This window comes from Rana temporaria, chromosome 9 (genome assembly GCF_905171775.1).
Source record: "Rana temporaria chromosome 9, aRanTem1.1, whole genome shotgun sequence".
NCBI lineage: Eukaryota > Metazoa > Chordata > Amphibia > Anura > Ranidae > Rana > Rana temporaria.
The window spans coordinates 192501-315906 of NC_053497.1; the positions used below are offsets into that span (position 1 = coordinate 192501).

The 123406-nt window shown below is 46.9% G+C and overlaps 1 protein-coding gene across 1 annotated transcript; it reads left to right on the forward strand.

Annotated features, from left to right (window-relative positions):
• Positions 1-6716: 6716 nt before the first annotated feature.
• On the forward strand, positions 6717-100816 carry EFNB1 (ephrin B1). The gene is made up of 5 exons (XM_040322657.1): positions 6717-6943; positions 70655-70932; positions 87484-87576; positions 89706-89822; positions 90165-100816. Exons 1-5 carry the CDS (start codon positions 6837-6839, stop codon positions 90551-90553), a joined length of 984 nt encoding a protein of 327 aa, XP_040178591.1. The 5' UTR covers positions 6717-6836; the 3' UTR covers positions 90554-100816.
• The last annotated feature ends 22590 nt before the right edge of the window (positions 100817-123406 follow it).

Below are 123406 nucleotides of genomic sequence, written 5' to 3' on the forward strand. Positions count from 1 at the left end.
GATACGCTACGCCGCTGTAACTTACTTTTGGCCGGTTCGAATCCTGGAAGATTTTGCGCCTTAAGTTACAGCGGCGTAGCGTATCTCTGGCGGCGGAATTCAAATCGGCGATTAGGGGGCATGTTTCATGCGCATGCTCCGTTTCTAAATTTCCCGCCGTGCATTGCGCTAAATGACGTCGCAACTACGTCATTTTTTTAACTTAGACGTGAATTACGTCCATCCCGATTCACGGACGACTTACGCAAAAATAAAAAATAAATCAAAATTTCGACGCGGGAACGACGGCCATACTTAACATGGCAAATCTAACTATACGCCGCAAAATAGCAGCTTTAACTATACGCCGGGAAAAGCCGACTACAGACGCCATAAAAAAATGCGCCGGCCGCTCGTACGTTCGTGGATCGACAGGAAATCGCTAATTTGCATTCCCGACGCGGAAAATGACGCGAACTCCACCCAGCGGACGCCGAAGCATTGCATCTTAGATCCGAAAGGCGTACGAGGACGTATACCTGTCGGATCGCACCCAGATGCCGTCGTATCTTGGTTTGAGGATTCAAAACAAAGATACGTCGCGGGTAATTTGAAAGTACGCCGGAGTATCAGTAGAGGATATCAGTAGATACGCCGGTGTACTCTCACTGTGGATCTGGGCCATTGTTACCTTTGAAGCTTCAGGAACTGACCATACTAGGCAATGTACTATGAAGCTTCAAAGTATCTTTTAGAAACATTGGAGTTTAGATTTTTTTTTTTGTGGTTCCATGACCAGATTCTTGTGCCAACTCAACGATTTGGATTTTTCCATCACTTTGGGATCTGTGTATATGAAAAAAATATTTTAGATTGTTATATTTATAAAAATATTTTCACACCAAAATTTAAACTCGTAAACTTGTTTGTGTATATATATATATATATTCGATTTTTGTTTTTATTGTGGATATATAAATAAATAAAAGCTTCAAGGTAAATAAAGTGGCTGGGGGAGATCCGCAGATGTAAGAAAGGGGGGAAAAAAAGAGGAAATAGGAAAAAAGAAAAGGAAATACAAAAATAATATATATATTTTAAACCCACAGCATTCAGACCGTATTTCAGGATAAGAGAAGAAGAACATCTTCCAGGTCTTCCAGGACAGGGGAGAAGGAAACCTTCCAGGTATTTCAGGGCAGTAGAGAAAGAAGTCTTCCAGGACAAGAGAGGAGATCTTCCAGGGCATGGTAAAAGGAAAGCTTCCAAGACAGAGAAGAAGGAAATCTTCCAGGATAAGGAAGAAGAAAATATTCCAGGTTTTCCAGGACATGCGAGAAGGAAATCTTCCAGGACAGGGGAGAAGGAAAGAGAAAGGAAATATTCCAGGTCTTCCAGGATAGAAGAGTAGGAAATCTTCCAGGTCTTCTAAGACAGGAGAGAAGGAAAACTTCCAGGATAGAAGAGTAGGAATTCTTTCCAGGACTTCTAGGACAGGAAAGATGGAAATCTTCCAGGACGGGGAGAAGGAAATCTTCTGGGTCTTCCAGTACAGGGGAAAATAAAAACTTCCGGGTCTTCCAGGACAGGGGAGAAGGAAATCTTCCAGGTCTTCCAGGACAAGGGAGAAGGAAATCTTGTGGGTCTTCCAAGACAGGGGAGAAGAAAAACTTCTAGGTCTTCCAGGACAGGGGAGAAGGAAACCTTCCAGGTATTTCAGGGCAGTAGAGAAAGAAGTCTCCCAGGACAAGAGAGGAGATCTTCCAGGGCATGGTAAAAGGAAAGCTTCCAAGACAGAGAAGAAGGAAATCTTCCAGGATAAGGAAGAAGAAAATATTCCAGGTTTTCCTGGACATGGGAGAAGGAAATCTTCCAGGACATGGGAGAAGGAAATCTTCCAGGACAGGGGAGAAGGAAATCTTCCTTAACTTCAAGAAAAAGGGAATCTTCCAAGGCAGCGACCAAGGAAATCTTTGGGATTTCCAGGACTAAACGGGTAGGAAATCTTCCAGGTCTTCTAAGACAGGAAAGAAGGAAAACTTCCAGGATAGAAGAGTAGGAATTCTTTCCAGGACTTCTAGGACAGGAAAGAATGAAATCTTCCAGGACAGGAGAGAAGGAAATCTTGTGGGTCTTCCAGGACAAGGGAGAAGGAAATCTTCTGGGTCTTCCAGGACAGGGGAGAAGGAAATCTTCCGGGTCATCCAGGACAGGGGAGAAGGAAATCTTGTGGGTCTTCCAGGACAAGGGAGAAGGAAATCTTCTGGGTCTTCCAGGACAGGGGAGAAGGAAATCTTCCGGGTCTTCCAGGACAGGGGAGAAGGAAATCTTGTGGGTCTTCCAGGACAAGGGGGAAAGAAATCTTTTGGGTCTTCTAGGACAGGGGAGAAGGAAATCTTCCGGGTCTTCCAGGACAGGGGAGAAGGAAATCTTCCGGGTCTTCCAGGACAGGGGAGAAGGAAGTCTTCCGGGTCATCCAGGACAGGGGGAAAATAAAAACTTCTAGGTCTTGCAGGACAGGAGAGAAGGAAATCTTCTGGGTCATCCAGGACAGGGGAGAATGAAATCTTCCAGGACAGGGGAGAAGGGAAGGTTCCAGGTCTTCCAGGACAGGGGAGAAGGAAATCTTCCAGGACAGGAGAGAAGGAAATCTTCCAGGACAGGAGAGAAGGAAATCTTCCAGGACAGGGGAGAAGGGAAGGTTCCCGGCGCAGGACGCTGGTCTGTTTGTAATAAAAATACTTTCACTCCAAGCCGACCACACCAACAAAACGGTCCGGCACGTGGATCCGGCGATATAAATCAGCGGCATAAAACCGTCAGGCGGGCATCTTCTAATCCCCCTAATATGACCGAAAATAAAGGAAGCCTTTAATACGCCCGTAAAATTGTCATCATTAACCGGCGAAACGCCGACCTCACCTCCCGTAAAACGTGTCGCTGCACATGGAGGGCCCGGCGCTCGCCTCGCCGCCGAGGAAAAGACGATTTTTTTGGAAATAAATCTATAAACGAAGATCAGTGAATGGGAATGGGGAATGGGGAGGGGGAGGGGCTGATTATCCAATCGCTGGAAAGTGCACAGCAACATGCGCCCTGCAGCGTATTGTGGTGCGATTCAGTTTGAAAGCGATAACACGCCGCAGCGCACATGCGTTGTAATGCACCCCGCGCGTTCGTAAAAAATGGTGGTGGGGGGGGGGGTTTGCAGCGGATTGGGCCTCTTCGCATTCTGCGCTTTGTAAAATGCGTGCAAAAAAACGCGCCACGTTTTCGCGCATTTTTTGCACCAGGCCGATTTCAACAAACTGCATTCCGCACGGGTACATTTTTTTGAGCATCAAGCTTTGAGCGGTTTTTTTTCGAACCGCGTACGCATTTCCGTAACGGAACGAACGCACTTTTTTTTTTTTGCCACATTTTGCGAGTCATTAACACTGAAGCCAGCCGAACCATTTTTTTTTTGCGCGCGGTTCAGATATTGAATACGATTTTATGCACCTTTGCGAAAAACGCTAAAACGGTGAAGGAGATTTTTGTGCGCGTTGTTCAGAAATTGTACGATTTTATGCACGTTCGCGAAAAACGCTAAAACAGAAACGCCGCCGGATCTCCTTCACCGTTTTAGCGTTTTTCGCGAATGTGCATAAAATCGTACAATTTCTGAACCGCGCGCACAAAAAACTCGCTTCAGTGTTAATGTCTCGCAAAATGTGTCAAAAAAAAGTGCGTTCGTTCCGTTACGGAAATGCGTACGCGGTTAGAAAAACCGCACAAAGCTTGACGCTCAAAAAAAAGGTACCCGAGCCCCTCTGGCGGCGAGATATCGATGGCGCAGAAAGAAGCGCCAGGGGTGACGCGAGTCTCATCGTACGATGAGACAATTTTTTGAGGAGTTGCGGTGAGCGACGGACGTTTCCGGATCTCGGTGTAGTGGCGCACATTGGGGGGGCAATCAGACAGATCGCGGTGTCACGGTGCACATTGGGGGGGGCGTTGGGTGCGTTTGGCGTGTCGCTGTAAAATGTGAGAATTCTGGTTTCCCGGGAGGGGGGGGGGGGGGACGGTGTAGTGGCGCACATTGGGGGGGGGCAATGGGGGGCCGGCAGACAGATCGCGGTGTCACGGCGCACATTGGGGGGGCGTTGGGTGCGTTTGGCGTGTCGCTGTAAAATGTGAGAATTCTGGTTTCCCGGGAGGGGGGGGGGGGGGGGGGAGGACGGTGTAGAATGACAAGAAGCTAAACCAACAAGTTTACACAACGCTGAGAGTTCCATTGTGTGCGGAGGGGGGAGGGGGACAGCGGGGGGGGGGGGGGGGGGGGGGGGGGGGGGTATTGTGTCCGGGGACAATAGACAGTATATAGAATGTATATAGGAGATTCTACATCCATCACTAGATACACAGAGACGCCACATCAGATACATTGTTGCTGCACAAAGTTACATAGAGATTGTGCAGAGCTTTGAAAAAGTATTCATACCCCTGAAATTCCCCCATATAGATCTGTATATAGATACCCCCCCCCCCCATATAGATCTGTATAGAGATGGGGCCCCCATATGGGTCTGTATATAGATGGGGCCCCCATATAGATCTGTATATAGATGGGCCCCCATATAGATCTGTATAGAGATGGGGCCCCATATAGCTCTGTATAGAGATGGGGCCCCCCATATAGATCTGTATATAACCCCCCATATAGATCTGTATAGAGATGGGGCCCCCATATAGATCTGTATATAGATCCCCCATATAGATCTGTATAGAGATGGGGCCCCCATATAGATCTGTATAGAGATGGGGCCCCCATATAGATCTGTATATAGATCCCCCATATAGATCTGTATAGAGATGGGGCCCCCATATAGATCTGTATATAGATCCCCCATATAGATCTGTATATAGATGGGGCCCCCATATAGATCTGTATATAGATCCCCCATATAGATCTGTATATAACCCCCCATATAGATCTGTATATAGATGGGCCCCCATATAGATCTGTATAGAGATGGGGCCCCATATAGCTCTGTATATAGATGGGGCCCCCCATATAGCTCTGTATAGAGATGGGCCCCCCACATAGCTCTGTATAGAGTTGGCACCCCCATATAGATCTGTATATAGATGGGGCCCCCATATAGATCTGTATAGAGATGGGGCCCCCATATAGATCTGTATAGAGATGGGGCCCCCCATATAGATCTGTATAGAGATGAGCCCTCCATATAGATCTGTATATAGATGGGGCCCCCCATATAGATCTGTATATAAATCCCCCCCATATAGATCTGTATAGAGATGAGCCCCCCATGTAGATCTGTATGTAGATGGGGCCCCCATATAGATCTGTATATAGATGGGGCCCCTATATAGAGATGGGACCCCATATAGATCTGTATAGAGATGGGGCCCCCCATATAGATCTGTATAGAGATGGGCCCCCCATATAGATCTGTATAGAGATGGCCCCCCATATAGATCTGTATAGAGATGGGGCCCCCCTATAGATCTGTATAGAGATGGGACCCCCATATAGATCTGTATATAGGTGGGGGCCCCATATAGATTTGTATATAGATGGGACCCCCATATAGATCTGTATATAGATGGGCCCCCCATATAGATCTGTATATAGATGGGGCCCCCATATAGATCTGTATAGAGATGGGGCCCCCATATAGATCTGTATAGAGATGGGGCCCCCCATATAGATCTGTACATAGATGGGACCCCCCATATAGATCTGTATATATATGGGGCCCCCATGTAGATCTGTATATAGGTGGGGCCCCCATATAGATCTGTATATAGATGGGGCCCCCATGTGGATCTGTATAGAGATGGGCCCCCCATATAGATCTGTATATAGGTGGGGCCCCCCATATAGATCTGTATAGAGATGGGGCCCCCATGTGGATCTGTATAGAGTTGGGGCCCCCATATAGATTTGTATTGAGTTGGGGCCCCCATATAGATTTGTATTGAGTTGGGGCCCCCATATAGATCTGTATAGAGATGGGGCCCCCATATGGATCTGTATAGAGATGGGGCCCCCATATAGATCTGTATAGAGATGGCCCCCCCATATAGCTCTGTATAGAGATGGGGCCCCCATATAGATCTGTATAGAGATGGGGCCCCCCATGTAGATCTGTATAGAGATGGGGCCCCCCATGTAGATCTGTATAGAGATGGGCCCCCCATATAGCTCTGTATAGAGTTGGCACCCCCATATAGATCTGTATAGAGATGGGGCCCCCATATAGATCTGTATAAAGATCCCCCATATAGATCTGTATATAGATGGGCCCCCATATAGATCTGTATAGAGATGGGGCCCCCCATATAGATCTGTATAGAGATGGGGCCCCCCATGTAGATCTGTATAGAGATGGGGCCCCCATATAGATCTGTATAGAGGTGGGGCCCCCACATGACTCTGCTATGATCAGATCTGTCCTATGATTGGCCCTCCTATGTAGTCGGTCCTCCGGCGATCACATCGCACCGATCCGTCGCTCACACTCGCTCATCTTCTCCCAGATTTGTGGCGGGTCCGGTTTCCCTTTAAAAGGCGTGCCCGCTCTCTCGGCGCCCGCCCCTCCCGATGACAGCGTCGGGGCGTGTCCCTCCCCTTTGCCCGCCGCCCATTGGCCGGCTCGGGGATTATGCAGGCCGCGCCCCCCGGGGGCGGGGGTGAAGGGTTGGCCGGCCCGGCGTTGGCTCAGTACGCTCGGAGATCTTGGCGGAGAAGGGTCGGCGGTGACCGGAGAGCGGATCTATGGAGCGGGGACGGATCGTACGGCGGTGATCGGTGATGGGAAGCCTGGATACCTGATCTGGATCGGAGGATGGATGCTGTGCGGGGGCTGATCGGGCTCCTCATCGCCCTGTGCCGGGTGTGTGTCCTGCAAGGGAAGAACCTGGAGCCGGTCACCTGGAACTCCCAGAACTCCCGGTAAGGATCTTCCTCCCGGGGGATCGCAGGATATGGATCTTCTCAGGACCGATCTTCATTGGATGGTGTGTAGGGGGCCCCTCTGAGATTGGGGGGGCCCCCCTTTGTTGGATGAGTGCTGGGACCCCCGGATCTCTGGGGTCGGTGAGAAGTGGAGACCTTCCAAACGATGGGATCTGAGATGGAATATCTGATTGGATTATCTGGGGGGGGGGGGGGGGCGCGCTTGGACATGTCTACTGATTTTTTTTTTTTTGGGGGTCCACGGAAAAGTCCCCCCGAGAATGAGGTTCTCCTTCTACACAACTTTATTGGGGGCCCTAAAACTGGTAAAAAAAAAAAATCCCCTCTAGTTCCCCCAAAATAACCAGCAAGCCCCCCAGAAAGTCTTCACTGGTGGCCCCTGAAATAGTCCTAACTAGCTTTCAGGAATTGCCCATGCCAGGGGCCCTAAGAATTATTATTTCCTTTCTTGGGACCTAAAATATTCAGGAGCCCCAACTGCCCTCACCAGAGGCCCCCCCCCCAAAAAAATTGTCCTCAGTGAGTTTTCAAAGGCTCCTCCACCAGGGCCCTCAAAAATTGTCCTCGCCTAAAAAGTTTACCCATCATGTTTTCAGTGGGGGGGGCTCCAAAAAGTGCCCTTAACAAGCCCCTTGGAAATTGTCCTCACCTAAAAAGTTGACCCCGTCAGGAACCTTAATGTTTTTCGTGGGGGGGGGGGGCTCCTTAACAAGCCCCTCAGAAATTGTCCTTGGTGGTGGGCCCTAAAAAAAAAAGCCATTACTAGATTTCTATAATTGTCCTTACTGGGGACCTCAAAATTGTCCCTCTCGGGACCTCTAAAAATGTATTCAATTAATGTCCCTAATGGTTCTAACCTGGGGCTCCAAAAATTGTCCCCCCTCAAATTGTTGTCTCCTGGTGACCTAGTAATTGGGGGCTCCAGCAGAAGTCCTTACTAGATTCCGATAATGGCCTTCACTAGGGGCCCCAGAAATTGTCCCCACCAAGCCATCAAAATTGTCCTCTTCTGGGGACCTAAATTATTTTTTACCCCATTGATGTCCCCAATAATTCTCACTTTTCCAAAAACAAGTTCTTACTGAAATTCTCCTCACCCAGGACCCTCAACAAGTCCCCAGAATCTGTCCTCGCTGGGGCCCCGAAAATGTCCCCCATTGGGACTCCTACAGTGACTTTGTTCTTCTGATCTCTTCTCTCTGTATCTTTGTATCGTTTATCTATATTTCTGTCTCTCTTTGCACAGTAGCTACACAAGGGACCCAAAACCCGTCCTCCCCCCTGGGGCCCTTCAGTGGCTTCGTCTGCTGATCTGATGGTTCCCTTTCTTGCATGGTTAGTCCCTCACTCTCCGTCCCCCACCACTCTTATCCCCCTCTCTCTTATATGGTTAGTCCCTCACTCTCCGTCCCTCACCACTCTTACCCCCCTCTCTCTTTTATGTATTTTTCTCCCTCTCTCTCCGTAAAAATGTTATGTATAGAAGTTAAATAAGGGGGCCCAAAACCTGCCCACACCCCAGGGGCCCTTCAGTAACTCCGTCCTCCACTGATCTGATGGCTCCCCTTCGTACATGAACAGTCCCTCGCTCTCCGTCCCTTCTCCGCTCTCTTATCCCTTTCTCCTTCGTGTTTTTCTTTTCTCCCTCCCTCCCATGTATAGTAATTATGAGGGGCCCAAAAACTGCCCTCGCCCCGGGGGCCCTTCAGTAACTCCGTCCTCCACTGATCTGATGGTTCTTATTTTGTAGAGGCTCTATCACTTTCTTTGTACCCCCCCCCCCTCTCTCTCCCTCCCTTTCGCCTGCTTTTTGTGCGCTTTCGGATTTTCTCTTCGGTCAGTAGTTGGGTAGAAGGCTCCGATATTGTCGTCATGTTGGGGCCCTTCATTGACTTCTTCCTCCTTCGATCCGATGGGTCTCTTCTGTAATTTCTGTATTTATATATTTTAAAGAACTCTCTTTATCTGTATCCTTGTTTCTCTCCTCTCAGCCAGTAGTTGGGTAGAGGGCCCCCCGATATTGTCCTCACCCGGGGGGCCCTTCATTGACTTCTTCCTCCTTCGATCTGAGGGTTCTCTTTTCGTAATCTCTCTTGTAATCTCTTTTATAGAACTCTCACTCTTTATCTGTGTATCACTGTCTCTTCTCGGTCAGTAGTTGGATAGAAGGCTCAGATATTGTCCTCATGTTTGGGCCCTTCATTGACTTCTTTCTCCTTCGATCCGATGGTTCTCTTTTCGTAAATTCTCTCCTAATCTTTTATAGAACTCTCTATCTGTGTATCACTGTCTGTCTCTCTCTTCTCGGTCAGTAGTTGGGTAGAGGGCCCAGATATTGTCCTCACCTCCCCGGGCCCTACATTGACTTCTTCTTCCTTCGATCCGATGGTTCTCTTTTCGTAATCTCTCTCGTAATCCTCTTTTATAGAACTCTCTCTTTATCTGTGTATCGCTGTATGTCTCTCTTCTCGGTCAGTAGTTGGGTTGAAGACTCAGAAATGTCTCAGTCCTCATCTGATGGTTCTCTTTTGTAGACAGTCTCTCCACCGCTTTCCTTCTCCTCTCCATGGGCAGTAGTTGGGTAGAGGGCTCAGATTGTCACGTTGGGGCCCTTAGCTGTCCCCTTCCTACTTTCTATCTAATGGTTCTCCTTTCTAATCTCCCTCCTTTACGGAACTCTCTTGTATGGCTTCCCCTCTCCCCGTTGTTGGTCGATCGCTCTCTTCCTCTTTCCTTCTCTCTCTTCCTCTCGATGGCCGGTAGTTGGGTAGATAAATTCTCCTCCGTACATTGAGGCCCTTTGACTTCTTCTTCCTCCTTTTTAATCGGATGGTTCTCCTTCTTGTAAATCTTTCTCTTTCTTTCTCTCTTTCGTAGTTGGGTAAAGGGTCAGATTGTCCTCACCCCCAGGGCCCTTCATATTCTTTCTTCTCCTTCGTAATCTCTTGTATCTTTTTGTTTTTTCCATAGATTCCTCCCTTTCTTTGTATCTTTTTCTATATCTCTGACTCTTTCTATATCTATGTAGCACTTTCTCCGTACTTGGTCAGTATTTAGGTGAAGGGCTCAGAAATTGTCCTCACTCTGGGGCCCTTCATGTGCTTTCTTCTTCTCCTTGGTAATCTCTCCCTCTTTTATGTATCTTTTTATATCTTTTTCTCTCTATCAATGTCGCTCTCTCTGGTAGAGGACAGAGATGTTTTTCTCACCCCCACGGCCCCTCGTGGACTTTCTTCTCCAACATGGTGGTTCTCCTTCGTTATCTCTCCCTCTTTTATGTATTTTTTATATACCTCTCACACATGGCACTTTCTCTCTCCATACTTGGTCAGTAGTTGGGTAGAGGGCTCGGAAACAGCCCTCACCCCCGGGGCCCTTCAGAGACTTTCTCCTCCTCCCGATCTGATGGTTCTTTGTAAACTCGCTTCCTCTCCCTTTCTATACACGCTTCACTTTTTATTTCTCTCTATCTTTGAGCTTTTTTTTTTCCCCACTAGTTTTATATTTTGTTTAATATAGGACACAGAGACTGTCCTCACCCCTAGGGCCCTTTTGATGGTTGTGTCCTAAACCACTCTGATGGTTCCCCTTTGTAGACTGTCTCCCTCTTGCTATGTACCCCCTCTCTCATCTCTCCCTTTTGCTTTGTTTTTTTCTCTTTATTGTGACTCTAGCTAAATCGAGGGCACAATTTTTTTTTGCACCAGGGCCCTTTTGGTGACCCCTAATCCCCCCCCCCCTTAATCACTTTAGTAATAATCTCCACCCATCCCTTATTTTTATGTACTTCTTTTCCTGCATTCTATTTTCTCTATACTTGCACAGTAGTGGGGGGCAATAATTGTCCTCACACTGGGGCCCTTCCTCCACTGATCTGGGGCCCTTCAGTAATTTCATCCTCTACTGGTCTGAAGGTTCTTCATAATCTTTCAGTATCTTTTATGCACATAGCACTCCATATCTCTGTCCTTTGGTCAGTAGTTGAGTAGAAGGCACAGAAATTTCTCACCTCCCGGGGCCCCTCAGGGACTCTCTCCTCCACTCATCTCATGGTTCTCCCTTATCTTTTTGTATCCTTCATATACCCCTCTCTCCCTGACCGGTAGATGGTGGACGCACACTGGGGCCCTCTCCTCCACTCATCTCATGGTTCCTCCTTATCTTTGTATCCTTCATATATCCCTCTCTCCCTGGCTGTTGGATGAATGGAGGACACACACCGGGACCCTCTCCTCCACTCATCTGATGGGTTTTTCTTCTCTCTATTCTTGAACTGTAGTTGAAGGCACATAAATTGCCCTTTTATATCAGAGAACCCTTTGGTAACCCCCATCCTCCAGTGATAGGGTCCCTGGTGAAACCGTCCCCCGAGGTTCAAGATCTGCCTCCATGGGCTGCGGGTTCAGATAACCGCACTAAAGTTGGCTGGATACAGTCCCGGTAAGTGGGAATTTACTGCTGGGAGTCTGAAGACCCAAAGAGAAGACCAATCTTTCTGGAGGAACGCCATCCATGTGGTCACCAGGAGTCAATGTGGCCGTATTCTACTTTGGTCAAGAGAATTAATTTTTTATTTTTTTTGGAGCCTCCTCCATTCAAATACTGCCTTGTGTTGATTGTACATGGATGTTGGGTTGTTTTACCACCTATTTTTTTTATATATCTCCCGGATGGTGTCCAGAGGAATAAGGATTGTCTATGCTGGTCCAGCAAGGAGACTTTTTTTGGGGGGGTATTACAAACCAGGGGAACCTTCAGGACATTGTTAGGAATGTCTCCGCTTCTCACCTGCTCCAGAAATGAATGAATTCCAAGTCTAAGTGGCAGTGGGCCGGGAAGGACCCCCAGCACCCTCCCAACTTGTAGGAACGTGGGGCCCCTCCCAAGATCGGCCCAGAGAGGGCCCTGGTGCGGCTGCACAAGTGGTAGGTCCATCTGAGTGTGATTTTTGGGGTGCAGTCCTCTGCTGAGGCTCAGGATCTGCCCCCCCCCCCCTGTATTGTGACATCCAGACGAGGATGTTCAGTTGACCCTTCAGAGTGATCTTTGTATCTATGGGCCTCTGAGGGTCTCCCAGACTTAATGATCTCCTTTTAAAGGCAACAAGTCCCTTTCTTGCTGAGCAGGGCCGGCTTTGTGTCCAGGAACTTCATTATGAAGTCTGGGACCAGTTTTTAGCCTTTCAGGATGAGATTTACAGCTTTACAATTACCTTTTTATCCCCCCCCCTCCCCTCCCCCATTTTATTGCTTTCATCCTGGGGAATGAGTAGAAGACTCTTTAGAGTCCCAATCTGCTTTTGATGTTGTCTGTCTGCTCTGTGTGTAATGTGCTGCCCTACAGACTGGAAATAGGACTTATTTTATGAGCACCCTACAAAGTCCTGGCTTTGAAGGGTGCTCATATGGCAGTCCTATTTTCTTTGAGGGGCCAAGTCGGGGGGCGGGGGTGGGGAATTAAAAATAAAATAGAGTAGAAATGTTTGGCTTAGAACCACTTTAGAGATGGGAGCTTCTGAAACTTGTATTTACCGTCTGTATATGAAATGGATGGATCCTTCATCTCGTCATTGGAAGCCAAGGTTGTGGCGGCCGATCTCTGAACGTTGCCCCATACACACGTTCCAGACGAATACAAATCTGTGTTCAGGTTCTCTATGCAGATATCTTATGAGTATTTCCTTAAATGTGAAAATGATGGTGGTTGTCTGTAGAACGTTCAGCTCTTCGATAAATTGAGGCCTTCTAAAGTCGGTCCTATTGGAAGCGTCCTATTTAACGTTTTCCATGGGCATGCTTTGTATAGTTGCAGGGGAGGGTGTGATGAGTTTTTATTGCGGGGGACGGGAGATAAGGTCTCTTGTCTCTCCCCTCTTCATACAAAGAGGGCCTACTTAATAAAAGTGCTTTCACGAAGGCAGTTCATTGACATCAATCCCCGACGCGGAATAATACAAAGATGGATCGTCTTTTCTCTCTCCAAGACCCTTTGACATGCCGGGCGTGCTTCCGAAGTTGGGTTCTGATATTTTCAAATCGTTTTTATGGGGGGTTTTGGATGAAGTTAGTTGGGTTTCTATGGTTCTTTAGAACGCCGAGACTTTGGAAGCTTTTTCTAAAGTTACATTTTGGTTGAAGGTTTCCATAATTTTAACAATTTGAACTATAGTGAAACCTCGGATTGCGAGCATAATTCGGTCCAGAAACATGCTTGTAATCCAAAGCACTTGTATATCAAAGTGAATTTCCCCATAAGAAATAATGTAAACTCAACTGATTCGTTCCACAACCATTTGCTCATGAGTCCTTCCGTTTTTATGGTCCATATATAAAGATTATAGCAATGTGATAAGTTGTGTGACCATAAAATGTCCCTCCACAAGGCAATTAGAAGCAAAATTCAGCCAAAGCTACAGGGTATAAAAGAGTGTAGAAATATGTTGTACAGTAAAACCTTGGATTGTGAGTATTTGTTCCGGAAACATGCTTGTAATCCAAAGCACTTGTATATCAAAGCCAATTTCCCCATAAGAAATAATGTAAACTCAACTGATTCGTTCCACAACCATTTATTTAAAGAGTCCTTCGGTTTTTATAGTCCATATAAAATTATAGCAATGTGATAAGTTGTGTAACCATAAAATGTCCAACCACAAGGGTATTGGAAGCACAATCCAGCAGGAGCTCCAGAGTATAACGAGTACAGCAAAGAGGAGTATTTGTTCCAGAAGCATGCTTGTAATCCAAAGCACTTGTATATCAAAGCGAATTTCCCCATAAGAAATGATGTAAACTCAACTGATTCGTTCCACCATTTATTCACGAGTCCTTCTGTTTTTATAGTCCATATAAAAAAAGATTATAGCGATATGATAAGTTGTGTGACCATAAAATGTCCCTCCACAAATGGAAGCCTCCGCAAGGGGATTGGAAGCAAAATTCGGCCAAAGTTACAGGGTATAAAAGTGTAGAAAACTAGAAATATGTTGTACAGTAAAACCTTGGATTGTGAGTATTTGTTACGGAAACATGCTTGTAATCCAAAGCACTTGTATATCAAAGCAAATTTCCCCATAAGAAATAATGTAAACTCAACTGATTCGTTCCACAACCATTTATTCATAAGTCCTTCAGTTTATAAGCACAACAAATGTTAAAAGTACAAAGAAATGCACTTTGTAGGCACCAATCATAAAAATACAAATACGTTTATTGGCATATAACCCATAGAGGTTATTAAAAACAAAATGCATTAAATAGATGCAGAAGCAACTGCAATGACGACACATTAATCCAGTAAAAGTCGCGAAAAGGTCATCGCATCACACAAGGGACATGTATGCAGGACTATGATACATAATAGGAAGAATGTTGGCTCAACGTGTTTCGTGGGGACCGCTTCTTCAGGAGCTAGTAGTACCTCTGGAGAAAAACGACAAACTGTTTTTGGTTTCTGGATTATACAGCGTTTAAAAAAAATTAAAATAAAATTTAAAATGGAGTAAGAATGAAATCCTTCAGTTTATAGTCCATATAAAAAGATTATAGCAATGTGAAAGTTGTGTGACCATAAAATGTCCCTCCACAAGCACAGTGGTCATCAACCCCTGTCCTCAGGGCCCACTAACAGGCCAGGTTTGCAAGATAACTGAAATACACGACAGGTGATATCATTTGCTGCTCAGTGATTGCAGTATTCTAGTCTGCATCTCACCAAGGTAATACATGAAACCTGGCCTGTTGGTGGGCCCTGAGGACAGGGTTGATGACCCACTGCACAAGGGATTGGAAGCAAAATCCAGTAGGAGCTACAAAAGTATAAAGGAGAGGCGCCTCTAAGTGTAGAAAAATGTTGTACAGTAAAACCTTGAATTGCGTCAGTAATTCGTTCCGGAAACATGCTTGTAATCCAAAGCACTTGTCTATGAAAGCGAAGTTCCCCATAAGAAATGATGGAAACTCAAAGGATTTGTTCCACAACTATTTATTCATAAACCCTTCAGTTTATAGTCCATATAAAAAGATTGTAGCGATGTGATAAGTTTTGTGTGACCATAAAATGTCCTCCACCAATGGAAGCCTCCACAAGGGGATTAGAAGCAAAATCCAATAGGAGCTCCAGAGTATAATGGAGTGTAGCAATATGTTGCTAAATGTTGCACCTTCATTAAATGTAACCATATTGCTACTTGGAGACTCCTCTCCTCTCTTAAACTCGGTTGTGACATGACGATACTCTTTTTTTTTTTTTTTTTTTTTATATCGAGACATCGCTTGTATATCAAGTCAAAATGTATAAAAAAAATGTAGCTTGTCTTGCAAAACGCTCTCAAACCAAGTTACTCTCAAACCAAGGTTTTACTGTGCAATAGAGGAATAAGTTGCGCTGTAACATTGCATTGTACTTTGTGTGTATATCACATATTTGTTGCAGCTCACTTTTGTGTTTATTGTTGGGTATATTTAGGTTTTTAGCGCAGTAATTCTTTGTTCACAAGGTTTTACTGTACCTGCATTAAATGTAACCATATTGCTACTTGGAGACTCCTCTCCTCTTTTTAAACTCGGTTGTGACATGACGCTAATCTTATATCAAGACATCGCTTGTATATCGAGTCAAAATGTATTAAAAAAAATTAGCTCGTCTTGCAAAACGCTCTCAAACCAAGTTGCTCTCAAACCAAGGTTTTCCTGTATCTCGTTCGTTAGGAAATGCGGCTGGGTGTTTTGCTGACCTTTACAGTCCCGGTAGTGGTCTTGTCACGCCAGACAAACGTCTGTACGCTCTTCGGGGTGATCTGCTGTGAAGGAAAGGCTGTTCTTGGCCTCTTGTTGACATTAGGCAGCTGGATTTAGTCTACGGTCCTGGCTGTTTACTGTCCGGTGATCGCATGCTGGTTGTCTACCGGTTGGATAAAAGATGGTTTACAAAGTCTTTCGTTGGCAGTTGTGTTTTGTGTTTTTTTTTTTTTTTTATTGCAAAAAAGCGACTCAGTATGTGAACGTGTTGGGTGCGGCAGGGAGCTCCTTCTTGAAAGGGTCTTTGTAATTAGCCGTCTTGAAAATAAACTTACTGTATGTGCTGCCAGAGGGAGCTGTAACCGGTTACATCGTCGCCTGACGTTCTCTGATGGAAGGGCCAGATGATCCGGTTATGAGAGCTTTTTCTGTCGTAGACCCACTCGTGCATTTTATTTTTTTTGTGCTTTTCGGCACTAAAAGCTACATGAGTGGTGAAAGTGATTATAGCTGTTTTGATGGATGTGTGGGAGAACTTTTTTTTTTTTTTCCTTTCATTCTAGGTGAGAAGCCCACAGGTTTTCATGTTTGCCAAGTTCTGGATTAAACTGTTTAAGCTGTTTTGATGAAAGAGGGAAAAACTTATGATTTTATGCAAAGAGCATCATTTTTATTTTATTTTTTCCTTGAGGAGCTTGTGATCAACACCAGGGTGTTTCTCTTCGCTGGTTCTCCCATCTAGTGCAATGGGGCTCTACAGAGACCGGCGGGGCTCTACAGAGACCGGCGGGGCTCTACAGAGACCGGCGGGGCTCTACAGAGACCGGCGGGGCTCTACAGAGACCGGCGGGGCTCTACAGAGACCGGCGTTGGTCAACCTTTGAGCCATGACTCTCACAGGGCAGTCTGATCGTTTTAATACGTAACTATTTTTAATAAAAGAAAATGATTATCCTGGTTTAGTAGAACGTTGATTGTTTTCGGACATGTCCTTGTTCCGGTTTAGTCAGACCACCAGAAGAGAGCGTCGGAGCAGCTGTGAGGCGTCCAGGCCAAATTGTGTTGTGCCAGGCTTTATCGTCAATGTTTTGACACGTGTTGACATCTTCTTCAGGTGTCCCGAGACTGATGAAGACCTTCTTTCTTTACCTTGTTCAGAGGGAGTTAACGTGTGATATGAAATGTGGTTTCTCCCATCAACTGTTAACGGGAGGAAGCCAAAAGCATTGCTGGGTTTGACTAGACCCCGATGAATGTATTCAAATATGTTCCTGAGCTTGACTAGACCCCGATGAATGAATGTAGAATCCAAATGTAGAATCCAAATTGCACTATCTGGCTTGACCCTTAAAAAAAATTTGTAGAACCTAAATACAATGCCAGGCTTGACTAGACCCTAATAAATGTGGAACCAAGAAGTATTCACTAGACCTCCAGCAAATGTAGAACCCAAAAGCATTGCCAGGCTTGACACTACCCCCAATGAATGTAGAACCCAAAAGTAGCGCTGGTCTTCACCCCAATGAATGTAGAACCCAAAAGAATTACTGGGCTTCACTAGACCTCCAGCAAATCTGGAACCCAAAAGCATTGCTGGGCTTGACACTACCCCAATGAGTGTAGAACCCAAAAGTACCGCTGGTCTTCACCCCAATGAATGTAGAACCCAAAAGAATTACTGGGCTTCACTAGACCTCCAGCAAATCTGGAACCCAAAAGCATTGCTGGGCTTGACACTACCCCAATGAGTGTAGAACCCAAAAGTACTGCTTGTCTAGACCCCCCCCCCCCCCCCCAATGAATGTAGATCCCTTCCTTCCCTAGTAAGTGGTATCGGCTGAGGGTGTTTGAAAGTCAGAAAAATGTGTATTTCAATTATACAGGGCGATGGAATTCCCAAATTTTGGTTCTAGGAATTTTTTCAAAAACAGGTTGGACCTGTGTCTCGTTTTCAACCGTCTTCTTTTTCTTTATTTTTTTTTTTTTTTTTCTTTTCCCGTTTAAAATATAATGAGAATCAAATTTCCAAACAAATATTTGCATTTTTGTAGCAAAAGATCATCATTGCCTTCATGAAGGATCTAGCTGACTTTCACAATTAAAAAAATGTAATATATTAACCGTTTCACCCCCTGCAAGTCCTCCCCCTTCCCAGTTTATTATCTAGAAATCTCCAGTGGTTTGGAAGGACAATAACTCTGTAATATCATCAGCGGGCCTATATGGGTATTTAATCTCCGCAATGATGTTTCATTACACCTAATTAAAGTGAAGGGTTCTGACAGCGGGAGGATCTGCAATTATGACTTTTTTGACCCTTTTTTCCCTTAACGCTGGGAGTGAAGGAAATGCGACCTTATCGCCTTCACCGTGTAAGAGGAAACTTTTACTGCTTGACGTAAAAAATTAAATTGAGGCTGTGAGGCCTGGTCAGCCTAGACCTGATGGAAAAGTTTGTTTCTTCCTCTTTTATTTTTTTATTTTTTTTGTATTTTTTAATGGTCTGGCAAAATCTTGGTTTGAAAATAGAATGGGTGTTTGTGTGTGGTTTAAAATGTAAAAAAATAATTTTAAACCCCACACACCTATTCTATTTAAAAAATAATATAGATATAGAAAAAGTCACTATATATAACTATATATATATATATATATATATATATATATATATATATATATATATATATATATATATATATATATATATATATATATATATATATATGAATAAATTAAGTGACTTTTTTTTTATATATATTTTTTTATTTCTGCAAAAACACATTTTTTCCCTGATCTATATATAATGTGTTTTTTGCAGAAAAAATAAAAATAAAAAATATATAGAAAAAAGGTCACACTTAATTTATTCCTTCTATCTATCTAGATTCACAGAGATCGGCATATCTCTGTGTGGGCGTAGCGTATCTCGTATGCGCTACGCCAACGTAACCTACAGAGGCAAGTACTGTATTCACAAAGCACTTGCTCCCTAAGTTGCGGCGGCGTAACGTAAATGGGCCGGCATAAGCCCGCCTAATGCAAAGTAGGCTGGTAGTGGGCGTGTTGTATTATAATGAATCGTGACCCCATGTAAATGAAGTGCCGTACGAAAGGCGCATGCTCAGAATCGTGTTGAATTTACGCCCTAAGATACGACGGCTCAATGGCAACGAAGTAACCTACGCACAGCCCCATTCACGTACCACTTACGTAAACAATTGTTTCTGACGTCCATACTTTGCATTACCTGCGCCTCATATAGCAGGGGGTAACTTTACGCCGGACGTAAGCCTTATGTAAACGGCGTAGCTAAATCCGGGCGCAAGTACGTTCGTGAATCGGCGTATCTAGGTCATTTGCTTATTCGACATGTAAATCTACGGAAGTGCCCCTCGCGGCCAGCGTAAATACGCACCCAAGATACGACGACGTACGGCAAGTTGCGTCGGTCGGCGGAAGCCATATTTCAGGCGTATCTAGTGTTTAGAATCGGGCGCATGGACTTGCGCTGCGTATCTGTAGATACGCCAGCGTAAGTGTCCTCTGAATCTGGCCCATGGTGTGTGACTTTTTTCTTCTATATATATATATATATATTTTATTTTTTTTCTGCAAAAACACAATTTTATTCCCTGATCTATATATAATGTGTTTTTGTAGAGAAAAATTACACATACACACTAAAATTACACATACACACTATAATATATATATATATATATATATATATATATATATATATATATATATATATATATATAAAAATGTTATTTATTGGAATAGATTATGTTTTTTTTTTTTTTGCGGGGGAAAAAAAATAAAAATGAAAAATAAATAAAACTAATAAGCTAAGATTTTTGTCAGGCCAAAAAGAAAATTGAATTCATTATCCCCCCCCCCCCCCCCCTGTAAACTTTTTTTCATGCGCTGCAGTTGTGAGTCGGGAGGGTTGAAGTCGCCTCTGCCTAATGTGCGGTTTTAGTAGCGCAATTCCAGTAGAACAATCCTTCTTCTTTTTTTTTTTTTATATATTTGTAGCCATTTTTATTTTTTGCACCCCGTGGGAACTTTTTTTTTTTTTTCTAAAGTTTTAGGTGTGGTATTTAACCCCTTCACTCCCCACCCAGCACGGTCTGTGCGTCTCCCTCAGTAATTGGCTGACGAGTTACGAGTTGGGTTTGATGCAGAACATGTGGTTTTGGGAAGCGGTGACATTTTTGCTGCCTTTGTGTGTGTTTTTTTTTTTTTCTCTTTACCACTTGCGGTAAATAAGACAATCGTCGTCTGGCAATTTACGCTTTGCTGCGTTAGCAACGTGCAGCGACAGGAGCAGATCGCCCCCCCCTCCAACCTAACAAGCTCCCCATTTGCCAGCCGTGACAATTCATTTCCCTTCCTCCCGTATTTCATTCGCGGCCGCCACCGCCTGGATGTAATGGCACGCCGTGGGTTTTTTTTTTTTTTTATATTTTACAATCCGGGTTTACTCGACTCCGAACGGTTTCCTAAAACGCTTTGCATGGCAACTAAATTATCCGCCGCTCCAGGACTGACAGATTAATATTCGGCGTGTCGCTCTGGCAGGTCGCCGCCACCGCTGCGCAATTCCCACTTGTCTTTACAGACGAAACGCAATAAGGCATCTCTGGGGGGGAAAGGAGGGGGGGCACACGACCCACCTACCTACCCCCCACTTCTGTGCGCTTGTCGCTAAAAACATGTGACAAGTCCAGACTCTACGAGTTGGGGGGGCTGCGATATTGTGTGTCTTGATGCTGCAGTGGGGGGTCATTCACTGCGGGGGGTGAGGGGGGGACAGTTTAGGAAACTTTGATCACTCCTTACATTGTATCTGAAAGAGGAAAATAAAACATTTGCAACATTGTTTGGACTCCATTCACACCGATTGTGTGTGTGGCAAGAATGGGTGCAAAAATTGCGCACGCCGCTCTTCAGGACCTGCAAGGGGGTTCTACAAATTCTTTAATGACACCCCCACATGTGGGCAAAGGTGTGTGGGTGGCGTGTTTTTTTTCTTTTGCATGCCGTTACTTGTGGCAATTTTTTTTTTTTGTATTTAAAAAAAAAAATATATAAAAAAATATATAAATATATTTTTTTTATTGCAAAAGCACATCAAAAACCAATAATTTGATATAATAATAATTTATTTTATATATTTTTTTTTTTTTTTTTTTTTCCTTGTCCATTTCAGTTTTTTCGCCAAGTGCATCCTGAATTTTCAGTCCACAATTTTTAATTTTCAGTGAACTAATTTTATTGGTGCACCAAAATATATTTTTTTTAAGCACTCTTGCGTTTAAAACGCAAGAAAAAAAAAAAAATTTTTTATTGGCAAAACGCTGATAATCCTATTTTCAGATTATATCTTTTGCAGGCCAATATATCGGTAAAGCCCTATTTTATTATTTTTAGAATATTATAATTTTTTATATATATATATATATATATATATATATATATATATATATATATATATATATATATATATATATATATATATATATATATATATATATATATATATATATATATATATATATATATATATATATATATATATATATATATATATAAATATAATATAATATAATGGAGGGGGGCGGCTCAACCCCTGAAGTTCACATGGGCAATCCTGTTTCTAGGCCTATAGAAGCAGATGGGTCCAGCATAACGGTGTCATGGTCACTGAGGACACGGCCCCCGCTGGTGACGCCACGTAATGTTTTTCTTTTGGCGTTCCCGGGTTCTATTTTTGCCCGTCCCGCTCCCCACGATCTGTTTTTAGGTTTTGGCTGAGTCGGTGATTATCGTGCTGGCAGCGCTCGCTCCTCGTCTTTCACTCCTTTCCCACCGCGTCTCGTCCCCTCCGCGCCGGAGAGACGGGAATAGCAATCACAAGAAGTTTCTATAACCAGAGAGAAGAGTCCCGGAAAGACACTTGTGGATGCTGGGAAACCCCCCCCCCCCCCCCCGCCGGGACAAGGACAGTGCGTAGTGCATGGACTCCATAGAGATCTGTAAAGGGTTTCAAAGGTAGATAAAGAAGTAAAACTTGTAATACAGATCTACAACCCCCCCCCCCACGCCTCCTCAGCAGTGCTTTAGCCTCCATTAGTCTTAAACATTCAACACTTTTGGGGGTGCTGAAAGTCTCTCCACTACAGGATACATTGATATAGGGAACCCTGGGGAAGGGGCCATGGTGGGGAGGGGAACCCTGAGGAAGGGGCCATGGTGGGGAGGGGAACACTGAGGAAGGGGCCATGTAGGGGAAGGAGAACCCTGAGGAAGGGGCCATGTTGGGGAAGAAGAACTCTGGAGGAAGGGGTCATGGTGGGGTAGGGGAACCCTGAGGAAGGGGGCCTGGTGGGTAGGGGAACCCTGAGGAAGGGGGCCATGGTGGGGTAGGGGAACCCTGAGGAAGGGGGCCATGGTGGGGTAGGGGAACCCTGAGGAAGGGGGCCATGGTGGGGTAGGGGAACCCTGAGGAAGGGGGCCATGGTGGGGTGAGGGAACCCTGAGGAAGGGGGCCATGGTGGGGTGAGGGAACCCTGAGGAAGGGGGCCATGGTGGGGTGAGGGAACCCTGAGGAAGGGGGCCATGGTGGGGTGAGGGAACCCTGAGGAAGGGGGCCATGGTGGGGTGAGGGAACCCTGAGGAAGGGGGCCATGGTGGGGTGAGGGAACCCTGAGGAAGGGGGCCATGGTGGGGTGAGGGGAACCCTGAGGAAGGGGGCCATGGTGGGGTGAGGGGAACCCTGAGGAAGGGGCCATGTTGGGGTGAGGGGGAACCCTGAGGAAGGGGCCATGTTGGGGTGAGGGGGAACCCTGAGGAAGGGGCCATGTTGGGGAAGGGGAACCCTGAGGAAGGAAAGAAGTCAAAGGGGGTGTCTGGGGGCTCAGATCACTACCTGCACAAAATATTGACCAGCTATGGAGGTTGGGGCCACCATAACCCAGAACTTCCATGGAAAGCCTTGGGCCACCATGACGGCACTTCCATGGAAAACGCACTCCTAAAGGCATGCGTAGAAACGCGTAAGGCTCACCACAACATAAAGCTACTTTGCCCGTTTGTGTGAATTTATTTTGGTGGGGGGGTTTTAAAGAACAAAAATAAATACTATTGTGAGCTCCGCCTCCGCAGTGTTGGAAAGTCCTGACCATATAACTGCTACTTGGCCAGCTTGGCCCGCATGTTAAATTTTAGAGGAAAATCTATAGGTGAAATTAGAGAAAAATGTAAGTAAAAATTATTAATAAAACTGAATTCATCTACTGAATAATCGAAGGAAGAGCCCCATCCAGGCACCAGGAGATTTTACCCCCCCCTCCTCCAGTTTTCTCTCTTATAACACCCCCTAAGGGCGACTTTCGGGACGCTCCTTTTTATGCGGCCATTTTCCCGGTTGCTTTGTATGAGGTCTCCAGTGAAGCGCACATAACCGTCCTTATCTGTGCTCTGCACTCAGGAATGCGTCTTAACGATCGCCGCCAACTTACTTTTCTGGTTCTGATTTTTCAGTCGTGTTTTTTTTTTTTTTTTTTTTTAACCCTCGCAACGCCTCGTTGTACTTTTTTATATATATTATATAATTTTTTTTTTTCTTTTCTCTTGTGACTGTCCTCGCGTTATTCTCATCCCCCTTCTGCCGTGCGCGGTAATCCTCTTATTGGAAATTATTATTGTTCTATTTTTTTATAATCGTGTTTTTTTTCCTCTCTAATCTCGTGATTTTCTTAGTCCGGCCGCTTGGTACGTCTCGTAGTGGACTTGGCCGCATAAAATCCTCAGAGTATAAAGTCTGGCTATTTTTCTTTTCTTTTTTTATTTCATAATTCTTTTTTTTTTTTTTTCTGAGTCTTTTTCACCCCAGTTAACCCAACGCGATAATAACGTTTTCTTAAACGGCGATTTATCTTGTAAGAATAACAGTGTTATCGGGTGTGGATTGCGCGTCCAAACACTTGCGCGTCGCTTTTTTTTTTTTTTCTTACATCGGCCTTTTCATGTCAGCTCAGCAGCTCCTTATCTGCAATCCTTTATGTAATCTAATCGATGGATCTGGAATCTGAGCCAGACCTCCCGCCGGGGGGGGGGGGGGGGGGGGGGGGGGGGGGGGGGGGGTTTACAGTTTATCTAAAGCCAACGCTTTCTGTTTACTTTTCGATATTAAGAAAATGCTAAAACCCGATGTGTGGTTTTTGTTTTTCGGTTGGTTTTTCTCCTATTTTGGGACCCTTTGACTCCCTGTTCCAGAGACGCAACAGGAAGTAAGGGGAAATCTTTCCCAATGGAAGCTTTTTCTTTTCCTTTTTGGATTATGGAATTTTTTTTTTTCCTTATGCCCAATTTTGCCCTTGCAGTGGGGCACCACCTTGCACTGGTTGCAAGGGTTAAAAGGTTGATTCTAAAGGGGGGGGGGGGTGAAAAGGCTGTAAAAGTTACCCTCCCCTCCCCCCCACGGCCAGCTCCAGTGCTTCTCCACACCACCCCGGGCTGTTCCGCAGAACTATTAACCCTGTTTTATAAGTGGAGGTGGCAGGGGTGCAACCGCAGCTGGAAGCCCCGGGGGGGGGGTGGCTTTATTGGGAGGGTTGTAAGTATTGCCCCTTCCTGCACATGAGATGGAATGAGCAGTTGACGCATGCAGTACAAATGGGTGGGGGCGGTGCGCCTCTGCGCCATGTGGCGCCACCCCTGCGGCAGGTTTCCCTGGGCACCTGAGATGGATTGTAGCAGTTGCCCCATGCAGTACAATGGGAAGGGGGGGGTTGTGCCATGTGGGGCCGCCCTGGGCAATTTTGACTGTAGCAGTTGCCCTATGCAATACAATTGGGTGGAGGAGGGGAGGTTGCCCCAAGTGGCACAGCCCCAGGACACCTGAGCTTGACTGAGCAGCTAACCTATACAGTACAAGTGGGGGGTGGGAAGTGGGTACTGCCATGTGCCCACTGCGCCATATGGCACCACCCCAGGGCACCTGAGATGGTATGAGCAGTTAACCCTTGCAGTACATCTCGGGTGCCCTGGGGTGATACCACATGGCGCAGGGGCCGCATGGCCCCCCCCCCCCCCCCCACTTGTACTGGGTTAAGGTTTAATTGCTCATGTTCTCAAATGCCCAACCCTGCCCCCCTTTTGTACTGCATGGGTTAACTGCTCAATCAAGCTCGGGTGCCCAGAGGCCACATGGTGCAGGGGTGGCACCACATAGCTCAGAGGCGCAAAGCCCCTACCCATGTGGTGCCACCCTTGCGCCATGTGGCCTCTAGGAACCCAAGATGGAAAGAGCGTTAACCCATGCAGTACCAGTGGGTGGGGGGGGCGTTGCGCCTCTGGGCTATTTGGTGCCACCCCTGCGCTGTGTGGCCTCTGGGCACCTCAGATGGAAAGTTGCAGTAACCCCATGCAGTCCAAGTAGGTGGGGGATGTGCCTTGTGGCTCCGCCCCAATCGCACCTGAGATGAGCATTTGACCCATGCAGTACCATTTTGGTGTGGAGGGGGCGGTGGGTTGTGCCACTGGGCTATGTCACGCCACCATTGCCAGGGTAGATTGCGCTCAAATCCTGAGGTTTGGCTTAAAAAAAATCCTGGGGATCCCGCCACGGAGAACCCTTCACTCCCTTCCTGTCTATAGGGTGACAACGCTCTGTCCATGTCTCTTGTTGCCACACAAGCTTTCAATGGAGACCAACATGGATGACCACAGACGTGGTCTACTGTTGTCACCATCAACATGCAGCCACCGTAGGCAGGAAGTGGCTGCACAGAGGATGGAGTAGATCAACCGCACCTGAGATTTAACAGAGCAACCAGTTCACGTTTCCTCTAATAAGAATGTCTTGGAGGACCCTCGGCTATTACATGAAATGTAGAATTGATGTTGCTGTGTGAGAACATCAACTCAGAGGAACCCCCCCCCCCCTGTAATCTGCTCGCCATTCTACCGCCGTCCCTGCTGGAACTTCCATACCTGACGTGCAGGAACATCGCCTCCGAAGCCCTCAACGCCATTTGGAAAATCCATTAGCAGGACGCGGCTTCTGCCAAGAAATGGGAAGGGGGGGGGGGAGAAACAATAAAACAAAAGCAGCGACTTGTAAACGTGTTAATTAGTCCTGGGACCCGGCAAGCTGCACTGCCGCAGATAATGAACTTTCCTGGAGAGTGCCGGCTTATAGGCATCTGGGAGCCCCCCCCCCCCCGAAAGGGTTAAAGCCGCTCCTCTGGAAACGGCACTTAAAGTGCGTTTGTGCATCTCCCGCCGCCCCAGGGACAAGAGCGACCCCGCAGTCCGGTGTTTGTCATGGCGGGGATTGTAAACGCATGAATGGAGCTGGCTTTGCCCTCGAATACCCTTCCGTTCCTCACTTATGTGTTTTTTTTTTTTTTTTTTTTTTTCCTTGTATGACTGAAAACTGTTTTCAAATTGTAAATATAATTTGTTTTACCCTAAAATTTTTCCGATCCAAACAAATGCTACTAATGATTGAGAGGCTAAAATCCTAAATTTGACCCAAAACCGGGGGGGGGGGGGGTCGGGGAATTAAAAAGAGAATGCGTACCCCTCAAGCTTATAAACAAGTCAGTGCTACTACCCATACATCACATGGAAAGCAAGGCTCCCAGGTGCTCGATCCAGTCGCAGGCTGAGGTAGAGTATTGAGGAAAAGATCCGCACTCCGGTCGTTGCTCTTAAAATTGTGTAGTATTTATTAACAAGCCACAGTGGACAAACGCAAATAAGAATGGTTGACGCGTTTCAGCCTATAAGGCCTTAGTCCTAGCCATTGACTAAGGCCTTGTAGGCTGAAACGTGTCAACCATTCCAAGGCCTTAGTCAATGATTATGACTAAGGCCTTTATAGGCTGAAACGCGTCAACCATTCCTATTTGCATTTGTCACTGTGGCATGTTAATACAACAAATTTTTAGGAGCAACGACCGGAGTGCCGATCATCTTTTCCTCAATACCCCTCAAGCTGCCCCCACAATGTTTGCTGTAATCAAGGCAAGCTTGAAATCTTCAAAATCCTTCCTTTTTTGTGGGGTGGGGGGTTGGTTTCACTGTGCTTGGTTGTTCCTCTCACTGGCCCCTACATCATGACCTACTAGTTTGAGGTCCCCATGCTCTTGGCCTTCTTGCCCTTTTGAACCGCTTGCGCCACCTTCATGTATGTAGAGGTTTTGCTCTTGTCCTTGTTTCCTCCACACTGTACATATTGGGTTTCTCCAGTCTTGGAGCTTTCACCGTTTGTTGACCGTCTCTGGACTCGTTTTTTCTTTTTAGGGTCTCTAGAACTGGACTTGGTACTTCTAAATAGGGATGGAATCAGACTATGCTGTGAACATGCATTGACTTGTGCTAGAATTTGGGTGTAAATGGAACCTTAGTCGTCCTTTTAGATCTAGCACCACTCCTTACCAAACCCTTCTGGGTAAGTACTATGTTATGGTGGCCCTACCCCCTTCCATGGAAGGGCTGCCACAACAGCACTTGCATGGCCACCATAAGCTAGTCCTTGCATGGAAGGGTTTGAGGGCCGCCATAAGCTAGTCCTTGCATGGAAGTGCTGGCTTATCGTTGGCCCAAGCCCTTCCATAGCTGGTCAGCATTTTGTGCAGGTAGTGATCTAAGCCCCCCCCCCCATACACCTCCTTTGACTTTTGGCCAGATAGTGCATTCTCATCGACCTGATAACACTGCTCTGGGAACAGTAATATAAAGCTTATAGAACATTCGACTCATGCAACAAAGCTGAATAAATATTAATGCAACCTTTATGCTGCGTTCGGGAGTTTAGAACCATTAGCAGCAGTTTATTTTTTGTACATTAGGCATGCAGTATTGATAGGAGTTTAAAGGTAAGCACTTAAACAAAATCAAAAGCATTTAAAGCGTTCTTTGTTTTTAGAACGTGCGTCCGGCTTGAGTCAGAATGCCTGCAATGGCGTCTTGTTTTCCTGAGTCAGGGTAGCTGTGCAGGGTGGTGCTACGATGTCCCGAGGCTGTAGGGCAATGCAGGATGTGGGCCCACTGCCTGTCCATGGGACCATTTTTATCCATTTTCATGTTCTTTCCAAGTGAACCTGTTTAATGGTGGCCAGTCGTTCATTTTCCAGTTGAGATCCAGTTCAAATTTTTAGGATGACGTCATTTGAACCTCTGGTTTGTCTTTATCCTTGCTGGAGAGGTTGACCCCTCGGTCTTTGTTCTTGGGAAGGAAAGCCAGGCGAAATCCCACAATTTTTGAGTTATTGGAATGGGATAGATAGGGGGGGAGCCTCCAATGGAGACCCCTTTTCTGGTGACAACGGTCTATAGGGGATGGCCTCCACTTTGGAGTGATTTCCCCCTCGCTTCCTGTTGTCTACAGGAGAGAAAGTGAGTGGGTCTCTACCCGTTTGTCCAAGCATGATTACTTTAACTTACTCTTGGACGCCTTGCCTCTGTTGGAATTCCATTACTCTTTTGGTAAAATGTCTTCTATTGTTACTCTTGAACTTTCCTTCTGCTAGTTTGAGGTAATTTCCCCATGTTTATGGTCTTGGCTTGCTACAGAAGCCTGGCCTTCTGAACCTTCTCGCACCCTTCATGTGTTTGTATATAAAGGTTAGGTCAAGTCCTTTTTTCCTCCACATATCGGGTTTCTCCAGTCCACCATGGTTGTTGGGCCTCTCTGGACTAGTTTTATCATGAGGTCTCCAAAACTAGACTTGGTACTCCTAAATGGGGATGGAATCGGGACCTCCATCTTACATGGATCTGCTCTACCTTAGGACAATGTTTTCCGGGAGTTGGTGTCCTCCAGCCTAGGATGGGATCTTCTCACACTAGACCTTTGATGGGTTCCATTCAAGTACAACCTGGGTGCCATATCCTGTTCATCAGCTGGTTTAGGGCCACAGTAACCTTTAAGTGGCCATAGAGACAAGATGACACTCCTCCTTCTCCCACCTCCAAGTTTATAATCCTAAAAAAAACTGGAGATCTGCGTAATGTAGAACATCTGTTTATCAGTCAATTACGCGCGGTGTTTAACAGGCAGACAATCAGGAAATGTCTGAGATCTCGCTAACTAACCTACTCTGGTCTGGCCAATTTTTTTTTTTTTTAAGTCTGTTTTGCAGAAACCCGGTTCAGAGGCTCGCTGTGCAGTCCTCCCGCGCCGTTTGCTGTTTTCTAGTCGCCGTTTGTAAAGTTACAAATCCCGGCTTTATAAAGCCAGAGCTGAAAACTGGGATTATCCACCGTGGCATTTTTAATAAGCTGCTTTTTCTTACCTGTTGCCTGTTCAGGCATTTTTCTGTGGTGGCCTTCATGGCTTGGATTTCTTTTTCATGAGCTGCTAGTGAATTTTGCCTCCTGTCCTCCTGAGGAGGTAGGTGAGTGTCGGCTCGAGATGAAGACACTAGGCCAGTGATGGCGAACCTTGGCACACCAGATGTTTTGGAACTACATTTCCCATAATGCTCAACTACACTGCAGAGTGCATGAGCATCATGGGAAATGTAGTTCCAAGACATGTGGAGTGCCAAGGTTTGCCATCACTGCACTAGTGATTAACTCTGGGGAAAGAAGGATAACCATTAGAGGAAAAAGTTGTCTTTCTATAAATATTCCATGACTGCACATCGTGGTTAGCAGGTAATTCCTGCAACCTGGTCACATTTGTTTCAGGCTGTTTGTCGCCTAACAAGTCCTTCAAGGTCGGCCATTCTTTCCCCTCTGACAGATCTATTCATATGTAGAACTGGGCTAAGTTATTTTAAAAGCTTTCCTTTGTCTGTAAACTGCATCGTTAGGGATGAGGTCAGGGCTCTGTACAGGACACAAGTTCCTCCACACCTAACTGGCCAAATGATGTCCTTATGGAGCTGGCTTCGTACACAGGGGCAGTCATGCTGAAACTGAAGAGGGTGTTCAGTAGGGTTGCGGTCCAGAGGGGTTCAGTAGGGTTGCGGTCCAGAGGGGTTCACTAGGGTTGAGGTCAGGGCTCTGTGCAAGACACTGGAGTTCCTCCACACCAAACAGGTCACACCATGTCTTTATGGAGCTGGCTTTGTACACAGGGGGGGGGGGGCACAGTCATGCTATAACAGAAAAGGGTCTTCACCAAACTGCTACTACAAGGTTGGAAGAGCACAATTGTCACAATCGCTTGGCATTAGTGCTCCAATTCCTCCCAAAGGTTTTCAGTAAGGATGAGGTCGGGGCTTTGTGCAGGGCACTCGCGTTCCTCCATGACCTCAAACCTACTGAACACCTTAGGAATGAGAGGCTCTTGTCCCTAAAGTGTTCCGTAGGGTTAGGTACTGATCTTCGATTATAAGACCTTGTATCAATGGCCTTGCAAAAGAAGGTTTGAGGTCAGGGCTCTGTGCAGGACACTGGTGTTCCTCCACACCAAACTGGTCACACCATGCCTTTTTTGGAGCTGGCTTTATACATAGGGGGGGAACATAAAAGGATATTCACCAAACTGTTTCCACAAGGTTCGAGGAGCACAAATGTCTACAGCAGGGGGGGGGTCTTCAAACTATGGCCCTCCAGTTCAGGAACTATTGCCATCATGCCTAGTCGTGTCTGAATGTCAGTTTTACAATGCCTCATGGGATGGATAGTTCCACAACGGCTGGAGGGCTGTAGTTTGAAGGTCTCTGGTCTACAGTGTCTTTGCATGGTGGAGTATTACTAGTACCCCCTTCACTGGAGATACCTGAACTCTATTTTTGTGAGGGGGTGGTACTCATTTGTAGGTGGCATGGTCAGGTTTCCTTTTCCATCATATAGTGTGTTAATGGACCAGACACTAAACTCAATGTCGTTGGCCCAAATCCTTCATGTGGGTCAGCTGGTTGGTTGGAGGCCACCATGGGTGTGACACGCACATAGGAATGAATAAGGCAGTAAGGGAACACGATGGGGAACTGATTACAAAGGCTTTGAGACCCAAGCTTGTCGAGATTTTTACCAGGTGGGCTACACTTCTGTGGGGCCTGGAAGGATTAATGGAACTACTACAAGTGAAGTTGTCCTGGATGTAGGCCTTGAGGACCCATTCACACCTCAAGGCTGTGCCATTGACTAGGAAGGCCGTGGTGTGAATGAGGCCCTTGAATGGTGTCCTCGTGCTTACAAGCCTACTATGCATTCAGAAACCAGCCGCCTGTAGCATTGGCTGTAAAGCTGTAGATCCAGATCACTTTGTTGCCCATGTGACTATGGAAACCGCGCCTGTCCTCAAGCGGATTGATGGAACGCTGTCCTGCCACAGGGCACTTGTTAACCAAAGTACATGTGTGTGTGTTTTATATTCCCTCTTGAAGGGTTATTCTTGACTAGTGGGATATGATGGCATTGGGTCATGAAGAGGTTAAGGGGGGGGGGGGGGTTGTGAATGCATTCACTGGGTTTTGGTTTTGTCCCTGGTTTTCACTCCGTCCCTGTTGCGCAAACGCCGGAGCGCCATTTCAGATTTTCTTTTTTCCTGAAATGTCCTTGATTGTTCCCGGCAATGTAGTTGTAGATTATGTGCTGCCTTCGGTAATCCTGTTAAAACCTCATCATTGAGCCCCGGTTAGGGATTGTACACTTAATTCCCTTGCTATAGAATGAGCCAAATGGACGGTTATAAAATTTTTTTTTTATGTTTGCTGAATGGAACAGTTTTTTTTTTTCCCCAGACAGAAAATGAATTTTATATTTTAATACAATTAAAGGGACTGTTAAAATTCTTAAAATGGCCCCTTACAAAAGACTGGGGAGTCCAGTAGCCGAGGCCTCCTGGAAATTCTTCAGACTTCCTGGTTGGGTCCCCCCACCCATACTGTGGTTTCTTCCACCAGCCTGTAGTGATATGGGTACTGGATGGAACCAAACCGGGGACTCGGGGAGCCAATTCACCAAGAAGTGTTGAACGATGAAGATTAAGGAGGCCAAAACTTGACATATATGGGATATTCACATGAACATGTCGTCATTTGCATGACGTTCAGAAGGTGAATCTTCTAGGTCCACGTCTTTTTACGTGACTGCCTTTGATTCCCCACCAGTGAATGTTTGTGTCACATTTTCTGCTCTCTAAATGGACTCTGTAGACTACGTGGGTTTTTTTTTTTTTTTTTTGCATTTGTTTTCCATTGAAAAAAAATCTTTCCCAGTGAATTTTGTACCAATTTATTTTTTATCCTGTTTTTCCTAATTGTGAACTTGGCTGCCTTGTATTGACGTAAGTAGCACATTGTAACAAGCTTTTATGTCTAACGGGTATTGATTTGAGATTACAGATTTCATGTCACTTGACTACCTCTTCCTTTTTAAGAGCAATTTCCATCTTTCCTCCCAGTTCTCTGTTAAAATGTTGTGGTGTTGTGTTTTTTTTTTTTTTTTTAATGCATTGTCGCCATTTTTCTATTTTGTGTACTTGGATATCGTCCCTTGACCATTGCGCCATCTGTCCATAAATTTTTAGATACGTTTTTTTAAGGTTCAGTTTTATTTAATTTCACCATTCTGCAGAAATTGTATCTCAAAGACTCTACAGCTTACCCCCCCAACACACTTCTACCTCTTCAAAGCTCACCTCGTGGCTCACTTCTACACATGCAAAGCTCATAACCCACCTCCTACGCTTGCAAAGCTCGCACACCCCCCCCAACCCAAAGGCCCACCTCCTACGCTTGCAAAGCTCACACCCCCCCAACCCAAAGGCCCACCTCCTACGCTTGCAAAGCTCACACCCCCCCAACCCAAAGGCCCACCTCCTACGCTTGCAAAGCTCACACACCCCCCCAACCCAAAGGCCCACCTCCTACGCTTGCAAAAGCTCGCACCCCCCCCCCCCCCAACCCAAAGGCCCACCTCCTACGCTTGCAAAGCTCACACCCCCCCCAACCCAAAGGCCCACCTCCTACGCTTGCAAAGCTCAGAGTTTACATATAGCTTATATCGGACCTGGGATTGGAAAGGCGCTGCATCATGGGAGGGTGCCACAAGCTCCCAATACATAGAAGCATGGGTTATTTCATGGTGGTGGGAGGACGACTTGGAATGTATGTATAACTGGGATGGGGGTTGGCTAGCAAGAGCCTCCTTTTGTAACCCTGAAGGTGATAGTGTTTTTTTTTTTTTTTTGGGCTAATTTCTGCAGCAGCTATTGCATACAGCGCTCCTTGAGCTTCCCCTTGCTCCTTGAGCTTCCCCTTGCTCCTTGAGCTTCCCCTTGCTCCTTGAGCTTCCCCTTGCTCCTTGAGCTGCCCCTTGCTCCTTGAGCTGCCCCTTGCTACTCTAGGCATCGGCAAAATAATTCCAGCGAGAATGGGGTTATGTAGTCCGATGTGCTGAGTAGAGGCACAAGACTTGGTGCAGTCAAAGTAGAACCTTGTACTAAAGATGTTGGTAAATACCCATGCTAATGTTAATAGTCGGGACCACACTTGATGTGCCCTTCTGAGTAGTCCCACCCAGATCATACCTACGGTACTTTGTGTGGTCCCACCCCTAATCGCGTAGGAACCACCCACTAGCAGGTGCAATCCTCCTGAGCCAATGCCCTTTCTTGAACTACTGCACATTCAGAGTTATTCAAACACGAGAGGTGCAGTCGATTTGGGACGCAGCATGGTAGGTACTTGGGACAGATGCGGGACCGTGTCTTCGAATTCAGGGCGGTGGCAATTCTGGTTGGTTGCTGAGGTTGACATCACTTGGGGCATTGCTTTACTAGTTCATTATGAAGGCAGTAATGAAGATGGCGGTGCGGGCAGAATTGTGGCCCAGGAAGCCTCAACATGGACAATCTACTACAAACCCTGCCATGTGCGGACTCCTCGTGGCATATTTTTTTTTTTTTCCTTTTTAATAAAAGCATGTTTGTTAAATTGGGGTTAAATGGGTAAAATGGTCATGGGATTTTTATTTCTATGCTGTAGCTCCTGGCCTTAATCCTCCACAAGACTCTACAGATGTCAGGAAAATCCTCCGCTTGAAAGTGGAAATTGATCTGATGATCGGAGCTGCAAATGACTTCTTAATCTTCACCTCGCATCTCGGGATTATTTTATGCTGAAAACAGAACTTGCGGGTCGCCTCTTTTGTGCCGACCTGCAAAATATTGTGTGGTGGTCGGATCAGTGAAGGCTTTTTATGATTTGAAAGGTCTCAAGTCAGTTCTGGTGGCCATCGTGTTTCGTGTGTTTTTAATTTAATGTTTTTTTTTTTTTAGTGCTCATAAATTGGTCTTTTATACTTAATGAAAAATCTTAAGGGCGTGGGATCTGCTAGAATGGGTCTGGTTGCTTGATCTTTCTATGTTGAGGATAACGACCTAGAGCAGTGGTCTCCAAACTGCGACCCATTGCCTTTTATCTGGCCCTTGAAGCACTTTTATTTTTATTTTTTTTCCATCTTCTGACACCATCGAATCGGCATTATTCCTCCCAATGGGTCTCAATTCCTTCCACTGACTCCAGGGATTGGGCACTAATCCTCCCAATGATGCCCCACATTGGGCATCATTGACAAGGACATTTTCTACTCCAACTGTGCCCCCCATTCCCAAAATCTGAAGCTGGTCCTTCGTTTAGAAAGTTTGATGACCTAGAGCAATGATCTGGGGTCTCTCGTATAGAAAACATGGCAAAGATGTTCTGGGCACACAGAATAAATCTGTAGTCTGTAGAGGGCTGACTAAACATGTCGGAGTTGGTCAAAAGATCCATCAACATCTGCTCTGTTGCAGGCCACTTGAGGTCCCCCACACAACTGCTCAAACTGTCTTTATGGAGCTAGCTTGCCATTGGTGCACCAATTCCTCCCAACGGTGTTTAGTAGGGTTGAAGGTCAGGGCTTTTTGGAGGACACTCGCCTTCCATGACCTCAAACCTACTGAACACCTTGGGAATGAGAAGCCCCTCATCCCTTAAGTGTTTCGTAGGGTTAAGGTCAGGTACTGATGTTGGCTGAGAAGACCTTATACCAACAGCCTTTCAAAAGGTTTGAGGTCAGGGCTCTGTGCAGGACACTGGCATTCCTCCACAAACTGGTCACTCTGTGTCTTTATGGAGCTGGCTTTGTACATGGGGGGCAACGTAAAAGGGTTGTCACCAAACTGTAACCACAAGGTTGTAAGGGCACAATTGTCTACGTCTTTGGAGTGTTACCATGACCCTTCACTGGAGACATGTAAACTCCATCATTTAGAAGGGGTGCCCATAGTTGGTCTTGTAGGTAGGTGTGATGGTTGGGGATCTGCATGCTTAACTTGATGGTGGGAATGATGGAAAGGGGTCTACAAGTTTTTGTCCAATATTAGTTGACGGACACCTTCCTTTTGAAGAAGGGTCACATAGTAGGTTTGGTTGGGTGTCCAGATGTCTGGCCAGATTGTCTTGGAAGACTGAGTTTTCTATCCTTGCTTTCTGAGGTTCTGTGGGCTTTCCATAGTCTGTGTACCGAGCATCAAGGAAAATAGACTGTTGGCTGAACATGGAGGTCAATGTCTCATATTTATGCCCTTGTGATCTGTCATTGGAATGCTTGTTTTTTTGTGTTGGCTTTTCCCATAGACTATGCAGATCAAGTCTTCAAGCAGTTGAGCCCTTGGCACGTTGTGTAGCCCATACCAACATTCTTGGATGGTCAATAGCCAATTCAATGGTTCATAACATCTTGTACCCACCCCCAACAGATCATGTTTTTTAGTATTTACTTTGCATCGAAATACAATGCTAATTTGCTTAGGATTGAAGAGAAATTCCCAAAGTCTGATCAGCTGGGGGTACCAAAGGACTGGGGGGGTTGGGAACCGCTGGCCTAATTGAAAGCGCTCTCTAGTACCAGCCCTCTCCAAATCCTCTTCAAATGGGCCAACTTTGATTTCCTAAACATCCGCGCTCTCTGGCATGCCCATGCGTCTGACTGGCATTGCCATGTTCAGCTATGAGACATCCCAAGCATGGAACGATGCCGCGCTCTCCATTGTTGCCGCGTGCACCGAGCAGAACCGATTGAATGTGTGTCTGCATGCCAGGGCCATTTTGGTTTATCTCGGATGATGCCAAAAGACTTATTATCCGGCGCTCATTCTGTGCGCTCGGTATGCACAATTTCATCTCTAAAGAACGTTGACAGAGCCATTAAAAGTTGTCTCCTACCATAACAAATCTCTTGTGCCGGGGGATCATTCTACTTAAGAAAAACCTCGCGCTGTGTGCGTACAAAGTCGTGCTTTTTTGTTTTGACGTTTGTTTTGTGCGTCTTGCACTTGCAAAACAAATGCGCTAATGTTTTTGTATAATCTTCCCAGTGTTTTTTTTTTTTTTTTTTTTTATCTCTGGCTGATGACAGTTTTTGTAATATGTCTGAGTGCCGATTTACATTACTAAGCCTTTCCATGCCCACACACACATTCCGCCTTTTGTACACGCTTTAATTGATTTATTGGCTTGTAACTTTTTTTCCCCCCAGAAATAATTACCCTGATTCATTGCATAGGTAGGATGTGATCTTCGGCTGTGAGACAGAAATGTAACGTCTCAATCTGTGCACACCTAATTACGTCAGTGTTTTGAGTTTTTGTGGCATTCATGCTTAATCTCGACTCGCACATTTGTTTCATCACTCGTTGCTCATTATTCCCCGCGCCTGACACAGGGCTGACGCTTTTCTCCAGACGCTGGAGAATAAGGAATGGGTTGCATCAGGTTGATGCATTCCAGGGCTGGGAATGATCTTGGAGCAGAGCTGCTGGGTGGTTTGGCTCCTCCGATTGGAGAAGGGATCTCGGGGAGGCTTTTCTGTTGGTTGCTCTCGGCTCTCTCCTGTTGGGTTGGTTGTTCTTGGCTCTCTCCTTGTTGGGTTGGTTGCTCTCGGCTCTCTCCTGGTTGGGTTGGTTGCTCTTGGCTCTCTCCTGGTTGGGTTGGCTGCTCTCGGCTCTCTCCTGGTTGGGTTGGCGGCTCTCTCCTGGTTGGGTTGGCGGCTCTCTCCTGGTTGGGTTGGCGGCTCTCGGCTCTCTCCTGGTTGGGTTGGTTGCTCTCGGCTCTCTCCTGGTTGGGTTGGCGGCTCTCTCCTGGTTGGGTTGGCGGCTCTCTCCTGGTTGGGTTGGCGGCTCTCGGCTCTCTCCTGGTTGGGTTGGCGGCTCGCGGCTCTCTCCTGGTTGGGTTGGCGGCTCTCTCCTGGTTGGGTTGGTTGCTCTCGGCTCTCTCCTGGTTGGGTTGGTTGCTCTCGGCTCTCTCCTGGTTGGGTTGGTTGCTCTCGGCTCTCTCCTGGTTGGGTTGGTTGCTCTCGGCTCTCTCCTGGTTGGGTTGGTTGCTCTCGGCTCTCTCCTGGTTGGGTTGGTTGCTCTCGGCTCTCTCCTGGTTGGGTTGGCGGCTCTCTCCTGGTTGGGTTGGCGGCTCTCTCCTGGTTGGGTTGGCGGCTCTCTCCTGGTTGGGTTGGCGGCTCTCTCCTGGTTGGGTTGGCGGCTCTCTCCTGGTTGGGTTGGCGGCTCTCTCCTGGTTGGGTTGGCGGCTCTCTCCTGGTTGGGTTGGCGGCTCTCTCCTGGTTGGGACCTTTTTTTTTTTTTTTTATTTTTTTTTAAGATTATCCGATTAGTCTAGTTGACCGATTATTGTTTCGATTAATAGACTAATCGGATAATCTTTAAAAAAAAAGTGTGGTGTACAATTTAGTTAATATATAAAAAAAAAAGGCAATTCTTAAATATATTCATATGCAGTGGTAAAAATAAATAACCAACTACAGTAATAATGCCTTCCATTACCTCCACTTTCTCTGGGTTCAGATGCTGATCTTCCCTGCACAGAGTCTTTAAAGTGTTTGTTAAAAAAAAAAAAAAAAAAACTTGTTATACTTGCCTGCTCTGTGTAATGGTTTTGCACAGAGCAGCTCAGATCCTCCACTTCTGGGGTGCCTTACCAATGCTTCTGGCTCCTCCTGCCTTCAGAGCGCCTCCATAGCAAGCTGCAAAGTGTATTATAGAGCACCCGCTATAGCAAGGTTTAAAAAAAAAAAAAACTTCTGCCTTTAGAACCACTTCCTGCCCAGGACTACATGTCCCATGAGGCATTGCTCCTCACACTTTCACAATTTCTCGGACACTTGGTGACATATATAGACAGTGTACTGAGCTGTATGTGTGCTGCACTGTATTTACCGATATGTAAACAAATAATGCATTCTGTATGCAGGCCAACTAATCAACTGGCCGATTAATCGATTATGAAAATAGTTGACAACTATTTTCATAATCGATTAGTTGATTTATTATTTCGATTTATAATTGATTATGAAAATCGTTAGTTGCAGCCCTACTTGTGAGCATAATTCGTTCCAGAAACATGCTTGTAATCCAAAGCACTTGTATATCAAAGCATCTTTTTTTTTTTTTTTTACAGCGTATGAGGCTCCTCCCCTATTTATTTTTTGTGTGTGTGTGTTTAATATTATATATATATCTCTATATATCTCTATATATCTCTATATATCTCTCTATATCTCTCTATATCTCTCTATATCTCTCTATATCTCTCTATATCTCTCTATATCTCTCTATATCTCTCTATATCTCTCTATATCTCTCTATATCTCTCTATATCTCTCTATATCTCTCTATATCTCTCTATATCTCTCTATATCTCTCTATATCTCTCTATATCTCTCTATATCTCTCTATATCTCTCTATATCTCTCTATATATATATATATATATATATATATATATATATATATATATATATATATATATATATATATATATATATATATATATATATATATATATATATATATATCTCTATCTATATATATATATATATATCTCTATCTATATATATATATATATATCAGTTGGGATATGACGCTACTCTTATATCAAGACATCGCTTGTATATCAAGTCAAAATTTATTAAGTGTACTTGTCTTGCAAAACGCTCTCAATGTGCTGTGGCTGGAGAGTGATTCCCGTATTTTAGAGAGTGAGAAGTGCGTCTCGTAAGTCTCGGGGCTCGCGCCAACACACGACAGGAAAAGGGACTTGAAGACGCCCTTGTGTTCCCGAGAGTCGCGGCTCAGGATGGGAGGAAATGGAACGGGGAAGAGTCATTGGAACAATGGGCTCACATTCAGAGTCCCCCCCCCCCCCCCCCCCCCCCCCATGCTGAGCCTCTATAGGCGATCTGTGTAGAAACCGAGGATCTTGGAACAAATTCTCGTGTCTCCCCCCCCCCCCCCCCCTATACAGTAAAACCTTGGTTTGAGAGCGTTTTGCAAAACATTTAAATTTTTGCCTTGATATACAAGCGATGTCTTGATATAAGAGTAGCGTCATGTCACATCTGAGTATAAAAGAGAAGAGAGGAGCCTCTAAGTGTAGTAATCTGGTTACATTTAATGAAGGGACAACATTTAGCAACTTATTGCTACACTTGGAGGCGCCTCTCTTCTCTTTTATACTCTGTAAAAAAAAAAAAAAAAAGCTTTGATATACAAGCGCTTTGGATTACAAGCATGTTTCTGAAACGAATTATCCTCGCAATCCGAGGTTTTACTTTACGTCAAATTTTTCGGGTGTCTTTTTTTATTTTATTTTCTATTTTTTTATTTATCTTATAAACAACCAATGTAACTACTGGCTAGGTACGGTGTGCGTAATTAAAAAAAAAAATAAAAAAAATTCTTGAGGAAACCCCCCAAACAAGAGTTGATAGATATTTTATTTATATATAATCTTTTTGTTTGAGGAAATCCCCCCCCCCCTCCTAAACCAAGTTGTTGCATCACAACATCAAACAAAACCCTCACCAAAAATATTTAGTAATATTTTTTTTTTTTTTCTATAAAAAAAACCCCCCACAGTTGTTGCATCAAATAAAAAATAAAAAACACAAATGTTATATTATAATTTTGTGTATAGATAAAAAAAAAATGATAAAAAAAAAAATGATAAAAAAAAATAATAAAATAAAAATATAACTAATCCATAATTTTTTATATTATATTTATTTTACATTATATATATATATATATATATATATATAATTGTATAATAATATAACATATATAATTGTATAATAATATAATATAATATATATATATATATATATATATATATATATATATATATATATATATATATATATATATATATATATATATATATATATATATATATATATATATATATATATATATATATATGTTATATTATTATACAATTATATATATATATATTATTGTATAATATAACATTTATAATTGTTTATATAATATAGAATTTTAATTCTATTATATTTTATTATATAAATATAAAAAATAAATTATAAGTTAGTTATATTTTATTATATAATAAAAATGTATTTTTTTATAAAATATAGAATTTTTTAATTCTATTATATTGTATTATATATTATAAATTAGTTAATTTTATTTTTATTGTATAATAACTTTTTTTTTTATATAATAAAAAATGTAATTCTATTTAAATATAAAAAAAGGATAAATTTATTTTATTTAAAATAAATTCTATTATATAAATATAAAAAATTATAAATTTCATTTAATAAAAATAAATTCTATTTATATAATATAAAAAAATTATAACTTATTTTTATTAAATAAAATTTATAATTTTTTATATAATAGAATTTATTTTAAATATATATTTTATTATATAAATATAAAAAAAAATAGTTATTTAAATTCCAAGGCTGAACAATCTTCTTCTTTAGCCCCTACAATCATGTAATGCAGGAGCCTCTCTGATTGGCTTTGGACCAATTGGATAGTTCAGGTAGGCGCCGCGCGCCCCCCCCCCCCCCCCCCGTATTTCTTCGTTTCGGTAGCTCCGCGTGGGATTGTACTGTGTATGGTAAAGTTTCAATACTTTTTTGGTGATCGGCTTTAAATTTACTTGAAATACACTTCAAAGTAGTGATCCCGAGATATTCATGTAGCTGATACATTTAGACATTGTAGCCTCTTTCGGGGTTCCCGGCTTTGTACCACCAGCCGGCGTAGGTCGGCGATCTGTCGGCAGGTGGGAAGTCGTGGAATAACGGCGACTCTTTTTATCTTGTGTTGTGCAAACAGCAGATTGGAGTCGGAGATGACGGTCGGCCTCGGTAGCGGGATCTCGGCCTCTGCAGTTCCTAAAAGTAATTAATTTGAACCCAAAGGAGGCGGCCGGTGACGCTCGCCATCCAACGCCCCGGAATCCAGCTACTGGGCGACGGCGACATGTTTTATATGTCATAACAATCCGCGCTAAAGCAACAGACGCAGGTGTCCGATGTCAGTTATTCCCCCCCCCCCCCCCCCCGTCTGGGAACCCGATATGTAAACTTCCCCCCGGCCCAGGATATTTATAGACTCTCTGCCCCCGGGGGCCCCAGCCCTGGACTTCCCCCGTGTGACACAATACGGGGGGGGGGGCGCTGTTGTCGCCATCAGGAATCCCACCCTGAGAAGGGCCGGGCCGCCTTTGCTGGAATTCATAGAGACAGGACGTGGCTGCAAAGAGGCTGCAGGAGATCAGCACTGAGATGGGGAGTTCAGTGTATCCTCCAGCAGGGGGCACTCCACGTCTCTACACTGAATTACAGCACAAGATCTGAGGGCACCGAGGGGTTTGTGTTTATCATTTTTTTTTTTTTTTACATATAAATGTATATTTTTATATAAAATCCTTTATGTGTAAAAAATAGAAGTATAAATAAAAATCCTGAGTACAGAGCTCACTGCTGAATGATCCCCGTAGTAGATCGGTGTCTAAAGGCAGAAGTGTGATTTATATCAGAACGGACCCATTGGTTACCTGTGCAGCAGGGGGCTGATCTGTGTCAGACATTTTGTGAACACAGCGAAGAGCTGCACAGGCACCAGGTCTGAAGTGTGTGTGTGTGTGCGCGCGCTTGAGGTGAGTCCGGGTTTTAGGGGATTCAGTTGGGTCTGGTCCATGGTTGGGGGTTTGGGTTGAAGCGGGTCCAGAGTTTGGGGGCTTATATAAAGTAAAGTTGGCTTAAAGCAGGTTGAGTATTTGGAGTTATTGGGTTGGGGGGGGGTTTCGGTTGAAGCAGGTCCAGGGTTGGAGGGTTCGGTTGCTGGTCCAGGTGTGGGGGTGGGGGTGTCATTGTGGGATTGGGTCCGAGGTTGGGTGATCCGGTTCAGGGCTTGTGGGATTTGGTTGAAGTGGGTCTGGGGTTGGGGCTGACTTGGGTTTAGGGTGAAGCTGGTCCATGGTTTGGGGGTGGGGGGGCCTTGTAGGATTGGGTTGGTCCAGGGTTGGGGGGCTTGTGGGATTGGGTTGAAGCAGGTGGGGGGGGGGGTTGGGTTAAAGTGGGTTCAGGAATGGGGCTGATCCAGGGTTGGGGACTTGTAGGATTGGACAGAAGCGGGTCTGAGGTTGGGAGGTTCGGTGCTGGTTCAGGATTAGGGGGGGTTTGGGGTTGAAGCTGGTCCATGGGTGATTCCGTTTGAGGCTGGTCCAGTGTTGGGGGGCTTGTGGGTCTGGGTTGAAGCGGGTCTAGGATTCGGTTGGGGCTGACCTGGGTTTGGGGTGAAGCTGGTCCAGGGTTGGGGGGGCTTGTGGGACTGGGTTGAAGCAGGTCTGAGATTGGGAGATTCGTTTCGGTGCTGGTCCAGGATTAGGGGGCTTGTGGGGGTTTGGGTTGAAGCTGGTCCATGGTTTGGGGGCTTCTGGGACTGGGTTGAAGCGGGTCTGAGGTTGGGAGGTTCGGTGCTGGTTCAGGATTAGGGGGGGTTTGGGGCTGAAGCTGGTCCATGGGAGATTCTGTTTGAGGCTGGTCCAGTGTTGGGGGCTTGTGGGTCTGGGTTGAAGCAGGGTTTGGGATTCGGTTGGGGCTTACCTGGGATTGGGGTGAAGCTGGTCCAGGGTTGGGGGGGCTTGTGGGACTCGGTTGAAGGTCTGAGGTTGGGAGATTCGGTTCAGGGCTGGTTCAGGATTAGGGGGGGTTTTGGGTTGAAGCTGGTCCATGGGAGATTCTGTTTGAGGCTGGTCCAGTGTTGGGCTTGTGGGTCTGGGTTGAAGCTGGTCCATGGTTTGGGGGGCTTGCGGGTCTGGGATTCGATTGGGGTGAAGCTGGTCCAGGGTTGGGGGGGGGGGGGGGCTTGTGGGACTGGGTTGAAGCGGGTCTGAGGTTGGGAGATTCAGGACGGGGCTGGTCCAGGGTTGGGGGGGCTGGGTTGAAGTGGGTCCGGGGTTGGGGCTGATCCAGGATTAGGGTGAAGCTGTTCCATGGTTTGGGGTGAAGCTGGTCCATGGGGGGGGGGGGGCGTGTGGGATTGGGTTAAAGCAGGTTGAAGATTTAGGGGTATTGGGTTGGAGCAAGTGTGAAGGGGGGGTGGGGGTTTGGTGTTGGGTTTAAATATTGGTCTGGGGTTTGAATTGAAGCTGGTCCATGGTTGGGGGTTTGCAGGGTTGACGTGGGGTCCAAGTTTGAGACAATGGGTTGAAGTGGGTCACAGGTTTGGGAGGGGGGGTTGGGTTGGGGGTTTATGGGTTCAGGTGGTTTTGGTTGAAGCGGGTCCATGGTTGGGGGTTTGCAGGATTGGGTTGATGTGGGGTCCAGGTTTGAGACAATGGGTTGAAGTGGGTCACAGTTTTGGGGGGGGTTTATGGGTTCAGGTGGTTTGGGTTGAAGCGGGTCCATGGTTGGGGGTTTGGGTTGAAGCGGGTCCATGGTTGGGGGTTTGGGTTGAAGCTGGTCCATGGTTGGGCATTTGCAGGATTAGGTTGACGTGGGGTCCATGGTTTTGGGGTTACAGGGTCCTGGGTTGAGACAATGGGTTGAAGTGGGTCACAGTTTTGGGGAGGGTTATGGGTTCAGGTGGTTTGGGTAGAAGCGGGTCCATGGTTGGGGGTTTGGGTAGATACGGGTCCATGGTTGGGGGTTTGGGTTGAAGCGGGTCCATGGTTGGGCATTTGCAGGATTAGGTTGACGTGGGGTCCATGGTTTTGGGGTTACAGGGTCCAGGGTTGGGACAATGGGATGAAGTGGGTCACGGGTTTTGCAGGACTGGTTTGGGGGGGGGTGTTATGGGTTCAGGTGTCTTTGGTTGAAGCGGGTCGGGACGGTTTCGGTGACGGCATATCTGGGACTGGGGGCTTCATTCGGAGTTGTTGGTCTAGGGATATTGTCCACTAGAGGGGGCCGGGTTGACGCTTCCTGCCTTTCGCTGTTCAGCTCGTACACCCCCTCCCCCCGCTCATCGTACATCATTAGGATCTCCTCCTGTGCCGGAGCCGTTTGTCTTGCTGTAACTCGGCATCCAGGCCTGGGAGAGGGTCCAGGGAAGTGACGGCGTGTTACGATGGTGTTACAGACGGGCCGCTTTCATGTTCCCTAATGGACTGCCTGTCTGTTAAACTCATTACTGCCCCTCCTCCTCCCTCCTCCTCCCCCTCCCCCCCCCCCCCCCCATCGCTCTCATTTGCTTCTTTTGAATTTCTTGCTCTCCTCTCCCCGGTTTTTATGACCCTTCGCTCTACTTTCTGTGCCGCTTCATTGAACCCGAAGATCGGACTTTGGAAACGTCAGATTTCCATTGGGCCGAGTGGGGTTTTGAGGTTTGGAGAGTCCGGCCTACAAATGGCGCTGTGGGCCCGCCCTGGGGGGGGGTTTGGGGCCAGCTTAAGGCATTTGAGAAAAAAAAATCCACACGGCGAGGGTTAAATGTTGAAGAGTACTGAGATGAGAAAACTTGTCTTCTGCCCTCCCGAAAGTTCCTCCAGCTTTGCCGCTGGTCCCCCTCGGCCTCCTCTGAGCCGCCACTATCCTTGGTCGCCCTTCAGTCTCCTCAACGTACAATGCGGGGTCCATGTCCCTGTATTTGAGATCAAGGCTCCGCCCACAGACCGGAGCTTCCCAGAAAGAACGATGGGGCCAGCCTCTGAGGGGACAGAATGGCCATTTAATCCTTGCAGCATTGGTGGGGGGGACGGTGCCCAGCCATGGCTCGCCCCATCCAGTGCTCTAGTGAAGGGCTGGGAATGGGCCCCTTAATGCCTTCACTGCAGGATTGGAGAGGGTTGGGGGGGGCCTTCTCAGCAGTATTGGGGGGGGTGGCATGCCCTGGCCTTGGCAGTATTGGGGGGGTGGCATGCCCTGGCCTTGGCAGTATTGGGGGGTGGCATGCTTTGGCAGTATTGGGGGGGGGGGGTGGCATGCCCTGGCCTTAGCAGTATTGGGGGGTGGCATTCTCAGCCCTGGCCGGCATTCCCAGCCCTGGCCTTCCCTACAGTATTGGGGGGCATTCCCAGCCCTGGCCTTCCCTACAGTATTGGGGGGGGGGTGGCATTCTCAGCCCTGGCCTTCTCAGCAGTATCGGGGGGGCGGGAGTGCATTCCCAGCCCTGGCCTTCTCAGCAGTATGGGGGGGGCAGTGGCATGCCCTGGCCTTCCCTACAGTATTGGGGGGGGGGGGGCATTCCCAGCCCTGGCCTTCTCAGCAGTATGGGGGGGGCAGTGGCATACCCAGCTCTGGCCTTCCCTACAGTATGGGGGGGGCAGTGGCATTCTCAGCCCTGGCCTTCCCTACAGTATTGGGGGGGGGGTGGCATTCTCGGCTCTGGCCTTCCCTACAGTATGGGGGGGGGGGTCATGCCTAGCCCTGGCCTTCCCTATGGTATTGTAGGGGATGGGCCCGTGATAATTATCATGATGGTGCCATCTCGTGGCCGCAATATGGTATTTTATATGCCACTAGGTGGCGCTGAGGAGGGTCGTTTATTTCAGGATTGCGCCACCTTGTGGCTGTAATATGGTATGTTTCTGAATTCGCACCTTTGAATTGCAGATGTTGTAGCCAGAGAACATTCGATTTTTTTTTTTTTTACTCTTCCTTTTTTTTTTTACCTTTTTTGCGTACAACAAATTTCCAATTGGATGAACAGCTGTGCAAACTTTTAATCCAAATGGACTTGAAAGCGCTCCTTAATTTGCGCGTCGGGGGGGGGGGCTACAACACCGCCAACGGTTCTGGTCGATGCGCGCGCTCTAACGAGCCTTGTTCTCTACTTCCCGATTGTTGGCTCACAGCTGTGTGGACTTTTATCTTATTCCCATTGGAGGCCAGGCCCCCAGTCTGTATATTGGGGGGGCCCCCCCACCTGCCAATACAATCATTTTTTTTTTTTGCGCCTGTTAGGGGTAAGATCTGCGCCTTGGCTCGGAGCACATCGTTTGTTCCATTGGCTGTAAATCTGGTGTTTTGTTGTTCCTTCTCTAGCCCCCCCCCCCCCGGCCGTCTCCCCGGTACAGGTTTGGCCTTGCTTGGCCGTCCAGTTATGAAGGAAGTCTCCCTCTGGGTATGGGAGTGTTTGGTCTTCCCAGGATCCTTTTCTTGGCTTCCTTTTATGTGTCTGGTAATCTATCCCAGCTGGGCTGCCGTGTGGAATCCGGCCTGCTGAGCCTCCCTCCCTCTCTCCTCTCTCTCCTTTTTTCTCACTTTTGCCTCCATTTCTTTGTTCCTCGCCTCGCCGTTGCTTGACTCTCGACAGCTGAGGGAGTCGAGGAGGAGGAGGGGGGGGCGGCGTGTAACTGAGCACCCAAAGTCCACTTCTTCTTCTTCCTTCCCAACTTGTTGTTCGGAGGTTGTAGAGGCATGGACTCGGGATCTATATTATTGATTAGCACTGATCGCTTGGGTGTCTACGAGGCCGACCTCCCTGATCGGTTCTCAATCAGAATGGACACCCAGGTGGTGGGGGAATCTGCCTAGGGGGACTTTTTTTTTATTTTTTATGAAGGTTCAAGTCCATAAAATAAGGAAACAAGGGGGGTGGGTGTTGTAAATGTGGTGGGATGACGGGGGGGGGGGGGGGGGAGTTGTAAATGTCCTAATGGTGGTGGGATGACAAGGAGGGGGGGGGGGTTGTAAATGGGGTGGGGTTGTAAATGTCCTAATGGTGGTGGGATGACAAGGAGGGGGGGGGGGTTGTAAATGGGGTGGGGTTGTAAATGTCCTAATGGTGGTGGGATGACAAGGAGGAGGGGGGCGGGGTTGTAAATGTCGTAATGGTGGTGGGATGACAAGGAGGAGGGGGGTGGGTGTTGTAAATGTGGTGGGATGACGAGGAGGGGGGGTTGTAAATATTGTAATGGTGGTGGGATGACGAGGGTTGTAAATGTCCATAGTGAAGGACTCCGGCCTCCATAAATGACATCACTTTGTTGGCTTTGGGATTAGGTCAGTTGGTTTAGGAGGGTGAATCATAGACTGACCAAAGTCCGCAAACTGCTTTATTTTGTTCCTCAATAGGAACTTCACTCCCAACCAAACTACATCCCTGATTTTTTTTCCCAACCTTGGCACCCCTAGATGTTTTGAAACTTGAAACTACATTTCCCATGATGCTCTACTACGGTCCATGGGTATTATGGGGGTTCCGAAACTTCTGGGATGCCCATCACTGACATAAAGCAAAGGTGGGCAACCTGTGGTCCTCCAGCTGTTGAACTTCATGTCCTTCAACAGCTGGAGCTTCATGTCCCATGATGTATTGCATGGACTGGCAGTTGGTCATAAACCCCCCCCCCCCCCCCCCCAGAGGAACTTCTGGTTCTGTAACAAGTGGAAGGCCGCAGGTTGACCACCCCCCCGGCCCTAAAGCATAATGAGATGCCTGGTGCCCCAACAAAGTTTCCTTAAGGCAGTGGTCATCAACCCTGTCCTGCAGGGCCCACTAACAGGCCAAGTTTTATGTATTGCCTTGGGGGAGATGCAGTCTAGAATACTGCAATCACTGAGGAGCAAATTATATCAGCTGTGATGTATTTCAGTTATCTTGCAAACCTGGCCTGTTAGTGGGCCCTGCAGGACAAAGTTGATGACCACTGCCTTAAGAGATCCATCTGGTGGAATCCCAGCCTCACATGTCCGTTTTATTTTTTTTGAGGTCCCCCTGGCTGTCTTTACTGGGTTGGACTGCAGCCAGGGATGTGCATGCATGGCAGCTGCACAAATGAGTAGACGGACAGCCCCCTTGATGGCATCACGTATGCCCCTCGAGTACCCCTTGACTACCTGGACCCATGGTGTGGGGTGGCACAGTGCTGTCATTCGGCCAAAAAAGTGGGGAGGCTGTCTCTCCCAAAAGTTTCCTCAACCAGCACCCCAAAAATAAAAAAACTGACGTATGCCCCATAGAGTACCCAATGGCCTCCTGTACCTAGGCATCCCATGAGGTTTCAGGCACAGTAATGTCATTAGGCCAAAAACAGAAGTGCAGGGTGGCCCCCAAACCCCCCAAAAATTTCTTCAACCACCCCCCCCCCCAAAAAAAAGTCAAAAAAGGTACAGTTCTGCTTCAAAGTAGATTAAGGTGGACCTAATTTCTACTAAGGCCTGGTTCAGATCTTGGCGCACATGTCGGGGGTGGTGCAGCCTATTTCAGTGGGCTGCCAAATGTGCATTAAAGTCCCTGTTTCTGCCATGGAGGTCCTTTTAGGGGCACTTCTTGTTCTAGGGTGGCAACGCTCCAATCCTGTCTCCCAATTGTGCTCCTGTCACACGGGCTTCCAATGGAGACTACAGGTGGCCATTCCAGCAGACGTGGTCCACTCTCGTCGGGGGAAACCCACCCTGAGAATTGTAATGCCGCCATCATTGGAGTGTAGGGAGACGGGAAGTGGCTGCAAAGACCCCGGAGGGGATTACAGCAAGAATGGGCCCGGAAGTCCATGTGTTGCTCGGCTGCAGGTTCACGCTTTGCTTTGAGCATCCAGTCACATTGTGTACACACATGAAACAATGTTGTGTCACTGGCATTCTGAAGCGTCAGTCCACCCATAACTCGCATTTCAGGTTCGGCTTGTTGAATCGGCTTCTCCCATCTCTTAGACGACGGTGGCGAGGCCCTCGCTCCAGAGTTCCGGATCTTTCCTTCTTTGTTTCTTGAGATTTCAGAGGTCTTGAGCATCTAATTTGGGGTATAAAGCTGGGAATTTATTCATATCCCTCCTACAGCAGTGGTCTCAACTGCAGCCCTGGTGCTGGATGTGGGCCTTTAACTTGCCGTCATCTGACCCATGGGGCATTATTCCTGCCACTGACGCCAGCAATGGGGCCCTAGTCGTTCCAATGGCACCAATTATCCCCCCCCCCCCCAATACCAAAGATTGGTATGGTTTACTCCCAATGGCCAGTCTGGCCCCCCAAAAGTCTGAAGAACCGTAAACCGGCCCTTTCTTTTGAAACTTTGGAGACCCCCTTCTCTACAGCCATAATTTTTTTATTTTTTTTGTATTTTAGCCCAGGGGTCTCCAAACTTTTCAAATAAAGGGCCAGTCGACTGTCCTTCGGACTTTAGGAGGGCTGAATTGTGGCCAGTGGGGGTAGAAAATGTCCAAGGCCAGCATCGGTGAGAATAAATATGTCCTTGGGGTTGGTGGTTAGCGGAAGGGGTGGTTTTGGGAGGGGTGGTCCCCCATTATTGGTATTGGGAGGGGTGGTCCCCCCATTATTGGGAGGGGTGGTCCCCCCATTATTGGGAGGGGTGGTCCCCCCATTATTGGGAGGGGTGGTCCCCCCCCATTATTGGTATTGGGAGGTCCCACCCCATTATTGGTATTGGGAGGGGAGTGGAAGACCTTGTGCCTCATTGCTGGTGTCAGTGGGAGGAATAGTTTCTCATTTCATTGGGAGCTATAGTGGCAGATAAAGCCTAGCAAGGGGCCACATCTGGCCCTTGGGGTGCAGTTTTAAGACCCCCTGTTGACCCGGCCAGTTTCTTCGTAACATCCAACTTCCTGTTAAAGGATGACAACACTAAACCACCAACTCTCATTGGTTGTGGTAATTTTGTCACCCCGGCACATGCTTCCCTATGCTAGAACTGCAGGAAGCCACCACACAAGGCAGATGGTCCTACCGTTTCTACATTCCAGGCCTCCTACAATAAATGACGGTGATGTAATTTGGAGGTTAAGGTGACAAAAGTCTGGGGATTGATGTCGGTAGTGGTGTCACGGGAGGGGACAAGCCCCAGCCCTGCATAGACCTTGAGCAAAATGGTCACATGACCACCAATAAAGCAATAAAACGTACGTTGGGCCGTTTTTGAATGCTCAGACGCATTGTTCTGTGAAATTTGCATGTTCTCTACGTATTTGCATTCACCAATCCTTGCTTGTTGTTGTAAACTGGATTTACATCTAACGAGCCTGCTGAGCATGTAGTAGGAGCCCTTTAAAGTTTTAACATAGGCGATGGGTCTGGAGAGGCCTAATCTTCACACTTTGGCCAACACAGAGGAGGACTGGTGAGTGACGAGGATTCCATGGTGGCCCCACCATCCCGAGGATGAAGGGGCTGGAATGTGTTTGTTGGGGGTAGAGAAGGGAATGTTGACCCTGATGGTCCGTAACACTGCTGGCTAATGAGCTAAACAGAGCAGCCGGTACAACAGATTGTTTCCAGCGGTCAGGCAGCACTTGGACCCCCGTCCGCGGTTATAACGTGGATGGTTCTTTTTCGTATTTTCTCGTTCCGTGGTAAGATTTCAATGTCTACCTGGAACATCTCTGAGGTCTAATCGTAGGCCAAGATTTGTTTTTCCTCTGACAAGCGGTGGGATGGCGAGACCAGAAAGCCTGCTTGTGTTGAAGATGACAGAAGTGTGTACATTTGGATGCCGGCCTGGAAATCCATCCCCGCTGTTTACCGCCGAGTAAATGAAGTTACTTTTCAGAATTGGAGGAAATGAATAGTGCTCTGTATGCCGGGCTGTTTATGCAGCAGGTTCTAAGCTTGTGGAAATCTTAACACGTTTTCCGAAGCCAAACGATGGAATGTTGCATTTTAGAAAGGGACCTTTTTTTTTCTTCTCAATTAAAGGGAACCTGTCAGCCACTTGTGCTTTTAAAAGTCCAGGTAGGGGCCCCCGTATGTCTCGCTGGAGGTCATTTCAGGACTTTTCGGGCATTCTACCTGCACCATGTCTAGTAACGAATGGCAGTAATGGTTACCAATTTTGCTCTCGTTGGACAAGGATCTGGCGGGTGGGAAGGGCTTGGTCCAGAAATCAAGGAGGCCAGGCTCCTAGAAACGGAGAAACCAGCATCAGAGTCCTCTACTCTTCCAGGTTGGAGACTGTGCTGGGCTAACCAGATCAGTCACTGGGCATGGGTGGGTCGGAAGAGTTCCCGCCCAATGGCTTGTGCCCAATATGAAAGAAGGTGCCAGTGAGTCGTTTTTTGGGACTTGGGCTGCTGCCTCTGGGTACGGTCTTAAGGTAGTTTTCCGCATGTAAACTTGGAGCGGTAGGTAGGAGTCCCCATATCCAGTAAATGCAAGGTGAGTTTGAAGGTGTCTTTTTTTAGTTGCCCTCTTGTGGAAAGCCTTCCCTGAAGGCTGGAGGCCACAATGGAAGATGGGGAGCAGATCCACAATGACAAGGGATGCCCACCAAGTTCCAAATACGTAGGTATGATCTGGTGTCCATCAGCTTTTGGCTATACAGTGGTACCTCGGATTATGAGTATAATCCGTTCCTGGAGAATGCGCGTAATCCAAAGTACCTGCGTATCAAAGCGAGTTTTCCCATTGAAGTCAATGGAAACGACAATAATTGGTTTACGCATTGACTTCAATGGCATGCAATACCGCATGCGGCCAGAGGTGGGGGGTGCCGGAGTGCCTCGGAAATGGCCGAAAAGGCCCGAGGACAGCTCGGCTGACATCGGAAAACAAGTCTTTCTATGGTTTTCTGAGGTCAGCCGAGCTGTCTTCGGCCCTTCCCGGACGTTTCCGAGGCTCTCCGGTACCCCCCCACCCCTAGCCGCATTCGGTATTGCATGACAATGAAGTTGAGCTGTCCTAGGGCTGTGCATTTCCCAACGGCTCGGCTACGGTGCCCCCCAACCCCCACCAACCTCAGGCCACATGTAGTACTGCACACCGATTTGGCCTGAATCGTGCTCGTTTTGCGAGACTACCCTTTAAAAATACAGCGCTCGTATTGCGTAAAGCTCGTTAACCGCGTTACTCGCAATCCGAGGTTCAACTGTATGTTGTATGCACAACTTTGCATCCACCAGACCCTCTTATAGTCGCCGTCTGCATATGGCGATTCCTCTTTCTAGCTGTTGTCTTCACGTACGGCACAAGGGCGTTGTATCCAATGTGCCTAGAATCTCCAGCTTTTTCAAAGTATGACCCTTAGTCCGTTATTTAACGTTGAGTTTTTGTTTGTGTGTGTGTGTGTGTGTGTGTGTGTATATTTTACATAACAGATGGCGGTAGGTTTAGAACGACTAATGATCATAAATGATTTGTCCATGTTTCACGCGTCGTCGTCCGATGCCGCAGGAATGTACATTTTTAGAGGTGAGGACTAAAGCGGCAAATTGAGATGTACAGCTGCAATCCATCTCTCCATCGCCCGGCCATTAGACGGGTGCCACTGTACGACGTTGGTGGATGAATGACAGCTGGCCCTCCTCGTGTGTCCACCAAGCCTGGCTACGGGCTGAGACTACCTTGCTGCATTGAAGGGAGGTGATGGATAGGTAGACAGTTGCACGGACCTTTTTATAGATTGGTCTTCCCATCTCAGTTGGAGGTTTTGAAGTTTTTTTCAGGCTTTTGAACTTTATTCACGTAGAAACAGCATCAATCATGTTTGTGTACATTTTTGTCCCTTTCGGCACATTCAGGGTTGGTTTCTTTTTTCGGACGTTGATCTGTGAATTTGCACAATGCATGGTCCACCCACTTGCAGAGACGACATGAAAGGCCGCCTCAAGATAAAAGGAGATGCTATACATTCACTATGACTAGGCTGGCATTTGAATGCAAATTGTACTAAATATGTGGTTGGGAAAAGGACGCCGTTGGTTTCAGAGTTTTTTTTTTATTTTTTGGGGTTTTTCTATTTGGCAATTAAACACGAAACACGAAAATGGGGTGAGATGTGTCCATCCATAACCTCATTTTCCCAGGTCTTTGATGTGCATGTACAAACTACTATATATACTCGAGTATAAGCCAACCCGAATATAAGCCGAGGCACCTAATTTTACCACAAAAAAATGGGAAAACGTATTGACTTGCGTATAAGCCTAGGGTGTCCATCTCCAAGCCTCGCTGTGTCCCATGTTAAATGCAAAGCGAGGCATGGAGTCTATGGAAGGGGTGCCCATGCCTCACTGTGCCCACTTTGTGGAAGGTCAACAGGTGTTTGGTCTGCATAAAATTGCTGCAAGTACAGACAAAACATGTAGAAATTATGTATTGTGGGTATAACCAATTTTAATTTTTTTCCTATGCTTAAAGGTAGAGACTTTTTTATTAAGTTCACTATTCCCACTCCTCTGAATGCATTGCTAACTGCTTGTTACGGGGAGGGAGGCTCGGCTGAGGTGTTGACCTTCCAACCCATGTGTCATTGGGAGTAATGTGCTTCTATCTGTGAGAACCGTATTTAATGAGCCATCTTGCTTTATACAAGAAGGCTGAAACCTATCCTTTTAGATACTATTTATGTGCAGGTGCCCATATTTTTCCAAGTCATGATATGGGCTATTGATGGTCACTGGACTTGTTTAGTAATATTGAAGGCGTTTATTCATCCTAGAACTGAGGAAACTACTTGCTTGGGTAGAGAAACCTCTTCGATTTCAGTCAGTCTAATGAGCATAGCTCCTACTTACCGTCCAAGCATATAGATATCCTTTCTGGCCTACAACCTGGACTGTGGGGTCGAAGGCACTATTCCTCCAAGAACTGGGGAAGCTATGTGTTCTGTTGAAGTTTTAATACTTTCTTAAATTGACGCTTTTGGTTCTTGGATGAGTAGTGAAACTTCAACAGCGCAATCCAGTTCTGCGTTGAGGACTATATATTGATGTCTTGATAGTTAATTGGGGGGCTACACTCAACTTCTGTTACATTGAAGACACTTTAGTGCTTTAATAATGGCTACAGTCAAGTGAACTTGTTCTGTTAGTAGGGGCTGCACTCAACTGGGCTTGTTTTTGTTACCTTAAACCTTTTTTTTTAGTACTTTAGCAGGAGCTACACTCGACTGGCCTTGTTCTGTTGCGTTGGGCTGCACTCGGCTGGGCTTGTTCTGTTGTGTTGGGCTGCACTCGACTGGGCTTGTTCTGTTGCGTTGGGCTGCACTCGGCTGGACTTGGTAAGCATCGATTTTTTTTTTTTTTTTGTATATTCTGTCTCATGCAACTGGACTGTGATATTGAAGGTTTTCTATTGCTTCAAGAACTGAAGAAGCTACTTGTATAAGTTGCAAAACCTCTTCAACTTAATAGAGCCAGGTCCAGTTGAGTGAAGCCCCTAGTAACTGTCTAGGCACCTTTTTGCCACATGGCTTGGTTAGAACTTCTTTAGTGAAGACTTGCTACTCCATATTTGAGTTTTTAAAAATTAAGTCTTCACTAAAGACTTTCTAACCAAGCCATGTGGCAAAGGGGTGCCTAGACAGTTACTAGGGGCTACACTAACCAGTTAAGTTGAAGACTAAAGAGGTTTTTCAACTTGTACATGTAGCTGCGTCAGTTCTTGGATGGAGTAGTAGAACACCTTCAATATCCGTCCAGTTGCATGCGACAAAAATGAAAGAAATCGATTTCTTAAATCCAGTTGCGTGTAGCCCAACGTAACGGAACAAGTCCAGTTGCGTGTATCCCAACGTAACAAGTCTAGTTGCATGTAGCCCCCTACTAGACTTGTTACGTTGGGATACACGCAACTGGACTTGATTCTGTTACGTTGAAGACTTTAGTACTTTAGTAGGGGGCTACATGCAACTGGACTTGTTACGTTCGTTACGTTGGGATACATGTAACGGAATAAGTCCAGTTGCGTGTAGCCCCCTACTAAAGTACTAAAGTCTTCAACGTAACGGAATCAAGTCTAGTAGGGGGCTACATGCAACTAGACTTGTTACGTTGGGATACACGCAACTGGACTTGTTCCGTTACGTTGGGATACATGCAACTGGACTTGGTTCCGTTACGTTGGGATACATGCAACTGGACTTGGTTCCGTTACGTTGGGATACATGCAACTGGACTTGGTTCCGTTACGTTGGGATACATGCAACTGGACTTGGTTCCGTTACGTTGAAGACTTTAGTACTTTAGTAGGGGGCTACACGCAACTGGACTTGTTCCGTTGGGATACATGCAACTGAACTTTGTTCCGTTACGTTGGGATACACTCAACTGGACTTGGTTCCGTTACGTTGAAGACTTTAGTAGGGTGCTACACGCAACTGAAGTCTTCAACGTAACGGAACCAAGTCCAGTTGAGTGTAGCACTTAGTAACTGTCTTGGCACCTCTTGGCCACATGGCCTGGTTAGAACGTCTTTAGTGAAGACTTGCTACTCCATATTACTATTGAGTTTAAAAATTAATTTTGGGATTTCCTTAGGCCAGAACCTTTTATACACCAGTTCTGTAAATCCAATATTGACCACCTTTTTGACCATTTTGTCTGCTGAGATTCTACTGCTGTTGCCTTGTGTAATTTTGCCGAAAACTTTAGGTGTCTTCTATTTTCTTGAAGTCCCAGTGGTTTTGAATGAAATTGGTTTACATTGTCTTGGTTGTGGCTGAAGAGAAGATTTTGTGAAATGGCTCGAGTTGGAGAAATGTCTCGGCCATGGGGGTGGGGGGGAGGGGCTTCAGCCTTACCTTTCCCTGTTTTGTGCCAAGGAAGAGTTTGTGTTTTTTTCTCAGAGCTTTGCGGCTGACCTCTGAACTCCGCTTGTCACACACATTAACGGCGTCAGCTGTTGCCCTTTCTTCCTCTTGTGTTCCTTCACATGAAAGTACCACGCAGCTAAAACTTTTTTTTTTTTTTCTCCTATTGAGGTCACACCACCTAATCTGAATATGAACCTACAGCTTAACGTTCCATGGCCTTCCATCGGATGAATAATTGGCTCCTTCATGTTGCGTTTTGGGGGTTTTTACAGATTTGGTGCACCCCATCTGCAAGTTCTAGCCCCCCCCCCCTCCGCACTTGCCCTCATTCCAGCACCTCTTTAGGATGATCCCTTCCATTGGATCCTGTAGGGTATTCCCCCCCCCCCCCTCTCCTTTAGGCTCACAGGGGAAGGTGGGGGCTTTGTGAAATTTGTCATGGTCCCTGCACTTTATCCATCTTCTGGAAATAAAGAAATTGGGTTTTTTGCAGGGAGGTGGATAATGCCTTGCTCCCTCCCCCTGTCAGTCTTGTTCAGAAGTCTCTCAATGAGTCCCTCAATAGAAATCTGCAGTAATTGGATGCAAATTATACAGAGGGAGCTCGAGGCTGCCTGGAATTCCTTTGGGGGACAGGAGGCAAGGGGTATAATTAAGATGGCAGGAATTAGGATGGAGAACTTGAAGAGTGGGGAGGGACGAGCATTCATTTTTTTTTTTTTTTTTTTTGGGGGGGGGGGTGGTGGTTTAATCCCCTTATTGAGGAAAAAGGAAGGTAGGACCTTGTGGAAACTCTTGGAAGGGGGTTAAACGCCCAGCAGCGGGAATAAAAGGGCCTTATTGGTACCTGAATGTTAAAACCTTGGCAATTTTTTTTTATTTTTATTCAGCCAGTTAACTTTGAGTTGAATGAGCTTTTTTATTTAACTTTTTTTATTGAAAGTAAAAAAAAATTAAATACTACACTACATTGTTGCAACATTTCACAGCACAGGTGCACAATGCATACCAGCGTGTACCAGCTGGTGTGATCGGGCTGTAAGGGTTTGCTACCCCCTCCTATATTATAAATATATAGTTGTATGATATAGATAAAAAAATTAAAAAAAGTTATGATATAGACATATATATAAAAAAATATATAAAATGTTATATGATATAGATGTGTGTGTGTGTATATATAAAAAGTTATGATCTATTAAAAAAAGTAATCTGTTTAATAAAAATATGTATTTATAAAATTACAATTATTAAATAAACATTTCATTTAGAAATACTACAAAAAATAAATACAAATAAATAAAAATAAATTAAATAAATAAAATAAAATTATATATTTTATTTTTTATTTTATTTATTTTTTGTAGTATTTCTAAATGAAATGTTTGTTTAATAATTGTATTTTATAAATATTTTTATTAAACAGAATATTACTTTTATATATCTATCATAACTATATAGAGATATAGATATATAGAGATATAGATATAGATATATATATAGATAGATTATATATCTATATATCTATGATATATAGATATATAGATATATAGATATAGATATAGATATAGATAGTTCTATAGTTCTATAGTTCTATAGTTCTGATAGATATATAGTTCTATAGTTATGATCGATATATAGTTCTATAGTTATGATAGATATATAGTTCTATAGTTCTGATAGATATATAGTTCTATAGTTATGATAGATATATAGTTCTATAGTTATGATAGATATATAGTTCTATAGTTATGATAGATATATAGTTCTATAGTTATGATAGATATATAGTTCTATAGTTATGATAGATATATAGTTCTATAGTTATGATAGATATATAGTTCTATAGTTATGATAGATATATAGTTCTATAGTTATGATAGATATATAAAAAAGTAATATTCTGTTTAATAAAAATATTTATAAAATAAAAATACAATTATTAAACAAACATTTCATTTAGAAATACTACAAAAAATAAAAAATAAATAAAATATATAATTTTATTTATTTTTATTTTTTGTAGTATTTCTAAATGAAATGTTTTTAATAATTGTATTTTTATTTTATAAATATTTTTATTAAACAGAATATTACTTTTTTATATATCTATCATAACTAAATATATATTTTTATTTTATTTATATATTTATTATATATTTTTATTTAATCTGAGGGTCTGACCAGTGACGTCACAGGTCCTCGACGTGATGATGCACACTTATGGTCATGACGGCCAAGAAACTTGTCTGATATATACTTCTGTTTTTCAACCAGCAAGAGGAGCGCCATCTAGAGGAGGGAAGGCCTTTCTGCAGGGAACAGTACTTGGCCGAAGGAGATTATTGCAGCAAAATTAAAATCCAATAAACAATCTAACTTCTATCTGCAGCTAGAGTAATTGGCAGATAAAAAAATATTATTTATTAAAAAAATATTATTATATTTATATATTTTATTATAAAAAATATATATATATTATTATAAAAAATATATATATATATATTTATTTATTTATTTATTTTATTTTTTTTAAATCCTGGAATAACTGCCCCTTGCATCTTGTAAGCCTCTCTTACATTTTTATTTTTTTGCCCATTTGACGTACTGTATCTAGAGGATCCCCCTAGGTGATTTGCGCTGTAATAACTTCTGATTGACAGTTTACTGAGACTTTTATAATGCAACAGTGGGGAAAAAAAGCAATTTGTGCGGAGAGCTGTAGCGGTGTACGCAGCTGAGCACCGCGTCTCCGGTCCCGGCGGATGGGAGAGGTTACACTTGACGGTGACCCAAATTTCTTGCACAGCGCTTTATTGAACCAGCAATAGCAATCCATTTCATAGCTGCTGGAGCCTGTAATGGGTCATGTTTATGAAACCCGGATGAATGGGAAGCTCAGGTGTCGCAGATGTAAATCTGGTTCCTGGTTTGTTTCCTCGTGCCACTTAATAAGCTGAAGGCGGACATACGAAGACCAATGTCTGCTGACCAGAGTCTGGCTAGTGGATGATGGCGGGAAATCTCACCTGTGCGGAAACGATTCTTGCATTGTACACACACTGAGCAATGAATTGTGAGCTCTTGGGGTGTAGGTGTGCTTTTTTAAAAGGTGGGGGGGGGGGGGGGGAGCAGTCTGACCCATGATTGGTTACTTCAATAAACAAGTTTTCTTGGCCTTTACAATCCTTGGTGTTGTGATCGAGTTCTGTATTAAAGGGTCATGTATGCAGAATCTATTAATGTATGTGCACTATGGCCAACAGTTGGGCACCTGACCATCATATGACCTTTTTGCACATCCCATTCCAAAACCGTGACCCTTGGCGTTGCCCTTGCAACCCTCCTATGGCTTGGCGTTGCCCTCGCAAACCATGCCCTTTGGTGTTGCCTTCCTTTGTGGTTACGAACCCCCCACACTTTTGGGGTGTATCTGCTTGGGGGAGGTCAGGTACTGATGTTGACTGAGAAGGCCTGGCTCACAAACTGTCTTCCAATCCATCCAAACAATGTTCATTTAGGGTTAAGGTCAAGATTCTGTACAATCTACTTGAGTTTCTTCAGTGTAGAAGACATGATATAATACTTGCGTGTCTTGCCATGTGTTTGCCTTGGCTTTTGAGAAACACAAACTTCAACATAGGACACATCTCGGGGGGGGGGGGGCGGGGTATTGGATGCCTTGTCCTTGGATTGGCAATGTGGTTTTACCTGCTGCTCTTCGACATAAAGTCAGAAGGTGGACCCAAGTGTGAAGGGGAGCAGACATCTCTCCAAGGCAAAGGCTACAGTCAGAGCATTTGTGAGCCAGGTCTTATCCATCAGTGTTCCAATGTAGGGTTGAGGCTTCGGGCTCTGTGCAGGACTCTGGTTCCTCCACACCATGTCTTTATGGAGCTGGCTTTGTGCCCAGGGGGGGCAGTCATGCTGGAACATGGGAAAAGGGTCTTCACCAAACTGTTGGAAGAGCTCAGCTGTCTTGAGTCACCTAGGTCAAAGGTCCCATGAGATCAATGTAGGCCCCATTACTGCTCATTCACCTTTTTTCTCTGAAGGTTACGCACATGATCTGATTGTGCTTCCGTTAGGAATAATGTAGGACCAGCCAAGCATTTAGTGTCAGTTTTTTTTACAAGTTCATCAGATAAATGGGAGTCAGTCGGAGTCCCTGCCCCAAAGCACTTAAAACATGTCTGGCTTTGGGAGAGGCTGGTGTAATTCTGAGGGATAAACGTTGAGTGTTTAGTTTTAGAGCCGGTTCACACTGGGGCGGCACGACTTCGGGGGTGCCTCGGCAAGGTGTCCTGAAGACTACTTCGGAGGCGACTTGCAAAATGACTTCTGTATAGAAGTCAATGCAAGTCGTACAAGAACCTTTTTCTAAGTCTGAGCGACTTGCGTCGCTCCTATTAGAACGGTTCCATTGACTAGAATGGGACGCGACTTGTCAGGTGGCTGCGTCGCCTGACAAGTCGCCCCAGTGTGAACCGGCTCTTGAGGAAATCATGTTTTTATTTCATTTATTTTTTTTTCTCCAAGCTTGGTTTTCCATGAGTTGAATGCATTTTTCATGGCGTAAAGACGTTTCTGTGGACTTCAGCAATGGACACCCGAATTGTGGGTTCAGTCTTCGGCACACTAATTTTTCGGGATGGTTTACTTATAAAATTAACCATGTTTTATTTGTGTGTCTGGCTCATACGAGGCTTTGCAGGTTTAACTGCTACGTGTCTTGTTGTTGCATTAACGTGAGTTCCCTTTCCGCCCCCGAAGCCCGCACTATCCCACTCACCGCAGGGAAGCGGCCCCCTTATGGAGAATGAGGTAAGAGGGGTGGGCCACTAGGTTCTTTTCATAGTACGGAGGGCGGGTGACGGGACCAGAAAGAAGTTTCTTGACAGGAAATGACAGGAAAGGAACACAAAACCCCTGAACGGAATGACTGACAGGCCAGGCTTTTAATTGGTACTGGAAAAGGAGACAATGAGCCTCATGAGCTTTGAGTTCTGTTGTCTGCTGCACACTGGAGATCCTGAAGAAAAACAGGGCCTACAGGCGCTTAACTGTTTGTTTGCCTCTGTCACTTCTGGCTTATTGTAAGGGGGGGTAACAAAAAAACACAAGGCTCTACTTCTGACAGCTGCACAGCAAGATAGTCCTTGAAAATAAGAAAAATCCATTCTGTGATCTGGTATTTTTTCTCAAGGTTGACCAATGGTGGAAGACGTAGCTTTACGATGACTGAAAGCCGTGTTCCCTTCTACGTCTCAATGAGTTTTCCCCTCGACTCCTAAATCCTATTTACCTGTGGAAACATCGTCGATGTACCTTAACCCAAGTGTCTGAAAATGGCCTGGTTCTGTGCAAAGCATTGTAACCCATCGCGCAGACTGTAGACTTGGAAGCCTTATGCCATGTACACACGATCGAAAATCCAGACAAAAGTCCGATGTGAGCTTTTGGTCGAAAATTCCAACCGCGTGTAGGCTCCATCTGAATTTTTCTGTTGTAATTTCCGCCAAGAAAAATTTGAGAGCTGGTTCTCAAATTTTCCGACCAAGAATAGTTCTGCTCGGAAATTCCGATCGTCTGTTTGCAATTCTGACACGCAAAAAAACATGCATGCTCTAAATCAATTTGACGCATGCTCAGAATTCTTGAACTTAATTTTTCTCGGCTCGTTGTAGTGTTGTACGTCACCGCGTTCTTGTCGGTTGGAATTTCTGGTGTGACCGTGTATGCAAGACTAATTTAAGACAAGATTCCGTCGGTGGGGGGGGTCGGGAATCCACGATTTTCTTGTTGGATTTTCCGATCATGTGTACGCAGCATTAATGTGTTCACGTAACTGCGGAAATCCTTTTCAGATCTGTAATCCGCCCCCACCTTTTTTTTTTTTTTTTCTTCCACAACCTACCCTTGCAGGGGGGTGCTTTGCAAGGGTTAAATGCTTGTTTTTTTTTTTCTCTTGGGGTACAGGGAATAAGGGGTATTACTTACCCTATCCTTGGTGCAGGAGGCTCCAGCACTGTTCTACTCTCCATAAAAGTCTAAGGCTTCAAACAGAAGAAAACAGTGCTGGACCCTTCTGGACCAAGGATAGGGTAAGTAATGCACCTTATTCCCTGTACCCCTAGAATAAACAAGCATCTTGACCCTTGCAAAGCAGGGGACCCCCCACTGCAAGGGTGGATGTCCCAGTTTCCCAAGTTCAGATTTAAAATGGCCACTTCTCTTCTGCTTGAAGCCCTAGACTTTGATGCTGAAGGAGAGTAGAAGTGGCCATTTTAAACCTGAACTTGGGAAATGGGACAAAATATACCCTGGTGGGGGGGGCAGGGGACAGGGTGCTTCACATGGGTTTAATGCTTGTTTAGTCTAGGGGTGCAGAGATGAGGCTCCAGCTGCTCTCCAACCTGCTTGAAGCCTCAAACTTTGCCGAAGGAGAGTAAAAGTGTCCATTTTAAATCTGAAATTGGAAAGAATCTACCCTTGCCTCGCAAGGGTTACATTGTTTCTGCAGGGAAAAGGGTCCGTCGCCCCCTATCCTTGGTTCCAGGAGGCCCCAGTGCCATTCTCTTCTGCTTGAAGCCTTGAACGTCTGACGGCCCCCTTGATGCCGACCATGCACTTTTGGTGGAGGGTGCGTGCGACTTTGGTTGGAAGCAGCTTGGAAAGATGGCAGTGTTGAGCCAGTTGCTTTGATGGAGGGAGCCTGGCAGAGCCAGGAATGGGGTATTGAACCCTTTTTTATCCCTGGACTAAAGCATTTTACTCTTGTAGTACGGGTAGGTACCACTGCAAGAATAGATTTTGTCCAATTTCTCGCGGTTCAGCTTAAGCACATGACTCATGCATTGCCCACTGATGTTACGATCAGGAAACCAACCATAATGCCACAAACTTTTGGATTTTTCCCTCGGAAAAACCTTGGATTCCCCCCCCCCCCCCCCCCATGGAATTCCGCTCAAGCTTGGCTTGCATACACACGGTCACACAAGTTAGCTGCTGAACTTTCGACCGTCAAGAACGCCTGTGACGTACAACACTACGATGAGTCGAGAAAATGAAGTTCAATGCTTCGGGGCATGCGTCGGAATTGCTACAGACGATCGGAATTTCCGATAGGAAAAAAAAATCCTATCGGGAAAAATTTGAGAACCGGCTTGCAAATTTTTGTTGACGGAAATTCCGACAAGAAAAGTCCAATGGAGCCTACACACAGTCGGAATTTCTGACCAAAAGCTCACATCGGACTGCAGGAGATTAGCAGCACTGACACGTAACCAAGGATAAAAGGGGCAAAAATTATGTTTCCTAACCTAACAAAATATTGTTGGTAGAGGTTGCATGTTAATTTTTACATTTTAGCAGTTTGTTTGACCATGGCGGTCCCTCTTCTCACTTTGGGTGCACAGCAACTGAACGTGCCTTTCGTCTTCCGATCTCCCTATTGGGCTGGCTGGTAGGAGAGAGATGCAGTGGTCCCCGGCCCGGCTTTGATGTACCTTAGAAGGCCTGTGCCACGGGGAAAACCCTTCATTATACGAAGGTGATAAGCTGCTGATCAGAAGGACCTTGTGAAGACGACGAGGGAAGGGGGGCAGAATTTTTGGTTAGCAAAGGGTGAAAGGGAGCCAAGATTACTATGGAAACCAGTTTCTGCCTGGCTGGTGCATCTTGTAAATCCATTTAGAAGCCACAAAGTGGGTGGGTGTAGAAAGCACATCAATAGGGGCCGGTGTGTGAAAAGAGAAGAGAGCTTATGTGTGTCTGGAAGGGGGCGCCCCTTGAATGGGCCGAGGGAGCAGAGGCACAAAGGAGGCTCTGCCTGGCCCTTGTCTTGGACAGTCCATTAAGAGTCACCCTTTAACCTTAGACAATGGAGCCGTACTTGTCTCAAGTATATAAGCTCATTCATTCTTGCCATCCTGGCTTCTGGGTGGGGTTTTTTTTAATTAGCAGGGCCGGTGTTTGGTTCTCACAGTAAAGATACTTCTCCGCCCCAGTTGTTGTACCATCGCTTGCCATAAAAGACCCGGTACAGATGGACATTGTGGATGGACGGAGTGATGGGGAAAGGGGCTGAGCCGGGTTTGTATAGCGGGGGCCCCCGTATCTTAGCAGGTTGCCCCTTGAACATAAGGAGTAGCACACAGCGATCCAGAGCTTTGTCCTCTCTGACAGCGTGCCGCCATTATCTGCTCAAGTGCTGTAGGATGGCGATTTCAAATGGCGTCATATGATGGTGTATATTGACTGTCCTCTCATGTATAGGCACGTGACCAAGAGAGCGAAGCTGATGCAAAACCAATCATTTTAATTGGTCCCTGGTGACCCAGCCATGGAGAACTTTTGTACCGGCACCTGTTTATAGGGTGTCTAATTATTGCGTTGTCACACAGGCTGTGGTGGAGCCAACGTGCCTTACACAGGCGTGGACTAATTGTGAAATGTGATGCATCCATCATTGGGAGTTTATGAAGTGTCCGTAAAGAGGCTGTAGGAGATCCACTTTACTGATAAGGTTTCTTCACTTTTGTTAGTGAATGATGCTTCTGAGTTTTCAGAAGCTGTGTATTTGTCTTCTTGCTACAGTAACCCAGGCTAAAAAAAGTATGTATAAAAGTTCTCTATTCGTATTGGACATCCATTCCATGACCTCTCTTATAGGATTGTGATTGTGTAGGACTTTTGGACATGGTTGGCAAGCTTTGGGCTGCCGGTCTTGCTGGTGGGCTGCCGGTCTTGCTGGTGGGCTGCCGGTCTTGCTGGTGGGCTGCCGGTCTTGCTGGTGGGCTGCCGGTCTTGCTGGTGGGCTGCCGGTCTTGCTGGTGGGCTGCCGGTCTTGCTGGTGGGCTGCCGGTCTTGCTGGTGGGCTGCCGGTCTTGCTGGTGGGCTGCCGGTCTTGCTGGTGGGCTGCCGGTCTTGCTGGTGGGCTGCCGGTCTTGCTAGTGCCTCGCCGGTCGGTTGCCGGTCTTGCTGGGCCTCGTGGGACTTTTTATTTCTGCAACAACTTGAGCTTGAAGCTTTTCTTCCTCTGCATTGTACTTTAACCACTTAGGACCTGGACCAAAATGCAGGTAAAGGACTCGGACAGTTTTTGCGATTTGGCACTGCGTCGCTTTAACTGACAATCGTGCGGTCGTGCGACGCGGCTCCCAAACAAAATTGGCGTCCATTTTTTCTCACAAATAGAGCTTTCTTTTGCTGGTATTTAATCACCTCTGCGTTTTTTTTTTTTTGCGCTATAAACAGAGCGACAATTTTGAGAAATATTTTTTTTCCTTTAGCTATAATATCCCCCAAAAATATATAAAACTTCCCCCTCAGTTTAGGCTGATACGTATTCTTCTTCTTATACCTATTTTAGGTAAAAAAAAAATCGCAATAAGCGTTTATCGATTGGTTTTCGCAAAATTTATAGTGTTTACAAAATGGGGTATAGTTTTTATTGCATTTTTATCCAAATTTTTTTTTTACTACCAATGGTGTGTTTTTTTTTTTTTTTCCCCTCTCCGTGACCGCCACATTATGGCGAACACATCGGACAATTTTGACACAATTGTCATTTTCACAGCAAAAAAATGCTATAAAATGCATTGATTACTGTGAAAATTGCAGTTTGGGAGTTAACCACAAGAGGGCGCTGAAGAGGTTAAGTGTGACCTCATATGTGTTTCTAACTGTAGGGGGCGGGGCTGGACGTGTGACGTCATTGATCGTGTTTCCCTATATCAGGGAACACACGATCAATGACAGCGACACAGTGAAGAACGGGGAAGCCGTGTTTACACACAGCTCTCCCCGTTCTTCAGCTCCGGGGACCGATCGCGGGACTCCAGCGCCGATCGGGGCCGCGGAGCTTCGGACCCACGGCTGGGCACTTAAAGAGGATGTACATGTACGGGCTTGTGCCCAGCCGTGCCATTCTGCTGACGTATATGTGCAGGAGGCGGTCCTTAAGTGGTTAAATGGCATGTCGTGTTTTTTTTTTTCCACCATAGGCTCTTCTGTAGCATTGTGTTGAACAGGGGGTATGCAAACTTTGTCTCCCCAGCTGTTGAGCCAAAACTCCCATCATACCATTTGGTCTGGAAGTCGTGCCTGTGGTTGCCAATTTTGCAATGCCTTGTGACGCATGGACTTTTGCTACAGCTGGAGGTTCGAAGTTGGCCAACCCCTGGTGTAGGAGAAATGTTCTCTGTATTCTAAATGGGGCAATTATTCCATGACCTTTAGTGTAGAAGAAAAGCTCTGCACTTTGGTTGGGCGTCTTTTTTTATTTTTTTTTATTTATTTATTTTTTGACCGCTGATGCAGAGTTTTGTAGGAGTTTTTAGATGGGACACCAATGCTATGACTTTGTCTAGGAAAATCGTTCTTTGTATCTTTGATGGGACATCTATTTCGTGACCAAGTGTAGAAGTTCTCTACTTTAGTTGGTTGTCTCACGACCTGTTGGGTAGTAAAGTTCCTTGTCATTTTTAGGTGTGATGTTTTATTTCATATTTTTCAGGTTTCTTGAATATTTTTAGATGGGACAACCATTCTATGACTTCTAGTGTAGGAGAATTGTTTTGTACCGTTGATGGACATTTATTCCATGACCTCCATGAGAAAAGTTCTCCATACTTTGGACGTCTATTTCATGACCAGTTTAGAAGTTGATTGTACTTTTAGATGGAATGTTTTATTTCTTGACCTCTAGTGTAGGAGCGGTCCTCTATACTTTTTAGATGGGATCTCTATGCCATGCCCTCTAGTGTAGGAGAAAAGTTCTCCGTACTTTAGTTGGCCATCCCATTCCATGACCCCTAGTGTAGAAAGTTGTAGGAGATAAATTCCTTTTTCTAGACTTCTAGTGTAGCAGTGTTCTCCAAACTGTGGTCCAGATGCAGCATTTTTCTTGCCTTTATCCGGCCACTATTCCATACCCTGACACCAACAATGGGGCACTATTTCTCCTAATACCAAAGATGGGTCTTGAAGAGATTTTTGCTCCCAAGGCATTTTCGACTCCCACTGCCCAATCTAGCCCCTCTAAAGTGTGACTGACAGTAAACTGGCTTTTGTTTGGAAAGTTTTTGGAAATGCCTGGTGTAGAATATATTTCTTTGTACCTTTTTTAGCTATGGGGCATCTAGTCCATGGCCTCCAGCGTAGGTTTGTGTAGGAGAAGTTCTCCTACACTAGAGGTCACATAATAGACCCCCCATCTAAAGCAAAGATCAGTTGCTTTGTACCTTTTTTAGATGGGACGTATAGTCCATGACCTCAGCGTAGGTTTGTGTAGGAGAAGTTCTCCTACACTAGAGGTCACAAAAGAGACCCATCTTAAGCAAAGATCGGTTGCTTTGCACTTTTTTAGATGGGACGTCTAGTCCATGACCTCAGCGTAGGTTTGTGTAGGAAGTTCTTCACTTTAGGCGGGATGTCTATTCTGTGACCTCTAGCGTAGGATTTTGTAGGAGATCTGTTCTTTTTGTACTTTAGATGGGACATTTCTTCCATGACCTCCAGCTTGGGTTTCTGTAGAGGAAATTCTCTGTACTTTTAAATGGAATTGATTTCATTACTTTTTTTTCTGAAGGATTGAGGTCCCCTGTTTAGGGTTGAGACGAAGCCGGAGAATGATCCCTCTTCAGTTATTCTTGGAGATTTAGTGGGTTCTGTTCATCTCATTTCCATCTCTTGCTCCGTTGCCAACCTCCCTCCCCAGCCCCACCCCCTCTGTGCCAGTCTTTATGCGGCTGAATGGGCGAGGAATGTAATCCGCATTATACGCCTTTGATGGTTAACTTCCCCACTTCATCGGGATAAGGGGAGTTGCGGGGACATGAGAGGGGGGCTTGTTTAGGTTCTCTCATATGCAAATGAAGGCCATTGAGTGCTGTGGAACGTAATGAGATAACACATCTTCAGAGACCCCAGCACAATCGTGGAAATCCTAAAACAAAAGCCGATCCGGGACGTGAAAAGGATTTTGCCAGGCGGAGACTGAGGGTGATCCTTGTTCTCCCCCCTCCCTCCCGACAACAGATTTATTTTTTTTCTTCCCACCCCCTAAGGAGCCAAAAGCCCCAGGGATGTGCCAATATATACTGCTTTAATATTCATGAACTTGTCAGTCTGACGTTCTGTCCTGGCAACTCTTGCAACCGTTGTGTAGCAAAGAATTTCTTTTTTTCTGTTTTAAAGCGGACCTTTCAGTAACATGAATGCATTTTCTGATTTTGCCATGCTTGTGCTTCCATTTAGTAACTTTGCCTAGGCTGAGATGAGGTCATCTGTCTGCTGCAGGCAGGAGGAAAGATTTTTCCCAGTCTCCCCTCCCACCAGTGATTGTAACTTTGTAGCAGGTCACAAAGTCAGAGGCTTTTGCTACCGTAAGGTAGAAGTTGCACCAGAGTGATTTTTGAAGCGCGTTTCTCAGAGCTTCAATGCTCAACATCAAGATTTCTATTCTATTCCATCGTGGTTGGTCACCCATGAGCGTCATGTTGTTCTGCAGACCACTCTACCCTTGGAACGAGCAGCACCACCCTTTGTAATACAGCTTTCTTGCCCCCAGTGGGCTCTTTAAAGCCCCACCGGCCATGCTCTGCACACACCTCCCTTGTTGAACAAGCAGCACCTTTTTGCCCCGAGTGTGCTCTTTAATTGGGTTTCATTCGGGGAAGGAGAACTTAAATACGAAGAGTGGGGCTGCTTATTCTCCTCCACCCTTGGAACGAGCGGCACCACCCTTCGTAATTCAGCTTTCTTGCCCCGAATAACCAACCACCATTTTGTATTTCAGTTCTTTTTCAGAGTGGGTTCTTTATAGGGTCCCCCCCCCCCCCCGCGCCCATGCACACCTCCCCTGTTGGAACAAGCAGCACTGCCTTTCGGATTTCAGAGTTTTTGCCCCGAGTGTGCTCTTTTAATTGGGTCTTTCCCCCCCCGCCATGCTCTGCACACACCTCCACCCTTGGAACGAGCAGCACCACCCTTCGTAATTCAGCTTTCTTTGCCCCCGAGGTGGCTTCTTTATAGGGTCTTTCTCCTGCCGTGCTCAGCACACCGCTCCACCCTTGCCGGCACACACATTAAACGCACACATTTATCACACAGCTTGTGAATCTTGCCTGGTAACAAAGCAATTCTTGTTTACCCAACTCGGAGGGATCATTTTTCAGACCTCACAAATCCCCTCTTCACCTTTCCCATCAGAAAACACCTCCCCGAACAATAAGAAAATTGGGGCCTGCCACCTGATAGCTCTCCCAAGGAACCGGCCAGAGAGGAATGTGCAGAGCTAACAGGCTCTTGTGAGACGGCCTTTGTGCTGTGCGTCTGAATCTGCTGGGGACGCCCTGCCGAGGCTTTATCCCTTCCCCTGGAGACTGCAATATATATATTTATGTGTAGAAATATATCTTTTATGTAGACCTAGAAGACTCCAGGCCTTCCTGTCTGCCAACCGAGTAAAATATTAACCCACTTCTTTCTCTCGGACACAAAGCATGCTCAATGTTCCATAGGATCAAAGTAGGGCATGGGCTCGCCCCGTTCTGCGTGTTGTACCATAAATTCGGTGGGAACTTGCTTTTAATTAAATGTTGTTCATATAGAAAGTTTGTGTCAATTTTATGGCCCGGATTCTTGGTGCTCTGGGACCGTTGTCGTGATGAAGCCTGTACATTCTGTGTCAAGACCATAGATCAGTGTTTCTCAACTCCAGTCCTCAAGGCACCCCAACAGGTCTTGTTTTCAGGCTTCCCATTATTTTGCACAGGTGATTTGATCAGTTTCACTGCCTTAGTAATTGCCACAGCCGTTTTCATCTGAGGGAAATCCTAAAAACATGACCTGTTGGGGCGCCTTGAGTTGAGAAACTCTGCCATAGATTAAAGTGTATGTGATACTTTAAGTTGGGGTCTACGTCGCGTTGTTACTTATCAAGGCCATTGCTGTTTATGAAATGCCACGAAGACTGTTAATCTCCAGTGATCCTCTGTGTTCCTTGGAAAGAACCCTTCCTGTTTCTAATAGATTGTGCTAGGCATGGAAGGAGGTCTGTCCCAGCGTGGTCAGTTTGCATCCTTTCTTCCTACTTTTGGAGCTTCTGGACACCATTTTAACTTCTCCTTTTGTAGAGAAGCGAGAGGAAACTTCTCCAAAGCAAGGCATACTCCCTTCTTGGTTGTCACCAAAACATTTTGTCCCAATTTACACTTTTTTCCTGATTGGCCATTTCAAGTTACTGACTTGCAGATGGCCGTGTGTCAGTTGGGTTTGCAGGAGCCATGCCCCAATAAGCAGCCCAATGGCCAAGTGATCGTCCCCGTTTTTAAGGCATTGGTGCTCCAACCTGTAGCCCTCCAGTTGTTGCAGAACTAAAAGTCCCATCATGCCAGTCTGTGGGAGTTGGGCTTGTAACTGTCAGCCTTGCAAGGCCTCATTGGACTTGTAGTTCTGCAACAGCAAGCGGGCCACAGGTTAAGCACACATGCCTTTAAAAAGGGACAATCAGCTGGCCATTGGGCTGCTTATTGTGGCACGGCTCCTGCAAACCCAAAAGTCTTGTCATGCTTGTAACTGTCAGCCTTGCAATGCCTCATGGGATTTGTAGTTTTGCAACAACTGGAGGGCCACAGGTTAAACACCCATGCCTTTAGAACCCGTTTCCCTCTGGGTGCTTTTATTTTTGTTTCCTCTCCTACCTGACCTACTTGGAGCAGCTCAGACCTTACAAATTTCTCACTATTACTTTTTCTGTTGTATGCCAGGTGCCTGTACAGCCCTGGGGATGCCCACGCCTAGTTTCCATACAGGTTTTGATTATGTTGGGTGCCATCCAAATGCCAAACCCCATTACACATCCCTGCAGCGCACTGAGTTTGTGGATTTTTCTTTGCAGTGCTACTTCCTCGCTGCCGGCGTTTGATGTTCCAGATTGCCTAATTTAATCTGAGTTTTTTTTACGAGTTGGCCCACCCCTTGCAATCATCGTCCTGTGACTGCTTTAAGTAGCACAAGCTGTACGCGGTCCGTGTGGTTGGTTGAAAAGGGTGTCGTGGTAGCAGGGGGTGTGGTGGGAAGTAGCTAAAGGTGTGATTGTATGGTAACAGATGGGAGCTTAGAAGGAGATTGCCGAATCGGTGATTATATGTGGGTGGTGGTACTAAACAAAAAATCGGGCAAAAAAGGGAAGTATGATCTAATTTTATTTTTTGTTTTTTTGCAGGTTCCTATCGGGAAAGGGCTTGGTTATACACCCAGCGATCGGAGACCGATTGGACATTATTTGCCCCAAGGGGGAGCCATCGCGGCCTTATGAGTATTACAAGCTGTACATGGTTCGCAAAGAACAGGCTGAATCCTGCAGCACCGTTATGGATCCCAATGTCTTGGTTACGTGCAATCAGCCGGAAAAAGAATTTCGATTCACCATTAAATTCCAGGAGTTCAGCCCGAACTACATGGGCCTGGAGTTCAGAAGGAACCAGGACTACTACATCACATGTAAGTGCTTCTGCGATTAATGGGAGGAGCAATGTTGCTGCCATGTTCAGCCGTACCGCTCGTCTTCCTATACTACAACTGTACAATTCCTGTCCCGTGTACAATGCATTATTAAAGCTCATCCTAATGTGGTGGGGGCATTTAAAGGATTTGTATAGGCGTGAGATTTTGTTTGCCATTACCACTGAAAAAAAATAAACGCAGCTCTCTATGCTGACCAGGCCATTAGGAGCCTCATCTGCCTAGATAGTTTGAGACTGTCCCAGGATTTAACCAAGATCCTGGCATCACCTGGATCTAGGACATGTACCACTACTGCGTGCTGGAGCCCTAATTTCACCACCAAATAACATTACATGACATTAAAATAACATTGTAAGGTGAAGTGATCCCGGCCCTCCATACTTTCTGGCATTGATGTCATAACTGGTGGCCCATTGTCCCTGGCTTTTATTTTTTTTTTTTTTTTGGAAAGCTTAGACCACCAGGTCTAAAATATTTACACATTGTTCTGATACCCTCCCAGAAAACTCTCTTGACGCAGAAAGAAACTTGGTGACCTGGCATTAGCTGTTGGGCCTATGAGCCTAAATATGTAACTATATACACTATATGGCCATCTGACCGTTGGACTTTTTTTTAGAATGGGGGGTCCATTAAGGAGTTGCCCTCTTTTGAAGCTTTAACATCCTCCATTCTGGGAAGGCCACGAGGTTTTGGAACGTTTGTGGGTATTTGTGAGGTCAGATTGGAAGACCAGGCTCACATCAGCATTCCAGTTCATCACAAATGTGTTCAGCAGGATTGAGACGAGTGGTCTGTCTTATTTAGAGAAACTTGACATGGCACTGGCCTTAACCCTACTGAACACCTTTGGGATGAATTGGAACCCCAATTGTTAGCAAGGTCTCCTTGGCCAATACCGGGACAAGACCTCACAAACACTTTTGGTTGAATGGGCACAAATTTCCAAAGACACATTCAAAAGCTTTCTGGAAGCCTTCCCAGGTATTTAAAGACTGTTTGACCTGTTTGATGTAGAGGAACTTGAAATGGCACAATGTCTTTAAATACCTGGTTCCACTCTTCTGGGAAAGGCTTCCAGATTTTTTTTTTTTTTATTGCGTCTTTGGAAATTTGTGCCCATTCAGCCAAAAGTTTTGTGAGGTCATGTGCCTGTTTTGGCTAAGACTTTGGGATGAATTGGAACCCCAATAGTTAACAAAGGTGTTCAGTAGGTTTGAGGTCAGGGCTCTATGCAGGGCACTCAAGTTCCTCCATGACTTCAAATCTACTTAACATTTTTAGCCCAGGTACTGATGGATGCAAGGACTTTATACAAAAGGCCTTTTTAAAAGTAGGATTGAGATCAAGTCTCTGTGCAGCACATTTGAGTTCCTCCACACCTAACTGGTTAAACCATGTTATGGTGCTGGCTCATTTGTAAGTTAAGATACTGATGGAGACAACCTGGCTCACATGTTGGGCCTCACATTGGGTGCCAAGACCTGGCTCACAATCGGCATTCCAACTCATCCCAAAGGTGTTCAGCAGTGTTGAGATCAGGGCTCTGTGCAGGACAATGAAGTTTCTCCACACCAAACTGGTTAAACCATTTTGTTATGGAGCTGGCTTTGTTCTGGGGGGGGGGGGGCAGCATAGTCATGGTGGAACATGGGTGTTCAACTGTTACCACAAGGTTAGAAATGTCTTTGTATGATCAAGTATTGCCCTCTGCGAGTTAAAGCGGAGTTTGCATCTCCTCAACCGATTTTCTATGTCGTCCTGTTTAGCTAATGGCTGGTTAATCTGGATCTGCATACGGTCGGGTCCCGTTTTGTAAAGGCGGGATGGTGTCTTCCACTAGGCCTGGCTGAGTCTTTGACGTCGTGACTCTCGCTCTGAGTTTCTGGAAATCTTGCTGAATTAGCGAGATGTCCACCTTGACCGCCTCTATCTGAGCCGTCAGTGAGGTCCGGCAGAATGGTATTATAGCTTCTAGGAGTGTAGCAGTGTCTCCACTTGGTGGGGGTTGACTCTCACACGTGGCGCCGCAATCTTCCCCCACGTCTTCCCCGTCCATTCTGCGAAACTGTGCCTGCTTAGCTACGGCTGCCTTCTGGGCTTTGGTCGGGCACATAACTCTGGTATGACTGCGAGGACTTCCAGAGCGGGTTAAAGGCAATCAGGATGTTGTAGGGTCACGGGATAAGCTTAATGCCAGGATCAATTTACGGAGCTTCTGCTTGGTGCGACCTACTCTGTGCTGTGTCAGGTCACGCCCCGTATGATCGAGTATTACAGCACACTTCACTGGAGACACCTGAACTCCAATTGGAGGGAAGCCCTTGTACCTTTTTTGGTCCTGTAGTAGTTGTAATGATCGGGTACGAACACATATTCATAAAGGTTTAAAACTACCATTTTTTTTCTTTTGGCGTAGTCCGTTGACTCGTACAACTGAATCGTGTCCCAAGGTCGAGCTCGCTGTGCATATGTAAAAGACTTTTCATTGAATTCTTTTTAGCAGTAGAAGACCTCTATAGATCTAATTAGTCCTTCTCGAATATAAAAAGCAAGTTAAAGAAAAGTTGTCTCGGTAGAGATTTCGTGTAGAAAATGTAAATAATGAGACCTGGATTCTGTTCTGTGTTAAGGCCTTCAGTATAATTAAAGTGCCTGTGTTTCTCACCAGTCTTGTGTGAAATGTGCTCACGCAGCAGTGTGGAGTACATCTCAAGTATTCCCCTTAGCGGGGCTCATGGCCTGTTAAGTAGAAGGGTTTCTGCAGTTTAGGGTCATGGTAAGGTTTATTGCAGCCCAGGGCACTGCAATAAATGTAAACTCTTCCCCCTCCTCTTGCAGTAGTAATGATTTGTATTGCTTGGACTGTGGGAACTATATGAAAGGTGGATTTCGTTCAAAAATCTAATTTGTGTACCATCTAAGGCGAGCAGCGATGTGTTTCATGTTTCGTAATTGCTGGAATGTTTGCAGTTGGCACTTTTGAAGGTAAATGTTGAAGTACTTTTAATGAAACAGATGGGATGTGAGTCAGTGTTCTGTTGTGGTGGTACATGTACACCTATATGGCTTGTGGACACCTGACTATCGCACCTATAGTAGCTGGTTGGACTTTCTGTTCCAAAACCATGGCTGTTGATATGGAGTTGCCTTCTTTGCCCCCCCCCCCCCCCATGGCTGTTGTGGCGCTGTACCCTACCCCCCATGGCTGTTGTGGCGCTGCCACCTATCCCCCCGTGGCTATTGATGCTATTGATGTGGCGCTGCCACCTACCCCCCATGGCTATTGATGTGGCGCTACCCCCCCATGGCCATTGATGTGGCGCTGCCCCCTACCCCCCATGGCCATTGATGTGTTCTGATTTTTGGATGAGAAGACCTGGCTCACAATTTGGAATTCCGATTCATCCCTGAGGTGTACAGTAGGAATGAGGTCAGGGCTCTGTGCAGGACACAAGTTCCTCCACACCAAACTGGTCAAACGGTCTTTATAGAGATGTTGCATGTGAAGACCTGGCTCATTCCAGTTCATCCCAAAGGTGTTCGTAGGGTTGAGGTCAGGGCTCTGTGCAGGACACTCGTTCCCCCCCCCCCATGACCTCAAGCCCACTGAACACCTTTTTGGGGATGAGAAGACCTCACCCTAAAGGTGTTCTGTATGGTTAAGCATAGGTACTCATGTTGGCTGAGAAGAGCTTATACCAAAGATCTGTTAAAAGTAGGGTTGAGGTCAAGGCTCTGTACAGGACAAGAGTTCCTCCACACCAAACTGGTCAAACCAGGTCTTCATGGGCAGCACAGTGGTGTAGTGGGTAGGACTTTCACCTCTCAGCCCTAGGGTCGCTGGTTCGGTTCCCGACCACGACACCATCTGCCTGGAGTTTGCATGTTCTCCCTGTGTCTGCGTGGGTTTCCTCTAGGTACTCCTGTTTCCTCCCACACTTCACCTTTTGACCAAACGGCTGTCAACTGTAGGCTTATAATGGTTGCATGGTTTTGTTTCTGTGGCCCTTCACTCTCCTCGGTAACCTACTGATTAATGGGTAGTTGGCCCTCCACCCTGTCCACCCCCACAGTTGATTAGATGATGAAAAAGCAGCAGGAGCCTAAAGTCAACCCTCTAATCTCTACTCCGATCAACATGTTAATTTTTGAGTGGCACACCTTACTGGCTTCCAGTCTGAGTGCCGATGTGCTCGGAATTGCATGAGGCTGATACCAAGTCAAATCCAGGTGCTTGCACTTAAAAATTAAACCGATTTAATAACTTTTTTTATATCTGCCCGTAGTTCAGCTTTAAATCCCACAACCGCAGTACTTTGCTCAGAGATGCCTTCGGCGCGGATGTAGAATATGATTATATCCAGACAACTGTGGGACAAGCTCTGGCATGGACCAAGTATGGCTATAAATGGACCGCTGGCACTGTTTGTATGTTCTCAGCCTGTTTATTTCTCGTGGTGCCAGTGAAATCCCCCTAAGTAACACGAGTGCTGGAAAGTTTCAGGAGAAACATTCATGAGGCTGCTGGCCTCCCCTTCCACCAGCCTGGCTGATGTGCCCACATGTGACAGGCTGTCCCCTGGTTCCGGAAACCGCATTTGATTTGGGTCAGACGGAGCGAGAAGACGTCTCTGCTTGGCAGTAGGGGGGAAGCATGCTCGTTGACCCGGCTGTGCCAGCCTCACCGCGGGGATCCGGGGGCTCGTAGAGCGTGAAATGGCAGCGCCAAGGGTGTGCTTCGTATGTTCTCCGGGTTCTGGCTCCATAACGTTGGAGAGGCAGGGGGAAGAGAGCGGATTTTTCTGTATTTACAGTGCTGTGGTGGATGGGTGGAGGAAAAAGCCCCTTGGCCATGGCCGTCCTCAAATGTGGTCTTTCTACTTGCCAGTCACATCCTGCTTCTTTTTTTTTCTTCTCTATAAAAATCACTTTCTTTCCAGACGGACTCTCCCCCCCCCCCCCCCCCCCCCCCCCCCCCCCCCCCCCCCCCCTCTCGTTCTTCTCTTGGTATTTCTTTGTCATTTTTTATTTCTTCAGCCTTCGCCCCTGGCACCGGCTGGCTAGCGGGTGTGAGTGTGCATGGGGGAGATCTCTAGCAGCAGCGCACATCTGGAAGCGTTCTGTCCTCAGCTGCCAGGCGGAGGTGTCCAGCAAATCGGGAAAACATTCTGCAGATCCTTTGGGTATCGGGGTTCATTTAGATCACATCTCTGCATGCTTTGTTTGTCTTCTGTCCTCCTCTTTTTTTTTTTTTTTTTTTTTTTTTTTTTTTTTTTCTGCAGCTCCATTAGGTGTGTACAGATCCCTACGTGTCTGCTGTTTTTTCTTTCATTCCTTTGTGCCCATGCCTAGGGCCTCATCTTTCGTCTCTGAACCGTACTCGGGCTGATCTTTAGCCTGTGTGCTGTGTGGGACGCTCTCATCTGGGCCCGGAGGGTGTGAGCGGAGCAAGTCTGGACCACACATGCTTCCTAACAGAGCCACACTGTATTTTTTTTGTTTTCCATTGCTGAATGGAGCCATGGGGTCGTCCTCCTTTTGGACTTCGAGAGATTCTAAAAATGTATTTTCCCCGTAGTGGCCTTGTAAATACGTTCTTTATATTTAAAGAACAAACTGAAATAGACTTGTAGTAGCTTCATTTAAACTGACATGTGGTGGGGCCCCACATTCGAGCTGCAGGATGCAAACCAGAAGATACGAGGCAAAAAAAATGGTGTCCTCCATTGTTCTGCTGTGTAGATGTTTGCGTTGCAGTAATGTGTGTTGTGGTGTGTTTGCAAGGGGCTGTGCCAAAGCCAGCACAGCCTATGGTGCCTAGATAGATTTTTGTCATTAAAGTGACTAGTTATGTTGGCACCTGGTGGGAAGAAGGGAAGCTGCCTTTTACATTGACAGCCATTAGGTTGGCCAGTGAGGAGAGTAGGCCACCTTTACTTTGATGGCTGGTGGGGAAAGAGGCTAACCCACCTGAACATTGGTGTTTTCACAAGAAAATCACCTTTTTACATTGGTGACTGAGAAGTTTACTGTTTGGTAGGGGCAAGAGGCCTACCATTGGGTTGGTGGCGACCTTGGTTGGGGGGGCAAGAGGCCTACCATTAGGTTGGTGGCGACCTTAGTTGGGGGGGGGGGCAAGAGGCCTACCATTGAGTTGGTGGCGACCTTGGTTGGGGCAAGAGGCCTACCATTGGGTTGGTGGCAACCTTGTTTGGGGCAAGAGGCCTACCATTGGGTTGGTGGCAACCTTGTTTGGGGCAAGAGGCCTACCATTGGGTTGGCAGCGACCTGGTTGGGGCAAGAGGCCTACCATTTGGGTTGGCGGCAACCTTGTTTGAGAGAGGATGGAGGGCAAAGGGAAGTGAAAAATCTCAGATGAATTTCTCTTAGGCCATTGTTGCTGAAATCGTTAACCCCATTGGAAGATTCCAACGATCACATTTTAGGATTTCCCACCACTTTCTATTTTGGTGATAATGGCCGCCAGGACAAATGGGCTGAATCCTCCCAGCAAGAACATGGACCGCAATAAGACCCGACTGGGTCCTAACGTTCTCCATTTAAAACTTAAAAGTTTTAAGCTATACATACCCTTTAAGGAACCCAAGCTACTTCCTGAAGGATCTCTGCTTGGGAGGCTGCATTGGAGCTAGGGCATCCAACTAATAGTTGTCCCGTTTTTTAACACGTCTTGGCTTTTGTAACGCAACCCTTCATTCTGTTTCAAATTAAAAAGGCCTCAAATTTTTGATTTTGTGGGGAAAAAAATTCTCCTGTCTCAAACTCATCCCGTGTACTTGCTATCCACGTGTAGAAAATGCATAGTGATCGTTATCTTTCTCCCAAAGTAATTGGTTTTTATAAAACACGGATGGCCCAATACACACATCTGTTTCCGTCTGCTGCTTTGTTTTTAGAACCTTTTTCTACTCCTTGGAGTATGATGTGTAGCAGCTCTTGCCTTGACTGAATCCAAACCCTTATCTCCGTGTTCGTCCACCGGTGCACACAGCTGTGCTCAGCATCTGATAGAAGAAGTGTAAGGCCCTGTGAAATGACGGGTCGGCTTAGAGAGGCCTTTGTGGTGTTTGATCAGGAAGCCATGTAGATGGACAGCTTGCCTACCAGACCACATCTCCGGGAAAATAAACATTCTACTATCTAAATCAAAATCTGCTCCAAACATGATTGCCGAATGTCTACGGACATCTTCACTTTAGAAGAGTTGATGTATTGTGTTCCTTCGAAGTTTAGAAACCCCTTCACCTTTTGTGGCTTTCTTTGAAGGCTGAGGAGAAACCCTTTTGCCCTTGCCGTGGCTTCCTTCGAATGCCGCTGAGAAACACTTTTCCCCTTGCCGTGGCTTCCTTCGAATGCCGCTGAGAAACCCTTTTCCCCTTGCCGTGGCTTCCTTCGAATGCCGAGGAAAAACCCTTTTCCCCTTGCTATGGCTTCCTTCGAATGCCGCTGAGAAACCCTTTTGCCCTTGCTTCCTTCGAATGCCGAGGAGAAACCCTTTAGCCCTTGCTATGGCTTCCTTTGAATGCCGAGGAGAAACCCCATTCCCCTTGCCGTGACTTCCTTCGAATGCCGCTGAGAAACCCTTTTCCCCTTGCCGTGACTTCCTTCGAATGCCGCTGAGAAACCCTTTTCCCCTTTGCCGTGGCTTCCATTTGAATGCCGAGGAGAAACCCCATTCCCCTTGCCGTGGCTTCCTTTGAATGCCGAGGAGAAACCCCATTCCCCTTGCCGTGGCTTCCTTCGAATGCCGAGGAGAAACCCCATTCCCCTTGCCGTGGCTTCCTTTGAATGCCGAGGAGAAACCCTTTTCCCCTTGCCGTGGCTTCCTTCGAATGCCGAGGAGAAACCCTTTCCCCTTGCCGTGGCTTCCTTTGCTTGCCGAGGAGAAACCCCTTTCCCCTTGCCGTGGCTTCTGAACGTTCACAGCGTCTCCCTGCAGGGATGTAGTCCCAAGGGAGGTGGCGAGCACGCTGACTAAACCCCAGCCAGAACGGCTCAGATGATGGGGGCAAGCTTACTGAGGAGGAACAGGAAGTGAGAAATTCAGACACAGAAAAAAAACATTTAGAAGGGAAATGGAAGGAAAAAGTAAGTGAACCAACAATGCACAAGCCTAAAGGAACCCATTTAGAAAATAAAAACCTTTACAACCCCTTTTTTTTTTTAAGCTGAACTCCATGTAAAGTCATATAGATATACAACCAACTGCGATGGAACTGTTAGTCTTGTATTTTTGGGTTTCTTTACGATTTTTTTTTCCAGCTGCTGTGTGCAGAATTGCCGCCATTCATAATGCCTCCATCCATTCTCCTGTTGTGACCCCCCCCCCCCCCCCCCATCCTCCCCTCTCTGCAGACCTCACATTGTGCGTCTTTTCTGCGGAGGGAGACGAATAGCTCTCATTCCATGCGGGTTTCGCTCTTCCATATTTGGGACTCTTGTGTTAAACTATGTAGAGCAGAGACCCGCTATGGGTGTCCATCAAACCCGGGAGCACAAGACTGGTAGGCTGTGAAAATGCCAGGCCTGACAATGAGATATGCCAACTGTATAAACAGATCTGGGCTCTGGGCTTCCTGTTTGGTTTTCTGCAAAGTTCAGTGTTGCCAGCTTTGATTAACTATTCACCGAAACGCCGGGACCTCGGAATGTCTTTTATTCCAACACTTAACAAGCATGTTCTCTGCACGAGGCGGTTTGGATGACATTTTATCTTTTATTTGGAGACACTGTTGAGATGCATTTGTTGTAATGAGGGCATCTTTCAATACCGACCACTTACCCCCCTTCCAGGCCAATTTTCTGTCCACTGTTTAAATGACAATTGCGCGGTCGTGCTGCACTGTACCCAAACAAATTTTATCATTTTGTTCCCACAAATGGAGATTTCTTTTGGTGGCATTTGATCACCTTTTTGCTAAATAAAGAAGACAGAGAATTTTGAAAGTTGTTTGTTATAAAATGTTGTGTTCTCCTTAACTGATGGGTACTGATAAGGCGACCCCAATGAGGTGGCACTGATATGCGGCAGTGGTGGGCACAGATTGGCATTCCCTGGTGGTCTAGGGGGGCATACTGGTGGTCCTGGGTGGGAATCCAAGGGGGGGGCTGCACTCATAAACAATCGGCACAGACCCACCCATCCCCCCCCTCCATGTCAGGAGAGCAGCCGAAAAGCCAATCAACGGCTCTTCCTGGTTACATCGTGATCAGCCGTGATTGGACACAGCTTATCACGTGGTAAAGAGTCTCCGTGGGAGACTCTTTACTTGGATCGGAGTTGCGGTACGTCGGACTGGCACTGCACCACCAATCGCAGCGATGCTCGCAACCAGGCAGTTGCTTGTTTTCCTGCGGACGTCCATATGACGTCAGATAACCGAACCATTTTACTGCTGTCATTTTGCTATATGGCAGGGCCAGTTTCTTATTGGTCATGGTTTTGAAATGGGATGTCCAACAAGCCTGTATAGGTGTGATGGTCCAAGATCTCCTCCTTTTTCCTCAAAAAAAAAAAAAAAAAAGCTTCCAACCTTGTGGTAATCCTTTGAAAGACCAATTTTTCTGTTACAACACTACCTTGCCCTGGTGTCCCTTGTGTACAAAGCCGGCGCCATAAAGAAATGGTGTGACCAGTTTGGTGTGGAGGAACTCCAGTGTCCTCTACAAAGCCCTGACCTCAACCCTACTGAACACCTTTGGGATGAATTGTAATGTTGATGGTGAGCCAGGGCTTCTCATCCAATGTCGGTACCTGACCTCTCAAATGTTCACCCACAATTTCTGCAGGAAGCCTTCCCAGAAGAGTAGAGCCAGTTCTATGAAGATACGGTGTGACCAGCTTGGTGCGGAGGAACTTGAGTGTCCTGCACAGAGCCCTGACCTCAACCCTACTTTTGGAAGCTCTTTAAGATCTTCTCATCCAACATCTGTACCTGCCCTTAGCCCTACAGAACACCTTTTGGGGTGAGGTCTTATCTCAAAGGTGTTCAGTAGGTTGGAGATAATGGAGGAACTTGAATGTCCTGCACAGAGCGCTGACCTCAACCCTACTTTTGGAAGCTCTTTAAGATCTTCTCATCCAACATCAGTACCTGCCCTTAGCCCTACAGAACACCTTTTTGGGATTAAATAGAATGAGTCGGTCTTATCTCCATAAAGACCTGGTTTTACCAGTTTGCTGTGGAGGAACTTGCATGTCCTGTACAGACCCCCGACATCAATCCTACTTTTGGAAGAGCTTTGTTACGAGGCCGGGCTCAACAAATCCAAGATGCCAAGCCAACATGACGACTAGAAAGTAATTCCCAAGGCTGCTGTCCCTTGGCCTTTTGCATGTTCATTATCTCTCTGCCCACAGGACAGAATTTCTTCTTGCTCCTGCTTATTGCAGGCTACACCCCACTTTGTGTTGGCATATAAAATCACAAAATCCATTTTATATTTTTGGTTGTAACATGACAATGTGGGAAATTTAAAGGGGGTATGAATACTTTTTCAAGGCACTGTATATAATGTAGGCGTAATGACGGGATTTTCAATGTCCAGCACTAAAAATCTATCATTTTGGAGTTTTGTATTTTTATTAATTTATTTGTTTTTATTTTATTAATTTTTTATTAAAATTTGGCCTCGAGTTTGCTATCCCGAAATTCATCACGAGTCTGAGTTTTTTTGTTAAGTTCAAACTATAAATCTATATAGGAAGGTTGGTTGTTTAAAAAAAAAAAGAAAAAGCTACTGGCGTGGTTGCGCTTTGAATCGGCGCACACCCTTTCCAAAAGCAAGTTGGCGAGAAATGGCGTCCCAGTGGGTAACGGCCCTGTTTCTTGCTGACGTGTTCCATAATTGACCCCCATCAGGTTCTGGCTCTTGGTAAGTAGGAATGCGTTTTTTTTTTCGGATGCACATGGGAGCGCTGGTCTATGAAATGAAAACAGAAGCATTTTGTGGGGGTCCTCCTATTTAATTTTTTATTTTCTTTTTTGCTTATTTTGCTCTTGCCGCTAATAATCCCTGTTCCACAGCCTTGCTGTGTTTTTTGCCTCCGGCCTTTCCGAGGCTTTTTTCATTTTCTTTTCTTTTCTTTTCTTTTCTTTCTCCAAACCCCATGATCCCCCTTCCCAGACTGGGAGAGATGTTTAATTTCCTGTGTGGGGGGAATCCTGCGGAGATTGGGAGGAGACGCTACCGTTAACCCCTTGTTGGACTTCATTCTAACGGAACTGCTGTCTGCCTTCAGTGCAACACCAGACAAAAAAATAAAAAGTTGACCTACGAGATGGCTCGGTTCTCCCAGCTGTCACGGGTCGTTGTGTTTATTGCAATCGCATGTGGCTAGCATGGCAAAGTTCTGCAAGTTGTTGCACTACAAGCATGGCTCTGTCATGATGAGGTGCACCCCAAAAATTGCTTGTCAATAAGCACTTGTATTTCTAAATAAAGAATACTTTGTGCAATATGTTGGGGTCGGTAGTGTCTTGGGTTGGCCAGAACTACTAGGTAGTAAACCATTTTAAGCAAGTACAAAAATATGCAGAGGGTGGTCAGGCAATGTATAAAGCTTATAGAATTGTTGGCCACATCACTAGAGGGGACTTCATCGGGGGGGGGGGGGGGAGGAGGTCCTGATTCCTCTATATAGATCTTTATCACTAGAGGGGTCATCAGCAGGAGGTCCTGATCCCTCTATATAGATCGTTGCTCTGGAGAGGGATCACCAGCAGGAGGAAGATTCCAATTTCTTTAGATCTTTATCACTAAAAGGATCTCCTGCAGGAGGGATGTCCTCATTCTTCTGTGTAGATCTATAGATAACTAGAGGGGTCACCAGCAGGAGAAGGACCTGACCCCCCCCCCCCCCTCTAGTGATATAATGATCTATATAGAGGAATCAGGACCTCCTTCCTCCTGATGAAGACCCTTCTAGTGATATAAAGATCTATATAGAGGAATTGGGACCTCCTGATGAAGACCTCTAGTGATGGGAGATCCTGATTACTCTATATAGATCTGTATATCACTAGAGAGATCTTCATCAGGAGGAAGGAGGTCCTGATTCCTCTATATAGATGTTTAGATCACTAGAGGGGGGGATCGGGTCCTTCTGCTGGTGACCCCTCCTAGTGATCTATAGATCTACACAGAAGAATGAGGACATCCCTCCTGCTGGAGATCCCTATAAAGATCTAAAGAAATTTGGATCTTCCTCCTGCTGGTGATCCCTCTCCAGAGCAACGATCTATATAGAGGGATCAGGACCTCCTGCTGGTGACCCCTCTAGTGATAGGAGGTCCTGATCCCTCTATATCGGGGATATGCAATTAGCAGACCTCCAGCTGTTTCAGAACTACAAATCCCATGAGGCATAGCAAGACTCTGACAGCCATAAGGGAGAGGCATGATGGGACTTGTAGTTTTACAACAGCTGGAAGTCCGCTAATTGCATATCCCTGCTCTATATAGAACTTTATATCACTAGAGGGGTCAACAGCAGGCGGAAGAAGGACCTGATCCCCTCTAGTGCTATAAAGATCTATAGAATAATCAGACCTCCTTCCTGATGAAGACCCCCTCTAGTGATGGAAGATCCTGATTCCTCTATTTATGGCTAGAGGGATCTCCAGCATGAGGAACGAGATCCAGATTCCTCTATATATAGGTCTTCGATCTGGCAAGGGGGGTCACCAGCTGGAGGAAGGTCCAAATTTCTTTTTATAGATCTAGTGATCTTTTTATAGATCTTTACATCACTAGAAGGATCACCAGCAGGAGGAAGGACCTGATCCCCCCCCCCCCCCCCCTTCCTCTAGTGATATAAAGATCTATATAGAGGAATCGAGACCTCCTTCCTCCTGATGAAGACACCTCTAGTGATAGGAGATCCTGTTTCCTCTATAAAGATCTTTATATCACTAGAGTGGTCTTCCTCAGGAGGAAGGAGGTCCTGATTCCTCTATATAGATTTTTAGTTTGTGAAAGGTCTGTTTTAATAAAGGCTGACCAGATGGACCCAATAAAGAATGGAGTGCTGCTGTAAATTCTGTTAACTTGAAATCGCTTCCCAAGCTTGATGGACCACATTTCTGTCATTGGTCCAAATGTGCATTACTTTTATGTTGGTGTTTGACGATTTGTGTAGTTGAATAAGGGGCTGTGTTTTGTGTGTATTTTGGACGAGTAATGTGAAGAGGTCTGGTCCAGACTATTTAAGGCGCACACATAAAAGGGGCACTTTGGAGCATGCTTGCTGTTACCAGGTGCATAGAGCCCCTTGTTTCGAGTCTTCAGCAGCTGTTGGTGCGAGTTCTCGGCGGTACAAGTGTGGCCGAAGGGCCTTGTAACCACACCACTTGTGTGGAGCGTATTCTGTGCTCTCCAGTTGGACGTCCAGCGAAGCGTTAAACCACCTTTTTTTCTAGAAGGGTTTCTGCAGGAAGCCTGCTCCATGTCTGTCATCCTGGAGTGAAAATACACAAATTTATGGAACCGAAACAAATGGCTTGATTTTATTTCACTCGCGGCTTCCAAAGTGTGAACTACAAAATGTCGTCCAATTTTTTTTTTTTTTTGTATTTGGATGCCTTTGTCGGAGTTTAAAAATGCATCACAGCATTTTTTTATTTTTTTTGGAATTCATTTTCATGTTCAGATGTCATTTTGACAAATTAATTTTGTGCTTCTGGTCATGAATATTCTTGAAGCCAGTCTAGAATGTAACATCCATGGCCAAGGTGGTTCAGATAATGGCGGTCATTTTAAATGTAATGGAGGGAAAAGACTTGCTAAATACACAGTCTACACTGGGGTCTTGTAGAGGTTCTTGCGCCTGGGGCCGGTCGTAGAGGTTCTTGCGCCGGTCGTAGAGGTTCTTGCGCCTGGGGCCGGTCGTAGAGGTTCTTGCGCCTGGGGTCGGTTGTAGAGGTTCTTGCGCCTGGGGTCGGTCGTAGAGGTTCTTGCGCCTGGGGTCGGTCGTAGAGGTTCTTGCGCCTGGGGTCGGTCGTAGAGGTTCTTGCGCCTGGGGTCGGTCGTAGAGGTTCTTGCGCCTGGGGTCGGTCGTAGAGGTTCTTGCGCCTGGGGTCGGTCGTAGAGGTTCTTGCGCCTGGGGTCGGTCGTAGAGGTTCTTGCGCCTGGGGTCGGTCGTAGAGGTTCTTGCGCCTGGGGTCGGTCGTAGAGGTTCTTGCGCCTGGGGTCGGTCGTAGAGGTTCTTGCGCCTGGGGTCGGTCGTAGAGGTTCTTGCGCCTGGGGTCGGTCGTAGAGGTTCTTGCGCCTGGGGCCGGTCGTAGAGGTTCTTGCGCCTGGGGCCGGTCGTAGAGGTTCTTGCGCCTGGGGCCGGTCGTAGAGGTTCTTGCGCCTGGGGCCGGTCGTAGAGGTTCTTGCGCCTGGGGCCGGTCGTAGAGGTTCTTGCGCCTGGGGCCGGTCGTAGAGGTTCTTGCGCCTGGGGCCGGTCGTAGAGGTTCTTGCGCCTGGGGCCGGTCGTAGAGGTTCTTGCGCCTGGGGCCGGTCGTAGCAGTGCTTGCGCCTGGGGCCGGGGGGAGATGGTCGTAGATGGGGGTTGAAGGTCCTTGATGATTTTTTTGTCTTGGCCACCAACATGAAGCCTCGTCTGGGACCTCATGTTTGCCTGGCGCGATAAAGCTTCACTTTTGAAGGATTTTTATGCTGGCTTTTTCTTGGATGAGGCATTTTATGCTGGAGGAGTGGCTTGGCATTCCTGTCTAATCCAAAATCCACCATCAATCATGGTTTCACCCGTTTTTTTTGTATTTAAAGCCTTCAGAAACTTCAGAGTGAAGACCTGCTCCGACAATGGTACTTTGTTAGCTTGGCCCAAAGTTCTGCTGGGAATGCACCTAAAGACCACGCGGGATGGGATCCACCACAGGATAAATTGGGATAAATAGGCAGCTTTATTGTCGGGGTGGCTTAGACGCTCGCTTTAATACATCGTTTGATGTGAACGAGCGTGTTCTCCTGACTCTGTGCTCTTCCCAGGCCTCCAGGCATGGAGGGGATGGTCCCATTCTGGAGAGAGATGATTTCTCCTTCCTCCTTCTAATCCATTGACAAGCCCCAACATCTGTACCGGAGTCTGGCAGATAATTATAATTGCTGGTGGAGTCATTCGTCTTTCACTTTTGGCTGCGTTCTGTGATGAAGATTATTGTATCAAATGCGAGTCTTCTCGGTGTTGGAACAAAACATGGCAGTGTGAGAGACGCAACACGCGCTCGATGTAAACCCGACCTGAAGGACGTCAAGCTTATCCTGTACACATGTCATAAAGCCTAGTTTTAGTTGTTTTTTTCATCCTTTTTGATGCCCCTTGTAGTCTCCTTAGGGAAGCCCATGTTATAGAGCAGTGGACTCCAAACTGCGGCCCTTTGGTTGCTTTTATTTTTTTCTGGTGTTGGGGTGCTATTTTATTCAGACACCAATGAAGGGCACTTTTTCTCCCAATGACACTAGTGGTGAGGCACAATTCCTACCAATGGCATTAATATTGCAGCACAGTTCCTATGGAGCCAATGACACCAGTAAAGGGGCACAATTTCTCCCAGTAACACAGATGGGGCACAGCTTCTCAGAATGACACCAGCAATAAGACCAGTGGTGGGGCCCACCGTTCCTCCCATTGTCGAGTGGTGTGGGGGGGGGGGGCACCGTTCCTCCCATTGTCGAGTGGTGGGGGCGCCCACCGCTCCTCCCATTGTCGAGTTGGGGGGGGGGGGGCACCGTTCCTCCCACTTTGTGACATTTTTGTACTTTAACGGGGTGGCCATTAAAAAGTGTGAAGGACCGTAAACCTGCCCTTTTTGTTTAGAAAGTTTGGAGACCCCTGTTATAGGGTGACGACACAGGAGCACAATGGGCAGAGGAGGACAGAGCGTTGTCGCCCTAGGGAGCCTTCACAGGATGGGCCTTCAGGGGCTATTTTAATTAAAGCTGCAAAATCTTAAATCTTTAAAAGATTGAATGACTTTTTGAAACGACTTTACCGTGTTCAGCTTGTGTGTCGGCGGTAAAACGTTGGCCTGGTGGTTGTTGGAAGGGTTTCGATTTTTCTCACAAAATGATGCTGCTGATTGTGCAACTTCAGTTTCTCAAAGGCTGTGCGTTCGCCAGGCATGCTGTAATGCAGCTCCAGGAGCTTGTTAGATCATTATATTAAAGCCGCCCCCCCTGGTCTTCCCTTTAGCCTCCTTGCACGGGTGTACCGGCTCCTCTCCTGGACTGAAATGGCCTCCTGATTTCTCTGAGCTTCTCGGAATCTCTTCCTGGCTGGAGGAACCCCTTTCCTGCCCAGTCTTGGTGTCCCTGACCCCGCCCCTTCATTCATTGGATTTCAGTTCTGTCAATCATGGAGGTTCAGCATCACATGTGGGTGGGTGGTCTGCATGCGAACACGGCCTACAATACAAAATAAAGTTGAGCTTTAAATGTTGTCACGTTGTTGCCTTCCGTTGCCCCTGATTCATGTGTTTATTTTTGTCTTTGTTACAGCTACATCCAATGGGACGAAGGAGGGCCTGGAGAACCGAGAAGGAGGCGTGTGCCAGACACAGTCCATGAAAATTATCATGAAGGTTGGGCAAGGTATGTGATTTGCAAGATACTTTTCAACGTCGCCATTTTCTATGTAAGGGAACTGGTACCCAATTGGTTCCCATGTTAAGAGGACCTGTAATATTGCTGTCCATGAAAATTGAAAGCCCTCTTCTATCAAAGTCCCAACCATAAGTAATGTCAAGTAGTGAAAGGAATTTAAAAAAAGTCAGTAAATCTAAGTAAATCTGTTTGCTTTACACTCTTCTGGCCAACCTCCCAATGAGACCCTGGGAGCCAAATAGTCCCGAGAGACACCCAACGCGGTCACCCCTTGCCTACAGAAGGTTGTAGACTTTTTTTAAATTTTTGTTTTTAAAAAGTTCACATTAGTTTGTCTGAACTTGTCCTGATCTGACCGGTTGGGAGACGCGTGAATGAGAGCCAATAGCTAGCCAATCTAATACCAAAGCTTTTCTCGCCTTCCTTGCGTTCCTCTGCCGATGGAGTCCCAAAAAACGCAGCACTTTGTGCCTAAACCGCCATTAGCCATGTCCAGGTGCTGCCACATGGGGCAAAGAGAAGGTTACGGAGTTCTGCACTAATTGGAAAGTTGAGACTTGCCAGATTTTGGGGCCCACAGATCTGGATAGTGGGGGGAATGAGTTTAGTATGCCTATGAAGGGGTCTTTAAACCAGGGCTCTCAAACTGGTGGCCCTCCAGTGGTTGTCAAACTAAAAGTCCCATCATGCCTCTGCCTGAGGGCGTCATGCTTGTAACTCAAGCCTTCCAATGCCTCATGGGACTTGTAGTTTCGCAACAGCTGGAGGGCTGCCAGTTTAAGACCCCTGCTTTAAACAGTCCTAGTAAAACCCTTGTATGGGAGGAAGGGGTTCTCGGTCCCTAAAACCTGGGAGGAAGGGGGTCCAGTCTCCAAAACATTGTTCTCATGGCCAATGCCCAAGGAAATGGCCGCTAAGCCCCAACCTTCCATGTTAGGATTCGCCCATTGATGGAATGGGCAACCTTTCTGGCCAATAGGAGTGTGAAGAAGGTAGAAAGGGGTGCCCACTGCCAGGAAAACTCTCCACACTTGCTACCAGCAGGGCCTGAGATTGGGGCAAGATGGGAAGTTTCAGTTGGCTGCTGCAGGTAGGCCCAAGGTCGGGGAAAGGCGACCTCCTTACTCCACATGTGGTGAAACTAAAAATTTCCATGAGACTGAAAAGCAGACGGGCATGGTTGCATTTGTAGTTTCACCACAGCTTGAGTGTTGAGGTTGGCTCCCCCTATGTAGGATCCTGCACGTCATACCTGAACCTTTTTCCCACCTATTGAAAGGAACGCATAAACGATAAACTCCTCTGTAAGGGTCTTTCCAGTTTCTGCACGAATTTATACGAACCCTACATTTGAGAGTGAAGGGCTTCTTGCTTCGATCTTACTCAAATATCGGTCTTGAAAGAAGCTGTAGGACCTCCCGGCGAAGCTTGGTTTTTTATTTTCACAATGCAGGTTAATAGAAAAAACCTAGTGGGGGTGGGTCTTCCTCTAGTGGGGTCTGGGGGGGGGGCGGGTCTTCCTCGCGTGGGATCTGGGGGGGGCGGGTCTTCCTTTAGCGTGGTCTAGGGGGGGTCTTCCTTTAGCGTGGTCTGGGGGGGCGGGGTCTTCCTCTAGCGTGGTCTGGGGGGCGGGTCTTCCTCTAGCGTGGTCTGGGGGGGGCGGGTCTTCCTCTAGCGTGGTCTGGGGAGGGCGGGTCTTCCTCTAGCGTGGTCTGGGGGTGGCGGGTCTTCCTCTAGCGTGGTCTGGGGGGGGCGGGTCTTCCTCTAGCGTGGTCTGGGGGGGCGGGTCTTCCTCTAGCGTGGTCTGGGGGGCGGGTCTTCCTCTAGCGTGGTCTGGGGGGCGGGTCTTCCTCTAGCGTGGTCTGGGGGGGGCGGGTCTTCCTCTAGCGTGGTCTGGGGAGGGCGGGTCTTCCTCTAGCGTGGTCTGGGGAGGGCGGGTCTTCCTCTAGCGTGGTCTGGGGAGGGCGGGTCTTCCTCTAGCGTGGTCTGGGGGGGGCGGGTCGTGTGGGAAAGTTACCATCCATGTTATGGATAGATGGTGGCTGCCCGTGTTTTGAGATATGAATTCTGTCTTGGCTTTTGTGATAAATCTAAAGTCCTTTTCCTCTGTTGTCTAGACCCCAACGCACCAGATCATGTCTCTACCAGCCGACCTAGAGATGACAATACTGGAAAGCTGGCGACACCGGGCCCCTGGAACAATAAGGAGGTGCCAGGAGATCCTGGCAAGTCAGGTAAGACTTGCTTCAGCAGATGCCCCCCCCCATGGTTTTACCTGTAAATGTAATCAAGTCAGTCTCAATGTTCACTTCTCCGGAATGATACCCACCTATTTTTTATTTTTATATTTTCATACCTCCCAAGAGCCAGCCTCCGAAGAGCTCTTGGGAGGGTGCTGTAGCGATTTGAGGATACCATGTACAGCACCTTGTTGACACCTCCCACCAGCCATGAGCTACCTGCACTGCATAGAGAAGCAGAGGCCCAGTGATGACATCACTGCGTCTTGAATACAATTTTATGAATTAAAGGATATGCAAACAATTTTTAAAAAAAACGTTTCTTTTTGTTTTCAGATACTGTGAATCAGTCCAACACGCCCTCTGGAGGAGGGATCGACGGTTTCTTTAGCTCCAAGATCGCGGTGTTCGCCGCCATCGGAGCCGGATGCGTCATCTTCATCCTCATCATAATCTTCCTGATCGTCCTGCTTATCAAGATCCGCAAGCGGCACCGCAAGCACACGCAGCAGAGGGCAGCCGCCCTGTCGCTCAGCACGTTGGCCAGTCCCAAGTGCAGCGGGAACGCAGGCTCCGAGCCCAGCGACATCATCATCCCGCTGCGGACTACAGAGAACAATTACTGCCCGCACTATGAGAAGGTGAGCGGGGACTACGGGCACCCGGTGTACATTGTTCAGGAAATGCCACCTCAAAGCCCCGCAAACATTTACTACAAGGTCTGAGAAAAATGGAGGGACGGCGACTTCACCACCTTGCTCCCCGACCGGGGAAAATGGTCAATCCGGTAACCTGGAGCACAGGCCAAAGGTCACTCTGCATAAAGGACTCTGAGAGACGGAGCAATAAGACTAAAATTTTCCCTACGTTAGGTATTTTTTATATAGTCCCCCCTCCCCCTCTCCCCCAATTGTTCTGCTCCCTTTTATTGTCCAGGGGGAGGGCGGATCGGATCTGCTCTTTGCACACCTGTGGCAGTCATCCCTTGACCGAGGAGAGGCGGCATGGATTTCCTTCTACCGCAATGTGTCTTGTGGGGTGGGGGGGGGCCCTCTATCATGCAGGTAGTATAGATGATTGTGAAATTTGTTCGGCAAGCTGGTGATCAGTACCATGTATGACGAGGGGTGGGAATGAGCTTGGCAACCTCGGGGTCACCGGTTTCATGAGCACATTGGTGCAGGCTTACCTGGACTCCGACATGTTGGGACTGATGGACTTGAGTATCTTCCGGGTAGAGCGAAGGTCATTCTGCCAAGGCGAAACCCACCCTGAGCCATAGGGCGGGCAACTACTCCAACCACTCATGTACCGGTGCACGCCACGCATACTACCTGTGTACGCATATGCACTTAATTGCACAACCCTTCCATTAGGCTGTGTCTCACCATGTGCTGCCCATTATGTGATGGAGCTAAAGGTGGCTGTGGGCACCAGCTGCTGGGTCTCGCCATCTGCTGCCCATTGGTTAAAATATGGTGGTGGTAAAGGAATCTGGGTAACAGCTGCTGGGTCTCGCCATCTGCTGCCCATTGGTTGTGCTTAAACTAAAGGAGTCTGGGCACCAGCTGCTGGGTTTCACCATCTGCTGCCCAATGTTTGTAATGCTATGAAGCTAAAGGTGTCTGGGCAACAGTCTCTGCATCTCACCACCTGCTGCCCATTGCTTGTAATGTGATGGAGCTAATGGGCACCAATGGATATGTCTAACCACTTGCTGTCCTTTTTTATAGATGTGATGGTGCTAAAGGTATATGGGCACCAGCTGCTGCATCTCACCATGTGCTGCCCTTTGGATATAATGAGGTGGTGTTAAAGGTATCTGGGCACCAGTCACTGCGTCTCACCACCTGCTGCCCATTGGATATAATGTTATGGTGCTAAAAGTGTCTTGGCACCAGCCTTTGGGCATTGCCATCTGCTGCCCTTTGGTTGTAATGTGATGGAGCTAAAGGTGTCTGGGACCAGCCATTGGGGCTCACTGCCTGCTTGCCCATTTTTATACATTGCAATGGAGCTAAAGGTGTCTGGGCACCAGCAGCTGCGTCCCATCACCTGCCCATGCGATATATGGTGTGGAAGGTTGTTGGTGCACCAGCTGTTGGGTCTCGCCATCTGCTGCCCATTGGTTGTAATATGATGGAGCTAAAGGTGTCTGGGCACCAGCGGCTGCATCTCCCCACCTGCTATCCTTTGGATATAATGTTACAGTGCTAAAGTTTGTGGGTGCTCCAGCCATTGGGTTTCACCATCTGCTGCCCATTGGCTATAAAGTGATGGAGCTAAAGGTGTCTGGGACCAGCCATTGAGGCTCACTGCCTGCTTGCTCATTTTTTATATTGTGATGGAGCTAAAGGTGTCTGGGCACCAGTGGCTGTGTCATCACCTGCTGCCCATTGGTTACAATGTGATGGAGCGAAGGGTGTCAGGGATTAGCTGTTGGGTCTCACCACCTGCTGCCCATTGGTTGTAGAGTAATGAAGCTAAAGATGTCCAGACACCAGCGGTTCTAAAACCTAGCAAAGGCAACCACAAGTTCAAGGTTTTGGCAGCAACCACGATCACTAAAGCCACTCAGGACTGTTGTGACCCACAGTTTTACTTTGATGCAACGTCCCTGCTGGTCTTCTGTACCAAACATCTTGGAGTTCACGATGGTGGTCAGCAATGGGTTTTGGGTGGTTTTCTAGGAATTTTTTCTTTTGTAGCTGTTCCACAATTCTGTCTTTGAGAAGCAAAGTATAACATGCAGCTGGGTACCTATTGGAGGTTGGCGTGACACCATGGCTCTCATAAACCAGGCCTTGGCCCAGATGTTGGGGCCTGGTGACCTAGACCGCTGCCTGTGCCAGCATTGCTAATGAGATTCTTCTTGGGTTCCTCAGAGTAGTCATTGCTAAGTGATGTAAGAATCTGTGGTTTAGGGCCATGAATATCACCGTGGGGTTAGGCTTCATTTACTAGCAGGGACAAAGCTAGTCAACTGTTCTTGATGCGCCCCTGTCTTGCTAATACCCGTTGGGTAATAAGTACACAATGGTTTCTACATCTTGTGCACCTCTGCAGCACTGCCTTGGCATTTGCACGAACTTGTCTTGTGGATCAGACAGCAGTCCGAAGTGATCTTTCCGTGTTTGGATACCTTGGGTGCTACTCAAATTGCAGAAGCCCCTCACCAATATGGCTCAAGCCTGGTCGATACGGGTTCCTACCCTCTTTGTAATGCCATTGCTCTTGCTAAAGCCTGGGAGCCTGCTGAGGAATTCCTCCACCGTGGACCTCCCTGGTTGAGTTTTGGTGTGCCGGGCCTTTGAAACCCCTTCAGGCAGTTGGGCGTTGAATTGGACTTCTATGCGGTTTCCTTCAGCGTGTGCAGTCAGAACACTTGTTCCTTATTAAAGTGTAGCCTGAGCAATGCATCTCTGCAATGCATGCTTCCATTTTCCATGCCGTGCAGAAAAATCTGATCCTCCAAAAATGTAGCAAAAACCCAACTTTTCGTAATCTGACGCTTCCGGTGTGGACAGCCCTGGGCTGTGAGTCCAGCTTTGACGGCTTGCCAAGGGAAGTTACGAGCTCTATTGGCTTTTTACGGTAAGCGCCAATCTCTTTAGATTGGCACTTCCCAATCCCGACAAATTTGCCATTCCTGTAAAAAGCCAGTGAGCTCCTAACTTCCCATAGCAAGCCGACAAAGGGGAGGAATCCAATGTTCCTGGTCCCTCCAAGTCGGGAGTTGCCGGCATGTGAACCTTGCTTATCCAATAGTGAGGATCCTTGTATTCTTTGAAGAACGCCACACTCCTAGCCCAACTGGAGCATGTGTAGAAGGGCCTCGGACAGCGCTATACCACAAACCACGCCTACTGACGCATTTCGCTTCCGTCTAAGCCATGGTGGGCGGGGGCCTAATGAGTCGGTGGGCGTGGTTTGAGTAAAGCTGTCCGAGGCCCTTCTTCTACACTTGCACACATGCTCCGTTTTTAGGCCGGGATTGCGACGTTCATCAAACGCAGGATTTTTCTGTACTTTTTGGAACGTAAAAAAGGGAAATGTGCATGTACTGCAGAGATGTACACTTTTTTTTTTGCCCGGTCATACACCTTGAGTTGAGTCGCTCAGTGCAGTCTAAATGTGAAATTTTATGTGCATGTGGCTCACACATGAAACCCTTTTATGCAAATAACAAACCTCACACACCAAGTCATCCCGTCAATACACCTATATGCATCGAACGTTCACACCTTCCAGTCTGTGCCTTTATAGACACGGGCTCATATAACCCGAGGCTGTCCTGTGTTCCCCATTCCTACCACTGTCCATAAAAGCAAACATTCCTGTCTTTTCACAACACCCCCACCCCCCCACCCACAGATTTTTCTTTTCCTTGATATTATCACCCACCACATTTTAACCCTTTTTTACATTAAATCCCAGTCCAATAGGGCCCCTTCAAGACAGGCGAAGCATGGCACATCCCCCCCCCACCCCCCACCCCAATCTCTTAGCCTGCTTTTATTTGTACTTGCTCTTTTCACGCTATTTTGGTTTTTGGAGTGCTACACCAGAGGCACATGCATATGCTTGTTCACTCCTCTGCACTTAAAAAACACACCCTGTTGTAAATCCTGTTGTGGAAGGGTTTCCTCTATGCTTGCCTGAGCACAACCGCCCGAGTCGGGACATGTGCTGCACATCTGATTTTGCTCCCTTTTTTTTTTTCTCCTAATAGATCATGAAGGGTTATATAACTGACTGGCACGCTGCAATTGGCGCATTCAGGGTCAGTCGTGGGCAGATAACACGCTGCAAGCTTGATGGAATGCAAAAAGAAACTCCTAAAACAGAGGATGTGCATGGAGTATTGGGGTTGCTGCAACTGCTCACACCCCCAACTATACACCAACTAGGAGTATTTTCTGCATGCCGTCAAACTTGTGGAGGAGATGCATTGAGTGTATGTGTTGTGGAAATGGCTCACTGACTACACATTGCAAGTTTGATGGCATGCAAAAAATACTGCTGGATGGAGGACATGCTTTGATTATTGGGGTTGCTGAAACTGCTCTACGTCAAGGCTCATACCTGACTGCAAGTTTTTTGGGGTTTTTTTGAGGCACAAATCGGTTGCCAAAAAATACTTTAATGGAGAAGATGCATTGAGTATTGGGGTTGCTGCAACTGCTCACCCCCAACTGCACATTGCAAGTTTGATAGAATGTAAAAAATACTCCTAGATGGAGGATATTGAGTATTGGCGTTGCTGCAACAGCTCACCCCCCAACTCTACGTCAAGGAGTTTTTTTTTGTTGCATGCCATCAAACTTGCAATGTGTAGCTGGGGGTGGGTTGTTGCAGCAACCGCAATCCTCAATGCATTTCCTCCATCTAGGAGTATTTTTCACATCCCATCAAACTTGTGGAGGAGATGCATTGAGTGTATGTGTTGTGGAAATGGCTCCCTGACTACATATTGCAAGTTTGGAATGTAAGAAATACTCCTTAATGGAGGACATGCATTGAGTACTGGGGTTGCTGCAACTGCTCATCCCCCAACTACACATTGCAAGTGTTTTTTTGTGGCATCAATGGTATACTTTGGAGGACACCCATTGAGTATTGGGGTTGCAACAGCTCACCCCTGACTACACACTCCAATCGCTTGCCAAAAAATACTTAAATGGTGCAGATGCATTGAGTATTGGGGTTGCTGCAACTGCTCACCCCCAACTGCACATTGCAAGTTTAATGAAATGCAAATAATACTCCTAGATGGAGGATATTGAGTATTGGTGTTGCTGCAACAGCTCACCCCCCCAACTATACATCAAGGAGTATTTTTTTGCATGCCATCAAACTTGCAATGTGTAGCTGGGGGTGGGCTGTTGCAGCAACCACAATACTCAATGGATGTCCTCCATCTAGGAGTATTTTTCACATCCCATCAAACTTGTGGAGGAGATACATTGAGTGTATGTGTTGTGGAAATGGCTCCCTGACTACATATTGCAAGTTTGGAATGTAAGAAATACTCCTTAATGGAGGACATTGAGTATTGGGGTTGCTGCAGCTGCTCACCCCCAACTGCACATTGCAAGTTTGATAAAATGCAAAAAATACTCCTAGATGGAGGATATTGAGTATTGGTGTTGCTGCAACAGCTCATCCCCCCCCAAACTATACATCAAGGAGTATTTTTTTGCATGCCATCAAACTTGCAATGTGTAGCTGGGGGTGGGCTGTTGCAGCAACCCCAATTCTCAATACAGGTCCTCCATCTAGGCTAGGAGTATTTTTTTCACATGCCATCAAACTTGTGGAGGAGATGCATTGAGTGTATGTGTTGTGGAAATGGCTCCCTGACTACACATTGCAAGTTTGATGGCATGCAAAAAAAATACTGCTGGATGGAGGACATGCATTGAGTACTGGGGTTGCTGCAACAGCTCATGCTCAGTTACACATTGCAAGTTTGGCATGCAAAAAACACTCCTTCATATCAAGACGCATGTTGAGTATAGGGGGTTGCGGCAACAGTTCACCCCCCCAACTACACATTGCAAGTTTTTTTTTATGGCACAGTGGCTTGTATAAATTGACTCCTTGACAGAAGGCATGCATTGAGTAATGGGGTTGTGGCAACAGCTCACCCCCCAACTACACCTTGCAAGTTTTTTGTGGCACAAATGGCATACTTTGGTGGAAGGCATGCATTGAGTATTGGGGTTGCGGTAACCGCTCACCCCCAACTACACATTGTGGAGCCACTGGAATGCCGAAAAATAATCCTTGAGGACATGCATTGAGTATTGGTTGCTGCAACGGCTTCCCACCCACCCCGATAACCTTGCCTTGCTAGCGGCGGCGCCACCTGTGCTCCTACCTAACCTTCCCTTGGGCAGCTCCCGTACCCCCGGTTTTTTACATTCTATGCAGAGTTTGGATCCGGTGTCCTTGTATGGAGGCAGATTAAGGGCTTGTGTGTTCTAAGGCAGCAGCTGTCTGACGGAGGATGGGGCTGTGAGACGTCGAGTCTCATGTGACCAGGAAAAAAAAAAGGCCTTAAAATAGAATTTATAAAGCACCACACACTCGACCCCCTCCACCTCACATGGAGCACCGTTTTTTGATGCTGGGGTTTTCATTTTTGGCCACAGCGCGGGGCCTGCTCTCCTCCTATTTTTTTTTTTTGTTTTTCTCCCAGTAGAGGCCAACACATTTCTAAGCACATGATCCGAAGACGAAGAAGTCCCGTATCGGCACTCTTATTTTACCGCCTCTGTAAATATATTGTATTCCATTCTACGCGGCAAACCCCAGTTTTCATTCTGCCTTTTATTTTTATTTTATTTTTTTTTAGGCCATTTCCGACGACGGGAGCAGCCGGCATCCTAAATAATTAATAAACCTCGATTTGGCCGAATCCTATTGGATGCTTTTCCGCTGTGGCTGAGCCGGCTCGTCTTTGGGGCGGCTGAATTTTTATCTGCACAATTTTTATTTTTTTATTGCTCATTTTCCTCTTATTTACTACCTGAGCCCCGCCAATTCAGTGCCCCCCCCTCCCCCAAGCAACATTGTACATATTGTGAAAATACAAAAAAGGTGACATTTTTTGAATTTTTATTAGCACCTTTTTAATTTTGCTTCAAAAATATGAAACAGATCTTTTTTTTCCTCTTGTACCTTCAGAAAATTAACTTTGATATTTTTTGTAAATAATGTGTTTTTTTTTTTTTGGAAGAAACAAATACTGAAACTTTTTTTGTATAAACTCCAAATTAATTTTCATTTTTTATTAGTCGAAATTAGATTATTTTTTTTGTTTTTAACATTAAATTCCCACGCATTATCTTATTCAAACATGAATTGAACGACGCACTCTTAAAGTATTCACAGGATATGAAGCAGGCTTCAATAATAAAAGGATGGTAGAGGATAAGACACTTCTATGTTCTTATATAATTGCATAAGACGGGGATGTTGGATAATGTATGTGATGGACCACCTGTATGTCGGGAGTGGTCGGGGCAGACTGACCATGTGGGCAAACAAGTTTTTTTTTGTTTTTTTTTAATCTGCTGTATTTAGGGGGTCATGTGATTGGTGAGACTAATAAGTAGTTCATAATGGTGGGGAATCCCCCCCCCCCCAGATTAATAAGATTAGAGTTCCACTCCCACTCCCTCCCCTTTTTTTTAAATGGTCTTTTCAAGCAACGACTAGGCTTGGGTAGTCTGCATGATGGCCTTCCAATGGGGTTCATGCAATATTAGATTGGAAAAACCTTTTTGTAAAGCAACTCCATAGCCATGTAAATAAAATTTTGAATAAAGATGCTCCTTGTAAAGATTTTTTTTTAACCTGTCCAGCTCAACTGATCTTCGTTCTTGAAGGTCTACCATTGGTGAAGAATCTTGCTCATGGGTGTCAAACTGGTCTTTTGCTGTCCCATCTGCTGGCCCATCTTTCAGGACATGGCAATTATGTAGCAGTTGGTTGAATAAGGAGTGGGGGGGGCGGGGGGGTCAGGCATAAGACCTTTCCAAAAGTGGTGGGTGCCTGGTCACTTCTGCAACTTCCACGTCGCATAAGGACACAGACCTGGTTCGGGCTGGGGGCTTGGTTTTCCAAACGATCCCTCTGGGGGCTTGGAAGGCCAGGGGGCTTGGTTTTCCCAAATGATCTCTTCAGAGCTTGGAAGGCCAGCAGGCCATCCAGGTGCTTAGGTTTTCTATGCGCTCCATTTGGGGCTTCAAAGGCTAGCGGGCTCTCCAGGGCTTGGTTTACCCAAACGATCTCTCCGGAGCTTGGAAGGCCAACAGGCCGTCCGGGTGCTTGGGTTTTCTATGCGCTCCATTTGGGGCTTCGAAGGCCAGCGGGCTCTCCGGGGGCTTCGAAGGCCAGCGGGCTCTCCGGGGGCTTCGAAGGCCAGCGGGCTCTCCGGGGGCTTCGAAGGCCAGCGGGCTCTCCGGGGGCTTCGAAGGCCAGCGGGCTCTCCGGGGGCTTCGAAGGCCAGCGGGCTCTCCGGGGGCTTCGAAGGCCAGCGGGCTCTCCGGGGGCTTCGTTTTCCAAGCGATCCCAGGATTCAACACTCCTTCTTTTAAAAAAAATCTTCAGATACTAAAGGATGTTGAAGAGCATTAGGACTGATTATGCTGGCGGCGGGATAGATAATTTTTTTTTCTTTTACAAGCAGCATCTTTTAGTTCATTTTTATTTTTTACTGGCGACGGCTGTTTTCTAAAAATTGTGTTTTAATGGTTTAGCATTACCCAGGGAGATCTCTTGACTCTTGGCTTTCCTCATGACTGGTCATGCAACCTGGGAAGCAAAACCCGCCAGATATACTGGGGAGGGGGGGTCACGTTTTGGACACATAGTAATCTTTTTTTTGTTTTGTGCTACTGCATGTGCGCTCCCCTCTCTACTCAGGTGAAACCCCCTCCTCCTCTCACCGCGCCATGCATTCACCCCAGAAGGGGTGCACGTCTTGTGCCCAACGCCTATTTGGCACGCAGGCTCCCAAATCATTGGCTTGACATTCCCATTTTTCATTAATTTATTTGCGCTGTACCACAGATCGGTGTATTGAATGCTTTTGAAAATAGAAATATCTGGAAAAAGGAGGGGTGTTCCCGAGAGGAATAGCCATTTTGCAGGACTTGCAAAGCCAAGACCCCCTCCCCCCAAATCATTGTCCAACCAATACCCAGATCATTTGAAGTTCCTGACACTACAGTCCTACCTGACTCCCTTTGGACTATCTGTAGCTCCATTGTCCAATCCCCTTGTTTGCCCGTCGGCTTCACCTACACGTTGGACCAGTTGCAGGCTTCCCTATATTGGGTCGTTTTTCTGTAATTTTTAAGATTGCGTTCCCGATCTTTAAAAAGGACCGTAGCTCTGATGGACTGCATTGCCTAATATATGTCTGGAGGGGAAATAAAGGTTTAGGATTCTAGTCCAGTGATGGTGAACCTTGGCACCCCAGATATTTTGGAACTACATTTCCTATGATGCTTAAACCACCCTGCAGAGTGCAGGAGCATCATGGGAAATGTAGTTCCAAAACATCTGGGGTCTCAAGGTTCTCAATCACTGGTCTAGTCCATAACCATTCATTTCTAGAATTAATAAAAGATAACCGAGTATTAAAAATGAAACGGCTTGGTAGGACTGAGCAGACCATATTCCCGTATTATGGAATGACTTGGGCTACATCAGTTCCCTCCCCCCCGCCCCGGTTTTCTTGTGTCTAGTTGCGTATGTTGCTATTTTGAAGGTGAACACCAGGTATGGAGAAGGTTGTCCTGATCACATTTGCTGCATCTCTCAGGCAAGGGAGGGTGGCCAGCTTCCCAGAACCCTTCAGTATCCCTGCTGTCTTGTCACCTATCGACTCCTCCTCCTCTTGGCTTTTTTGCGGTTTAATAACCGAAATAGAACACAGTTAAAAGTCTCTAAGTAGGGTAAACACTTTTTTTTTTTTTTTTTTTTTTATATTGTATTTTATTTTTTGTTTTTACATTTTGGACTGTGCCTTTTTAGACCCCGAATTCTCGGACGGAGCTTTCCCGGCTCCAACCCGCTATGCACGCCATTTCATGTCCGAGGCCTCTCTCCGTCAGGGCGCTTGTCTCATTATATATCGCCTGGCGCGGGAGGCGGGGTTTCCGATTTCCATCGTTTTTAAAGGGAAGAGATTTCCGTGCACACATCGTTTGTCACTGTAAGCCACATACTCAAATAATGCCTCTGTTTTTGCTCATCATTCCTCAGGCACTTTGTAATATTTTATTTCTGTTTTTATTTTTTTTCATGACTTACCACTTTACTTTTGTTTCCTGTTTTTGAATACATTTTGCCCTACAGCTCTGCAGTTTAAACTTCACCCCATGTCCATGTTTAATGCCTGGAACTCCAGTTCCCTGGAGCTATGTTGGAATCCTGATATATTGTTAAATAAAGTTTTTTTCCTATGGAAATGGGCTTGTGTATTTGTTTGTGTTTTTGAAGGTTCTAATGAAGGCTAGAAGACCAAAGGATATAACGCTTGCGCTGTATTTGGTAAATCAAGTTATACAGTGTAACCTCGGATTACGAGTATAATCCGTTCCAGGAGAACAGGGCTGGACTGGGAAAAAAATTTGACCCTGGACTTCATCCACACTGGCCCACTTTGACAGGTCTCTCCCATGGCGGCCGGACAACTCCCGGCCACCCAAGCCCCCTCTACTCCCTCATTAGCAGTTCTACTACTATTAGAGTAGAATGGCTGGTACTGGTACTCTTATAGGCAGTACCAGTGGGGAAGCTAGACATTTTCACCTGGGCCAAAGACTCTGCTCGGTGCCCCACCTAATGGGACAAGATTAGGCAGAAGTGAGAAACTCCCAGACCATAGCTGTTGAGTCAGCTGTCTGTCCCCTCCCCCATGCTCCTTCTGGCCCCCCCCCTCTGCTACTCATTCCCCCCCGCGCGCTTCTCTGCCCCCCCCCCAGGTGAGTGCTGCGGGCAGGGAGAGACAGAGGAGCGCGGCGGTACTTGCATATCAAAGTGAGTTTCCCCATTGAAATGAATAGAAACTAAAAAAAAAAAATCTGTATTGACTTCAATGGCATGCAATATCACATGCGGCCAGAGGTGGGGAGTGCCAGAGAGCCTTGGGACAGAAAGGCACGTGGACAGCTAGGCTGACCTCAACGGCAAACCTCAGGCTCGAGCGTATTTCTGAATGGGACCGCACCCCGACCTCAGGCCAAATGCGGTACTTGCAAACCAAGTTGGCATTTAAAAAATAAAAATAAAAAGGTTATCGTATTGCAAAACGCTCGTTAACCATGTTACTCGCAAACCGAGGTTCCACTGTACAGGGCTCCTAACAACTCCAAAAAAATGTTTGTTCGGTTTGAGTGTATACAGAGCTAAATGTATGTGGCAACCTGAAGGTCGCACCTACTATATAACCAAAAGAATGTGAACCCCCCTCCAAATGTTGGAGTATTCTCAGAGCCCCTCACTGGAGACGCCTAAACGCCATCATACAAAGACATGGCAGACAGTTGTGCTCTTCCAACCTTGTGGTGACCGTTTTGAAGACCCTTTTCTGTTCCAGCATGATGACTGTGCCCCCTCCCCGTGTACAAAGCCAGCTCCATAAAGACTTGGTGTGACCAGTTTGGTGTGGACTCCAGTGTCCTGCGCAGAGTTTTGAGCTCAACCCTACGTTTTGAAAGGCCTTTTTGGTATAAAGCTTTTTTCATCCAACAGAAGTACCTGACTTTAACCTTATGAAAAAACCTGTGGAATTATGTCTTCTCATCCCGAAGGTGAACACCCTCGGGATGAGAAGACATAATTCCACAGTGGGTTGGTGCCCATAGAGGAACTCGAGTGTCCTGCACAGAACCCTGACCTCAACCCTACTGAACACCTTTTGGGATGAATTGTGAGCCAGGTCTTCTCATTCAAACATCCAGTACCTGACCACCTGAGGGACAAATGCCCACAGACCACCCTCTAAAGTAGAGACTATCACAGCCACAAAGTTGGGCCAGTTCCTTAATGGTCATGGTTTTGAAATGGGATGTCCTACAAGCACGTATAGGTGTGATGGTCCAAAATCTCTTTTTTTTTTTTTTTTTGAGGATAAAGTTTCCAACCTTGTGGTAATCCTTTGAAGACCCTTTTCTGTTCCAGCATGACTGTGCCCCTATGTACGAAGCCAGTTCTATAAAGACCTGGTGTAGTGGCACTTGTGTGTCCTGCCCAGAGCTCAACATGGGATGAATTGGCATGCTGAATATTATCCAGGTCTTCTCATCCAACATAGTACTTGACTTCACCAATAGGCACAGATGCCCTCAAATCTTGTGGAATGTCTTCCCAGAAGAGAGGGTCATGTTGTATAGCCAGTAAGAGGGGAAGATTCCATATTAATGGCCATAGGGGAGGGGGAAACTCCTGATAATGGTTACGGGAACATCTCCATAGTTCTGTAATTGGATGTCTGACAAGCTTATAAAATTGGTGTGGCACTCTGGTTTCCATAAAATTTGGGCGCCGTACTCAGTTTAATCCCGTAGTGAAGTTTCAGACTCCCTGCGGGGAATGGGCGTTCCTATGCAGAGGGAAGATGATTGACGGCCGGCTATGGCGCATCACGCTTCCCGGAAATAGCCGAAATAGGACTTGGCTCTTCGGCGTCTGTGCGCAGGCGCCGTGAAGAGCCGAGACCTACTCCGGCTATTTTCGGGAAGCGTGACGCGCCATAGCTGGCCGTCAATCATCTTCCCTCTGCATAGGAACGCCCATTCCCCGCGGGGAGTCTGAAACTGCACTACGGGATTAAACTCTGAGTACGGCGCCAAAAAAAAATAAAGGCATACTGCAGCTCACGCTAGTATGCTGGATTTAATGGTAGAATCTTGTTATTTAGGGTGAACCACCGCTTTAGGTTGTATAGCATGGCTATCTGTAGGGCCCCCCATGTTGGAATGGTCTCTGGTGATGACCCAGTGAAGAGGTCAGGGCAACATTACCTGACCTCTCACATAAGGAAAAAAAAATTATTCCAAAAGACTAATGGCCGTGATTTTGGAATAAGCCCAAAGCCCTGACCCCCCAACCCTACTAAACACCTTTGGAATGCCAGGTCTTCTCATCCAATATCAGTAACTGACCTCACTAATGGGCACACATTCTTACCGACGCTCTCAGAAATCCTATGGAATGTCTTCCCAGCTGTATGGAGGGAAGTATAGCCAGTACGGTAAGTGATTCCATATTAATGGCCATAGAGGGAGGGGGCAACTGCATAGTAGTGGCCATAGTTCTGGATGTCTGATAAGGTGCTGATGGTCAGGTGTCCACAACCTTTTGGTTGTATAGCATAGCTATCTGTGGGGCCCCCCCGATGTTGGAAAGCTCTCTCGCGATGGCTCAGTGAAGGAGGCATGTTGGGCAACATCAGTACCTGGCCTCTCACGGGAACAAATTCCAAAAGACTAATAAATATGGTTTTAGAATGAGATGTCCAACAAACTCAAAGCACTGACCTCAACCCTTCTGAACCACTTTGGGATGAATTGGAATGCCGATGGTGAGCCAGGTCTTCTCATCCAACATCAGTACCCGACCTCACAAATTCTCACTGACGATCTCAAAAATCTTGCGGAATGTCTTCCTAGATGTATGGAGGGCAGTATAGCCAGTATGGTAAGTGATTCCATTATTAATGGCCATAGGGGGGAGGCACCTCCATGTTGGTGGCCATGGTTCTGTAAGGTTGTGATGGTCAGGTGTCCACAACCTTTTGGTCATATAGGGGAGAAATTATTTGCTTATCAACTGTGAATTATTGGCACCACATCCTGTTAATTGGTAAATCGAAGGCTTTGGGATTTTTAGGGTGCAAAATTATAACACAAATTTATATCAATTTTTTTTTTATTTATAAAGGTAAAAAATAGAATAAAATCCATCATAAGGATATACAGTACAGTGTACAAGCTGACATTCTCAACATGTTTCGCCACGAGTAGTAGCTTCCTCAGGAGAATTGCATTTATCAGGCACTGTCTGCTGAAAAATAAGGAGAACTCACACACATATATAAAAAAGGGAAACGATATACAAAATACATGAATATAGAACAACAATTATGTTTTATTCCCAAACGTTGACTAGGGTCAACATAAAAATGACAGAGCGGGAGCAACAATTGCCTGTATATAGATGGATAGCAATCAAAATCTGAATTATAATTTTGGCCAATAGCAATAGGTAGAGAGGAAACCGATATGCCGGGGTATACGTTTGGTCATATAGCATAGCGATCGGCGGGGCCCCCCCGATGTTGGAAAACTCTCGGACGATGGCCCAGTGAAGAAGGAATGTTGGGCAACATCAGTACCTGGCCTCTCACATGGGAAGAAATTCCAAAAGACTAATGAATATGGTCTTGGAACTCAAAGCCCTGACCTCAACCCTTCTGAACAACTTTGGGATGAATCGGAATGCTGAGGGTGAGCCAGATCTTCTCATTAAAACATCAGTACCTACCCTCAAATGGGCACAAATTCCCACAGACACTTGAAAGTCTTCCCAGAAGAGTGAGGGATGGTATAGCCACGAGAGGGGGGTGGTAATTGGGTGGCCACAAGCTTTTTAGCCATATACTTTACATGTTCTACCTTTTGCTGCTCTTAGACCTTACTGCCAGAGACCACTAAAGGTTAACAGCTCTACTCGATACTCTACTTTCTCCTAATGGATTAAGGAAGTCTTTGTTACCTGTATAAACAATGCATGCCATCAAATGGGTGGGGGGCGGGGCTGGGCTATCGTAAAGATATATACATCTATACCAGGGGTGTCCAAACTTTTTTTCACAGAGGGCCAGATTTGATGAAGTGATCATGCGTGAGGGCCGACCATTTTGCCTGACAGTCTTTGAACCATTAAAATTCCATCTAAGTGCGTTCGTCCGAGCGCTAATACACGGCCCAACAAGAATTATCTTGCCTTTGTGGCTGTGTGTGAGTAAAGAAATGTTTAAATAAAGAACTGTGAAGCAAAATAAGGGTCATCTGCCCATCTGCAGCCTCACGAGTGCCCATCTGCAGCACCCAACATTGCCAGGAATGCAGCGCCCAACATTGCCAGAAATGCAGCACCCAATATTGCCAGGAATGCAGCACCCACCATTGCCAGGAATGCAGCACCCACCATTGCCAGGAATGCAGCACCCACCATTGCCAGGAATGCAGCACCTACCATTGCCATCAGTGCAGTCTGATTGATGCCCATCCATCTGCAGCCTTGGAGGGAACAGGAAGAGGGGGCGGTACGAGCGCAAAAGATTACCTACAGGAGAATCTCCTGTTTACACGGTGGCCTCTTTATAAGAAAGTCCCACCTCCTTTGATGGACAGAACAGTCGTCCAATGGCAGCGCCGGAGACGGGACTTCCTATTACAGAAGCCGGCCGTAAACAGGAAATTCACCTCCTGTGTGTGTACGGCACTCGTCCCGCCACCTCCCTGTCCCTTCCAAGGCAGCCAGCATATATATCTTTTGTGTCCCCGGCGCTGGGAGATCATCGGGGGGGGGGCGGGCACAAAAGATCTATATGTCCAGATAACCAGGCAGGCCATTCAAAACCGGAATGTGGGCTGCGATTGGCCTACGGGCCGGACTTTGGACATGCCTGATCTATACCTATGAAACTGCTAATTACTGCTACATACCTCTTATACAGAGAATAATTCTTTCCTCGTCCTTTGTTAGCGCTCAAGATGATTTCCCACTTTATCTCAGGGGTATGACATGTCTGTCTTTTCGCAATGATAACGCCTTCAGGTTGTAGACACGGCATGCATATCGGTGTCCTCAGTGACAGGTGGACCATGGTAGATTAAATTGCGTCTCCAGGCATCCCTAGCGGCTACGTCCTGCCAGTAACCTAGTAAGAGTCATATGTGAGGAATGCATGTCAGCAGACAAAAGTACAAATACCCCTTACAGCAAAAATGATGTTGATACAACAAAACCTGAAAACTAGAGGCAACGCAGGCCTGAGCAGACTGAACACCTCGTCATGGTCTCGGCCAACACACTGACAAAATACAAGATTACAGGCAACAGACAGAGAATTGAATGTTGCCAACCAGTAAGGCAGAAAGGGGTCTCGGGCATGGTGGCAGCTCTGGCCCCGCCTCATCTCTTTGATTGACAAGGTCTGTAATGGACACAAAAGAGCCGTTCTAGTCACCTTGTCCGTAGTGGTCCCACCAGACATAGACTGCCTACAACTACATCCTCCCTTGTAATGTGGTGGGCAAATAGGTGCAGAGCTTTGACCAATGAGAATGAAGGTTCCCCCCAGCGCTCACCTGGGAGGAACAGAGAAACAGGGGGAGGACCAGAGGAGCAGGGGGGGCGACAGAGGAGCAGGGGGGAGGGTACAGACAGCTGACACAACAGCTATGGCCTGGGAGTTTCTCACTTCTGCCTATTCTTGTCCCATAAGGGGGGGGGGGGGGCACCAAACTGATTCTTTGCCCCAGGTGAAATAATGTCGAGCTTCCCCACTGGTACTGCCTATAAGAGTACCAGCACCAGCCGTTCTACTCTAATAAACTAGAATGGCTAGTGAAGGGGGAGAGGGGGCTTAGGTGGCCGGGGGAAGGTGCAGGAGTTGTCCGGCCGCCAGGGCTGGACTGGGACAGAAATTTGGCCCTGGACTTCATCCAGACTGGCCCACTTTGACAGGTCTCTCCCATGGCGGCCGGACAACTCCCACACCCCCCCCCCCCGGCCACCCAAGCCCCCTCTCCCCCTTCACTAGCCACTAGCCATTCTAGTTTATTAGAGTAGAACGGCTGGTACTGGTACTCTTTTAGGCAGGACCAGTGGGAAAGCTACACATTATTTCACCCGGGGCAAAGAATCAGTTTGGTGCCCCCCCCCCCCTTATGGGACAAGATTAGGCAGAAGTGAGAAACTCCCAGGCCATAGCTGTTGAGTCAGCTGTCTGTCCCGCTCCCCCTGCTCCTCTGGTCCTCCCCCTGCTTCTCTGTTCCCCCCAGGTAAGCGCTGCGGGGAGAGAGAGGAGGTGAGCGCTGCGGGAAGGGAGAGACAGAGGAGCCGAGGGGGGCGGTCTGCTGTCACTGAAGCCGGCCCACTGAGCCATCGGCCCACCGGGAAACTCCCTGTAGTCCCAATGGCCAGTCCATCCCTGGTCGTGTGTACAGGGCCTGACACATCTCAGCCTAGGCAAAGTCCCTGGCATAAGGTAGAGCTTGTTCAAAAAAAATGACACTTTAGATGGATATTGTGTCCGGAATGAATTGATTTATAAAATTCAGAAATCTAATCTGTAGATTAGGCCGTACCTGACCAGCCAACAGCAGCATTGTAAAAAAAAAAAAAACGTTTTCTTCTAACATTTTATCTGTGCGGTTGGAAAGCTCAAGATTTTTCTTTTAACAGCCATTGGAAATAAGTCTTTAAATAACCCGCTTACAGCAGATGAAAACTGTAAAAAGAGTGGAATTTGCCTAGAATATAAATTAAGACTAATTAAACATAAACTGAAGATCTTTCCAGTCCTCGTGCAGCAAAAATAAAAATCAATTAACAGCAAGGACTGTGGCTTAATTGAATTAATCAGCAGTGAGTGGAGATCGATGTGGAGTCTGAAATGTGTATTTGGCAAGGGGGGTCTGGCTCGTAATTCCCATCCACTTTTGGTTTATCTGTGGTCTCCTGTGTCTGAGCCTTCTGTGAATTAATGCGGCACAGCAAAGCCGAGTCTTTTTTTTACGCTACCAATTCCCACTACCGAGTCCTCCAGATAGTGAGCGGCCATCTCTAGGCGGGACTCTCCACCGCAAAACATGGAAGAAAAATAATCTTTGCCGAAAGTGTAAGTCAGCCAGATCTCAATAAATTCCACAGGATTTTTGCCCTCAGCCCTCTCTGGTATGCCCACCGCTCGGACATTATTGCGCCTCTGTCTATTTTCCATGTCTTCCAAATGGGCGGTATGGCCAGTCATAATAGGTTGCATATGGCGGACTTCTCTCTGCAGGGGGAGCAACATCGTCCTCCACATTGCTCACTGTCTTCCAGTGCAGTAGTGCGATCTCGCAGCTTCTGAATGTCCCATCCAACTGTATTCAGTTCCAGTTTCACCCCTTTAATCTCATTAGTTAGTGTATTAATAGAGGTGTTGCAGGATGTTACAGCTGAAAAAATGTCCCTCAGGGTCGGCTCAGGGGACTGATTTTCCTGGTCTGTCAGGGCCTGTGCAGGAGTGCTCACTGCGTCCCATGAGGAGGCCTGAGAAGGCCAGTTCTGCATCCTCCGGCCATGCCTATTCTAGGGTCTCTTCAGGGCAGGCAAAGCAAACAATTGCTTGGTGCCCCAAGCTGGCCTGGGGCCCCCAACTTCCCCTTTCCAGGCTGTAGCGTAGCCGAGCTCCTCTTCTTTCCTCCTGTCAGTCCGGCCGAGTACCGCACGGTACAGGAGATTCAGTGTCCTGTTCCCGGCTGGACTGACAGGAAGTGCACACTGAGTGCTCACTCAGTGTGCAGCAGCAGCACTCACCGCTGACTCTGAGTCCTCCCTCCAACCTCCAGTCCAGTCAGTGCGGCGGCGGCGGCATTCTGCCATGCCAGACCAGTGCCTTAGAGCCAGCTGTTCCCTTCCCGAGGACCTCCGCTGCAGCGTAGGGCCGCAAAAATCTCCAACGTGACCTCCTCCTCCCGCCCGAGCGGCCCGGCCGACTGCCTGCCTGGACCAGGGAACCAGGAAGAGAAGACCGGCGCTGAAGTTTGCCCCACCAGACCAGACTGAGTGACAGAGAGTCCAGGCAGATAAAAAGGTGAGCAAAGCAAATGAAAAACAGTAGCGGCAATTGATGGGCACACTGGTAGCATTTGATGGGGCACAGTAGCGACAATTGATGGGCACACTGGCAGCATCGGATGGGGCACAGTAGCGACAATTGATGGGCACACTGGCAGCATTTGATGGGGCACAGTAGCGACAATTGATGGGCACACTGGCAGCATTTGATGGGGCACAGTAGCGACAATTGATGGGCACACTGGCAGCATTTGATGGGGCACAGTAGCAACAAATGATGGGCACACTGGTAGGATCTGATGGGGCACAGTAGCGGCAATTGATGGGCACACTGGCAGCATCTGATGGGGCACAGTAGCTACAATTGATGGGCACACTGGCAGCATTTTATGGGGCACAGAAGCGACAATTGATAGGCACACTGGCAGCATCTGATGGAGCACAGTAGCGGCAATTGATAGGCACACTGGCAGCATTTTATGGGGCACAGTAGCGACAATTGATGGGCACACTGGGGGGGGCCTCCATGTCCATTTGGCTTGGGGCCCCCTAATTCCTTCACACGGCCCTGTTTCAGGGGACTCCTGATCGGAGGCATCCGCGAGATGAGAGGGTGTTTTAAGTATGCCACCCTTCCCCAGAGTTCCGCTGAATATCCGCATTGGCTGCCTCCTTGGTCGAGCGCTGGGTCGGGGCGCCGTCTTGGCCTCCACGCTCTGAGGCCTGCATAGAGTCCTTGACGCTTTTGCGAGACGTGTCCGCCGCCGATTTGCGGAGAAAACTGCACCGCCGGATCGGGGGACGTAGGGAGGGACCCTCCGGTGTAGGCGATGGGTGTTGTGGATGTTTCAGGATCTTTCTGTCAGGGTATATGCTCAGAGTTTTGGCGGAGCTCACAGGCCGTGCTGCCTACTCCATCAGCCACAAGCCACGCCCCATAAGCAGTCATCTCGAGCCCATACCTCCCAACTTTCTGAGATGGAAATGAGGGACACCTATCGGCAAAAGTATGCAGGCATAAGACACACCCCCTTGCCACGCCCCCTTAAAGGAGAATTGTACAAAAACATACGATTGGTTAAACCCACAAGTGCTTATTTTCCACTACTATGTCTTTATATTGGCTCTTGGAATCTAAAAATGCAGCAATTTAGAAATCAGATGCAGCCTAGGTTCACACTGCTGCGAATTCAAAATTGCGGTAAAATGCGCGATTTACCGCGATTTTGCTGCGATTTTGCCGCGATTTCGGCCGCAATTTAATGTAAATCGCGGCCCGAAATCGCAAAAAGTAGTACAGGAACTACTTTTTGAAATCGCAGATGCGGCGTCGCACTGATTAGGACAGTGCCATTGCCGACAATTGCCGGCAAATGCTGCCGATTTGAGATGCGATTTGACATGTCAAATCGCATCTCAAATCGTTCCAAATCGTACCCAGTGTGAACCAGGGCGAAAGGTTCAGCACTGGGAAACACTTTTTGATAGATAAAAAGTGCATTTTATATACATCTATAGAGATCAGACCGAAATGGAAAACTATGTCAGTAAAATGACTTGCGAATTTGAGCGATCGCAACAAAATTCGCAATTGAATTCGCAGCATTGTGAACCGGCCCTTTAAAAAAAGGGTCCTGTGCGAGTTTGACCGTGACAGGACCCTTTTTCAGGCTAGGTTCACACTGCTGCGAATTAGAAAAATCGCATGATTTTACCGCGATTTTGCCTCGAATTTTGCCGCGATTTCAGGGGATGCCAGTCTATAGAGCTGAATTTGCATCGCACACGGATCAAACTCGCACAGGACCCTTTTTTTAATGCAGTTTGGACCCGCAACCCAAATGAACTGCGAATTTGAGCGATCGCAACGGATCAAATTCGCAATTGAATTCGCAGCAGTGTGAAGGGTCCTGTGTGAGGCTGGGTTCTCACTGCTGCGAATTCAATTGCGAATTTGATCCATCGCGATCGCTCAAATTCGCAAGTCATTTTACTGACATTGTTTTCCATGAGTGCCGGCGTTTACGTCAATGCGTTGCGGATCCAAGCTGCGTTAAAAAAGGTGTCCTGTGCGAGTTTGATCCGTGTGCGATGCAAATTCAGCTCTATAGATTGTAATTCCCTGAAATCGCGGCAAAATCGCAGTAAAATCGCGTGATTTTGAATTTGCAGCAGTCTGAACCTAGCCTGACACACGCATTCCCTGAAATCCTGGCAAAATCGCGACCCGCGAATCACGGCAAAATTGCGATAAAATTGCGCAACTTTGAAGTCGTCGTAGTGTGAAAGGGGGCCTAAGGGCCGGTTCACACTACTGCGTCTTCAAAATCGTGCGATTTTGCTGCGATTCGCGGCCGCGATTTCAGGGAATGCCAGTCTACAGAGCTGAATTTGCATCGCACACGGATCAAACTCGCACAGGACACTTTTTTTTGTGGCTGCAAATTATTTTGCGAATTTGAGTCGCTAAAATAACATTGTTTTCCATGAGCGCCGTTCACATCAGTGTGGTGCGAATCTTAACTGCGGGAAAAAGGGTTCCGGTGTGAGTTTGATCCGTGTGCGATGCAAATTCAGCTCTATAGACTGGTATTCCTGAAATCGCGGCAAAAACACAGCTGCGAAATTGCGGTAAAATCGCGATTTTACCACGATTTTGAATTTGCAGCAGTGCGAACCTAGCCTGACGCAGCTTCGATTCATAACGCCATCGATGTGAACGGCGCTCATGGAAAACTAATGTCAGTAAAATGACTTGCGAATTTGAGCGATCGCAACGGATCAAATTCGCAAATTGAATTCGCAGCAGTGTGAACCGGCCCTTTAAAAAGTGTCCTGTGCGAGTTTGAACCGCGTGCGATGCAAATTCAGCTCTATAGACCGGCATTCCTTGAAATCGCAGCAAAAACACGGCCGCGAAATCGCGGTAAAATCGTGATTTTACCGCGATTTTGAATTTCGCAGCAGTGTGAACCTAGCCTGAGTTTGATCCGTGTGCGATGCGAATTCAGCTCTATAGACTGGCATTCCCTGAAATTGCAGCCGCAAATCGCGCCAAAATCGCCACCTCGAAATCACGCGATTTTGAATTCGCTGCAGTGTGAACCTAGCCTGAGTTTGATCCGTGTGCGATGCAAATTCAGCTCTATAGACTGGCATTCCCTAAAATTGCAGCCGAAAATCGCGACAAAATCGCCACCTTGAAATCGCGGTTTTGAAGACTCAGCAGTGTGAACCTAGCCTAAAAAACTGAGAGTTTGACCCCGTGAATCGCGAGAAAATTGTGGCAAATTCGCGGCACATGCCAGCAGAGGGGCCGGTACATCTGTACAGGAGACCGGAGGGAAGTGGGGCGTCCCTGTTGGATGTAGACATCGCTTTCCATCGCCGCGGTCCCACCGCCGCACCTTGACTTTCGGATCCTCACGCCCGTTCTTGGCGGAGAGATCACAGAGAGGAATCAGATTTCCAGGTGCCGACTCTCCTTCCTACTTCTCCACATGTGCAGCGAATTTCAAGGGTGAGTTGGGGTTCGCGTATGACGAGGGGGGGGGGGCCGTAATGGGAGCCATCAGCGGCGCGATTATCCATATGGAATTATACTCGAGACGTCCGATGTTTCCATTCTAAACGCTCATCTGTTTTTCTGCGGCTCGGTCACATTAAATAAAATCGCTGAGCGTAATCCGCGGATCCCGCCCGCCCCCGCTACGTACGATTTACCCGCACCCCGCCAATGACATATACGACGGCGTTCTGCGACTTTTCGATTTTATGGCTTTTTTTTTTTTTTACGGGAATCTAATTTTATGTGGCGTATTTAAGTGGTCTTGTCTTTGCTTTTAACTCCGCAGGAAATCTCTCTTTTTTTTTTTTGCGCTTCCGACCGCGTTTTTTTTTCTCGTAGGTTTTGCGTCCATACACGGCGGGGGGGCTTTGAGGCGGGAACGTCGCCCCCCAAAAAAATGAAAAAGCCTGTGGAATTTAGCCCCCGATGCGGAGGAGGAGGGGGAGGGGAGGGAATATTCCCAGCTTCCAGAGCCCAGCGAGGGGCACCGCCATTACCGCGCATTTTTACAAGCCCCTCGTTACCGGCAGCAGCTGAACGGCGAGGAGGGTCTGGAAGATGCATTATGGGTTATTAGAGGAGAAGAAAGGGAGACGGGGGCTCATTAACTGACTCACAAAGATCGCGCACATGTGAGAGCGAAAGAGAGAGAGACACTGCGAGGGGAGCGTGAAGACCGGCGACTCGGAGGAGAGACCTCACCGGGAGAACAGTAGGAGCTCCGCCATGAAATCCATTCCCTTCGCAGCTGTTACTGCCCCCCCCCCCCCAATTCTACGCAGGAACCAATTGCCTTCAGATGTCACCTGATTAGTAAATAGAGTTCCACCTGTGTGTCACTTAATCTCAGTATAAATACAGCTGTTCTGTGAAGCCCTCAGAGGTTTGTTAGAGAACCTTACTGAACAAACAGCATCATGAAGGCCAAGGAACACACCAGACAGGTCAGGGATAAAGTTGTGGAGAAGTATAAAGCAGGGTTAGGTTATAAAAGAAAAATCTCCCAAGCTTTGAAGATCTCACGGAGCTTCTGTTCAATCCATCATCGGAAAATGGAAAGAGTATGGCACAACTGCAAACCTACCAAGACACGGCCGTCCACCTAAACTGACCGGGCCGGTCAAGGAGAGCATTCATCAGAGAAGAAGCCAAGAGGCCCATGGTAACTCTGGAGGAGCTGCACAGGAGCTGCACAGCTCAGGGGGGAGAATCTGTCCACAGGACAACTATTAGTGGTCTCTCCACAAATCTGCCCTTTATGGAAGAGTGACGAGAAGAAAGACATTGGAGAAAGAAAGACATAAGAAGTCCTGTTTGTAAGAAGCCATGTGGGGGAGGGGACACAGCAAACATGTGGAAGAAGGGGCTCCGGTCACATGACACCAAAATTCAACTTTGTGTGGGGGAAAACTAACACTGCACATCATCCTGAACACACCATCCCCACCGTGAAACATGGTGGTGGCAGCATCATGTGGTGGGGAGGCTTTTCTTCAGCAGGGACAGGGAAGCTGGTCAGAGTTGATGGGAAGATGGATGGAGACAAATACAGGACAATCTTAGAAGAAAACCTGTTAGAGTCTGCAAAAGACTTGAGACCGGGGGGAGGTTCACCTTCCAGCAGGACAACGACCCTAAAGTACAGCCAGAGCTACAATGGAATGGTTTAGATCAAAGCATATTCATGTGTTAGAATGGCCCAGTCACAGTCCATTTACATACACTGTCTGATCAACCTCAGGTCAGCCGTGGTGTCACAGAAGGCAGTCATTCCGTCAGTCGTCCAAGGAGGAGAGGAGAGCCGAGGAGCCTGAAGGGGAGGAGAGAGCCGAGGAGCTTGGGGGGAGGAGAGAGCCGAGGAGCCTGGAGGGGAGGAGATCTGAGGAGCCTGGGGGGAGGATAGAGCCGAGGGGCCTGGGGGGAGAAGAGAGCCAAGGAGCCTGGGGGGAGGAGAGCTGAAAAGCCTGGGGGGGAGGAGAGTCGAGGAGCCTGAGGGGAGGAGAGAGCCGAGGAGCCTGGGGGGAGGAGAGAGCCGAGGGGCCTGGGGGAGGAGAGAGCCGAGGAGCCTGGAGAAGAGGAGAGCCAAGGAGCCTGGGGGGGAGGAGAGAGCCAAGGAGTCTGGGGGAGGAGAGAGCTGAGGAGCCTGAGGGGGAGAGAGAGCCGAGGAGCCTAGGGGGAGGAGAGCCTAGGAGCCTGGGGGGGAGGAGAGAGCCGATGAGCCTGGGGGGAGGAGAGAGCCGAGGAGCCTGGGGGGAGGAGAGAGCCGAGGGGCCTGGGGGGAGGAGAGCCGAGGAGCCTAGGGGGGAGGAGAGAACCGAGGAGCCTGGGGGAGGAGAGAGCCGAGGAGCCTGGGGGGGAGGAGAGAGCCGAGGAGCCTGGGGGAAGGATAGAGCCGAGGGGCCTGGGGGGAGGATAGAGCCGAGGGGCCTGGGGGGAGGAGAGCCGAGGAGCTTGGTGGTAGGAGAGAGCCAAGAAGCCTGGGGGGGGGGGGGGAGAGAGCTGAGGAGCATGGGGGGAGGAGAGCCGAGGAGCTTGGTGGTAGGAGAGAGCCAAGGAGCCTGGGGGGGAGGAGAGAGCTGAGGAGCCTGCGGGGAGGAGAGCCGAGGAGCCTCTGGCAGAGGAGAGAGCCGAAGAAGAGAGGAGAGCCGAGGAGGGGAGGAGAGCCGCCCGAGCGGAGATGAGGTGCGGCGGCCGCATTGTATTTCCCGCCTTCTGGAGCCTGCACAGCGCCTATGATGGACGTCACACGTCCCGGCATTGGACCAGTGGGACGTCCATCATAGGCGTTGCGTAGGCTCCAGAAGGCGGGACCTGCTGCCGCACTCGGCCACACTCGGCCACATTCGGTGGCGCTTGGGATCAGATCGGTCCCGCCGCTCGCCACTCGCTCGGGGCTAACAATGGAGACCTGCCAGCATGAGACTCTGGACTTTTCGGGGTCACATTCAGGGGCTCCAGCCCCCCTAGCCCCCCCCCCTGCCGACGCCACTGCTCCACTACTTTCCTTCAATGCACGTGGCTCATGCAGAGGAAGTGACAGCAGCACCGCATCTGGTGGCAAGTGGCACATTCACCTGACCACCAAATTCCCCATCAACCCCGAGACTAAATCCCCCCCCGCCCCCTCATCTTTTTTTGGTTAGGGGGGGCGGGGTGTCCCTGAATGCCAGTTTGGAAATATGGTCACCTTACTTCTAGGTCAGAAAACCCCACGAAGCGTCTTGGCGTTCCACAGATAACGAGCGCGGGGGCCGCCAAAATCCCTCCCGGGACCCGAGTCCTCCTTCGCCTTCATCTCGGGCTGATTGCGATGAAATCCTGGATTCCAGAACATTTACAATGTAATCCTTTAACTCTTCCCCTCTAACCGCCGGGATTGGAGGAGACGAGATAATTCTGACATTCAAACAGACACATCGCGGCCGTGGAACTCATTTCCCAATAAAAGGGGGAAGAATGATTCCAGATGTGAGCGGGGGAGGGGAGGGGGGGGGGCGATAAGAGAACCTTCTCTTATTAAATAGATAAAAAATAAAAATCCCGCTAGAGGAGGGGGGGAGGGGGAGCTCTAATCTGCGGGCCGCATATCTCCAGGAAATGAAGGTGGATTAAATATGAGGAGCATCCAAACGTCACGTAGAATTAGGACGCGGTTGTAACCGGTATGAGGAGTTACGTAAGTTCAATGGAGGGTTCTGGGAACGATGATTAAAGTCAATGTGACCCCAACCTGGGAAATCTCCGAAAATAATCTTTATGGTGGTCATGTTGTTATTAACCCCTTACCACCGGCCCTTTAAGGGATCTAAATGCGAGGAGGCGGAGCCAGGCTTTCCAATCACGTGACTGCTGTTATTGGCTGCGATCAACCAGTCCCACTGACACCAATGATGGGGACACTATTCTTCCCACTGACACCAATGATGGGACACTATTCCTCCCACTGACACCAATGATCGGACACTATTCCTCCCACTGACACCAATGATGGGGACACTATTCCTCCCAGTGACACCAATGATGGGACACTATTCCTCCCAGTGACACCAATGATGGGACACTATTCCTCCCAGTGACACCAATGATGGGACACTATTCCTCCCACTGACACCAATGATGGGACACTATTCCTCCCAGGGATACCAATGATGGGACACTATTTCTCCCACTGACACCAATGATGGGACACTATTCCTCCCAGTGACACCAATGATGGGACACTATTCCTCCCACTGATACCAATGATGGGACACTATTCCTCCCACTGACACCAATGATGGGACACTATTCCTCCCACTGACACCAATGATGGGACACTATTCCCCCCACTGACACCAATGATGGGACACTATTCCTCCCACTGACACCAATGATGGGACACTATTCCCCCCACTGACACCAATGATGGGACATTATTCCTCCCACTGATACCAATGATGGGACACTATTCCTTCTACTGACACCAATGATGGGACACTATTCCTTCCACTGAAACCAATGATGGGACACTATTCCCCCCACTAATACCAATGATGGGACACTATTCCTCCCACTGACACCAATGATGGGACACTATTCCTCCCACTGACACCAATGATGGGGCACTATTCCTCCCACTGACACCAATGATGGGACATTATTCCTGTTGAGTGTTGTCACCCCAGGACAGGAAGTGTGTTTCAGGCAGGATCACAAGGTGAAATCGAGAGAAACAATAAAACTTAGATACATTGTATAATTGACCAAAAAGCCCCTCGGTTCCACCTTTCCCATTGACTCCAATGCTCTCCAACCAAATTGTCCCAATTTTGGCCAAAAATTTGGTAAATGAAAATCTGCCGATTTCCCTGTGAGGAAGTCCGGATTCAGGATCTTTGTGTCTCTTTAGATTGATATTCCTGGTACCTGCCAATGGAAAATTACCTTCACCGCGTGGGAGGAGGAGGAGGAAATTTTCGGCCCTCGTACATCTGTCCGCTCATTCCTGGCTGCAGATGAGCCATCAAACAAGCTGCCGCGGCCCGACCGACATGTTTTCTACATTCACCGAACTCCCGAATGTTTTATCAGTCCATAAAACGAGGCTCAGGCCCTTCCAACGGGAACAACTCTCAAGTGGAACCATTTGGACTTAATTAACGTAAAAACAGGTTTTGTTCCATTCCGACACCCTTATTATAGATGCTGGAGGCTGAAACTCCTCACGGGGGGGGGTAAGAGAGAGAGAGAGAGAGAGAAAGTGAGGGAGAGGGAAAAGAGGAGAGAGAGAGAGAGAGAAAAAGCAAGAGAAAGAGCGAGGGAGAGGGAAAAGAGGAGAGGAGAGAGAGAAAGATAGAGAGAGGGGGAGTGGGGGGGGAGGAGAGAGTTAGAGGAGATAGAGAGGGAAAGGAAAAGAGAGAGAGAGGGGGAAAGAGGGAGAGGGAAAGAGAAAGAGAGGGACAGAGGGGGAGGAAAAGAGAGAGAGAGGGAGGGGGAGAGAGGGAGAGGAAAAGAGAGAGAGAGAGAGGGAAAGAGGGAGAGGAAAAGAGAGAGGGACAGAGGGGGAGAGAGAGGGGGAGAGGAAGAGAGAGAGAAGGAGAGAAAGTGAGGGAGAGGAAAAAGAGGAGAGGAGAGAGAGTGAGAGAGAGAAAGAGCGAGGGAGAGGAAGAAAGAAAGGGAGAAGGAGAGAGAGGGGAGAGGAAAAGAGAGAGGTAGAGAGTGGGAGAGAGAGAGGGGGAGAGGAAGAGAGAGAGAGGGGGAGAGGAAAAGGGAGAGAGAGGGGAAGAGGAAGAGAGAGAGGGGGAGAGAGGGAGAGAGAGGGGGAGAGAGGGAGAGAGAGGGAGAGGAAGAGAGAGAGAAAGGGAGAGAGGTGGAGGGAGGGGGAGAGGGGAAGAGGAGAGAGAAAGATAGAGAGAGGGGGAGAGGAGGGAGAGAGAGGGGGAGAGGGAGAGAGAGAGAGGAGGAGAGGAAGAGGGAGAGAGAGGGGGAGAGAGAGGGGGAGAGGAAGAGAGAGAGAGAGAGAGGGGGAGAGAGGGGGGAGAGTTAGCGAGAGAGGGAGAGAGGGGGAGAGGAAGAGAGAGAGAAAGGGAGAGAGGTGGAGGGAGGGGGAGAAAGAGGAGGGAGAAAGATAGAGGGAGGGGGAGAGGAGGGAGAGAAAGGGAGGGAGGTGGAGGGAGAGGGAGAAAGAGGAGAGAGAAAGATAGAGAGAGAGGGAGAGAGGGGGAGAGGAAGAGGGAGAGAGAGGGGGAGAGAAGGAGAGAGGGAGAGGAAAAGAGAGGGAGAGAGGGGGAGAGAGAGAAGGGGAGAGGGAGAGAGGTGGAGGGAGGGGGAGAAAGAGGAGAGAGAGGGGGGGGGGGGAGAGAAGGAGAGAGGGAGGGGAAAAGAGAGAGAGGGGGGAGAGAGAGGGAGAGAGAGAAGGGGAGAGGAAGAGAGGGGGAGAGAGAGGGGAGAGAGAGAAGGGGAGAGGAAGAGGGGGGGAGAGAGAGGAGAGAGGGGGAGAGAGAGGGAGAGAGGGGGAGAGAGAGAAGGGGAGAGGAAGAGAGAGGGGGAGAGAGAGGGAGAGAGAGAAGGGGAGATAGAGAGAGAGAAGGGGAGATGGAGAGAGGGGGAGAGAGAGGGAGAGAGAGAAGGGGAGAGGAAGAGAGAGAGAGGGGGAGAGAGAGAAGGGGAGAGGAAGAGAGAGAGAGAGAGAGGGAGAGGGGGGGGATTGGTTACTTTGCTGCAAAACCAATTTAGCTGGAGTCACTCCGCACATCTTGAGTCATGGAGTCTAGGACAGTGATGGGGAACCTCGGCACCCCGGATGATTTGGAACTACATTTCCCATGATGCTCCCCTACACTGCAGGGTGCATGAGCATCATGGGAAATGTAGTTCCAAAACATCTGGGGTGCCGAGGTTCTCCATCACTGATCTAGGGGTAGGGTTAGGACACAGGGGATCAGAGGGGCGTTGGGTGCATGTGCTTCAAATGTGTATCTTTTTCATAATAGTGATCCTATGCATTGTGCCTGATATCAAAGTTCTCCTGAGGAAAGTCATATTACATGGCGAAACGCGTAGAGACCAATCAGATTTGCATCTATATTTGTATATCAGTGATTTATCTTGGAATTGTTTATTCTGTGTATTCATTCTGTATCAATTTTAATTCATTCAATTTATATTTTTCTGTATTCTTGTTTTCTTTGCGCCTTAAAACCCCCCTTTTCTCCCATCATTAGCAAATAGAAATCTGTTCACCAGAAATAATGGACTCCGGTGATGATACAAAATGAGACATAATTTGTGTCCAGCCCGTGGCCCGCTTTCATGTCTTTTTCACGATCCAAGCTTCATTTTTTGACAGACTGCGGACAGATGCTGAACAGAGGAGCGCCGCCGCTGCCACCGCGCTTCAATCTATTTTTAATTACTATCCACATGGATATTTTTCTGTGCATCCAAAGTCTGTCACAAGTTCTGAAGTCCCCTGTCCGTCTTCTAAAGGGCAAACGCCGCGCAGATAACTGCTATTGGCATCTGTCTTTTCCAGGATTAAGTCAACGGGACTCTTCAAAAAAAAAAAAAAAAACAGAAGCGTCGCAAATCTGTGTTTGCAGAACCAATCAGGACGCTCGACCTTGCACGTTTCCAACAACAAGACACCGGAGCTGCATGTGGGACATTACGCTGGTGATCAGAGAGAAGAATGCTCCTTACATTGGTGATCAGTGGGAAGAATGTCCCTTACATTGGTGATCAGTGAGAAGAATGTTCCTTACATTGGTGATCAGTGAGAAGAATGTCCCTTACATTGGTGATCAGTGAGAAGAATGTCCCTTACATTGGTGATCAGTGGGAAGAATGTTCCTTACATTGGTGATCAGTGAGAAGAATGTCCCTTACATTGGTGATCAGTGGGAAGAATGTCCCTTACATTGGTGATCAGTGGGAAGAATGTCCCTTACATTGGTGATCAGTGAGAAGAATGTCCCTTACATTGGTGATCAGTGAGAAGAATGTTCCTTACATTGGTGATCAGTGAGAAGAATGTCCCTTACATTGGTGATCAGTGGGAAAATATCCCTTCTATTGGTAATCAGTGAGAAGAATGTCCCTTACATTGGTGATCAGTGGGAAGAATGTCCCTTACATTGGTGATCAGTGGGAAGAATGTTCCTTACATTGGTGATCAGTGAGAAGAATGTCCCTTACATTGGTGATCAGTGGGAAGAATGTCCCTTACATTGGTGATCAGTGGGAAGAATGTCCCTTACATTGGTGATCAGTGGGAAAATATCCCTTCTATTGGTAATCAGTGAGAAGAATGTTCCTTACATTGGTGATCAGTGAGAAGAATGTTCCTTACATTGGTGATCAGTGGGAAGAATGTCCCTTACATTGGTGATCAGTGAGAGAATGTCCCTTACATTGGTGATCAGTGAGAAGAATGTTCCTTACATTGGTGATCAGTGGGAAGAATGTCCCTTACATTGGTGATCAGTGGGAAGAATGTCCCTTCATTGGTGATCAGTGAGAAGAATGTTCCTTACATTGGTGATCAGTGGGAAGAATGTTCCTTACATGGTGATCAGTGGGAAGAATGTCCCTTACATTGGTGATCAGTGAGAAGAATGTCCCTTACATTGGTGATCAGTGAGAAGAATGTCCCTTACATTGGTGATCAGTGAGAAGAATGTTCCTTACAATGGTGATCAGTGGGAAGAATGTCCCTTACATTGGTGATCAGTGAGAAGAATGTCTCTTACATTGGTGATCAGTGGGAAGAATGTCCCTTACATTGGTGATCAGTGAGAAGAATGTCCCTTACATTGGTGATCAGTGAGAAGAATGTTCCTTACATTGGTGATCAGTGAGAAGAATGTTCCTTACATTGGTGATCAGTGGGAAGAATGTCTCTTACATTGGTGATCAGTGAGAAGAATGTCCCTTACATTGGTGATCAGTGAGAAGAATGTCCCTTACATTGGTGATCAGTGAGAAGAATGTTCATTACATTGGTGATCAGTGAGAAGAATGTCCCTTACATTGGTGATCAGTGGGAAGAATGTCCCTTACATTGGTGATCAGTGGGAAGAATGTCTCTTACATTGGTGATCAGTGAGAAGAATGTCTCTTACATTGGTGATCAGTGGGAAGAATGTCCCTTACATTGGTGATCAGTGAGAAGAATGTCCCTTACATTGGTGATCAGTGAGAAGAATGTCCCTTACATTGGTGATCAGTGAGAAGAATGTCCCTTACATTGGTGATCAGTGAGAAGAATGTCCCTACATTGGTGATCAGTGGGAAGAATGTCCCTTACATTGGGGATCAGTGAGAAGAATGTTCCTTACATTGGTGATCAGTGAGAAGAATGTTCCTTACATTGGTGATCAGTGGGAAGAATGTTCCTTACATTGGTGATCAGTGGGAAGAATGTTCCTTACATTGGTGATCAGTGGGAAGAATGTTCCTTACATTGGTGATCCGTGGGAAGAATGTTCCTTACATTGGTGATCAGTGGAAGAATGTCCCTTACATTGGTGATCAGTGGGAAGAATGTTCCTTACATTGGGATCAGTGAGAAGAATGTCCCTTACATTGGTGATCAGTGGGAAGAATGTCCCTTACATTGGTGATCAGTGAGAAGAATGTTCCTTACATTGGTGATCAGTGGGAAGAATGTCCCTTACATTGGTGATCAGTGAGAAGAATGTTCCTTACATTGGTGATCAGTGGGAAGAATGTCCCTTACATTGGTGATCAGTGAGAAGAATGTCCCTTACATTGGTGATCAGTGGGAAGAATGTCCCTTACATTGGTGATCAGTGGGAAGAATGTCCCTTACATTGGTGATCAGTGAGAAGAATGTCCCTTACATTGGTGATCAGTGAGAAGAATGTCCCTTACATTGGTGATCAGTGAGAAGAATGTCCCTTACATTGGTGATCAGTGGGAAGAATGTTCCTTACATTGGTGATCAGTGAGAAGAATGTCCCTTACATTGGTGATCAGTGGGAAGAATGTCCCTTACATTGGTGATCAGTGAGAAGAATGTTCCTTACATTGGTGATCAGTGAGAAGAATGTCCCTTACATTGGTGATCAGTGAGAAGAATGTCCCTTACATTGGTGATCAGTGAGAAGAATGTTCATTACATTGGTGATCAGTGAGAAGAATGTCCCTTACATTGGTGATCAGTGGGAAGAATGTCCCTTACATTGGTGATCAGTGGGAAGAATGTCTCTTACATTGGTGATCAGTGAGAAGAATGTCCCTTACATTGGTGATCAGTGAGAAGAATGTCCCTTACATTGGTGATCAGTGAGAAGAATGTCCCTTACATTGGTGATCAGTGGGAAGAATGTCCCTTACATTGGTGATCAGTGAGAAGAATGTCCCTTACATTGGTGATCAGTGAGAAGAATGTCCCTTACATTGGTGATCAGTGGGAAGAATGTCCCTTACATTGGTGATCAGTGAGAAGAATGTTCCTTACATTGGTGATCAGTGGGAAGAATGTTCCTTACATTGGTGATCAGTGAGAAGAATGTCCCTTACATTGGTGGTCAGTGAGAAGAATGTCCCTTACATTGGTGATCAGTGAGAAGAATGTCCCTTACATTGGTGATCAGTGAGAAGAATGTCCCTTACATTGGTGATCAGTGAG

What these genes read in the sequence shown, in the direction of transcription:
- EFNB1 (XM_040322657.1), top strand. Translation starts at nt 6,837, where the DNA reads ATGGATGCTGTGCGGGGGCTGATCGGGCTCCTCATCGCCCTGTGCCGG. An exon ending in CCAGGACTACTACATCACAT is followed by an intron (nt 70,933 to 87,483) that starts GTAAGTGCTTCT and finishes TCTTTGTTACAG; the next exon opens with CTACATCCAATGGGACGAAG. An exon ending in TATCATGAAGGTTGGGCAAG is followed by an intron (nt 87,577 to 89,705) that starts GTATGTGATTTG and finishes TCTGTTGTCTAG; the next exon opens with ACCCCAACGCACCAGATCAT.